Source organism: Pseudorasbora parva, chromosome 10 (genome assembly GCF_024679245.1).
Source record: "Pseudorasbora parva isolate DD20220531a chromosome 10, ASM2467924v1, whole genome shotgun sequence".
NCBI lineage: Eukaryota > Metazoa > Chordata > Actinopteri > Cypriniformes > Gobionidae > Pseudorasbora > Pseudorasbora parva.
The window spans coordinates 24482447-24626625 of NC_090181.1; the positions used below are offsets into that span (position 1 = coordinate 24482447).

The 144179-nt window shown below is 37.1% G+C and overlaps 4 protein-coding genes and 2 long non-coding RNA genes across 15 annotated transcripts in view; 4 read left to right on the forward strand and 2 right to left on the reverse strand.

Annotated features, from left to right (window-relative positions):
• Positions 1–7794: 7794 nt before the first annotated feature.
• Positions 7795–43627, forward strand: atp6v1ba (ATPase, H+ transporting, lysosomal, V1 subunit B, member a). The gene is made up of 14 exons (XM_067455629.1): positions 7795–8024; positions 19296–19351; positions 21580–21678; positions 21793–21886; positions 21991–22068; positions 22748–22887; positions 28230–28331; positions 29151–29248; positions 29341–29464; positions 35482–35632; positions 36431–36513; positions 38072–38176; positions 38270–38399; positions 42671–43627. Exons 1-14 carry the CDS (start codon positions 7916–7918, stop codon positions 42811–42813), a joined length of 1512 nt encoding a protein of 503 aa, XP_067311730.1. The 5' UTR covers positions 7795–7915; the 3' UTR covers positions 42814–43627.
• A 623-nt stretch (positions 43628–44250) lies between these two features.
• shtn1 (shootin 1) lies at positions 44251–89515 on the forward strand. Of its 3 annotated transcripts, XM_067455636.1 has the most exons (18): positions 44251–44373; positions 44711–44795; positions 46384–46436; positions 47285–47345; positions 60225–60319; positions 68781–68943; positions 69375–69472; positions 69828–69909; positions 71037–71131; positions 71360–71506; positions 75820–75973; positions 77051–77183; positions 78936–79021; positions 80058–80164; positions 82919–82966; positions 83128–83254; positions 83342–83483; positions 89326–89515. In XM_067455636.1, exons 2-17 carry the CDS (start codon positions 44729–44731, stop codon positions 83449–83451), a joined length of 1626 nt encoding a protein of 541 aa, XP_067311737.1. In that variant the 5' UTR covers positions 44251–44373; positions 44711–44728; the 3' UTR covers positions 83452–83483; positions 89326–89515. The 3 variants fall into 3 exon arrangements, with proteins under 3 accessions (XP_067311737.1, XP_067311738.1, XP_067311736.1); XM_067455637.1 differs by lacking the exons at positions 44251–44373; positions 89326–89515 and adding an exon at positions 88603–89085 and having other exon boundaries at positions 44440–44795; XM_067455635.1 differs by lacking the exon at positions 44251–44373 and having other exon boundaries at positions 44441–44795.
• Positions 89358–107518, reverse strand: eno4 (enolase 4). 5 transcript variants are annotated; one of them, XM_067455632.1, is made up of 15 exons: positions 107468–107518; positions 107280–107372; positions 106341–106493; positions 103125–103253; positions 100806–101002; positions 100561–100694; positions 99276–99445; positions 95658–95786; positions 91894–91965; positions 91256–91420; positions 90998–91123; positions 90673–90865; positions 90471–90523; positions 89952–90069; positions 89358–89837 (listed from the first exon to the last, which is right to left on the reverse strand). In XM_067455632.1, the coding sequence occupies exons 5-15, from the start codon at positions 101000–101002 to the stop codon at positions 89746–89748; spliced, it is 1449 nt and encodes a 482-aa protein (XP_067311733.1). In that variant the 5' UTR covers positions 103125–103253; positions 106341–106493; positions 107280–107372; positions 107468–107518; the 3' UTR covers positions 89358–89745. The 5 variants fall into 5 exon arrangements, 4 of the variants coding, with proteins under 4 accessions (XP_067311733.1, XP_067311735.1, XP_067311732.1 ...); XM_067455634.1 differs by lacking the exon at positions 107468–107518 and having other exon boundaries at positions 107280–107417; XM_067455631.1 differs by lacking the exons at positions 106341–106493; positions 107280–107372; positions 107468–107518 and adding an exon at positions 103511–103787 and having other exon boundaries at positions 90471–90517.
• LOC137091329 (uncharacterized) lies at positions 90819–101021 on the forward strand. Of its 2 annotated transcripts, none has more exons than XR_010908070.1 (4): positions 90819–90932; positions 91260–91440; positions 100591–100672; positions 100889–101021. It is a non-coding gene; the product is annotated as an uncharacterized lncRNA (long non-coding RNA). The 2 variants fall into 2 exon arrangements; XR_010908069.1 differs by having other exon boundaries at positions 100591–100735; positions 100889–101020.
• A 5791-nt stretch (positions 107519–113309) lies between the features above and the next one.
• On the reverse strand, positions 113310–117332 carry LOC137090667 (uncharacterized). Its single transcript, XR_010907938.1, has 3 exons — positions 117140–117332; positions 114204–114234; positions 113310–114122 (listed from the first exon to the last, which is right to left on the reverse strand). It is a non-coding gene; the product is annotated as an uncharacterized lncRNA (long non-coding RNA).
• A 6358-nt stretch (positions 117333–123690) lies between these two features.
• hspa12a (heat shock protein 12A) overlaps positions 123691–144179 on the forward strand; it is a 54471-nt gene continuing 33982 nt past the window's right edge. For 2 of the 3 annotated variants that reach the window (XM_067455639.1, XM_067455641.1), the window contains exon 1: positions 123691–124000. In XM_067455639.1, the coding sequence (XP_067311740.1) occupies positions 123961–124000 (40 nt within the window). In that variant the 5' untranslated portion in view covers positions 123691–123960. Of the gene's footprint in view, positions 124001–124954; positions 125097–144179 lie in introns of those variants that run through there. The other variant, XM_067455640.1, reaches the window with a different exon arrangement.

A 144179-nucleotide genomic window follows, 5' to 3' on the forward strand; every position in this document is an offset into this window, starting at 1 on the left:
TAAAAAAAACACAACGGTCTTGGCCTCCTCTTTCCCCACCCCCCTCGCTCCATTTCTCCTCCCTCACAGCCCAATTAGGCTGAAGGTCGAGCTGCATTGTGGTTCGGGGTGAGGGAACGGGTGGAGACGATGGGGGAGAGTGTGAAAGAGGGAAGGGGGGGATTGTGTGAGACCACCAACACGTTCCCTGCGTCACATGACTAGCCCTTAAACACCGGCCTACGGCGGGAGGAAAGGCAGCATCCTGTGGGTGTTTTGTGCTCTTTGTGCGTCCCTCACTTCCTCTTTTATTTGTGCTTACATATGGTGATCAGAGCGTAAACGCACGCTGTGAAAGAACCTTGTACAATCGTGGAGTGGACTCGTGACCCCAATGTTCCTGGGGAGCGTTAAATCCCGTCATGGCTCTCCTGGCCTTTCCCTTAAGTGTCATACATGCTGACAGGCTTTTCTAACTAACTGATCCAATAAACCAATCAGGGGATTTCAAAAAGCTGAGCAGCTGCACGCTGGTACCTTTGGCACATGGACTTGCCTGGGCCCTTAAAGTTCGATACCTTGTGCTGACTGGACATTACAACCTTAAAAATAAAGGTGCCAGGAAGAACCAAAAATGGATTTTCACAGTGACGCCATAGAAGAACCATTTTTGGTTCCCCAAAGAACTGATTTGTGAATGGTTCTTTTAAAGAACCCTTTTTTTCTAAACATTTTATAGTCTAAAGAACCTTTAGTGCAATGTAGTGAAAGGTTCTTTGGATATTAAAGCGGTGGTTGCATGCTATTTCACTTTTTTAACTTTAGTTAGTGATGTTGCTGCTTGAGCATAAGCAGTATCTGAAAAGTTACAGCGCTGAAAGGTCAATGCAAACCGAGACATTGTCTTTTAAACTTACGGCAATTTATTGACTACAAAAATGGCCGGTTTGGACTACAATGAGCTTCTTCCTGGGTTGGTGACATCATAAACCCTTGCTAGTCACCGCAGATGTGACTTCTGCCCGTAATGGTAAGGGGCATGCCGTTTCCGGATAACTTGTCCTTGGCACTTCAGCCAATAAAAATACATGAAACTACATTTGGCCATCTAACCAATCTAAGACCATTGCGTTTTTCAGAGGGATGGCTTCATAAAAGCAGAAAGCAAACAAGCCTTTCAACGGACAGTGGAGACAGCGGCGTGGAATAACAGCCAAATATAAGAAAAATATGGCGTAAAAAAAAATAAGTATTATGACATGTTATACTTCGCCCCATAAACGCAACCAAGCCTAGAAAAAAAACAAGGAAACCACCCCTTCAAAGGTTCTTCCTGCCAAAAACCATTTAAGAACCTTTATTTTTAAGAGTGTAGTTTAGGAAATGCAAAAGGAAACACTGTGATCAAGAAATAATTCCATAAATGCTCTTCTGATAATAAATAATCCACATTCTGGAGAATAAAGAAGAAGGGGGGGGGGATAGTTACAAATAAAAAGATAAAATAGTTAAAGGGTTGAATTGAAATCTCATGAAAAATCTAAATTGAGCCTATAGCTTTCTAATGCAAATTTCTGGCCTTGCTTTGAATGAAAACGCAAAAAAAAGGCTTTACCTCTGAAACAGATTTCCAATTTGGCAGACATCATCATTTAGTCCACCACTTACCGGTAAGCATAACAAATAAAATCAAGATCCGTCTTCTGAACATCCTTTTTCGCTCAGAAATGGATCACGATTTTTAAGCAAAATGGGTTGTGAATGTAGTTTTGTGTTCATTTTAAGTGATCTAATCATTTAGTGATTAACTGCCTATAGAGATGCAAATGGATGTTTGTGACAGAAACCTGCTGACTAGGTGGCATATCACTAAGCCTATTACATATCTGACACAGCAGACGTCTCGAAAAGATAATCAGTGATGGCCTCTACTGTGGTAGATTAAATACAGATGTTGTTATCAAATCACACAGGTTTCAAACAACAATTATGCAGGTGGTATAAACGCCATTAATCGCCACATTAGAAGCAACAAGCATCTCATTGAGGCGTTGGAGAGCTCAATTGGTTTGGTTGGCCCGTGTGAGAGGCACTACACCAAAATAGCCCATTTCATAATGTTTTCGCATTGTTGTGTAATATTTCGTGCAATTAGAAATCACTTGTTTTTTTAACAATAGTACAGTTGTCTAGCAGAGGATTTGTTTCCCACAGTGTCAGAGTTTCAACCCGGCGTTTTGATTCAATTTGGGTTTACATGAAGCAAGGTCGCTTCAAGCGAACAATAATAAATACACCAACACTCCAACCTCCCTCCGCCTGGACCAAACTGCACCACACAGCCCTGATATATTTTTTTCTTTTTTTGGACAGATTGTGAAACAGATGATGTATTTTAAGCGAGGGCATGACTCCAGTGGGTGGGTACTCTTCAGGGGCATTAATTTGCTATTTTTTGCATTCTGTCTGAAACATTTGGATTGTCTCTCAAGAGACTTCACAAACGGCAGCATCACCACCGCAACACCCACCCACTCCAAACTCTAGTGCTTTTCCCTGCCAACATGTTTCACATTGGAGTGTGTGTATGTGTGTATACTTGTATGCATGCAGTATGGGTGTGTTTGCATGCGTGTGTGTGCGTGCGTGCGTGCGGGGCAGTGGTTCAAATCTTCAAATCTCAAACATTAGATTTGAGTTTTGGACCTATTGTACCTGCTGCATGAAGAGAGACGAATCCAGTGGGAGAATGAAAATCACAGATAAGTGTCTGAAGAGTGCGTTCAAAAATCTAGTGTAGCTGTTAGCAAGGAAGAGTGATACAGTAATAATAATTTGAGTGGAAAGTTACACATGATGAAAGATGCAAACGGATTCCACAGAAGTAAATCTTTCTATGAGTTGAACCTGATTGAAAAAAATGTAAATAAAGTACAACTTATTTAAAAAAAGCCTATTTTTAGTCTTAATGCAAATTTTTGGTCAAATTCTGAACAAAATAAAAAAAGCTCAATCAACACACACACACACGTCCGGTTCACAGTACAAACTATTCTACCCTCTTACACTTACCCTATACCCCTAAATAAACGTAGTTAACATTTTTACATTTTCAAAAAAAAAAAAAAAAAATTCTGTTTGATCCTCATGGGGACCTCAATTTAGGTCCCCACAGTGACACAAGTCCCCATGAGTGAGTCAAGCCCTCTTATTTTCAACCCCTCCCACCACCTTTCACAATTCAGTCAATTCACAAAATATCCTAAATTAATAATGTATAGTCCCTACCTATACATTTCTTTCTTCTGAATATCCTTTTTGGTTTAGAAATACATCACATTTCATAAATAAAATGGGTTGTAATGTTTAGAGGAAAAAAAATCTTCTTCTTGTCCAGAACAATAAAAGTCAATGATCACCACATTACCACAGTTCTTCTAAATATCTTCTTTTATATTCCATAGAAGAAAGTCCAGTCACCTTTATTTACATGCTTTATACAATACACATTGTTTCAAAGCAGAGTCAGTCATAACAGGAAAATTATGCATTTCAGCTGAATGTTGTTCAGTCAGTTCAATGTTGATTTTCATGAAAGAAAGTCAAACCTATTTAGAACAACATGATAATGAGTAAATGATGCAACAATGAGGAGAAAAGGATCTAATTCAGAACATTCTAATTGCTAACACTGCTTTGATAGCATTAGGGTAGCACAATAGTACAATATACAGAGTACAATATACAGAACATTAACATTAGCTTATACTTTTCTCAAAATAAACAAAACAAAAACAAAACAAATTAGCAGCAAAACATTAAACGCAACTAAATCTTACATTTACACCCTGTAAACATTAATCTTGCACACAAAAAACATATAACACTTCATTTTAACATTTGCGTTCCCTTTCAAGTGCCATGGCAATGCATGCTGGGAAATATAAATACCAGCCCAGTTTGTCTAAATTAAAAGAAACAAGTTCATAAAAATGTTAAATGATGGAACTATTCAGATTACTTAAAACATGTCCGTTTTGCGAACTTAAAAGAAAAATCGAAATCGAAAGTTCGAAATACTCATAAAAGTTACTGTGATTGAACTAATTTGTTTAATTTAAGTTCACCTTACTCAAACCTATTAATTATTTTGAGCTTTGGGGTTTGCAGGAGACAAATTGAAAACTGAGGCACAGAGCTGAGAAATAATACAAAACCCATCCAAACATAGCACAAACTCAGATTATTAAACTCTTATTTATCATAAGTGATGATAAAAATGTTACTTTTGGAAGATTTTCACTTTAAGAACGCTGCTTCCGGACCATCCACTTTTTAACCAGATTTGTGGATTATAAAAGTATTTTGTGACCATAACTCCCTCATAATACACACCTGCAAAGCTATTAGTTGATGACTGATAAGAAAAAATGCAGAGCAAAGCTCTTAAAACGTGTATGATTTTTGGGTGATTTTTAACTGGGTGATTTTTAACTTTCCTGCCATATACTGCAGGAAAATAGTCAACTCATTGAGGTCTTTTGTTGCTTTTAGGTGGTATTCTGTCTGAAGCACTTTCAAGTAGTTTAAAACTGTGAAGCCTTAATGGAAAAACAGTGATAGAGTGATAGAAAGCCTTGGCAGCTGGATCTCTCTATGTCCCTGAAAGTGACACTAGAGAGAAAGTCCATTCTTTGTGACTTATCCTTTTAAAGACATACATGTAAGATCCTTAAATGAAAATCTACCATTTGGAGAAACTTGTAACCCTGAACAACTGCTCCAGGTTAGCTTTTATATAATTAGATGATTGATTTCAGGTGTGAGTAGGATTTCAACTATATAGAAAGAATGGTAACTGTAGACTATGTGATGCAATGTGCTTAGAATAAAAGAGCAGGCAGAAGAAAGAAGAGGATGTGATAAAAGGTTTCTCCAAATATACTTGATTCAAAAGGCTTTGTATTTTTGTACATCAATCCAAATCAATAGAATCGTTTTAGCATGTAATGTTGCACATGTGAATTAAAATTGAAATAGTCTGTAAATAAATAAATAAGTTATGTTTTTTTTTTATTATTATTATTGGATTTCATATTATCATGATGACCATTGGTTTTATAAACTCTTTTAAGTGCTTCCAAAAAACTGACACAGCTTTTGATGAACGAGTGTGACAAAAGCCTCATAATGACACACGTCCCTTTTTTTCCACCAAGGCCGTGCACCTGTGAGTCACACTATGAGAGGCAGATATTTTATGAACAATCTCTGTAGTTATCTGTATAGTATTAGTGCACTCGCCAAAATAATATGGTGACCCATACACTTTTTCATTTTTCTCATTTTCGGAAAGGAACTGTTTGCTTTATAAAGCACTGCAAATTATAAATCAAAATTCTAAAATATGTTAAATATGTGCAATATAAAAAACACTGACTTGCAGTCACTGATTATTTTTTAAAACAATATATTTAAAGTTGATTATGTCTTAGTGCTTAGGAGTGGTTCTAGCTCTTTTGCAGCCATTTGTGTTTCCTTGGTAACAGTGAAGTCGTCTATTGGTGGAGCTCTTTTTAGGGTTGTGGGAAGTGTAATTCATGGGAATTTGGCAATTAAACAATTGTTTAACAGTTTATTATTCATGTGTTGCTTAAACTTTTCAGATATCATTATAGGTCTGTTTTGATTATCTCCATGAAAGAAAAGAATGGCATGTTGAATTTTTGGAATGCTGTTGTGTCAGATTTATTGGAGTAAATAAAACATATTGGCGTCTTTAGCAATGAAAAAGTTTGTATTTTCTTAAAAACAAGATATCGTGTGTGTGTGTGTGTGTGTGTGTGTGTGTGTGTGTGTTATACTAGGCAATCAAAGATTATACAATCATAAGCCATGAGTTTCGCTTGTAAAAACTACATATATAATGGATGGTATTGTCAATGAAGCTCTGAATATGCTGTAAGAACATCAATTTAATATAAAAAGCAAGAACCTTTAAAAAAATTGCTTGTCTACTTTTCAATGTTCAAGCCTTAATTAACACTGCGCTGCTATTTCATAAAAAAAGGCCTTCACCTCAATAAAATCAGGTGCTTTGCAAATCATTCATTCTTAGTTCACTTATGGCTATAAAAAAGTATTGACTCCTCCTCTGAAGTTTTATCATTTTGCATTGAACCACAGAGGATTGAATTAAGCTTTTTTTGACACTGATCAACAGAATAATATTCATTATTGGCAAAGTTTTTTTTTTTTTTTTTTAACTCATTGGTCAAAATGGATTACATTTATTATACACAAAATACTAATTTTCCTATGTATTCATTCCCTTTAAGTTAGTATTTAAACAGTTTTGTCATTAATTACTCGCCCTCAAGGCGTTCCAAACCTGAAAGACCTTCGTTTATCTTCAAAACACAAATTAAGATATTTTTGATAAAATCTGAGAGCTCTCTGACCCCATCACAGACAGCAATTTAATTACCACTTCCAAGGCCCAGAAAATTAGGAGAAAAAGTTAAAATAGTCCATGTGACACCAGTGGTTCAACCTTAATTTTATGAAGCGACGAGAATACTTTTTGTGTGCAAAAACAAACAAAAATAATGACTTTATTCAACAGCATCATTCTAGCCTATGTATCCTACGCAGTTTTCATTGTAAGCAGTCCTTTCGAGTTATGGCAGCCGATGCTGTTTGTGTGACGCATGCGTGTGATGATGACGTGGGAGCTGCACTGCATCTACAACGTAGGAGACTGACACAGGCTAGAACAAAATTGCTGAATAAACTCCCTGTTTTTGTTAGTTTTTGGTTTCACCAGTACAAAAACTTCTCCTTGGTCTTTAAAAATGACAGCATGATCAAATTTAGCACTCTAATGGAAATATGATAATAAGTTGTAATTATTAAATCTTAATAATTACTTAATGGGACTTAAAATCATTACTGAATGATTTTAAAATCATTACTTAATGATCTTAAAATAATTACTTAATGGTAGCCTACTTAATGTTTATCAGGCATTTTGGGAGACAGAAGAATTGAATAGGGAAATAAATTATATTAATATTCCTATTAGATATGCCTAAAAATAAAAATTGCAAAATAAAAAGGTATCAATTAATTCCGGTACAGTTGATAATATGATAATATGAATAATTTTAGAATAGATTTTCAATAGTTGAAAAAAATCCTGAAACCTAAAAATGTATTGGTGGAAGAAAAGAAAAAAATCCCATTGTTTTTGCCTGTCATGTTATTAAGTCTTGTGTCCACTACGAGGACATAGCATAACATGGATAAAATCCATTTGTTTCTAAACCAGGGGTGTCCAAACATGGTCTTAGATGACTTGTAGGCCTACTGCAGAGTTTAGCTACAACTCAACACACCTAGAAGTTTCTCTTATCCAAGACCTTGATTAGCTAGTCCAAGTGTGTTTAATTTTGGAGCTAAACTCCAGGATCATGATTGGACACCCCTGCTTTAAACAATGACATGAAAAAATACTAAATAAAAAAAACTTTAATTGGGTCTTAGATCAAAATGTTAAAACTAGCTAGGCCTAGCTATACTTTTCATGTTAGATTAGTTTTATACCTTGTCTATCATAACTTTTGGCTGTTTTCACAGCAACATCATCATTATCATCATCATCAAACATGGGATTTGTGTTAGAAAAAAAAGTCACGGGACACCAACGTGTAAATTTGTAGAAATTGTCTTTTTATAGGCACTCACTGTACCCATGATGACTGTACCCTGATACTTGCTGACTCATGCACGCGCTCGTAAAACTCACGTCTTTTACGTGAGCGTGCACGAGTGCTACTTCCTGACCACGGTGTCATATGACTCCGTCAGTTCATCCGCTCTCCGCGTAGATCTGTTTACACATAGACAGTTTCGTTTAATTAAGAAAAATATAATAATGTCTACATTAGTAGCTAATCGACCCGTGGATCTGAACGGCCCTGAAGCAGCGGCACGGCAGCACGCTCAAGCCGTAGTCAGAAACTACATCTCCCAGCCCAGACTGAGTGAGTGTCATTCACTTTTCATTCATACAGATAACTTAACAGCAGCAACACATCTGGCTTTTCTCTCTCTTGTTGGTTATCTGCACTGCTATTTAATCTGCATGTTGTGTTTGAGCAGAGGTTAAAAACGTCAGGACACAGCTGAGCTAACGTTACCGCTACTGTTGTCAAATGTTATATTTGAGTCGACAGAGCACAGCTGACGTGCTAAAACTAGCTTGAGCTGGTCAATGGATGTCGCTCATCACTTTTATTGTTTAACGTTACACATTTTTTGAACGGCCCTTGTGTAAATAAACAAATGAAATTCGTTGTTTAGGCTCATTTAAAAAAAAAAAGTGTATAACCTTTGATGTCTTTGAAGGGCTAAGCGTAAACATGCTAGCTTCCCAAACATGGCTAATGCTTATTATTTATTATCAGGTCGGTTAATCTGATCTAAGTATTCATCCAAAACTACAATAAACCGTACTTTTATCTCATAGACTGCTTGATGTTGGTATTTAATGGTGCTATATAAGCGGTTTAAGGCTCCATCTATAAATGACTTCATTAGTTAAATACTGATAGTATGACTTATGTCTTCGTGTCTATACACATATGCAGTTTGGGTCTGCATTTAGTGATCAGAATGGACGTTTTTATGATTTTGTTTTCGATTCTCAGTACGCAGTAGGGATTATTGCACAGAGAGAGGGGCAGATGGAGTGACGAACGATCCCTCTCATGTGACATGATCACGTGACACCCAGCTGAGCTGGTGAATATAGTGAAGTGAGGAACCTTCAACTCTGCACACATCATGTGACTTTTTTTGTAACAGAATTCTTCTCAGAATTTTGTAACAATTCTTGTTACTGAAGTGTATAGTATAGTCACATATTGTCATTTTAAATAAATCATTTATAATATTTTACAACAAAAACAGTATATTTCATCTGCCAGGTCACAGAATTGTGTTTGTGATAACGGCTCTGTTTGGAAGTTAATGCACCAGAATATGTTTTGTTGCTGGGCTCTAATATTTTACAGTGGTGTATGAAACTATGTAACAAATCCATCTTTGAATCTGCTCATGCTTTTTTATTCTATTGAGGAGTGCATTTTATCTTTTCCCATCATTTCTATTTAAATGGACTTTTTGTGTTCAGCCTCTCTCATTTTGACTCTTGTCATTTCCAGTTCTTGTCAAGGGTTTTGTTCATTTGTTGTCAAGTTGTTTGCCTTGTCAGACATAGAATAATAGCACATCGCAAATTGTTGAAAACCCTGTTAAAAGGGCAGTTTGTTTCCTGTGTTGACATATTTCCTATTAAGTAAAAATTGGACACATTAAAAGGTTCACCTGGTTTCCTATTTGGTTGTAGATGACATTAGGGGGAGGGGCATTCTCATTCTCGAGTGTATGATTGGACAAAATGGTATAGTGCAGGATGAGTCATCCGTTTTTTTTGTGACTTCTCTGACTCTAAACTCTATGTCTTTATACATGCTAAAAGTGTATTTTGTACATTTTTAGGAGTTCACTGGTATATAGTTGGCTGATCTGAAATCTAATTGACATTTTTTTACATTTATAGTGCAGTGCAACGTGTATCTGTTTTGTCAGTTTTTAACTTGGCAGTAGCAGTAATATGGGAAAACCCAGCAAGATGCTATAGTTGGACAAATAGAGGAAGTAGAGCTTCGATATACTGCTGATGAACATATTTGTATTCCAGTTGCATAACTGTGTATTTTTTTATGTCATTCCCTTAAACTAGCGTTCACATTGGTCTTGAAAATGCTTATGAAAGAATTCTCTTGTGCTCACCAAGACTGCATTTATTTGATCAAAAACACTGTAAAACAGAATATTATTCAAATTGAAAATAACTATTATATTGTTGTGTGTGTGTGTGTGTGTGTGTGTGTGTGTGTGTGTGTGTGTGTGTGTGTGTATATATATATATATATATATATATATATATATATATATATATATATATATATATATATATATATATATATATATATATATATATACTTTTTTATATATTTTTAGCATCATTACTGCAGTCACATGATCCTTTAGAAATAATTCTAATATGCTGATATGATGCTCAAGAAACATTTCTTACTGGATAGTTCACTCAAAAATTCAAATTCTGTTATCAATTATTTTTTATGAATTTATTCCTTCTCCGGAACACAAAAGAAGATATTTTGAAAAATGTCAGTAACCAAAAGTTGTCGCACCCTATTGACTTCCTATGGGAAGAAAATACTATGGAAGTCAGTGGGGTCCAACAACCATTTGGTTACCAATATTTTTCAAAATATCTTCTTTTGTGTTCTGCAGATATTTAATTTTGGATGAACTTTCTCTCTATATCTATTTATACAGAAACTGTGAAACGTTTTGTAATATATCAATAGATTTTTTGTTATTGTATCAATAAAACTTTTTCATGAATTGCTTTAAAAACAGTATGCCTCAAACTGCAGTTAAGTTTGGAAGTGAGATTTTCTTTTCTTTCCTCACATGATTTAGTCCTGCTTAAACTGCAAAGGAAGTACATATTTTGCTTATGGGGAAGTAAGCATCATATGAGTCAAACATTCAGGCTGAGAAGTTCCAGTTTGATCACTAAAGGTTTTTCCTATTTTTTATTTTATGTGTAGATTTATTGTTCTGTTTTTTTTCTTACATGTAATAGCCTTCATTTTGTTCTCTCCTTTTTTCTCGAAACCTCAAAATATCCTGCATTCAACCTGCTGAAACATCAGATGACTCCGCACAGACATAATGTGTTGGCAGCATCTCTTCGATAGCATAATTTGACTCTTGTGTATGGTTTCAGCACTTGAGTAGTTAATTTTGTTTACCCCTTTAATGGAGAACCTTGCTAAAATTACAGCTCGTCTGGCATCTTTCTCTCATTTTTTCCCCCTTCATGTGTATTATTGATGTTATTCAGTGTAAATCTCATTAATTTAGACCTCAAAGCACACTGTCTCACCGAGGAGCACAGGTAGCGTGTTTTCTCTTTTTTTCTAAGTGTCAAAGGAAAGCTCAGGCTGAAAGCCTCTTAGCAAACCAGGAAGAAAATAAATGACTTAATGGAAGAATTGAAGCCTTCCCTTCTGAAAGCCAAAGAAGCTGCATGCGTAAAGACCCCCGATCTGATCCGCCCCCCGGCATACTGTTAAAAAAAAGCCTCTCTAATGTAGGCATGCCAGATAGCAGCACCATTTTGTGCCTCATCAGTGGCAGAGTGCATGCTGATAGTGGGCTGTGATTGAAGGCAATGAAGACTGATGGGAAGGCAAACACAGATCTGTACCCATGAGTCCTTGCAACGCCTGATATGCCGTCACAGTCAAGAGGCCGTGTCCGTCAGCGCAGGTCTGATTGGTCCTGCTTTGTCCTAGAAAAGGCTGAAAAACACAGTGAAAAGACCTTCGAGTTGAAAACTTTTAAATCTCAAATTTAAAAAGGGAAACTAAAATAGAGGCCACTGAAAGGGTGCAGCAACTGGAAAGTATTTTGCCATTTTGTTACTAAATGCTTGGTATGTGAGAATGAAGATTTAAAGTAGATAAAATATTTGCAATTCATTTACGCTATTTATTTATTTTTTCCCCGTCGGCTGGTGTGTTTAAATAATTTGCAAGCATTCTTATGCCCAGTCGAATTTCGAAGATGCCTGAAGAAACAAACAAACAAAGTAAACGTGCATTCATCTTTTCTGTGGAAGTAAAGGCCTTTTTTGTCTTAATCATGTCATTTGCAACAAAAGCAATTAACCCAGACTGTCTATTCGCTTTGTTTTAATGCTGAATAGACGTTTAAATGTGCTGAAAAGACATTCAGCACGGTAATGGTATTTCTGTGAAGAAACAATTACCCGTAATGACATGGTTATAAACAAATCTTTCAGATGTCACAGCCCTCCTTTATTTTATCCACTGTTTCCTGTTGCTAATCCTTTTGTCCGCCTGTAATTAATCAATTGTCGTGACAGTGAAAAAGAAAGCCCGCGGTGGGCGTTCGACTTCATCTTGCCATCAAAGAAAAGTAAATGAAAGACGAGTATAGAACAGTCGACTTTCAAAAATAGTATCCAAGTATATAAAATTATGGACTACTTAAATTGAATAGGGGGGAAAAATCCTTTTTATTCCATTATGCACGTCACATATGACATTCTGTTTTACGCTACAGAACTATGGTTCTGTCTTAAATGCATATAGTATTGTTTTGCTACGGTGTTTTTTTATGAAAAATTTCGCTTTTAGTTTTCACCGTTTACCTCATAGTATCCATCTATCATTTGTCTATTGCTTTGTTACACAGTGTAATGCTAGTACTTTATTTTAATTAAACTATATTAAATATACATTTATTTATCATTAGTATTTCAAATATTTTTGGATACTGAAATTAAATATTTATTTAAAAATGATTTATATAAAATGTTTCATAGAAATGCAGAAAGTGGTCTGCTTATTGTCTCTGTCATTCTTATGCATTTAAAATATGCACTTTACATAAATGTGTTTGTTTACCTGTACATCAAAGAATGGCTATTAACCCGTGAACTTTTATTTACAATTTTATGTAGCAATTCTTTAAAATATGGGGATTCTGACTGAGCTATTAAAATGTTTTGTGATTTAAATCATCTTGTCTTGTTTCCAACATCAAAGTAACTTAAGTACGGCACCCGCATCATCTCTGTGATATATGACAAACAAGTGTAAACTTCGCCTGTCATAAGGGGGCCCGCTATGGACTTTTGTTATAGATCTGTTGCTAGGCAGCGTACGGGTGAAAACCCGCCTATCCCTGCAAATCACTCTCAAACTGTTGCAGTAACATTACGGCTGTTTCGATCTATTGTAACTGCACCACTTTGCAACCTCTCCTCGAGAGGCAGCGGGGTTAACCAGCTGTCTCAGTTTAGCTGTCACCCCTTCAGTCTGCATCCCGCCAGGAAACACACACAGATTACAGCTCTTCCCACCGATTCCCCCCTCACACACACAGACAGACACACACACACGCGGTCGTCTGATTACACACGACCCAATCAGTGCATGCGTGTGGGGAGTCCTCCGTTACAGCCTTTGCCTCTACCTGTGGGGTTAAAAGCATTCCTGTTTGATGGGGGTGTCATCACTGTGGAGGTCTTTGTTAGGACAGATGAACAGCCACAATTGCGTGTGTGTCTGTCTTTATCAGACTGTCTGCGTGTTGCATGCAGGTCTTGCTTTTGTTTGTATTTTTTTTGTTTGGTAGCTTGTTTATAGTATATCGGGTTAATTTCTTTTCTTTCGTCCCATTTAATCTTGATGTCGCGTTATTCCATTGTGACTGCAGATGGATCCTTTGCCCCTTAAATGGCTCTTAAATGGCTCTTCAAATAGGCATTGCATTATTATTTTTATTAACGGAATAAAACCTTGTGAAACTGAAAACTGAATGAAAAAACATACATGGCAAACTTTGATTCATTATAATTGTTTTATTTTGTAATTTAATGTTTTTCATTTTATAATTAATTTATTTTTTGTATTGGGTTTTTCATAACTTTTCAGTTCACAATGACAGTAAAAGGTTCTGCTAGAGAAGGTTCATATTTAATTAGCTGGCACTTATGGGTTATTCATAGAAACTATAATCATGCGTTTGTGCGTAAAGTCATGAAGGTCCTCCAAACAATATCTTCAGTTTGTCATTTAATATTTTATACATTTAAAATGATCATCTTTTATTCTTTCGATTTTGCTCAATTTATTTTGATGCGCAGTCCACTAAATCCAAAAACTGCCCTTTTGAGTGTGTTGCACATTGTGCTGTCAGTGCCATAATTGGATTCCCTCTGTTAGCATTGAAGTCCGAGAGAATACCATCAAGGTCCCCTGTGAGCTCTTAATCACTGTCTTTCATATGTCTCTCTATTGGTCATCCTACGTTTCTCTCTTTTTTTTTTTCTTTCTTAAAAAGCATTTTATTGTGTCCCACAGTTTTTACATTTGTTCAGCGTTCAGCGTGTTTCTGAATGGGCATAATGCTGAGTTTAGAATCCAGCAGTTATTATATGTCTTTACAGGACCGTGGCCGCAATTATTGTCATGAAAATAATTTTTATTTTCACAGAAATGTGCTAATGTGCGTTTAATCAAAAGCACAGTACGTACGTTTTTTGCCATTTACGTTTGTGTCGACAGGTCATATTGAACATTGTCTCTACTTGCAAAATAGCGGCATAATATGTGGTGTTTTGGCAGGCGTTTTGTATAATTCTACCATTGAACATTTGCTCACTCATACAGCTTAAACAGTCTGTTGATTATTCTCTCAGTCAGAAAGTAGAGGTTTCATATCAAACTATTAATCATTTCAGAGTCTCCAAATTATTAATATGAAGCCTTTGCCAACATTGCAGGTCATTTCTGATTTTGCGGCCACATTTCCACTTTCATAAATGCACAAATGAGAAATTCTTTCCTAAGATTTCTTTAGGAAAAATATTGACATAAAATTGGTCTTGCCTTGTCAGTTGTCAGTTTACATTTGAGAACACGACTGTTCCATCTCAGAATTTACTGTCCGTATGCATTTATACATCGTGTTTAAATGGATACCATTAGTGTTGTAGTACTCAAGACCGGTCTTAAGACTTTTTTTTTTTAAGGTCTTGATCTTGTCTCGTTCTTGACCACATTAGTACTCTGTCTTGAAGGTGCCTTGATTTGTACTCCCAAAAAAGTATTTGTGTACTAAATAAAAGTATTTATATTATAACGTTATATAGTTAAGCAATATCACAACAGCCAGAGAGCTGTTTTCACAAATTTGAGCATAAAAAAACATGATACTGCTTTTATACAAACATTCAATAAAAAAATGTAAACATTTTTCTCAACATTTGCAATGTATCAATTCAGATGCATCTTGTGTACCACCTCTGCAATGCAAAGATGAATTTTGTTGTTAATGATTTAATTTGACAGCTCTTAACAGTACTATATAATGTCTTATTCTAACTATATTTTTAAAAATAAGTAATTTCCCTGGCTATAATGTGGATCTTTATGAATTTAAGGAGTGTTGGTCTGGTTTTGGTCTTGACTCGGTCTCTCTCTGCCTTGGTCTTGTCTTGGTCTCGACACACATTGGACTTAGGATTAGGTGGTCTTGACTACAACACTATACCGCTCTCCCCTCTGACAGGATCAGTCTTTTTCAGTTACTGTATCAAAGACATCCAATCTCTCCGAATTCATTCCTTAAAACTTAATATGTAGGCCTCGCGGGGTAAGTTTAGCGGGTGTCATGGCAGAATTGTGTGAGTCTTGTTTGTCTGTTTAATGACAGTTTCATTTGTGTCCATCTGATCCCAAACATGGGGCAATTAGCACTCTCTTTTATAGCATCTTATGGGAAACCACCATGTGGACGCTCTGCAAAAAAGGAAAAAGAAGAAATGCAGGAGGATGTGCATGAATGAGAGAAGCCTGGCACCTTTGCCTGCGCTTTTGTATCGTTAATTCAGTTTCAGCGCAACGCTACCGGCCGGCCCAAAAAACGCCTGTCCCACCATGCAGCACCCCACACCCCCTCCCTCCCCCATGAGCGCTTCTCTTTCACAGCAGAAATGGAAATGTGTTGGAATGCTCCATGCCTCCTTTCAGCACCACTTGAATGGGCCCTTTAGTATTTCACACCAAGGTGTCCTTCAGGGCGCAGGGTCAGGCTACCAAAACAGCTTCTACCGCCGGATTAGAACCAATTAACATCTCGGCTCACAATAGGGCCTGGCAGCTCCACAGGCCTCACGTTGACCCGCGCTGGTGTTGCATGCCTAGCCCTCGGACCGGCGCACTCAAACTCAAGTGTCCTGGGAGGGGTGGGGAAAGTTTTTCAAGGCTAATGGGAAATGTTGCTACTTCACACCATGCGAATGTATAGCCATTTTTTAATCTTTATTTTACAAGGCCTCTTATGCGGCACTGAGTCCTCTGTGTGTGGAGTTGAAGTGGGCCGCCATCTTCATCACAGAGCTGGAAGGTGATTGGCTCATGGTTCGGCAGGGTTGTGTTTCATCGCCCTGTTTTTTTTTTTGATGAGCAATTCTTGGTGCTTAATCATGATCAAATTTTCCTGCACTATTTGTTTGGTACAGTTCGTTTTTGTGCCTTTTCCCCCCAGAGTATTGCGATAACAAATTTGGATTTTTGCTTGCTTTGTTTGTCTAAAAACTATCTGCTTCCTGCTTCAGCAGAGCAGATTAGCACCTGCGTGCCTTCATTTAGCGTTCGTCTAATGTCGCGCACAATATCGAAGCATATCATGAGCTTTGTTTGAGTAAAGATTTCATCTCCTTACTATTTTCCATTAGCAGTTTGCGTTCCGTTCGAGAGACTTTTAAGGGGTTGATGTACAATTATATGGCCGCAATTTTCCAGCCTCGTAATTATGATCACCTCTCAGTAAATAGACATATGCATCTCCTTTGAAACATATGGGCAATTTGTAGGGTAAGTGTAGCTATTAAATCCATTTTATAAGCACCTCCCTGTGAAGCACATACTGCAATTTGTCTGGGCTGAGGCAAAAAGGACAGAGGGAAGAAAAAAAGCCATAATGTCTTAAAAATGATGGAATTTGCTGGAAGCGTGTTTTAGTGTGTTCGCGAATTTGCCAAACACGTGTTTTTGTGTGTTTTGAGAGAGCGAATATTCAGTGTTAGGCTGATTTGACTACTGTTTTTCTTTCACTGTAATAACGGCAATTATGAGACTAATCATTTATTTAGGGAAGACGTGTCGCTCAGGGAATCACAATAATGGGAGCTCAAGTCTTTCACCTGCGCAGCAAATATCTGAGATTTCTTGTTTTATTAGACAGATTTTAAGATTTCTTTTGGTATAATAGGATTTTGCATAACCGTATTAAAATAAAAATATTTTCATTTCAATGCAAATAAATTAAAGTTGCACGTAAGTAGCAGTTTTATTGGCAGTCGACCGGTTTAAAACTAGTTGCAAAAGTCAGGTGGCGCAACCAGGAAGTCAGGTGGTGCAACTGCAATGAATGTCCCTATATATAATAAAACACTACCTATTTAAGCTAAATAAATATTACATTTATGCTAAGATTGTCTATTATTATTTTAATTATTGTTCTAAAATCTTAATTTAAGATGTTTGTCACATTTTTTTCATGATCATTTTTGAATAATTTTAGATTCCAATATCATATCACTTTATATTTTAATTTAAAATTCATAACTGACTTAAAAAGCTTAAGTCAGTTTTATAAATTATTTTATATGTAATTGAAATGGTTTTATACCATATGACTTTTATTAATTTACTTTAAAACAATTGAACTTCAATTTGAACACATTGTTCCAGATTTAAAAATATGCATAACATTAGTTTTGGGCCAGCCAAAGAGGAAAAAACGCAATAGACTCCTGTTTGGTAACTATTTTTTAGAGCAGGGGCCTCATAAGATTTTTACACTTATTTTAACACAGTTCTTCCTTTTTGTTTATGTTTTTTTAAAATATGAATACAAAGATAGAACACAAATAAAAAAGCCATAATGAAAAATAACTAAAGGGTAAAACAAAAACAAAAAACACAAAAAAAGGAAGAAAAAAAGAAGGAGGGAACAACGTTTCTCTCTTTTACTCCTTAGCTAGTTTGGAAAATCACGATGTGCAGGTGTGTGTGTGGGAAACGGCAATAGTGCATTGACAAATGATTCTGCTTTCTGAAGCCTAATTAGTGGCATAGTGTCTGCTCCCCGTGGGGCTGCTGTGCTGGGCGTTAGAGACGGTCCATTCTCATTTCCTACTGCCTTTGATATCAGACCACAGTCTGACGGCGCACACAAAACCGACACACTGAGGCGTGATGGACGACCCAGAGCAGACAAAGCCGACTCTTCTCCATCTAGCATGCGCTATCTCTCTCTTTCACATACACACACACACACACACACACACACACACACACATGCTGCAACAAAGTGAATGGACACACACCAAATTGGCTCCTGTGACAGGACGGCTAATGTTTTCCCATGCAAAGTAAAAGGCCAAAGTATGAGACCACACCCTTCATTCCTAAAAATGGCCCACCCTGAGCATGCACCTGCACCCTGTACCCTGGACCAAAAACTAAAAATTCTTGTTCATACTTTTTTGTGTTGGTTGAGAAGAGATTAAAAAGCATCGTCTGTACAAATAATTGAACCTGTATTGATTAAAATAAAAATCTAGACTTTTATTTTCTGCATTATTACACCATTAGGTTTGACTGAAAGGAAAGTATTGTGATACGTTGCAGATCAGACTAGATTCTGCCTTACTCATATGAGCACCACAACTCTGTAAGAGAGTGCACCACAGCTCCCAACAATTATCTGAATTTCTTCCCTCCATCTGAAGTTTCTGTTGTTATATTTGTGCCATACTAATTTCTGAGTCAGTTTGACAGACAGGCTGTCCAAGAGTCATTCAGGAGTCACATGAACCCTGGTCATGTTGGAAAAAAGAGTGTCATCTTGAAGTTACATCTGTGCCCCACTCTGCTTGGCCTGTTCAACCCAAAATAGTTCTTTCTGTCTCCCTAAAATGAATGTAATTGTTTATATAGGCTGTATGAGACTTTTTGGGCACCTGGAACCATCATAAATTACCATAGTCTGAGGTGAGTAATTGTCCCTCATGGAACAGAGTGAAGATGTCGTCCCCCATCGTGACATCTGCCGAAAAAGCTGCCTCGAATGTGCTAACTATGTTCTTGTAGCCCTGACATTTGGACATGGAAATTTATGAAAGCCATTTAGAATACTCCAGTAAAGGTCACCGTGTACAATTAGATGCACAGGTGTCAAGAGAAAGAGTCCTCATTTCCATGTGATTGTGGGCTTTTGTAGCAAATTTCATGCACTTTATTGGTCACAGCGAGTGCTTGTTCTGGGTGTGTGTGTTTGTGTTTTTGTGTGCGTGTGTGTGTGTGTATGTGTGTGTGTCTGGACCCATGCCTGTCAAGAAGACATGCAGCAACCTAGAATCAATAAAAGTTTCCCATATATCTGTTTAGTAATTGCATGTTTACTATTCAGGGGTGTCTCAAATGGTCAAATAAAAATGCAAATTGAAGGTGTAAATTTTAATAATAATATGAAGTGTTATATAGCATCCTTTCCAAGCCTTTTTACATTTTGTACATTTTTACATTTTGTGTTGTTTTTGTCATCCTCAGCCTACTCTACTGTGTCTGGTGTAAATGGGCCGCTGGTTATCTTGGACAATGTCAAAGTAAGATGTTTTTTCCCCATGGTTTAACATATTAAGTATAACAAAATATGAGAAAATTTATAAATTATTTAGTTTTAAACTTTTGGTTACACTTTATTTTAAAGTGTCTGTGTTACAGTGTAATTGTGTATTTAAGTACTGAGTAATAATTAATGTTTTGATGAGGATTTGGATTAGGGTTAGTTGCATGTGATATAATTATGCATAATTTATAGTTATTACTATATACTATTATATGTAACGCATGTATCAAGGACACTAAAATAGTGTTACCAAATGTTTTAAAGTGACAGTACAGAAAATAATAATAATATTTTGCCTTTTTAATTTGTAATATTAACTCTAATTTTTAGTCAAGACAATACAGAAAATAGCTTTCAAATGTAAAAAGTAAAGGTAAAGAAGGGCATTTCCCCAAAAGCAGCAATGAAATTAGAATAATTTTATAGTTAAACTTTTGAACATTTATATTTTGGAGACAATTATTATTTATTTTTATTGGTCATTTATGTTTAGGTCAAAACATGCGTTACTTTACATGCATTACAAAAGTTATGAATGTTTTTTTTTTTTTGTCTGTGTTTATGAAAGAAGTCTCATGTTCTTCAAGGCTGCATTTATTTGATAAAAAATACAGCAAAAAAAGCTGCGATATTGTAAAGGATTATTACAATTTAAAATTACTTTTCTATTTTAATATTTGTAATTTATTCCTGCGATAGCGATCATTTCATTAGCATAATTTCTCCAGTCTTCAGTGTCACATGATCCTTCAGAAATCATTCTGATATGCTGATTTGCTGCTCAAGAAATATTTCTCATTATTTTCAATGTTAATAACCTTTTTATCTGTGATCAATGTGATACAATTTTAATGAAAAAGTTGCAATGATCAGTATTTATTTAAAGTATAATGTAAAAAAGGTTCTCTTTACTGTCACTTTTGATTAATGCATCTTTGTTTAAAAAAAGTAATTACTTTCCCACCCAAAAAAAGGAAACTGTTTTTTACGGTAGTGTAAACCCGATTCCAAAAAAGTTGGGACACTGTACAAACTGTGAATAAAAAGAATGCAATGCTGTGGAAGTTTCAAATTTCAATATTTTATACAGAATACAACATAGATGATTTATCAAATGTTTAAACTGAGAAGATGTATAATTTTAATGGAAAAATATTAATTTAAAAATGTTATGGCATCAACGCATCTCAAAAAAAGTTGGGACAAGGCCATGTTTACCGCTGTGTGGCATCCCCTCCTCTTTTTATCACAGTCTGCAACATTTGGGGACTGAGGAGACAAGTCACTCAAATTTAGGAATAGGAATGTTGTCCCATTCTTGTCTAATACAGTCTTCTAGTTGCTCAACTGTCTTCAGTCTTCTTTGTCGCATCTTCCTCTTTATAATGCGCCAAATGTTTTCTATGGGTGAGAGATCTGGACTGCTGGCTGTCAATTTAAGTACCCAGATCCTCCTCCTTCACAGCCATGATGTTGCAATTGATTCAATATGTGGTCTGGCATTGTCATGTTGGAAAATCCAAGGTCTTCCCTGAAAGAGACGGCATCTGGGTGGGAGCATATGTTCTTCTAGAACTTTTATATACCTTTCAGCATTGATGGTGCCTTTCCAGATGTGTAAGCTGCCCATGCCACATGCATTCATGCAACCTCATACCATCAGAGATGCAGGCTTCTGAACTGAGCACTGATAACAACTTGGGTTGTCTTTGTCCTCTTTTGTCTGGATGACATGGTGTCCCAGTTTTCCAAAAAGAACTTTGCCAAAGTCCATTTTAAATGGGCCCAGAGAAAATGCCTGCTTTTCTTGATCTTGGTTATATATGCCTTCTTTTTTGACCTATAGAGTTTAAGCCGGCAACGCCGAATGGCATGATGAATTGTGTTTACCGACAAAGCTTTCTGGAAGTATTCCTGAGCCCATTTTGTGATTTCTCAAAATCTCGTCTTGACTTCTGACACTGCCACTCTGAGAGGCTCATTTTATACCCAATCATGTTGCCAATTGGCCTAATAAGTTGCAAATTGGTCCTCCAGCTGTTCCTTGTATGTACATTTAACTTTTCCGGCCTCTTATTGCTACCTGTCCCAACTTTTTTGGAATGTGTAGCTATCATTCCTTTTTTATTCACATTTGTACAGTGTCCCAACTTGTTTTGTATATATTGGTCCTCTACTTCATCTGCCTTTATTGTCCTCCTGTAGTTTCCACGTTATGCAGAGATTGTGCACCTCACCTTACCTGACGGGACCAAGAGGAGTGGGCAGGTTCTGGAGGTCATTGGCACCAAAGCTGTCGTCCAGGTGCACTGAAATAAAGTTTTTCTTTTAAAATATAACTATTCTATATAAATATTTGTTAGACATCAGTTAAGATCAGATCATAACTGAAAAATATTTACATTTTCCGTCCATCAGGTGTTTGAAGGAACCTCGGGTATTGATGCTAAGAAGACCGCATGTGAATTCACTGGTGACATCTTGCGCACACCTGTTTCTGAGGATATGCTTGGTAAGCATGTGACTAATGCTCACACACTTATGTAATCATAGTCTTGTTGTGTCTTCTACATAACCAATGCAGATGTCATGAAGAACTTGTCATTTTTATTTCAGGACGTGTTTTCAACGGGTCAGGTAAACCCATTGACCGGGGTCCCACTGTTCTGGCTGAGGACTATTTGGACATCATGGGTAAGAGGCTTCTTTTAAGGTTTATATAACATTTGCAGGAACAAGTGTCTTCTTGAATGGTGAATAGGGGACTGAGCAATACTGTAATCACATTTACTCTAGATGTTGGGCCTTTTTGGTATCAAACTTATTTTAAAATTTAGCAGAACATCTTTACCTATTAGGCTTCCAGAAGCCATGTTAAATGTTCTCTGTCACTGTTTGACTGCAGCTTAGTTGAAAGGCCAGCAATATGTTCATAAATGCTTAAAATTCCTCCTTGTTAGTATTTAAATATTTTAAGAGGTTAAATGGGAATTTTTGTGTGCTTTTTAAGCCATTTACTGACCCTGATCTCTGCTAAGCTGAAATGGCAAAGGTGAGCTTTTGAGCTATCAAAGGCATACAATGGTGACTCAAAGCAACATTTGAATAAGCCCAACGGATAAGAGGGGGCGTAATAAAAGGTTGATCAGGCCTCAAGGTCACACCACTCCAAATAGTGTGTAGCATGCTGATATGGCTTAAAGAGAAAACATTTTTATAAAAATATAAGCCTTTATAATTTGCCATGAGTGATCAATGTGGATAGATCTGCATGGAAAAAAAAATAGTTTTCATCTTTAGAAAAAGAAGTTGTACCTTGTAGAAACAAGTACCAGATATGTTTTCCTTTTGTTCTCCCTTCGATTCCTCTTAGGTCAACCTATCAACCCTCAGTGTCGTATCTACCCTGAGGAGATGATTCAGACTGGCATCTCTGCTATCGATGGCATGAACAGTATTGCCCGTGGTCAGAAGATCCCCATCTTTAGTGCTGCTGGACTACCGCATAATGAGGTGTGTTTAACAGCACAGGCAGCTCTTTACAAAAAACATAAATTATTGCTCTGCAGTAGGGGTGTGAACCTACACTGGTCTCATGGTTCAGTTCGGTTATGATTATCATGTCATCAGTTCGGTTCAATTTGATATCATGATGCATCATGATCCATTGACGTTTCACTGCTTCCTCATGTAAACATTTTTTTCAATCAGTTATATGAACTGAACCTTTAAGGTGGTGATGAACTGAGAAATCAACTTTCCCTTGAGCTTTTGATATATAAAAGGTCATGGTAATATAAGAATATCCTGTAAGTTTCAGAGCTGAAAACGTAATTGTTAGTCAAAGAAAAGCTTTTATAGACACCAGGCCCAGAAAACGATCGTGTGTGCATCTTGACGTCATCTGTTACGAAACACCGCCTCTATAGCACGTCTAATTCAGTAGCCCCGCCCACCGACTCGCCAAAGAAGATAGCAAGATATTGCGCTTTTCCTGGTTGTGGAAGAACACAGTCGCTGCATAAGCTTCCTTCAGATCCTAATATTAGGAATGAGTGGTTGAACTTTAATTTTTAATGAAGTTCCAGCTGACATGGGGAACGTGTGTTCACTTCATTTCACTTCAGAATTGTTTGTAAACAAGTCTCAGGTCGAGTTGGATTTGCAGACATATTGAGATTAAAACACAATGCTGTTTCTTCTATATTGGATCCGACAGTAATTGTGCAGCTCGCTTATGTGAGTATGTTTTTTATATGTAATAGTATTGCATTGTTATAGATTGTTATGATTATGTGTACATGTCTAACATACTTTAGCACGCTGGACTCAGTCATGTATGGGCCAGGGCTCGCAAAGCCCAACGTCCCATAGTATGGGCTATGTGTTTTCTAGACGGGCTGCCAAAACGTAAGCCCATCAGCTGCCGGTGAATCTCAAATAGTGAAATAATATTCCTTTCTTGACTCATTCTGTGCTGTTCACTCTCTCTTGACTTGACATTTGGTGTGTGCGTGCTTGCGTGAGAGTGAGAGTGAGAGTGCGGTCCACGCTTATATCCACCGATCGGTCAGGCCAAGTAATACAAAACTAATATTACAATCAATCGCAGGTGGATGATGACGTTTATGAGCCCTGTGGATGAGAGAATCATTCCGGTTGCCGCTTTCAAAACCCTCCTTCATGTGAACTGAAAGGGGCATAGATATGACAGGGGAGCTGAAGCTCATTAAATATGCAAATAGTATCTAATCCTAGCCGTGGGCGTTTACTTCCAAGTCTCCAGCCTCCAGCGTCACGCCCATCAAAACCCAGCGTTCTGGAGAGAGCCTAAAAACTATTGTAGAAAATAGCCTAATACTTATTAGTTATGATGCTTTTGAATGTAAAAAAACACACAAACATCATAAGTTGACCTCAGACAACAGTATATATATATATATATATATATATATATATATATATATATATATATATATATATATATATATATATATATATTGTATATATTGTATTATTTATATATTTTTTAAAAGCCAGTTCATGACAACTTTAATTTTACCAGCTAGAAGAAAGCGAAGAAACTATTAATTTCGACATCCCTACTCTGCAGGTAGGCTGTTGTTGTTTAATATTGACTTTTTTTGGGTTGATTTCTTGATTGTGTAAAATAATTCAATTATACAATTTTAATGTTATTTCCTGTCATCATCATTATTTATTTTATTTCATATTATTTTATTAGTCAGTAAGTCTTCCTATAATTGTATAGTTATTTTTTTGCTTTTTTAGTATAATATTTTTAGGTGTGGCTTAATAATATACTTTATATTATATTATATTATATATTATATTATATTATATTATATTATATTATATTATATTATATATTATATTATATTATATTACGTGCTGTAAAATCGATTAATCGCATACTGTGTACAATAATTATGTATTTATAAATGCACTCTTGTCTTTATTTAAGAAATATTTTGCATACTGTATTTATATATTTTGAGATTATTGATATTAGATAATTATTCAGTCTTACCATTATATTGTTTTATAGCATACATTTCTGGTGTTTCAGCAGGACCTGGTTCACCTTGTTTTTGCATTCAGCTAGCCAGATCTGAACTTTCTTCGAAATGCTCCGTCTTTATCCAGAGCTCAATTCAGGAACAGATGATACAATACAGACCATGCTGCTTGCCAGTGTGTTTTAATTATTTTAATGAAACCTAGAGGGATTTATTTAAATTCCCTCATTTGAAGTGTTGTGATCAAATTTAGCACTTTATTGTGTAGCGCGGAGGCAGCCACAGTTCCATTTTCTGTATTATGCTCACAAGCGAGACAAGGCTGTGTGATTAACGTTAATTTGAGAGGGATCTGTAATTGATTTCAGCCTGTGGTGTTTCTGTGGAAACAGTGAGGTGGGTCAGGGTTCGTTTCATCACATTCTCCTCTCGTGTGAATGTGGGAAGAACCGGTATGATTTCGAGAGCTCTAGAGTACGCAAACAAAACCAACCACTTAGTAATGATCAATACGTTCAGTACATGCTTTAGGTCACATGGTTTGTTTAGTTCTAAGACAAGTGTGATGTCCTTGCTGAACTAATTGATGACAACTCTAGATTTGTTCCTCAAACTTTCAAATAACTTTCAAAGAGGTCACAGTCAACTTCTTTGCCACCAGCTCTTTATCACATGAATTATGGAGAGGAATAGAAATGGTAGTATACTTTTTTCAAAACCTTTAGTGAGGTATTACAAGGGCTTTCTAAGTAGTGCTTGTGCTTCCCAAAGATTATAAATAAGCTGTTGTAGTTGGTTATGCCCACCAGATATGGCTGTAAGTGACTCAGCTGCCAAACGTCTCTGCTGTCAGGCTGGAAAATCAATGTTCTAACCCACGACATGAGCTAAATATATAGGCAGGCTGACTTGTATAGAGTGCTGCTGGGATGACGCAAATTTGTAGGCCAACTCAAAGTTCTCGGATCACACTGGTTCCCTCGACAAAAACCCATTACAAAAATTATTACAAAAAATAAGTTTATGATACCTACACGTTTAGTCCATCAAGATGATTTGACAAATGAACCTTATGAATTTTGAAGCCTAAATACAATCAGAAATTTAAAAAAAAAACTAACCTTGGTCTATAAAGGAACTACTCCATGGTCGACTCAGTCACAAATATAAATGGGAAAAAAATTCGATCTTGTGTTCACCAACCACAGAACTTATTTCTGTCCAAAATAGACTTCAGGATAATGGAACCAGAAGTGCTAAAATGCTGCTAACACTTTTCTGGGTTTTGGCCTACTAAAATACGTCATGCCTGCAGCACACTATTGAGTAGGAATAGCCAGAGTTGTGGAAGGTCAATCATTTCTACCATTTTGTATCATAGTCAGATTAATAGTACTTACAGTCTGGTTTAGTTTAATAATTATAATTAATTTTCCATGATGAAGGTTTTGTGAAGTAGTTTAATGTAATTCAAGGTCAAATAATTTCTAAACCTCAGTGCCATCATTTCACCCTCAGTTTTGGAATATTGTTTAGAATTATAAAATTACATCAGCCAAATTTAGTCCCAACTTTAGTCAAGTGCCTCAAACATTCAAACACATAAAAATTGTTTTATATTCTCCTCAGAGCTGAACTCTAACGAAGAACATTAATAATTGTTTTAATTTGTCTGTATTTTTTGCATTTTTAAGTTTTTTTTTTTGCAAAGTACATGAGGGCTTTTCCCCCCAGGGCCACTCAAAACTCTGTTCTTTATTGATTCATTTTTTAAACATTTCCTTTAAATGCTTTGCTACATGAGCAAGACGTTTATTTAGTAAATGTTATAGTGTATCAATAAGGAATGAATAGCACATAATCAATCTAAAATGTAAATCAAATATATACAATATTTGATCTAAATGGCATAACTTGTTTTCATTTAAAATATTTTTTTTAGGTCCAGTCGCAGATATTACAAATCTTTAATTACATGTGTCGTGCAATAAAGTGGCACAATTAGTTATTGTCAAATGAGGCATTTTGTACATATTCCTATCACATGCACAAGTATTATCTTGTGTAAATGTCTTTGAGTAGCACTGGCTGGTTCACTCCACCCTGTGATTTTTAACACTCAAACACTGTTCTCTCCAAACCATCAACAAGAAAGTTCCCATTAACACCCTTAAGCTCTCACACACAAAGGCAACAATAATAAACCACAACACTTTGGGGCTTTTCACACTATGCTTAACACCGGGTTTATGTCATTTTACCCTGGTTAAAAAAAGTAGGTTATGAAAACAATTACAAGTTTGAAAAGTCCATCTGATATGTTCCAGTATGTGAAGAGAGAATTAAGCTCTAGTGATTGTCAGTTATGAAAATATATGATCAAAAGCCAAGGTTGAATGGTTTGAACTTTTTCAGTGAGTTTTAGTGTCTCACTAATGAAGGCGCTGCACTGTGATATAAAAGTTTCTCGTTTCATTAAACAGGAGTCATGGGGTCACAGTCGGCTTTATCCACTCAGAGAAACAGGTGTTTGGGGTCAGGGTTCAGTCATGGGTCAGGCTGGATTAGATGTCCAGGACCATTACATTAAGTGATAGTCGTGAAATTCCTCATGCTTATAGTCTTAATCGCTTTGTTGCCACACACACAATACATTATATACATCTACAATTGAACAAATTTTTGTTTTGTTTTTGTTTTAAGTGGAAATCAAAGAAAGTATGAATTAAAATATAGGGGACTACAATTCAAAAGTTTGTGGTCAGTTAGATGTTATTTATTTTATACAGCAAGGACCATAAAGACATTTATAATTTTACAAAAGATTTCTATTTCAAATAAATTCCATTCTTCTATTCGAGTCTCAAAGAATCCTAAGAGGGAAAAATTGATCATGGTTTTCACAAAAATATTAAGATGCACATAAATTACCATTTTAAATATATTAAAGTAGAAAAGTGTTTAAATTGTTGTATTTCACAGTAGTACTGTTGTTATTGTATTTTTTATTAAATTGTTGCAGCCTTGGTAGAGATAAGGAACTTTTATCAAAAATATTTAAAAAAATCTTCCTGACCCTAAATTTGATTATAAATTAAAAGAATTGTAGCTTATGACTCAGCTAGTACTGTACAGTATAGTTATGACATTTACTTGCTGATGAACTGAATGCGCCTAATCTCTGTGTATTTTTAAAATGTATTACTAAATGATTCAACTAAATATTGTGTAAATTAAGTTCCAAGGTAAAATCAAAAATGTACAGGGCTCACTAATATTGCTTCGTTTTTTTTGTTTTTGTTTTTTGACTGGTAGATTGCTGCCCAGATCTGTCGTCAGGCTGGTTTGGTGCAGAAATCCAAAGATGTGATGGACTACAGTTCAGAAAACTTTGCCATCGTCTTTGCTGCTATGGGGGTGAGTGGTTTTCTGTGTCTTTATTTGTGCCACTTTGTATGTGTTTTTTTCTTTTTCTTACAGCAATCAAATGCTTGTTTTACTAAAGGTTCCTTGTGTGTTCATTTTCCTTACAATAGTAAACCCTGTTTTACATCCAGGTCTCTATACGTGAGACAACTTCTTGCGTTAATTTCAGAATGCTTGGGTAAAATGATCCCCTCAGTGGACGGAATGTAAAATTGTGTCAGTTTTGTGTGAGTGGATGAATGTTGGTCCTCATAGGTGACTTAATCCTGCTCTTCAGCACCACCTTAACCTTCTGCCCTCAACTGTCTGCTTCCTCTCCAAACCTTTGTTATTGTCACCTGAGTGGCCGCGGCCTGTCCTCTCAGACAGGTATTACCTGCGTCAGGTGTCAGGTTCACCTGTGTATTCAAGTGTGGAGGGCTTCCATTAACCCGTGCTTGAAATGTCACTGACCCAGCCTTGTGTCCTGTGGCCGCTGGGCTCCCGGTGCGGACTCATGGCTAATGCATTTGCTTTTGATGCCCTGTAACTCTATATCTTCATTTCATCTGCAGGGTGGTCAAAATGCTAGACCTTTTATAGAGGAGAAAAGGATTTTCCTTCCTAGCAGGAAGTGTACTTCAAGAGGTCAATTTGAACTAAATAGTAGAGATTTTGTTTTAACAATGAAGAAACAAAAAAATACCTGGCATAGCAAAAAATACCTGACATTGTTAGTTCATTAGAGGCTGGTGAAACAGGACGGGACTTCTTTTGGATTTGTTCAGTTTCACATGTTTTTGTTTGTTTGTTTGTTTGTTTGAATCCCAGGTCAACATGGAGACTGCACGTTTCTTCAAGTCTGACTTTGAGGAGAACGGTTCTATGGACAATGTGTGCTTGTTCTTGAACCTGGCCAACGACCCTACGTAAGAATTTGTTTAAATGACCGTCATCCTCTTAAGTAATGCATTTTGTATAAGATATTGACACTTTGACATACTGAATCTTTTCTACGTAGCATTGAACGCATCATCACTCCGCGTCTGGCTTTGACTACAGCGGAGTATCTGGCTTATCAGTGTGAGAAGCACGTGTTGGTCATCCTCACGGACATGAGCTCCTATGCAGAGGCTCTGAGAGAGGTGAGGACCATATATCATATTAATAAAGGATTTTTTCATAATGAATGCAAGGGCCACTAAAATGCAAGAACTGAAAATGAAATATTTTTGAGCAAAGTGGGTTTTAATTGCAATTTCTGAAAATAATTCATAATTTGCTTTAAATGGAAATTCTATTGCTCAAAAATCATATGCCTTTTATTCAGTGGAATATAATAATTAAGCTACTCCTTTCCATATCAAAAATACATAGTGATCACTGTGTGTTTTATTTTGCCTTTTTCCCTTTCACACTAAACCTGCCTCATTAATTTTTTTATTCATGATTTATTTTAAGAAACTTTTACTCCAGCAAAGACCTATTAAATTAATAAAAAGTCACAATAAAGACTTTAAAAAAAAAGACCCAAAAAAATCTACTTCAAATAAATGCGGTGCTCTTTGTATTCATCAAAGAATCCTGAAAAAATATGTCATGGTTTCTAAAAAATTAAATAATTAGCACTACTGTTTTTATCATTGCTAATAATAAGAAATGTTTCTAAAAATTCAGCCTTGCCGTCACAGAAATTAGTTACACTTGAATATACACTACGTGGACCCAAGTTTTGGGACACTTGTCCGTTATAGCAACAGGGACTTTAATAACATCACATTTTAAATACATAGATGTTAATATGGAGTTGCTCCCTCTTTTGCAGCTAATTCACCTTCCACTCAAATGGGAAAGCTTTCCACAAGATTTTGTGTTTGTGTGGGAATTTTTGCCTGTTCATCCAGTAGAGCATTTGTAAAGTTAGGCACTGATGTTGAACAAACAGAGAAGCATGATTTGTCACTCAGCAGAACATGCTTTTACTGCTCCAGAGTCTAGTGGCGGCTTGCTGTACACCACTCCATCTGATGCTTGACATCGTATTTGGTGTGAGGCTTGTATGCAGCTTCTCAATCATGGAAACCCAATTCCATAAGGTTCCTGCCGCACATTTTTTGTGTTGATATTAATGCCAGTGGAAGTTTGGAACGTTTCATCTATGGAATCAAATGGAGCACTGGTGACTTTTACACACCATGCGCCCCAACACTCGGTGACCATGCTCTGTGACTCGAAATGTTTTTTTTCGTTCTGCTTTGTGTTGCTGTTTTTCCGAAATGCTTCCACTTTCACAGTAGACCGCAAAATATCTAACAGGGATGACATTTCACAAACTGACTTATTTCCAAGATAGCATCTTATCACAGTACCATGCTTGAATTCACTGAGCTCTTTAGAACGACCCATTTTTCCCCACAAATGTTTGAATGTAAATGTAAAATGTATATGCCTGTGGCAAAGGATCTGATTTGAAATGCCTGAATTCAATTATTTAGAGGTGAGTCCCAATACTTGTCCATATAAGCCCCGTTTCCACCGCAGGAACTTTACCCAGGAACCAGGAACTTTAGGGTGGTACTCGTTGTGTTTAGACCGCAGGAACCAGGGTCTAAATGAAGTTCCGGGTAAATATTTCCCCCTCCAAACGGCCCTGCTCGCGAGGTATTTTTTTTTTTTTTTAAGTTCAGGAACTTTCTAGTGCGGGACTTGGGCACTGAACATGCTGATTGGTTTAGCTCACGCAGCATTTTATTTCAACCGGCATTTTATAAAAGTCTTTTGTGAGGTTCGTTCTGCATTCAGTAAATATCAGTCTTGTTCTCTGTCTGATGGCGCGCGTTCATCTCAGCCATCTCACGTTCAATGTCCGTAATAGCTGATAATAATATACATTGTCATTTTAAATCTAGCTTTACAAGCTTTCTGAATATGCGGCTCTTTTCTGTCGTTGTTAATTACCTCTTTAGTAAACCTATACATAACCAGCAAAAGCAGCACAGCTAAAATCTCTTCCATACTCATTATTCATTTTTTTACAGTCTATTTTTCACCATGTAAACGACCTGACCGATTACTTTTAAGTGTGCGTCCTTACATGACGTGACCGCGCGCCGAGCTCATGTTGACAAGATAGAAAAGCTCATTTTTCTGAGGGGTAAACTTTTTATTTCGTAAGTTATGAAGATAATGTTGGAATAATGACACAGCGTATATTGCCCCTGGCAATTTTTACTTTAACTGTTCCTGACAGAAGAATTTTTTTCTGAGATGATTATTACACTTTACAACAGATAAATAGTTATATAATACTGTATTAGTCCTGGTGGCCATTAAGAGTTGCTATGGCTACAGTTAACACATTCCAGCTGTTGGAGAAAACAGCATTGACATTTTTGATGCGGCAGACAAACTGCATGTGACAAAATGATTGCGATTGAAAGTCATCACATGTAAACACCAGATCGGTTTAGATAACGTTCAGTAAACAGTCCACTAAATCTTTCAATCGGTACAAAAAATGTCATAATTTTTTGTTCATTTTTGCGGTCGCGCAAAAATTATTACTGTCCGTCACTGACTTGGAGGAGCAGTCGCGCGCTGTCCTACATCACTGGACTAATTTGCCTAATCTTCACAGAACTTTAGATCGCGGTGGAAACGCAGACAGTTGCAGGTCTGGGGGGGAGAAAAGTTCCTGTAAAAAAGTTCCTGGTACAAATTGTTCCTGGTAATTTTGGTGGAAACGGGGCTATGGTGTGTAGAGGGTAAACACTGGGTAAACCCAACCTGATCTGCTGGCGATTTGATTTTGCTCTGCAACTCAGTCTGGCAACCTGTACATTTATTTCTACTGCTTCTGTTACACTTTTGCGAGAACCAATCACAGACTGGCTTATCCACCTGGCGCGATATTGGCGGGTTAAACACGATGACGGATAGAGAAGCGATGGGTCGTTGCCTGTTGATCACGCCTCTTGTGGTCTGGTTGGTTGAAGGACAATCCAATTGCGTACGGAGTCATTTGAACTATGCCCGATTATCACACCTCTTGTGCAGTAGAAAATACAGAGCAGCAGCAGACTCCTCAGACCAATGTTCAATTTGAAATTGAGCTTGGTTTGGTGATAGCCAGACAATAAGGGTGTGCATTGACGTCACTTTCCAGCCAGAACACGTCCCATCATCCGGACTGAGTGGCAAAAGAGCCTGCTGCATGACTGGATTTAATAGGGGAAACTGCAAAAACGTGAATAAAACAAATGATTATCAGTTTAAACTAAATGATGGACTCTATAGTGTTTCTTATAACTTACAAAAGATGCAGTGATCCATGCATATGATATGCAGCCAGAAATCTTGTTTCCTGACATGTATATGTCCCTGATTTCGAAGCCTAATACATAAATAAAATTTGCCTCTGAACACTATAAATACAATATATGCAGGTCTAAATCCGGTTGATCATTTGTCAATTTTATATACTGTATATACCGTGATATTGTTAAGCCAATAGTTTTTGTTAGTGTTTATTTAAAAAAATCAAATTTACCAGAATATAAGTTAAATATTTAATTGATTAGTTGTCAATACTATATATAACAGCACAATATATAGAGTATGATTTTTACCCCAAAATTCAATATGTTGACATAAAATGATAACTGCAAATCTGCGGTTTTTAAATAATATTAAGTAATTAAAATACATTTTTCCTTTTAGTCACATTTTATCTCCCTGCATCAAATGATTTAGGGCTTCTACCCGCGCGCCTTCAAAAGAAAATAGTATGTGACATCCCAATGAATGCTGCTCTAGTATGAAAAATGTCCCTGTGAACTATAGTGGCCATAAATGGATAAACTGAAGCCATTTCAGTGTTCCAATGGGTTTATATTGGTAAGTGCACAAGCTATTAGAACTCACTCAATGCATTTTTAAGCATGCGTGTCTTTATTTAATAAATCTGGTTATGGTGAATTCAGCTTTTTCAACAAACATGGTGGAAGGTCTCTTTTACAGATGTATAATGCACATGTACCTCATATAAACAGTTCCTGTTGACATTTTATAGCTGTGAAAGCTTTCAAGGGACAAGTAGGTTTTTCTATTAGATGCAAGGGCAAACAAATCTGCAACACATTCTCTGCTTTGTAGGGATTTTTCCAGTGCCCTGTTTCATGACATATCATGTTCGCCATTTAAATTTCATACCTGTTTAAGCATAATTGACCTTGTCATGTAAATAATCCTAAATCTCTCTGTCTGGTTTTCTTATCATTTTATAATTTACCAGCCATTATACTGTGCGCTCCTTAGACTATATGCAAAGCAAACTAATTTATTAACATCATATGTAGGTACATAACAACCTTACTTAGACCCTCTCAACTCGATTAGCAATACGAGTAGTTGACTTTGCATGTTCAGAGCCATTTCTGTCATATCATATTTCAACTGTTAAGTAGTAAAAAAAAAAAAACAGAAAACAACTATGATGGCTGTAAAAGAGAGATGAAACAAAAGGACAGTAACCTCCTCTTGACATTTGGAACCGTATTGGAGCAATGGCCAGTGTTACGGTTAGTATCATGTTTCCTGTGTGGCTCATGTTGAAGAGCCACTGTGTCCAATCATAATGAATGAATTTCAGGACCATCTGTCAAAGTGTAAGAATCGTGTTTTAAACAAACAAAACGTGACGCAAGACATTGGCTTGGGTATTTGAGGAGCACAACATCAAAATTGAGGTGTTGACTTGCCCTCGAAATCTGTGGGATGTGCTCGACAAACAAGTCCAATCTTACAGGACTTAAAAGATCTGCTGCTAACATTTTGGTGCTAGATACCACAACACACCTTCAGGGGTCCAGTGGAAAGTGTTTTGGCAGGAAAAGGGGGACCAACACAATATTATAATAATAATATCGTAATGTTACGCCTGATGTGTGTGTATGTATGTATGTATGTATATACGTACACACACACACATACACACACACACACACACACATCAGGTGTAACATTATGATATTATTATTCTAATATTGTGTTGGACCCCCTTTTGCTGCCAAAACACTTTTCATGTTTGTATGTATGTATGTATGCATGCATCTATGTATGTATATACGTGTGTGTGTATATATATATATATATATGTATATGTATATATATATATATGTATATGTATACCGGTATGTGTATATATGTGTGTATATGTATATATGTGAGATTTTGCAATCCCTGTGCAATATACATATATACTGTGTAAATTTTGCTCTAATTTCATTGATACTTTATTCCGAAATGCAATGTGCTCAGCTTGCTGACCTTCCACTTGCTATTTGATGGAAGGGTAAGGGAAATGGAGTGTGTTGCACCTCTGTTTGTATATGGCACAGTTTGTTAAATCCTATTAGGTCACCATGCGTACAAAAAAAATCGACATATTATATAGTAGTAGGGCTTTATATATCGTTATATAAACGGAAGATCAGCACAAAATAAGATTTTTGCATACTTTGACTATGTTTCTCAGCCTCCTGAAGACACTTTTTCTTTTCTTTCCCTTTTTTTCTGGCAGCTCTCTTCCACCCTCATGCCAGTGATTATCATTTTTGTGGCACAAAGATCTTTTGATGTCTAAACGTGTCAAATGCATAATGCTCATTCTAAATATTTGCGTGCATGTCAAAGGACATTCTCTCCTGCCTTTGTGCCTCTGTAACCTTGGGAGAAATTCAGTCCTATCAAAGCTGCCTGCTTTGGCTTCTGCGGTTGGCAGCCACTTCCAAAGAGCTACGGGAGCGTTAACATTTAACTCCCTCTCCCATTCAGCCTGGTAAAGGTGAGGCTCAGAACAGTGTCTACACTCGTTTTAACCTTGGGAGAAGATCTGAGTGTATTTTCTGCTTCTAAAAGCGCCTTGGTGTGCAGATGCAGCAAGAAGAAAACAATTAACCTCATTTGACCGGCTTGAAATGGCTATCATTGATCGCTTGGTGTGGAACAGATGCTACTTTTTCGAGTTTTTTTTTTTTTTTGTAACTTCATTGTTATAAGATGCGTCTGTATAACTTCCCTGGAGATGATGGAAAACTTTTTACACACTTTGCTTGTCATGATGTTAAACGCCAATTCTGTCCTGATGTGTTGTGGATTGTAGGTGTCTGCTGCTCGTGAAGAGGTGCCGGGTCGTCGTGGTTTCCCAGGTTACATGTACACTGATCTTGCTACAATCTACGAGCGTGCTGGAAGAGTGGAGGGCCGGAATGGATCAATCACCCAGATCCCCATTCTAACTATGCCTAATGATGGTACAATGCTTATACACATTTATTTCGCTTTCTAAATTAGACCCTAAACCTATTTTTACGTAACATTAATTATTATGCCAATGTACTATATAAACTTCAGCTCAAATATCATATTACTTTTCTCTGAAATCAGACTTTGAATTCAGCCTGGTGGAAATAAATACAAAAAAATATTATATATTTAGTTAGTTGTTTTAGTTATTTCGTTTCATTTATTTTGTTATTTTAATTATTTGATTAAATATATATTTAATTATTTAGTTACTTTAAGTGTTTATTTTGTGTTCTGGCCGGACACTGCAACTGCGCCCAGTAACTAGCACTCTTGATGGCTTTGGTTACTATAGAAACATCCTTGTGAAGGACCTGTGTGTGTTTCTGAATAGGTGTTCCCCATTATAGCAGCACCAGGAAACCTCCATCTTTCTTTTTTTCTTTTGCTTTCTTTGCCCTTCTTTCTTGGCCATCACAACATCTCAATATTAATACATCATATAAAGGGTTAGTTTTCCCAAATATAAAAAATGATGTCATCATTTACTCACCCACGTGTTCCTAATCTGTATGAGTTTCTTTCTTCTGCTGAACACAAAAGAAGATATTTTGAAGAATGTAAGTTACCAGACAGTTGACGGTAGCCATTGACTTCCATGTCTGGAAAAATAATACCATGGAAGTCAGTGGTCAACAGTCTGGTTACTTAATTAAAATGGACAACTAAAAAATATATTAATGTATGACTAGAATGAGCAATTCTGACTGAATAATGCAAAATTTCATTTTCTCCATTTCAAACAGATATCACCCATCCGATCCCTGATTTGACTGGATACATCACAGAGGGGCAGGTTTATGTAGACAGACAGCTGCATAACAGACAGGTGAGACGTTTTGTGATTGGGAAAAAGATGAGAGGGATACATAAGCCACTTCCAAAATCTGCAAAAGTACAGAAGGACCATTTTATGCTTCATACTCATCAATTTTTGGAACAAATATTTAGATCTTATTTTAGATCTAAATATTTAGAACATCTTTTAGATGTTCATCTTTGAAGTTAGAATATAGTTTCTTTGAAACTCCTCATTGCTCTATAGTTTATTTAGTCATTTTATTTATTTCAGATGTTGTTTTAATTATTTATTCAATATATGTAGTTAGTTGATTTATTTAAAAAATATTAGTAAACAAGGACATCCTCTAATGGATCTTAAATTGGTGATGAATTGAGAAATCAACTTTCCATTGAGTCTTTGATATATAAAAGGTCATGGTAATAAAAGAATATCCTGTAAGTTTCCAAGCTGAAAACTTCCTTGTTAGTAAAAAAGCTTTTATAGACACCAGGCCCAGAGACTCTCAATGACGTATTAGAACGGGGAAACGCTGCCTCTACAGATAAATGTGTATGCCTGCTTCTGTAGCCCCGCCCACAGACTTGTGCAGCTTATTGAGCAATAAACATGCCAAAGATAGCAAAATAATCATTTGTAAACAAGTCTCAGGTCGAGACTAGATTTGCAGACATATTGAGATTAAAACAATGCTGTTCCTTCTATATTGTATCCGACAGGAATGGTGCAGCACAGTTATGCGAGTAAAACTTGTTTTTATATGTGATAGTATTGCATTGTCTAACAGAACATACAGGTCAGGTACACTGTCACAGGGTGAAGAATCCTTTATTTGTTGGTTCATTGCAATTCAGGATTAGATCGGCTATGTATGGGGAAGGGCTCGCAAAGCCCAACATCCGGGGCTTTGTGTTTTCCAGATGGGCTACCAAAACGTAAGCCCGTCGACAGGCCGGTGAATCTTAAATAGTGAAACAACATTAATTTCTTAATCTGCTTATTTCATTCTCTTGACTTGTTATTTGAAGAACGTGCGTGTGCGGTTTGCGCTTATATCCACCGATTGGGCGGGCCAAGTAATAATTATTTTTTATCAATTGCAGGTGGATGAGAGAGAAATCATTGTTTTGTTTAATAAATACATTTTGAGAGCCCTATCCGAATTATTCTGGTTGCCGCTTTCAAACAACCGTTCCTTCATGTGAGCTGACAAGGGTGTTGAAGCTCATTAAATATGCAAATCTTATCCAATCCTAGCCGTGGGCGTTTACTTTCAAGTCTCCAGTGCGGCACGCCCATTAAAACCCAGCTTTCAGAAGAGAGCCTCAAAACCAGTGTAGAAAATGGCCTATTACTTATTAGTTATGTTTTTGAATGTAAAAACCATGAGAACATCATAAGTTAATCTCAGACAACAGTATACATTTTTGTTAAAGCCAGTTCATGACACCTTTACACTTTTGAGGATAATTTTGTTTCCAAACTCTTCCCGAGTACATTGACACATTCTTGCACACTTGATTCCCAGAAGAATATGAACATTTATTCAAAACCGCTCTCTGTTGTTCTTTTTTTCCACTTAAAGATCTACCCACCCATCAACGTACTGCCATCTCTCTCTCGATTGATGAAATCTGCTATTGGAGAGGGCATGACCCGCAAAGATCACGCTGATGTCTCTAACCAGTTGGTAAAGAAAATGACTGTTCATACATCAGAATTGAATGTAATGTCTTTTATTAATCAGGCTAATTCTCACTCTGTTTCTCTGTCAATCCCATAGTATGCATGTTATGCTATTGGTAAAGATGTTCAGGCTATGAAGGCTGTGGTGGGTGAGGAAGCTTTGACCTCAGATGACCTGCTGTACCTGGAGTTCTTACAGAAGTTTGAAAAGAATTTCATTGCTCAAGGTACAAACTCCTAGTGTGCGATTTGCAACACCCCCATGGCATTACATTTTTATTTTATGAGGTTTCTCAACATTAATATGAGTTCCCCTAGCCTGAATGTTGTCCCCAAGTGGCTAGAAATGTTGATCAGTGATCTAGCCCCCGAGTTCTAGCTGTCTCTCTTTGCCTTTGAGAGAATGAGAGCTCAGATGAGCTGATCTTGAATTCTCCTCTTATGACGTTATACCAGGAAAGGTTTCCTCCCCTTCCTCTGCTTTGTCTGGCCAGAGAATTAGTAGAGAATGGATTCAGTTTATCAGTCGCGATGTCAGCAGCACAGGCTTTACCATATAGATTCGACATCACCGCCACAAACAGTGAATAACAGTGTTCATTAATGCCTGATCTGGGATCAGTGAGTTCTGATCTGTAGATAATCATTCAAGTTTACACAGACTTTCTTTTTAAATTGTTTAAAACGGTCAGTTTTGCCGCTGGTCGTCTTGATGCATCAGTGAATCAAGCCAGTGTCTAAAATGATCAACTTCACATTATTTCTGTTAGTAGCATAAAACAAATCTGTTATTTAAGTGATTAAACTACAGAGAGCGATCAAAGAACACTCTTTATAATGTTCGGATCTGTCAATCACACGTTTATCTTCAGTGCACACTTGTCCAAACTGCCGAAGCTCTTACTGTATTCTTCGTGTGCTTGCTGTTAGCTGTGGTGAAAGCATTTTGTGAGAGAAATAACGTTGCAAAGTTCACTCGTGTTTATTCAGAGCTCAATACAAACAAAATAAACTCGCACTCTTAAAAACTCGGTACAATAACACTTCCTCAGCAATCTTTCCCCAGCTCCGTCTCTCTCTCTCTCAACTGGCAGTGAGTGCTGCTGCTGCTGCTCGAATAAACCACGACCCCTCCACCACATAATCTCATTTCAAATGCAAAGATGTCAGCCAATCACAACAGTGGGTGTTTTCCCTGAAGACTCACAGCGGACACGCCCCTTGAAACAGAGCATTTCAGCCAGCGGGCTAATATTAGTATAGAAAAAATGCCTTTTATTTCTAAATTATGATATTTTTTGATGTAAAAACCATACTAACAATATATGTACACCTCTGGAAACATTATAAAATAATAAAACAATCCATGCCATGGGACCTTTAAGGAGAGTTCACCATGCTAGAGCGGTTTTATAGAATTTAAAATTTCAAGGTTCTGCTGCCTGTGTGTGTGTGTAAGCGCGAACACTATTATGCCATTTTATACTCTGCATTGGAAACCACTAGACAGTATTTCAGCCACTGCTCTTGCTCTGCCGCAAAGCACTTTCACCTCAGTGAATGATGTTCTCAATGCTGCTGCTCTTCAGTGTGGCTCAAGGTGCAAGGCCCTCTGTCTCCATCAAATCCTCCACTTAAAAAGATGTACACATCTTTAATATTGATCGCAGCCCTATTTTTGGAATGAAATCTCTCGGCTTCCTTTCTGTTTGTCACACAATCGTTGTGTCATTACCATCATTGGTAGAAAAGGACATTGTCTAAGTTCCTCAAACACATGATGGGCTCCAACAATTTCAGTTATTTCTTCTATTTACAGAGCACAAGACATGCATTAACACGTCTTTCCATCGGTTTTGTAGAACAATACAGTGTTTCCTTCAAGTAAATCACTTTTACTTATACACACACAACTATAATATGCCATTGAAGATACTATGTACCAGTCAGTGGTTTGATAGGATATTTCTTTCAAACTCTGTGAAGCCAAACACAAGCCTATAAAGTCGATTTCTTGAAGAACATTACATTCCTTTGCATTCGCTTTTTAGCCTGACAAGCCAGACCCACATCAAGATGTTTGGTCTGGAAACTCACCATTGACAAGGCTCAATCCGAGGGGCGGGATAAACGGTTGTCTTTTAAACTCCCTCTGCACGCGATAGGATAGTGCTACAACCAACCAGAACAATGAAGGTGAAGCGGAGCTAGTTAATAGATTAAACTTTCGCCGTATCCGGTTGGCAAAACTCTGAACACATCTTCCCCTTTTAAGAATGACTTCAGTGCCATTCTTTGTTCTTTTCTCAGAGAAAAGCTTAACTCCAAGTCTTCCAGAGTCGCGGTCAAAGCTGATTCGAAAGACCGCCGCTCTCCAGCCTCTGTGTTTACTAGTAGCATGCAAGTGCAACTCGGCCGTCATTATGTTAAGCCCCGCCCGCCGACTATATATACGATGTGATTGGCCTGACCAGAGTTTGGCGTTTACAGCTCAGAAGTGTTTTGTTGCTTGTACAGCTCAGAAAATGCCTTGTTGATGCTAGAAGTCAGAGGAGAATGGGCCGACTGATTCAAGCTGATAGAAGAGCAACTTTGACTGAAATAACGTGTTATAACCCATAACTCGTTACAACCGAGGTATGCAGCAAAGCATTTGTGAAGCCACAACACGCACAACCTTGAAGCAGATGGGCTCAGAAGACCCCACCGGGTACCACTCATCTCCATTACAAATAGGAAAAAGAGGCTACAGTTTGCACAAGCTCACCAAAATTGGACAGTTGAAGACTGGAAAAATGTTGCCTGGTCTGATGAGTCTCAATTTCTGTTGAGACATTCAGATGGTAGAGTGTGAATTTGGCATGAACAGAATGAGAACATGGATCCACTATGCCTTGTTACCACTGTGCAGGCTGGTGGTGGTGGTGTAATGGTGTGGGGAATGTTTTCTTGGCACACTTTAGGTCCCTTAGTGCCAATTGGGCATCATTTAAATGCCACGGCCTACCTGAGCATTGTTTCTGACCATGTCCATCCCTTAATGACCACCATGTACCCATCCTCTGATGGCTACTTCCAGCAGAATAATGCACCATGTCACAAAGCTCGAATCATTTCAAATTAGTTTCTTGGACATGACAATGAGTTCACTGTACTAAAATGGCCCCACAGTCACCAAATCTAAACCCAATAGAGCGTCTTTGGGATGTGGTGGAACAGGAGCTATGTGCCCTGGATGTGCATCCCACAAATCTCCATCAACTACAAGATGCTAGCCTATCAATATGGGCCAACATTTCTAAAGAATGCGTTCAGCATCTTGTTGAATCAATGCCATGTAGAATTAAGGCAGTTCTGAAAGCGAAAGGGGGTCAAACAGTATTAGTATGGTTTTCCTAATAATCCTTTAGGTGAGTGTATATATACCGTATTTCCTCAAATAAAAGCCTGTAGTCAATTAAACGCCAGGCCTCTGATAGTGGCTGAGGGCGTGGTCAGCACAAACAAATAAAGGCCGGTCTCAAATAAAGGCCGGTGGAAAAGGTGTGGATAATCTCCTAAATTCTGTTAATTTAATGTGCATTCAATGTTCAATAGGGTTGAGCCGTGACGGCTGACCGACATCACAATGGATGAAACCATCCTGATGCTACGCGCCCCGATGCAACGTCTGTGAAAATGCCGTGTCAGACAGGCTACAAATATCGACTTTCACAATGCACGCGTCTAAATCAGCTCCCTAGTTCAGTAGTCAGGGCATCGATCACGGAGTCAGTCCATTGACTTACCGGTATGTCCTGATCAGTGCCCTGACTACTGAACTAGGAGCTTAAGACGCACCTAATATTAGCCTCTCGTCTCTTTTATGTCTTAAGGTGGTTGCACACAAGCCTCGAAGCTCAGCTCCGCACAGACGCCACGTCTCACGCCTTGTTTATACTTTTGCCTGTCTCTGTCTCTAATTTCACTAACCTTTAGTGTCGTGATTTTTATTTATTTGATTAAACATGGATCTTTATTTAAAATGGCTTATTTCTGCTTTTGTAGGCTCATTCAGTAAATATAAGCACCTAATTTGCTAACTGGGGGCCGGTGTGATGAGACCTCATGCTCGGCTAGATTCGCCGAGAACTCGTTCATCTTCGGATGCGGAGCTGCGCGCGGAGTTACAAAAAATTCGTATTATGTTGTTGTATGGTGATATTTTTGCAAATGTTTCTTAAATATATTCAATGATATTTGTCCACTGGAACGATCACTTTAAATTGAAAACGGTTTACTTAAAGCAGTTATATTTGAAACAGATGGAATTAGAAATACAGGCCTGCCCCTAATAAAAGCCTGCTTCAAATAAAAGCCGGTTCCCATCGGCAGTTCAGGTAAATAAAGGCCCCGGTCTATATTTGAGGAATTACGGTATATGCATAATTAAAGCTGGAGTGTTATGTCATGTGATTTGGATGAGGTTATAAGGTTTGTGTTGTGTCCATTTCTCTAGGTCCCTATGACAACAGAACAGTGTTCGAGACGCTGGACATTGGTTGGCAGTTGCTTCGAATCTTCCCCAAAGAAATGCTGAAGAGAATTCCTCAGAGCACACTGGCCGAGTTCTATCCAAGAGAGTCCGCTGCCCGCCACTGAGCCTCCTAAGACCACTACACCTTCTGGATGCCTGGTCTTCCACAAAAAAATCTCATCCCTTGTGTTCACCTCTACTCTGACAAGTGATATTTAGGATTACAGGGCATAATTATGGGATAATGACCCCCATAGATTATTCCACTGTCCCCCACTGTTGTGTTAAACATGTTTGTGTGTACTGTATCATGTGGATAGGATGTGTAATTGTGGTTTGCTTTTTTCACTGTTTTGTTTGTGTGGACATGCATACTGTCCTGTAGTTCATTTCCTTTTCTTTTTTGAAGTTATTTCACTGTGTGCAGCCTGAAGAGGATATTAAAAACATTTGCGCTCAAAGGGAAATATTCAGGGCTCACTTGCACATTTGTGTGCTTGCTCACATCCTCCATTCATCACTGTAACAAGCGCACAAATAATGTTTCCAAACATTCCAATGTAAGTAATGAGAAATATTTAATTACAAATTCATTTACAGCCCTTCCCTTGAGAAAATATTTGCTTTTATTTATTTTCAATATCCAAAAAAAACAAACTCAAATGAATTCTTGTGCACCAAACTTAGTTTCTGTTATGTTGATAGACTGGTAATTATTGTTGTTGAATGATCATAAAGTGTGTGCTTGTCACTGACAGGTGTTATTTCCCTATTAGAGGATGATGTTTACAGCATCTGTGCTTTGAAATGTTCTGCAATGTAAGACTGATTAAACATTCCCCTTTTACTCTGTATGTGTAAACATGTTTTACCAGTTTTGTTTGCTGTTTAAACCTGTCAAACCTCTCAGATGAATTAAATTATATTGTTATATCGTGATTTGGCTGACTGCTTAATTTTTTTCACATCAATATCATAGTATTTCTGTAACTTCAGGTTATTATTTGCCCCAGAGGATGATTTTACTAAAAGTAGAATATGTCATGTTTAGGGTCAAATAACAAATGGTTTTTGCTAATCTTTTAATGTATCTTATTATTTATCTTATTAATGCATCTCGTTATTGTTTAAAAAAAAAAAACTTTTTAAGCAAATCACTTCTGTCACTTAGGTGTGGTCTCATTTCTGCCTTTATTAGGAGGCAAACAATTTAGTCCCTTATAAAAGTGTTGTTAAATCTTAGTTGTAGACTACTTGTGAAGATAAATCTACATTTTTAACTGTATTTAATGTTGGAAAATACTAAATTTACCTTACGGTGTAAAAACCTCAAAAGCTCACTGTGACCAAATTCCAAATAACGTTATTTACCGGTTACAAATTGACCAAAGACAAACATAATATGTTTTATTTTAGTAAATGCTATTTATTTTATTTTGTGCCATTTCCAATTTAGCTGTAATTGTGTAATATTAAAACATATTAATTAAACACACGTATTAGCATATTTATAGTGCTGCTGTTTTCATTCTTATACCACCATAAATCTGTATCCGTCATTTCCGCCACAGATCCTGTTAAACACATTACGTAATTTAAGATTTGGAAATGCATGCTTTCTAAGAAAGAAAAAGAAAATTACAGAATTATCCTGTTATAAATAAAACCACCGTGGGTTATTTAAGGTAAAATAACTTGTGTGATATAATAACGCGATGCTTTTAAGTTTAATAGTGCCAAGTGTTGAAGAAACACTAACGTTAAATCGTAAATAAAGTAATTTGTATGCAATTTAGCTGATACCATGTTACCGCTTTTTACTGTAAAGTTAGTAGACCTAATTATAGCATTCAAGTGAAAACTATTGTTTACATGGTGCGCTTGTACTATAGACTGTATAAAAATAAAAATAAAAATTTAAAAAAGGTTTGCACTTTAACGGAGCGCGCGACAGTAGGTGTGTCCGTCCAGGTATCATTTCCTGTATCGCTCGCGCTGTGTTTAATCGAAGTTTTGAATCAGTGACCACAGGAACTTTCAATGGCGTCAACGGGAAAGCAAAAGAAGCAAAAAGAAATGAAAATGATTTCAGACCTGTCCAACCAAGGTAAGGGTGACGGTGTCAATTGTCAAATGCATGAATAGTGCGGGTTTCTCAGGTTAAAGGACTTCTGTGACTGCCTGTAACAGTCTAACAGTTACACACACAGCACAGGTATTATAATAATAGGCCATGAAGTAGTTTTTTTTGTTTTCTTGTTATAACAATCGATATCGACTTGATTTTATCCTTATTCCCAGAAAAAAAAAATATATATCAAAGTTCTAAGTCTGGAAAACAGTTAGACATATTAACCACCAACCATCAAATTGTGAAGGTTAACAAAGATTACATTCCGTGTAGTTTTAATCCCTTCTGCATGATGAGGAAAATACTATAAAGCATTTCAATTCTGTAAACACTTTAGCTTTAAGAGGCTTGTTTGGACATGCACACACATTTTTTTGTTGAACGTCCTGGAATTTCTTTTGTTTTGCAAAGATAAAAAAAAAATGTATTACCCATGTAATTCAATTTTTTCCCCCAGATAGGTGAGCACATATATTTTACACATTGAATAGCCAAATAAAATAAATAGCATTTACTAAAATAAAACATATTATGTTTGTCTTTGGTCAATTTGTAACCGGTGAATAACGTTTATCAGTAAAATAAGATAGAAATTAAGGGGAACGTTGTGGTTGATAAACCAAGAGTAAATACTTATTTACTTACACTTTGTTATGAAGTCATATATAGAAATCCACTGTTTTGTGTAACAAACAGTTACTGTACTTATTCAAAATGGGACTTTGGTTTCCCAGTGGACTCAAATGTGACCAGTGACATGCTTACATAATGTGATCATGATTTAAGACATATTTGATTAATAGACCCATTGAATATTAATTTGGTAGTTGTGTCTGTATTGTGGCATGTTTTATGGCGCTTTGAAGACATCATCTCGTCATGTCACCATATAAAACTGTTTTTATGAAATCAATACAGTCTGCATGTTCATTTCAACTGTGTAAAATACTTCAAATCTTTTGGAATCCACAAATGTTACTGTTAGAATTAAATGAGTAAATGCTCCTGACTGCTGTATAATTTCTCTCTAGCATTAGGTTAGTAAACAACTCTCTAAAATTCATTTTCAGCCAAGATTTGCTTTCTATTCTTTTGCTCAAAGCCCCCTGCAGACCTGATAAATAGAGCAGACAACTTTAGGATTATTCACATTATTCTGCTGTGCTCTGACACTACAAAATTTAACTCATGAGACTGTCTGCTTATAGTCTTTTCCATGGTAGTCTGTCTTAGTGTGACATTAATAACCCAGACACCGTGTGGTTTGTAAAAGCTTTACAGATCATGTAGACAGATGGAACTGTCATTGTCTTGACCAACTGATGTATTTCTCATCAAGGAAGAACATTTCTGCTATTTTTAATTATATATTTTTGCAACATTAAAAATACATTTGTGTAAGTTAGCACTAGTTTCCATGAGCAATCCTCATGAGGAAATGAGTTGTTGGCTGCAGTAAAAGTTTCCTCTTGAGTTTGATCTCTCTCACGTATTGCATTAACGGACTGTGTAGTTCTTGGGAAGTTGTGAGATATGTTTAACTGGCGCCCTTGTATTTCCGCAGTACTTCTCCAGTATGAAAGCCTACAAAGAGAACATGATAAAATCAAAAAGGAGGTAAGACATTAGTTTTCATCCTGTCCTTTCTTTCACATCCTCACATTTTCGTTCTTCGCACTTCTGCATGTGGTCTTAGAGGGATAGTTCAACCAAAAATAAAAGAAAACATTTGAAATGATCTTTAAATAGTTTTTAGTTTTATAAATAGTTTTATCTTTAAATATTTTAAGCAGTTTCTGTCGATAGTGTGAACTTTTGAACCTTGTTCAAAAAAAATGATGACATAAACATTCATAAATTCACGCATCAGTTGTGGTAAACGGAAGCTCAAGTATGTTCTCTCGATGTGCGAGAACCAATGAGGTTCATTCTCATGTGTTACACAGCAAGTTTAAGCTTCAGCAAGAGATTTGTTCTCATGTGTCAAGCGAGTTCGGTTGAGCTTCTGTTTATGTTTGCTGATCAATATTTATATGTGAATAAGAGCCTAAATTCAGTGTGTTCATTATATAAAGCGATCAAGTGTCTTCAGAAAATTAGCAATCAAGTCTCTTTATGAACTTTTTGAAGCTTCAAAGTGTCATTTGGGTAGCTGTAAATGTAGGAACAGAGAGCTCTCAGATTTTATTAAAAATATCTTAATTTGTGTTCCGAAGATGAAAGAAAGTCTTGCAGGTTTAGAACAACAGGGGGAGTAAATGATGACAGAATTTAAATTTTTTTGTTGAACTATCCCTTTAATTTTTAGTAAATGATAACATAATTTTCATTTTTAAGTGATCTTTACATTTTAAAATTAGATTTTCTGTGATGTTGCTTTAAAATAAATGCAGATGTTCTTTTAAATAAAAATCTGTTCTGTAAGTGCATAATATACTTTAGATTTATTTAAATTTTTGTTTCAGTGTAAAAAAATGCAAGAGGAGCGAGATGTGGCCTTACAGAAGCTGAAAGAGTTTGAACAAGGTTGGTTTTAAAGATCTTTGATTCATCTCATTAACTTCTCATTCATGTAATGTCCATCCGGTGACATCCTTCTGTGTAGTACATTGAAACAATAGTGTGTTGGAAATCACATAGATTTAATGACTTTGATTTCTGTGGGAAATACTGGCTGTGTGCTTTGCTCTTTTGGACTTTGATCTCAGAATCTTGCAAGAACTATGACAGTGTTCCATATAGACACACCTAGTTATTCCATAACTACTTGTTTTCCAACATGACATTTTAAAATTGTATTCACACAGCTCTAAATCTAAGCAGTTGTTCAAATAATAAGCATAATCAGGGATGAAAATTAGCACCCGCATCCAGTCAAATGCGGGTGATTTTAAGGTGTGGAGGGTAAACTCACTTTACCTATCGGCCACCGTGGCGAGTAAATAAAAATAGCATAGCCTACTGTTTCACCTCTTTGTAAACTTTGTTCAATGCATGCGAGTGCTGCCGTATGTTCGAATATGACCAGTCATTTTCACCGTCATCACCCGCGTGTAGAGCCAGAACACGCGAATGAGAACTCGCACTGCGCAAATATTGAGTTCTCTTTCAAGTTTTGCGCTTAAACGGACAAACTCACACAAGAAGTATGTCAACATGTTCATCTTGATGAGTATCCTAGCAGACATAGTGTTTCGGTTTTCGGCCTTGGTTTCCTCTTTTTCTGTTTCGGCCAAGAATTTTGATTTCGGTGCATCCCTACTGACAATGTTCTGCTTGGTATGTCATCAACACGCTTCAGAAGATGCCAAAACAAATAGTTTCATTGTCGGGACTAAAAACCTAAAACTGGAAGCCATAAAAGACCACGAATCATCCAAAATGCCACATCCAGGTAAAAAAAAGAGCACACAGAGCCCTACTCATTTAATGAAATGTATATCAGTTAATGGTTTGTGTTTGTATGAGAGAGAAAGAGAAAATGTCAGTATTGAAAACATTAGGTGCCAAAGATAGTCCTTTTGCAGACATGAGTGGAGGTATCGCTTCATGCTTATAGTCTTAAGTTCAGGGTTGATATTGGGGATGCTCCAATCGATCACATTCTGAGACTCAATCGGTTATTAAATAAATATAAATTAATATAAATCCGATAAATAATATTAGTTAGTAATATCGGTTAGTGAGCCACATTAATAATGTGGCTCACTAACCGATCACAAATTGATGACGCAAGACCAGGAAAAGTTGCCATTGACACACCTGTAAACGGTATACATATTGGGCTTTTGTGCCACGTTCTGCTTTGTAACTTTGCGAAACATTAGTAAACCATAGTAAATCACACATCTTTATTTAGACCTGGTTGTCTCGATTCGAACGAGACGCGCAACATAACATGATCTTGAAGAAATCCTCATGGAATGACATGGCATGCTGCTTGGCTAAAGCTATAGGACTTCCGGGATTCAGTCACATCTTGATCAAGGCTGTGATCGAAAACTTAGGTAGCTTGCCTCGCTGCATTATCAGGCAGTGACTTTGCAGGCAGCATTTGCTCATGAGTGACTGATTTTGCACACAAAATTTGGACAGACTTCTGAGGCAGCGTAACAGTAAAATGATCTAGAGCAAAGTAGACAGAGCTTCGGTGAGAACTAAGCGCATATTTAATCACTAAAATAGTAATTTCTCAATAGATATTACATTAGAATGGAACGCATAGGATTGTGGGATATCAAAGGTAGCGAAGGATACGTCTATGTAGAATTTTTAAAGGTGCCCTAGAATGAAAAATTAAATTAACATTGCCATAGTGAAATAATAAGAGTTCAGTACATGGACATCACATACTGTGAGTCTCAAACACCATTGCCTCCTACTTCTTACGGAAAAATAAGTGATTCTCAACATACCGCCACCGGTGATGCAATCGCTGGGGATCATTAATATGTATGCCCCCATTTGCATATGTCCAAACATTTCCATTGTTAGGCGGAACTGACGGAGCCGAATCATCGGGACTGCAGGTAAACAAACGACACTTGAGGATAGAAAAAACAGCAGCTCTCATGGACACATATGTCATGTTCCAGGCTGTGCAGGAGACGTAAGGACTTTTCAAACCCTTTCCACAGATAAAAAATGTCAACAGTCATGGTTGATGTTTATTATAATCGGATACCACAACAATTTCATTTCAAAATCGTTAGTTTGTTTGGTCCATTTCAAGCAAACTTCGCTCAGCGTTTTAAACTGAAGAAAGGGGCAACTGTATTCCTGCAAGAAGTAAGTAGTGATTTATCCACTTATTGACTGTTTAAACAATTTCTGATTAAACTGAAAGTTTCTTAGAGAGACAGCATTGTCTAACGCAAGATGCTAGTACAGTAGGACAGAGTCCTGCACGGATTTGGGTACCCGCGGGCAAATTTTGCTGAAACGGGTGAAAAACATCCAACTGTATCGGATTCGGTTGCGGGTTGAAATGTAGGGAATGTAAAAATATATGCATATTTTTAGAAACACATCTACAAGAATATGTCTTGCCTGTATTTCAAGTTAAAAAATAATTTCAAAAGAATATCAGGTTATTTGTGCTCGCGCCATCGCGCGCCCTTCCAGGATTCTCTCACTTTCAAAAAATCTAGCAAGCTCAGTTTTTGAATCCACTTCTGACAGAAGAGCTGCATGATGTGTGCATCTTGTAGCATAGGGTGAAATCAGTACATTGGCGCTCTGTGGCGCGGCAGGATTTTTAACAACTTTCTGAGTCGCCGCGGACAGGCGCTGAATGCCGCCGCCAGTGTGCGTACACTCATTGAAAACAATGTGTATGAATTTTAAAGACGTGGCGCGGTGCTGTAATTACTTTTGACCTGTCAGCAAATGTATAGGCCTATATAATGGTATATGCTTTTTCGGGTGCGGGTCGGGTGTCGGTTCTATTTTAAGCGTGTCGGGTCGGGTGCGGATTTTAATTAGTGCTCAATGTCAGAAAACGGGTCGGATGCGGTTTAACGCACTGCGGGTATGGGCGGGTGCGGATTTACAAAAACGGACCTGTGTAGGACTCTGCAGTAGGAAGAACCATACAAAACTAAATAGTGTGTCTAATGACAAAGGTTAATATTATTTATTACATATGGTCACATGCATGCAAGCTCTCTCTCACGTGCGGATGATCTGAAAACGCCAATAAACAAGTAGGCTGCATTTTAGCAATCCCCATTTGAGATGTTCTGCTTAAAGTGTAATGCAGTCGGTCTGTGTTCTGTCAGGACTCACAAACCGCTTTGCTTAACAACTGAACTCCTGTGTGCTGCTGAAATATGCCAATCAGAGCAGAGCTCAACATTAATATTCATGCCTCTTCCAAATAAGGCAAAAACAGAGCATTACATCCAAGGGACAATTTATTTATATAAAGATCATCACACTTAAAGATCATCACTCATCAGCCAGGATCTTATTACTTGCTATTCTATGTAAATCAAAATATATTATAAATATGCCACCTTCAGGGAGAAAGGGGTTAACTTATATAAAGCTGGAATGATGACAAGAAATCAGTAGTTGGTATCAGCTGCAAAAATCCTGATCGGAGCATCCCTAGTAGATATCAATCCGTTTTTACCGGGAGCTGCCCGTATTTTTTTTGTCATGATATGATTGCCATATCACAGTCATATCAATCTATTATTCCAAGGTTGTCCATTTGTCAGATTTTGTATGAAACACATCCTACTCATACAATCAACACATTGTGCAAATTTCAACTCATTTATGACCTCGACCTGGCAACCTTCAACCCAGTTGCGCTGTTGATGTCTGCTCAGATAGTCAGACTCAGGGAAGTTAAATCAAGCATCAGGAGGAGGAAGAATTAGGAGGAGAAGACTCCGGTGGTAAATATTTAATGCATGCAAATGCTTTTGAAACCATACTCGGCATACATGAAGACACACGCCGCTAACGTGCACAGGCAGCGCGACAGCGTAAAGATTATCATAAAGAGTTGTGAGGAAATGAGACACGTGTGAAATATGCCAGATCTTAAAGTGACAGTAAACAATTATGATCTCATTAATGTAAAGAACAACAGTAATTACACAGTAAATTACTCAATGCTCTTGACTAAAGAACGTATATACCTTTAATGCAGATTCATCTATATCTATATATATAAACCTGATTCCAAAAAAGTTGGGACACTGTACAAGTTGTGAATAAAAAAAGAATGGAATAATTTACACATCTCATAAACTTATATTTTATTCCAAATAGAATCTAGATAACATATCAGATGTGCAATCATTTTCTCTGGGCCAAGGCTCATTTAAAATGGACTGTGGTAAAGTGGAAAACGGTTCTGTGGGAAAAAAATCAAAATTTGAAGTTCTTTTTGGGACGCCATGTCATCCGAACTAAAGAGGACAAGGACAACCCAAGTTGTTATCAACGCTTAAATCAGAAGCCTGCATCTCTGATGGTATGAGGTTGCATGAGTGTGTGTGGCATGGACAGCTTACACATCTAGAAAGGCACCATCAATGCTGAAAGGTATCCAAGTTCTAGAAGAACATATGCTCCCATCCAGACCTCGTCTCTTTCAGGGAAGACCTTGAAACAATGCCAGATCACATACTGCATCAATTGCAACATCATGGTAGCCTGACAAGCCAGACCCACATCAAGATGTTTGGTCTGGAAACTCACCATAGACAGGGCTCAATCCGAGGGGCGGGATAAACAGTTGTCTTTCAAACTCCCTCTGCACGCGATAGGATAGCGCTACACCAACCAGAGCAACGAAGGTGAAGCAGAGCTCGCTGATAGATTAAACATTCGCCGTATCCGGTCGGCTAAACTACGAACACATCTTCCCTTTTTAAGAATGACTTCAGTGCCGCTCTTTGTTCTTTTCTCAGAGAAAAGCTTAACTCCAAGTCTTCCAGAGTCGCGGTCAGAGCTGATTCGAAAGACCGCCGCCGTTCGCCAGTTTCTGTGTTTACTAGAAGCACGCAAACGCAACTCGGCCGTCGTCATTATGGCCCCGCCCGCCGACTCTATACACGATGTGATTGGGCCGTCCAGATTTTGAGAAACACAGCTCAGAATGGTATTGAGAGTTCCTAGACGACACTTTAAATTTGCTGCCGCTAGGGTGCGTCTAGATTTCTAGGCTAACATCATGGCTGTGTAGAAGAAGTGTCCGGGTACTGAAATGGTCAGCCAGCAGTCCATATCTTTCACCCATAGAAAACATTTGGCGCATAATAAAGAGGAAGATGCGACAAAGAAGATTGAAGACAGTTGAGCAACTAGAAGCGTGTATTAGACAAGAATGGGACAACATTCCTATTCCTAAACATGAGCAACTTGTCTCCTCAGTTCCCAGAGGTTTGTAGACTGTTATAAAAAGAAAAGGGAATGCCACACAGTGGTAAACATGGCCTTGTCCCAACATATTTGAGATGTGTTGATGCCATGAAATTTACAACCAACTTATTTTCCCCTTAAAATTATAATTTTTCTCAGTTTAAACATTTGATACGTCATTTATGTTGTATCTTGAATAAAATATTGAAATTTGAAACTTTCACATCATTGCATTCGTTTTTTATTCACAATTCGTACAGTGTCCCAACTTTTTCGGAATCGGTTTGTAATTTATAAGTTACGCAGTGCAAACCAGTCATTCATTGAGACATCAGTAGCTTTTTTTGTATCACTAAAACTGGTCTGTATTCATAAAAAGATTTCATTAAACAAGTATTTAAAATATACTGACTTTGTTGTTTCTACATACATTTGAAGATTAACTGTGAAATTATTACATTATAAAATATATTTTTAAAAATGTTTTAATGGCGATTAATCAAATTTTTCTATATATATCTGCACAATTTATGTGTATTTAGCCATCCAGCACCCCCCATAACCCCACCCACTACCCCGCTCAGAGGTCTAGCGCATTTTGGTACCCAAATGTTGACAGGTATGCACATGAGTGAGGGGAAAAGCAACAGGTTTCAGTCTTAAATGGGTTTTTCCGCAGTCACACCCTTGCCAAATCGCCGCACTTCACCTCTCTCACACATCTATACAAATGTCACTTTCTTTTTCTTTTTCTTTTCCAAGGAAAACATGGAATTCAAACACGTGAATAAAAAGGCAAAATTTTAAAAAGCACAACAAATGGCCGCCGGTGTTGGGGAGGAGGGAAAAAATCCATTACATTCTCATTTTAATGCACAAAATAGGTCATTATTTGATAGAGAAGAGCGTGTGTTTTTGTGAATAATCTTGGCCTTTGCTCATGTTTCCTCCGCCATAAACACGTATTGTGTATGACTTCCACTTAAATAGTGGCTGCAGCTTCTAGCAGAGCAGCTGCATATTAGGAGCTATTACGTGATTTCATAGCTCTCGGAAAATTGCTTCTATTCAGCGCAAAGCGGCCGAGGGGGAAGCTGGCAAGGTGGGGGGGAAGTGGTGAGCGAGCGAGCAAGGAAAAAGCCCCCAACACACAATCATGTCTTTTCAATTGGAGATGGCAAGGTTGATGACAACATGACCATTGTGTTCTAATGATAAGACCACAAAGGCATCTGCCCCCTCATCAAGCTCGGCACTGTAGAAACAGCATCAGAGGCTCTAATTCACTTCTCCAACACGCAAGCCCGATAGCATTATACTCGCCGTCCTCGTGCACGTAATCACTGTCTGTCTCTGAGAAGACGCGTGCACGAGGAACGGCGCGTGAAGAAAGAGATTTGAAGATGTAACGTTGATGGGGAGGCCAAAACTTACAATTAAAGCTGCCAAGCCTGACGTGTGAAGTCTCCCCCTCGTCCCCCTCCTGCTCCGCAACTGCCTCACACTTAGCCCGGTTTATGTGTAGCAGCTATTACAATTAACCTGTCACTTAGTGCTAGTACTACCAGTGAGAGAGAGAGATGAAAGATGGGGTGGAGGGAGACCAACTGGCAGCTAAGTACTGTTTAATGAGTGACAGGGAAAGGCTTACAGCGCGGAACTTGGATATCGCAGACATGAGCGTTCATCAAGTTTTAATTAGGTGTCATTGGGAGGCAGCCGCTGGTCGTGATGGTGCTAATTCCTGTTTTTGCCTCTCCACCACAATGTGTAATTAGTTAAGAGGCTGTGAGCTGGTCCGTGGCCAGTCTCTGGTGATTACGGACACAAATAAGGTAAGAGCTCCAGGCGTTAAGAGCGTCTGCCTCTTCCATCTCCCCGTCTTCAGCCTCTTTGGAAGTTGATAGATTGCGGCTGCTCGTCAGGCTGACTGCGTTTGGAATTTTTGAAAGTTTGGGAATCTTTTTGTGCATGAAAGAGTAAGCTTTTTAAGCGTGTATAAACATTTTCAAAAGGAGAGAATCTTTTGACACGCCGTGGACCTTCGTCAGAGGTTCTTGCGTTTGCCGATGAAAGCAAGGAGACACCACAGTTAACTATTAATCCAAACAATAAGCTCGGCTAGACAGGGCTGTGTTGATCTCAGTCTCCCCTCCCTATAGGATCAGTATGAAAGGCAGCACTGAGCTGACTTGAACAGATCTGTACAACAGACAATAGCTGTATGAAGGCCAAGGTGGAGAGGTGATTCAGCAGAAAAGAGAGTCTGAAAGATGTGGCTAAATAAGATGACTTCTTATTTAAACTTTTTTCAGCATCAATATTTATTTGGGGTCGGTTTTTGAAAGAAGCCTCTTATGCTCACCAAGGCTGTATTTATTTAATCAAAAATCCAGTGAAAACAGTAATACTGTGAAATATTACTAATAATCCTGGACCTGGCCTGTAGACCCGTTCGCAATTTGGTGTTGGGGGAATTTCTCATTTGAACTGAGTTAGTGGGTCCCTAGACATGAAAAATCACAGAGGTGCTCGTCCGCCATAGTGCCACGAATGACGTAGTGGTCAAATCAAATATGGCCGCCATCGGATGACGATGAAAATCCAACATATTTGTTTCTGAATGTTTATACACTTGTAATATCTCTATTTTGACTAATTATGGTATGTGGAATTCATTTCTGCTATTGATATGACCATATTGGGTGATTTTGACCTTAAAGGGGGGGTGAAACACTCAGTTTCAGTCAATCTCATGTCAGTCTTGAGTACCTATAGAGTAGTATTGCATCCTTCATATCTCCGAAAAGTCTTTAGTTTTATTATATTTATAAAAGAAATATGGGCTGTACAGAGTCTTTCCGGAAAAAAACGAGCGCCTGGAGGCATATCGAGTGGGCGGAGCTAAAGAAAGACGAGAGCGGACAAAGCGGTGACGTCCTCAAGCGTGGAGAAGCCCATCGCTATCTCAGCTAATACAGATAATGATCCAGAATCAAATCTGAGGCTGAAATAAATTGAACAGGAGAAAAATTAACAGCAGGATTTGTGTGTGTTTACTTGCAGTTTGATTCGGTTTATGGACTATTGTATGCGACTAAACCTTAGCAGTAGCAAGCAAAACGGTTTTGCACGTCAGACTAGTGTAACTTTATACATAGAACAACAATGGAGTAACGTTAGCGCATTTGAATGACGAAGCACGTGATCGTGTCGTTTACTGATGTTTACTCACGCGACGATAGCCGACAGCATAGACATTTGAAGCAGTTTTACTCACCGGCTGCTTCCAAAGCAGGACCGAACCTTTATCGCTAGGACCGCTCCGTCAAAAACACACTTCTTTGGTATGATTTGGTGAAGTCCTGACAGCAGTGACCGTGGAGATCCACTTTGAGACGCGACTGAAGCGATGTTGTGAAGCTTCTCGTCATTTCTGCGTTCAAATCGGTTCAAATGCAGCGCTGCCTTCCCAGAATGCTGTGCTGAAGCGTTGAAGTCGCTTGATGTCACCCATAGGAATAAAGTGGAGCGTGGCGTGGAGTGTTTATGGGCGTGCATTTCCTCTCTCGCTCTAGTCACACGCGCGCTCACCCTACCGGGAGAAGAGCCCGTACGGCCCGTACAAGGACCTTCCGCTCTGTCCACGTCAAGCCGAGCCATACCCGAAAAAAACTCTCCGAAACTTGTGAGAAACCGGAAGGAGTATTTTTAACACAGAAATACTCCAGCAAACATCCAACATTAGTTTTTGAAACTTTGTCTATGTTTAGGATGGGAATCCAAGTCTTTAACAGTGTAAAAAGCTCAGTATGCATGAAACAGCATCCCCCCCCCCCCCCCCCCCCCCAAATGGCATGGTCATAGTCATTTTCCTATTTTGAAGAATCTCAAAAGACATGTACATGCGAACTAACTAAATTTATAGTCTGCCCTTATACTGTGTATTGTGTATACAATACTAGACAGAGTTCACAAAAAATAAGAGGACAAGGTTTAACTTTTCTTGTATTTTACCAGGAGTATCAAAAGATACTTCTCACTTCATCTCACTATTGAGCATCGCACCAATTGATCAACAGTGAGCATGCTATCATCTTGATGCGTCACTGACAAAGACAGTGGTTAAAGGACATATTCTGACTGGAGATGACTGTATGAGCAACATGGGGACTAAACATGCTGCTATGGCTTCTGACCCAGTGCAATACTTAGCCAACTTTGAAGAGGCAGACACCTTGACAGAGCAAGATGCAGCTAAGACATTTGATGATTTCAGGATAGAAATCTACACCAGAGGAAGTTCTGGAATTGATGCTCTCCCTTCCACAATTAGTGGGATCAGAGGCCACATCCAACGAGGGGCTTTTCTGGTTCATACGACATGCCACTTGCTTGCAACTTTGGCACACCCCTGCCATCAAAATGTCTGAAGCCCATACCACCAAGTCTGCTCACAGTAAAGCCCCTTTCACACTGCGATTTCGGCAAATACACGGATAATGCGACCCGGCATTTGTTCCTGGGCCGCTAGATTTGGCCCATTCACACTGCCAGCGAAATGCCGTAATATGTGCGCTTTCACACACAACTCTTAACGGTCCCGGGTCGAGTTGACACGTGACATCCTGATGTGACGTATAATGGCGAGCGATCTCAGCTTCAGCACGGATAGTAAGGAGCTCCGTGGTCTCGACTTGTGTCCAGTTTGCACACATTTCTGCTTGTTTAATTTTAGTTTCTTTTGTATACGAACACTCTCTGCGTTTAAAACACCGACGAGCTCTTCTGGCACTGCAGGGTTGTGTTATTGAAGAAACAAGCTCTAGGAGTCGCACGATAACTACGCACACGCTGCGGCATTAGTTTTGGCTTTTGTTCACACAGCGCACGTCCTGGGTCGAATACCGCAATATTACTAGGTCCCCGACCCGGGTCGAATTCGATAATCAATCCCGGGACGTGGTTGCTTTCACACAGAAGGCGACCCGGCAATGTTCCGGGAATATTGCGGGTCCGACGTGCAGTGTGAAAGGGGCTTAAGTAAGTGTGCAGGCAAGTGTGACAATCGCCGATGTGGCTTTTGTGCTGCTGAAGTTCATGCACCATATTCTGCCATGGAAAAATCATCCTGTAAAAACCCATCCCACTAACATGCATGAACACATACAGTACACTTTGAGAGAAATCAGACTATATGGTGCACTTTTAGTTCATTTGATATGATGTAATTTGTATCAGTTTTATTGCTTCTTTAGCTTAGAAATCTAGACACACCCTAGTGGCAGCAAAGCTAATTTGCAGCCAGGGTAGTCTAGCAACTCTTCGTTGAATTGTGAGCTGTAAAAAACAAACTCTGGTCAGGCCAATCAAATTGTGTATAGAGTCGGTGGGCGGGCTTAATATAATGACAGCAGAGTTGCGGAGGTTCCGCGTGCTACTTGTAAACAAAGAAGCTGGCAAACAGCGTTCTTTCAAATTGGCTTTGGCCGCGACTCTGGAAGACTCAGAGTTAAGCTTTTCTTTGAGAAAAGAACGGTACTGATATCATTCTTAAGAAAGGAAGATGTGTTCGGAGTTTTGCCGACCGGATACAGCCAAAGTTTAATCTATCAACTAGTTCCACTTCACCTTCTTTGTTGCTCTGGTTGGTTGTAGCTCTATCCTATCGCGTGCAGAGTGAATTTGAAAGACAACCGTTTATCCCGCCTCTCAGATTGAGCCCTGCCAATGAGAAGTTCCGAGGCCCAACATCTTGTCAGGCTATTACTACAGTTTTATTTGCACTCAATTGTTTATCATTGTACTAACACCCAATTAAACTAAAACTTCAAAGAGGATGTTTATAATTGTTACATTTCTTCTCTTCATGTCTTGTTATAATTAAAACAAATAATTGAAGGAAACAATAATAAGTGACTATAAAGAAAAAATATTTTTTTATAAAAAAATATGTTGACCTTGATATTTCAATGACAAGATGATCCTTAATGTTAAAAAATGAATGTTTAATGTCAGATTTAGTAGAATTAAACTTATTGCATCTGGCTTTTATTCCTAATAATGGCCAAGTTATGGCCAAGGTCTTCTGAATAGGAAAATTACCTTGACCATGCCTGTTAAAGGTTAAAATTCAACCATTATGGTCATAACAATATCAGAAATTAATTCCACATACAATAGGAAGTCTAAATGGAGGTATTACATGTGTATATACATTCAGAAACATAGAAGTTGGATTTTCATCATCATCCATCGGCGGCCATATTTGATTTGACCACTACGTCATTCGTGGCACTATGGCGGACGAGCACCTCTGTGATTTTTCATGTCTAGGGACCCACTAACTCAGTTCAAATGAGAAATTCCCCCAACACCAAATTGCGAACGGGTCTACAGGACAGGTACTGGATTAACCATTTTTGTGGAAACCATGATACCATTCAAACATTTGTGGTAAGATTCAAAAGGGAGGTTCATACATTTATTCATCAAGGGTGCATTAAATTGATCACAAGTGACGGTGAAGAATTCTTGTCAAGACATGAAAATAAAATATTTCTATTTAATGAATGCTTTAATAAATGTAATAAATGTTCATATTCATCAAAGGACTCTGACAAAAATATTACAATTTCCACCAAAAAAATGAAGCAGCACAGCAATTTTCAATATTGTTATTAATAAGAAATGTCGATACATTAACATAAAAAATAAACATATAGCTGCCGAGACCAATATGATGGCAGATATATCGTGCATCTCTAACACACACACAGTGCAATCAAATTCTGAAACCACTAATCAAATTTTATTTTTATTTTTAATTTAAAAAACGGTTTGCATTTTTGTCTAATTCATCATGTTTCCTTTTTAAGCGTCAGTAAACGTTTGTAACCTTTTGTAATAGTTGTATACGAGTCCCGCAATTGTCTCCAGTGTGAAAAGATGTATCAAAATCATAGTCACTGTTGGAAAAGGTTCAAATTTGCAGCAGAGCCTGGGGAAAAAAATCCAAGTCCACATCTTTAAATTAACATTAGATCATAGAAAATGCATGTATAATAATTAGGAATTAGAAGGAATTAGAAAGATTTTTAAAATGGGTTTTAGATGAAGTACAACATGTCACACTACAGAAGACTGCTATGAGTGCTGTGACAGTGACTATTCAAACCATTCAGATCGTTGCTGAGATTGGGTTAGCATGTGTTGTGTCCACTATATATACTGTAGTTCCAGCTATAGTTTTGTACACTGAATGTCCCCAGTCAACTTGTGTGAAAGGAGTCTGGAGAGCATGATAGCTGATAAAGAGCTGTTCTATGTTTCATGGCTCTGGACAGAGTAATTGTATGATGTTGTGACCTTGTCTATGAATGTCATGATGTTGTACTGTTCTGACTGCTTCAGTGTGTGCGTGACAGTGTGTGAAAATTAGCTGTGTGCTTGCCTGTAGTGACAACTGTAGTATGTTTGCTCTGAAGAAACCATCAAAATATTTGACATATTTCTTGTCTTCAGTGTCACACAGGGTGATAGAGGAGGTGAACAACATTCAGGAGAATCTAGAGATTGAGAAGACATGCAGAGAGAGTGTAGAAGCTTTGGCTTCAAAGGTGAGGTTTTACAATAAAGTTATGATTGTCTGTTGTGTTTTATTCTATTGCATTTGATTCTCCTTTCTGTTTTATCTGATTCTGTTCTGTTTTATTCCATTCTGTTGTATTCTGGTTCGCTTCATTTGGGTCTGTGTCAGTTGATTATGTTCTGTTTGATTTCATTCTGTTCTGATTCATTTGATTCTCTATTGATCTCTATTGATAGTTGTGTTCTGGGTCTTTTGATTCAGTTCTGTGGCACTTGATTATGTTCTGTTCTTATTTATTTTAATTCTGTTTCATCATGGTCTTTTTTGATGTTGTTTTTACTCTTCTGTTTCTTTTGATTCTTTTGTGTTTAGTTTTTTTTAAATTATGTTCTATGTCAGTTGATTCTGTTTTATTTGATTCTCCTTTGTTTTGTTATGTTTCATTATATTTTCTTCTGTTCTGCGCTCTGTTCTGTTCTGATTCATTTGAATCTGTTCTGTTCTCATTTATTTGATTCTGATGTTTTTGCGTGATTCCACTGCATTTTATTAAGGGTGCTTTCACACTTGGTTCGATTGCCTGGGCCGAACCAGAGTTCGATTGCTCCCCCCTGCCCCTGCCCCTGCCCCTGCCCCCGCTGGACTGTTTTCATATTATATTATGTGGGTCCGAACCGGGGTTCGTTTGCGTCATACAAGCAGCAGCTGTTTATTTGGTTGCTCAGTAACAAAAGTGAGCGTGAAGGCGATGCACAATTCGTTGCTCCCGTCGCTTTTATATGTTTCATTTTTTAACCGTTGGTTTTGTTACCAAAGCCTCCATACGTATTTGCACTTGCTTATATATGCAAATGTACTGCAAATGTACGGCAGCTCTCTGCTTTGTAGTATGTCAGTGATGCTCGTCAGGTAAATGAGTGAAACACAAAACACACCTTTTTATCAAATCATATGTAATTAATAGCGCTTCACTTGCACAATTTAGTACAACACAAACTGTACCAGAGTTCACATGAACCAAACCCCTGACCACTTTTTTTAAGCGGATTCGGGTACAGTTTGCGTGTGTGCTGCTGACGTCAATCAAACCCTGGTGGACACCAAAAGTGCTAGTGTAAAAAAGCACCCTGATTTGTGTTCCGTTTCATGTGATTCTCTTTTGTTCTGATTCTTTTATTCCATTCTATTTTCTTCTGTCCTGCTCTCATCTGTTCTGTTTTTCTTTTTGGTTTGATTTTGTTTCCTTTGATTCTATTTAGAGATGCACCAAATGACCGGCCAGGGACTGGAATCGGCTGATTTTCCATGTGCTCTGTATATTTAGTATATGCGCAAACATGAATATAAAAAAATCTGTATCCTAAGAAATGCTTTGAACATCATAGAACGTCAGTGGATAAAGACGCTTAGTTCATCATACACAATTTTTCTAGAGATGCACCGATTGATCGGCCAGGGATCGGAATTGGACAATTTTCTGCATGATCAGCGATCGGACGATCAGTCACACGTGTCTCTGATTTTGAGCCGATCCCTCTACATGCGGCTGTGAGCGCGACCGCAACGTTGACGTCACAGCCACGCTCACACTCATAGCTGCATGCAAACATGCAGTTTAATAAAAAATATATTTAAAAAACATTTAGCTGTGGTACTGAAATTGGTACAGAGTACCGTAAAAATGTTATGGTATTGGTACCAACTACTGGAATTTTGGTACCATGACATCCGTAGCTGGCAACATTTATTACCCAATTACTATTATTTGGAGGAGTATTTGCACTTCAGTTTTGTTCATTCATAGGATCTTTGACCTTTGTAAGAAGTAAAAATGAGAAAAAGGTCCATTTATAATGTTTTGTTTCATAAAGCAACGGATTTTCAATTATTATTTCCTGGCACAGAACACTTATTTTTTAAGAGTTGTTTAAAGGTGCACTATGTAGTATTTTTGCAGTAAAATATACAAAAACCACTAGGCCAGTGTTATATATTTTGTTCAGTTGTGTACTTACAATATCGCAAATGTTTACAACTATTTGTAAATTGTGAGAAAATTGCTATTTTAACTAATGAACCGGGACGTGTCAGCATAGAGTTTGAGGGAGTCGCCTGTCAATTGCGTCATATCTGTGTTACCTTCAGTTTTATTTGGCAGGAGTGCTTTACTCTTAGCAGTGTGAACATGTCACAGCAGCGCCGAGCGAACACACAGAGTAACGTCAGAACATCATTTTAAACACACTTAAATGTATCTAATATGATAAGATAAGATAAGATGACAGAGCTGCTTTACCTTATAATCATAACCGGAAACGCAGAAATAGTGGAGGCGCCCGGCGACTGTGTCCCGTCCCGTCATAATAAAAGTCCCGGTGCTCGAAAGCCGTGTGCTTGTTTAACAATCGCTCCAGCGGCCGTGCTCGGCTCCACAACACTTGGTCCTGCTCTGCTTTACACTACAATAACGTTAATAACCGCATCCATCAACATGATTTCTGCCCGAGTCCTATTTTCCACCGGCTGTGAGGTGAAGACCACATGTCCCAAGATTAGGGATGGGTACCGAAAACCGGTATTAAACGGGCCCCGGGGGTGAATTTTGAAAGACCGTTGTATCGATAAGCTCGGACGTTATCGGTTCTTCTGTCGGTACTTTTGAAAATACATACACGTGTGGAGAAAGAGAGAGAGAGAAAGAGAGAGACCACGCGCAAAACGACAGAGGACAGAACTAAACAGTCAAACATAGCCTGGTTACACTTTAGATCTGTGATAGTCTGATTTTATTTTAGATTTTGGCTTCCAAAGATTAAAATAATATTTATGTCTAGCGCAACTTATGTAGGCTAATTCCCTTTGCAGCAGTAGCCTACGCTGTCATTTCTCCATAAAACTCAAACGCAATGACAGAATCAGCACGATCAGAGATTGTTGTAAAATACAGTCTAGCTACTGTTGGTAAATTGTGGGATGCGTTTTAATAATAAAAAGAGCGATTAAGCACAAAAATGTGCGCAAGAGGATGTTCCCAATTCGGCGCGCGCTCCGAAACAGCCCGCAACGAGACGAGCAAATTACACTTTCGGTTTCACACTCGCGTCTAAACGATCAAATCTACACAACATCTATGTCAAAATCCCGGCTTGGAGAGTCTCTTAAACACAACAGTTTAACAGTTTTAGTTTGTGTCTAAAATGGACGTAGTTATTATGGATATAGTCAGAGGAAAGTGTAGTGTATCTGCCTATTATCAGTCGCCTAGAGCTGCACATCTGTCTTAAAGAGGCAGCAGTGTAAATAAACATGCTGATGAATTACTACGAATTAAACAACCAAATGCAAAGAGAAAATCACTCACAGCTCTTGAATTAATAACTTCAGCTATAATACGCATTATTTTGGCTATTTATGATAAACTATGCAGTGTTATTTTACTAGAATTCTTCCTGAAATTAAAGCACTGTATAGGCCTATATAATGTGTATTTTTGTTAATTGTGTGTGTGTGTGTGTGTGTGTGTATATATATATATATATATATATATATATATATATATATATATATATATATATATATATATATATATATATATATATATATATATATATAATTTTTTTTTTTTTTTTTTTTTTTTTTTTTTTTTTTTTTTTTTTGTTGAGATATATATATATATATATATATATATATATAAAATCTCGTTAAGTACCGATAAGAATACCGTTAAAGTACCGGACCGATAAGCAGTATCGGTAAGAGTAGTAATACCGTTAAAATCTTAACGATACCCATCTCTACCCAAGATACTGCGCTTAAACGTCATCAAACTACGCCTTTGTTTTGAATAGGCGCCCTCCAGTGGACGGAAAGTTGCATAGTGCACCTTTAAGTGAGAGAAGATCCTATTGTAATGTGTAATAAAAATAAAATATTGCTTCGAAGAAGAAGTGGATTTTTGTTTGTACATGCTGTCAATTATAGTTCTTAGAAAAAAAATCGGAACCGGCAAAAATCGGTATCGGCCGATCTCACTAACAAAAAATCGGAATTGGCCAAAAAAATTATGATCGGTGCATCTCTAAATTTTTCATATCAACTGAAAAATATACTAGTATGGCTTCTCACCCCTGCTTCGCAGCATAGTAATGATGATATGCGAAAACCCGCCCACACTTTGATGTGTTCAGTTACAAGGTCTTTTGTGACATCAGAATCACCAGTGATTTCAAACAGCGTTCAATGCAGTTTTAAGGAGAAAATAGCAATGGTGTTGACTGATGAATTAAACATTAAAACTTAAAAACACCTCATAGACAAATAAACAACATTAAAAACTAGATTTTAAACACAGGGGGCTGTTTAAAGCTGTGCTTATTCCTCTCTTTTTTTCTTGAATTATTATGCACTTTTTACTTGTTTTTTTAAAGAAAATAATATTTAGCATTGAAGAAAAGTAGATTATTGTTTGTGCTGTCAGTTATAGTTCTTAGAAAGAAAATTGGAATCAGCAAAAAATCAAAATCGGCCAATTGATGCATCTCTAATTCTGTTCTCTTCTTTTTAATTATTGTATGTTCTATTCTATACTAATATCCATTTACTTCTGTTTCTTTGCTCTACTCTTCTCAGAAACATTACCTCTAAACGCATACACATGTTTTCGCTTGTGCTTCCATGGTAAATAAGCTGGGATCCATCATGCCTCCATCCATCCAACCTTCAATCCATTTATTTCCTCCTCCATCCTGAGCAAAATACACACAATTGTACTCCACATGGGCAGTCACGCCATTCAGTTCATGCTGAAGTCAATCTTAAGACTATCTCCCTCCCGTATACCTGCATCTTGGTGGTGACTGCCTGCCCACCTCACTGGTCCCGCTCATTACAGAAGTATTCAATTTGCCATCAGTCCCTGCTCAGCACATTGTTAGTCGGGTTTCGGTTCTGCCGCTCAGGCTCAGTCTGGTCTGAAAAGTGAAGTGGCATCTACGCTGAACGCTCAGCAGGTAAATGGATCTCTAAAAGCCCAGGTGTGAGGCAAATTAGCAGGAACGATTACCGGCTCATTGCTGTCTCTTTGATGGATGAATCAACTTTCTTCTGCTGTCTATCGGTGATGAGCGCTGATCACCACACACAGAGAGAGAAATGAGAGAACAGTAGCTGTGATAGGAATAAAGACACAGATAAAAGAGATAAAGACCAGAAGAAAATAGTCTTTAGATTGAAAAAGGACACTGTTGTCCTGCGTTTTAGTGGCAGGCTAGCTGTCGTGTGACGTCTTTCTTTGTCCAAGGAAAGAAGACGTTTTGCAGTGCAAAGGAAAATGGACTTTCATATTTGTATATGATAAAATAGACTGAGATGACAAAACCGTGTGGTTCATGGTTATTTAGCATGGTCAACAAGATTTTGGTCCTGCAATTTCTTGAAAATAACTTTCTAATGTAGTTCTAGACTTGTGTATTCTCTTGAGGTATACATTATTTCCTTGAAGGATGTGAAGCATCACAGATGTTTTTGAAAGCTGTGGTTGAGGAAGACCGTGGAGGAGCATTTCATTTGTGCGGAGGAAATAGACCTGCAGCTGGGCCGTTTTGTGCCTCAGCATTATGTGTTGGATAAAAGCTCGATTTTACCAATCAATGGTTTCCTAACATCTTTAAATGCACAGCCCAGCTTTTGCTGTGTTTGCTGGCGGCCACTGTGCATGAAAACTGGTGCAGATGCCCTTTGTTCTGGCTGGTCTGTGAACAGCCCCACACGAGGCCCTCACGTCTGTGGAATGAACAACAAGCTGTTGGCCTTCCCAGGTTTGCTCAACTTCTATCTGTCAGGACAAATGTCTGATTGAGGATGCAGTTGTTTTTGTCACTAGTTGGTCTTTCAGCACATAGCTGAATTATTTCAAGTGACCCATCTGTCTTTTTTGTAAGACGGGAAACCTGTTGCATTCATTTGTCTCTTAAGTTCTAGTTTCTTGCATTTAAAATGGTTAATTTTCCTAAGAGTTATTTTTTATACTACCGTTTGGGGGGCATAATATATATATATATATATATATATATATATATATATATATATATATATATATATATATATATATATATATATATATATATATATATATATATATATATATAATGTTGCTGAATTTATTTACTGTTTAACAACTTTTTTTAAATATATTTTAAAATGTATTTAGTGCGACGGCAAAGCAGAATTTTTTCATTACTCCAGCATCATTACTCCAGTCTTTCAGTGTTTCCTTCAGAAATCACTCAAAATGCTGATTTGGGGCTCAAGAAACTGTTCTAATAATTATTAATGTTGGAAACAGTTGTGTTGCTTTAAAATGTTTTAGTGGAAACCATTATACTTTTTTTTAGGATTCTTTGATGACTAGAAAGTTCAAAAGAACAGCAATTATTTAGAAACCTTTTGTAACATTAATTAATGCACACTTGCTGAATAAAAGTTTTAATTTATTGAAAACAAAAACATCTGAACAGTAATGTATGCAGTACATAAGTCAGCTGGTCATCCCAAACATGATAAGTGAAATTCCTATTTATAAATTCACAATATATTGGCAACATACCTTTTATCGCCTATTAAATAATAATAATTTTTTGGTATTGGACAATATTGGTTATTTCATTATTTATGGTAATCTCCTCTGTTTGTACATTTGCTTTAATCTTTGTTCTTCTTTAACAAAACACTAATCATTTAATAATGCTGTATGTAATCATTAGCATATCTCAAACTCAGTATCAATTTTCAAAAATGTTATCAGTTGTAGCATTTGAAACGGTTAATTTATTTTTTTATTTTGTGTTTTATTTTTGGTTGATATAGATAATATTTAATGAAATTGTAATACACGCCACACTATCTGCCATAACATGAAATAATAATCGTCTTATCAGTATTGTCCAGAATTGTAAGGTTTATTTTTCCACAATGACCAAATGACTGTACGTTATCCTACTTATACAGTAAACAAATAACTAGACATTAAATATTGATATTGCATTGTTGATTGCTGTATTTATGTGAACTAATCTTGTTGAATATCTATTAAATAAGTGTGGAAGACTTTGACTTGATTTGCATCTCAGTCTGCATGGTGGAAATAAATCTCACCTCTTCCTGAAAATGTTAAGGATACGTTGGGAAAATTACAGCATTGGCTCATCCCAAATTTACATTTAAATGAGTCCAAAAATTTTGGTAGTTGTGATTGGAGGATGGCGAGCAGAATTGTCTCAAAAAGTCTCTACATTTCAGCTGTATGATTTATTGTGTATGATGGCTGTAATTTTGTCTGCCAAGAGACCTGAGGCTGGCAGACACCTCATCCACCCCCCAACCCTTACCCCCCAAAAAGGAAGAAGAAAATCATAATCAATTTTTTAAACTCTGGGACATTTTGAATTAAAAAGCAGTAATGGATGAGGGTTCGCGGGTGGTGGCAGTCAAATCAAAGTGCAATCCAAACACATGACATTTTGTTTTGATGTGTGATCAGAGGAGATGAGGGGCCTGGCCACCTCGAGACGCACGTCTGATTTCTGCCACTGTGTAATTTCGCCGCTGCGCTCTCATCAATGCCGGGTGATTATCACAGAGCAAGCGTGCATGTGTTTCTGCGTGTTTATCCCCGTATTATGTGTTGTTGATTGCGTTTTTAAAAGATGCATTCAGCAGGAAGGACGCCATCAGGAAATGGATTCACGTGCTGTGTCCTCACTTGGATGGCATTAATAAAGGCTCGTTAAAGAGGGGGCATTTTATCCCTGCCTCCACTCTTTTTCTCTCTTTTACCGGAATGTCACCCGGGACCAATTTGCATAACTCCACCCCCATTGGCTCTCTGAGTTTCCATTAAGCGGCCTCCCTAATTGAAGTGTGAATGACCAGTCTTAAATTACTTTAATTGGATGTTCAAAAAGGTAAAAATTTCTCGGATGCAGGTATGTACATGTTGTGAGGGTGGGGGTTCGTGGCCGTGCCTGATAGAATGCTGTAATTATTTATGAAAACAGGAGTGTCTGGTGCTGCTGCCCCTGCATACGTGTAATGAAATGTCTATTATTTTGCCCTTGATTATTGCTCTTTTCCAGAGAGTTCGTGCTGTGTGTGTTTGGCTGTGTGATTGAGGGGAATTGCATGGGCGCTCGATGGGGTTCCAGTGGGCTGGTCTGTCTACATGCTGCTGATTTGATTTCTCATATCTTTTTACTCCGAGGCAAACGCAGAAAATCACCGGCTTGGGTTTTATATCATTTGTGGTGTTACAGGTGTCATTTTAAACTCTGATTATTCCTATGAATGTGATGACATTGCCCTCACTAGATTAACTTGTGCTGGTTTTGCAAATTTTTCTGCACTGTAAAAAGACACTGTATTTTTGTTCTTTTGGTCGCTTTGGATAAATGCATCTGCCAAATACAGTACATAAATGTATATCTTTCTTTCAGTTAAACAGACAGAACCGTTCTTTGAAGAGGAAGAGTATGCTCTATATATCCCGTCTTGGTGCCGATGTCATCGCTGACATCAATCTTGATGATGAGGATGAAGATGATCCACAGGAGTCGTCAGGTGTCTGTAGCTCTTCTCACTGTCAGATTGTCATCACAGGTTGGTCAATGCACTGTATAAGACACAATATAATGCTTAATAAAATATTTTTGTATCTACACATTAAAGGTGAAGTGTATAATTTCTACACCACTTGCAGCTAAAGAATAAACAGCTCAACTGGACCTAACAACATTGGCTCCTCATGAAATCAAATAATGAAAGCTGAAAAGGACACACACACACACAACACAAGTTATACATAATACAAATCATTGTAAAAGTAGTCCATTTAACATGTGCTTTATTTCAAGTTTTACAATTGTTCAATAGCTTTTTGTGATAAACAGACTGAAAATTAAGTATTTTTTTACTAATAATTTCCTCCTTCGCCTCAGTTCTCAATTCATGATGTTTGGTTACAGGACACTTGAGAAATCAGGCTCTTTGTACTGTAGGTTATGAATACATTTCTTGTTTATTTATGGTAGAGCTGAGGGATAAACTAGAGGTGATCCTGGCTGAGAAGAAGCAGATAGTGATCGATCTGGAGATAACAAGAGAGCAGCTTTGCCAAACTAAACAGGAAGTATGTGAGAGAGACATTTAATCTTGGGTTTTACTGCATCAATGAACCAATACTCATCTCTAAGGTGATCTCCTGTACATCATTTATTTTTTTAAGTTCTAGCATATACACTGAAATCATTCAGTTTTTTAATGCATGTAATAACCTTTCGTCATGACAGGACGGAACGGTTTTGATTCACCTCCTTAATGTCTGTAGTGTTAACCCTTGCCATGTTTCACTGAGGCTTTCACTCAGAATAATAACTATCAAATAGACAAGAGTGGGTTGTCTTTGTGTCTAGTTGTTTAATGGTTCAGATGAACAACTTTAATACCCAAATAAGTGAAGCAATCACTCTCCCTTTCTTCCTAAGCTCCTGAAAGAGAAACATGATAATACTGTTTTAATAGCTGAAACATTTCAACAAAAGAAGCTCTTGGGAAAATACAACAGAGGTCAGTTGTGCTCCTGTTCTCTACTATATCCTCTTACATGAACCACTCTCTCTCTCTTTTTACTGCTTTCCAATCCAGACATTCATTGATCCTAACCTCTGTACTCACACTCGGGTACATCTTCATTGCTTTACTCAAAGCTTTTATTGTGTTTCTTGTCTTATTCAAGTGATTTCTGACACATTCTGCTTGACTACTGACACACAACAGATCATGAAAAATCACAAAAAAAGCAATGCAAAATTTTACATAAGTTTCTGTTTACTTGTTTTGTTGTTCAACCGTTTGATGAATGTGCCATATTCAAGACATGTCAGTTTCAATTAAAATAAACAAATTGCAACCGTCCACCGCTCACTCCTCCCTTTCGAAGCACATAGAGAAGCTATGGTGGCCGATGAGTAGCTAGAGCTCTGTAGAACAGTTTGTCCATACGTCTACTGTAAAAACATGACAGCTCAAAATGGTGACTTCAATGTAAAGGGAACTGTAGTGTATGGCTCAAAGAATAAAAACATAACAATTTATTAAGTAAGGTCTTTATACACGACTGAAAACATAGTTATATTTATTATATTGCATTTCTGTCGAAAAATCCTCATAAATACTACACACTGCACCTTTAAAACAGCTCAAATATGCATTTTAGTCCGGGACTAGGTGTAAGCCTTGTCTCTGAAACCAAGGGTTTATATATATATATACAGCTCTGGAAGAAATTAAGAGACCACTTAACATTGAGAAATCAATGTTAAGTGGTCCCTTAATTTTTTTTCAGAGCTATATGATTTTTTTTTTTTTTACTTCCAATTAAGAATATAACTATTCCATGCAGCCTTAGTGTGCATAATCAACTTCTTACTGACTGCAAACATCTGGATGGTACTGTAAAAAATTACCTGTAAAGAGGACAGCAGAATTATGGGTAACGGTCACCTAAGGTTTCACTCAAAATGTATTTTAAATTCTGTGCCATTTAGTGAGTGCCCTGTTCTGACTACATCAGTTGTATGATTATAGTTGGCACCATAGACATTTCAAGGATTGTGTGTTTGAATCGTGCTTGAATAAGCCCTAAACTCTAACTTCTAATCTCAATTCTTACCTGCATGTGTGTGTGTGTGTAGTTTCTCAGTATGCTCTAGATGAGTTTGAAGCCTTACAGGAGGATCTAAAGCTTGAGAGGGACCTGCGTTCTGAAGCAGAGAAGTTTGCACATGAGGTGAAAAATCAATTTGATTTGATTTCATAATTAATTTAATGAAAGACATTCAAGGAACTCTGAATATTTATGTATGTCTGTAATATGTTAAGTGGTGTGTGTGAATGTGTTCTTTATGTGCTCTCTCTCTCTCTCTCTCTCTCTCTCTCTCTCTCTCTCTCTCTCTCTCTCTCTCTCTCTCTCTCTCTGTCTCTGTCTCTGTCTCTGTCTCTCTGGGGGTGTATGAAGATGCTAGTAGAACAGAAGAAGCTGAAAAGACAAAGCCAGATGTTGATCCAGACTGTCTCCCCAGCAGAAGCTTTGCAGAAAGCTTTGGCAGAGATCAACACACTGACACACAATCTAGAGACACAGAGATTGGAGCATCAACAGCAGGTAACACACACACACACACTAATCCCCACAGTGTCCTTTAGGTCACAGTGTCCTGAGAGGGTACAGACTAAATGTCATTAAAATAATAACAGACAAACCAATCAAATCAACCACACCAGCCCCTCCCAGTGTCACTGAAAACCTCACATATGTATTACTTGCGTGTGTAAATGGAGAAAAAATATGCAGTATTCTGCATTCAAACAATAGTAAACTGGACTTTGTCTATCACCGCTATAGATTTTATATATGACATTTAATATGACAAGAACATGACCAGTCACTAAATTGTATTGCCTTAAAGGGATAGTTCACCAAAAATGAAAATTCTGTCATCATTTACTTTCTGTCACCTTATTTTGTTCCAAACCTGTATGGGATATTACAAAAGAAAATATTTTGATGAATGTATGTAACCAGACAGTTGACAGTCGGTAGCCATTGACTTGCATAGTATTTTTTTCCTATTCAATGGCTACCGTCAACTGTCTGGTTACTAACATTCTTCAAAATATCTTCTTTTGTGTTCCAACAGAAAAAAGAAACTCATACAGGTTTGTAACAACATACGGTTGAGTAAATTAGGAGAGAATTTTCATTTTTGGGTGTACTAGCCCTTTAAAAGAATGGTCTCCCCCCAACAAATTGTCACACTTATGTCGTTCCAATGGTAAACTCTTGCGTGGAACTCAAAATAAGATATTTAGCATATCCAGTGTCCCAAACTGCTATCTATACCGTAAAAGTGGATGTGACCCAGAGAGAGCCTGGTCACCATTTTTATTGTAATCTTTATGTAATCTTCACATGATGACCAGTGATGCCAGTACAATACTAAGTAACGCGTTACTCTAATCGGAGTACTTTTTTCCAGTAACGAGTAAACTAACGTGTTACTATTTCCAAACCAGTAATCAGATTAAAGTAACTTATCCAAATCACTTGCCGCGTTTCCTTTACCCTTCAAATTACGCAAATTGAAATTGCGAATTGAAAATACGCCCAATGGAAACGCGGCAATTTCGCAAAAACTCCCATATATCGCAAAAAAGTTTTTACGCTCTCATGAGGTGGTTTTTCAGGCAATTCGAAAAAGGTAAAACTGCAATGGAAACGTTTTTTTTTCGCATTTACGTCACCTGTTGCGGTGACGCATTGCAGCAACATAGGGCCTATATATTATATTTTCCACTCAATTGTGTCGTAATAACAAGATAATGTAGTTAAAAGGACATATATTTTCTCCTAATAAGAGCTACATGCTATATATACTGTAATTAAGACATATATTCAAGAAATGTATTAAAACAGAAAGAGCTAGCCTATAGTTTCAGCCTTACTCAAAGGCAGAGGAAACAGGCCAGTTACGCACGTCAATCCATTCCAGACGATCTTAGTTTGCTTCTTATTTAATAAACAGGCAATTAATTGATGAAACATCGATCAAAATAAAAATACAATTTATACTAAACTAAATATTTTTTTTAAGAAAGACTTTCTAGAAAATAAAACTCAAAGTGATCAAAATCATGTGACTCCCCAGGTCTCAAACATATTGCGATTCTTACTCATGCTGCTCACTTTTCTTAATCAACATATACATTAAAATAATAATATTACAGGCTAATGTTTAGGCCTAAACGTAGCCTATTTAGTTTCGTAGTTAGGCTATGTTTTCTTTAACCCACAGCCGATAAAAGCGCCGAAGTTCTCATTTTTTTCTTTTTCCTTTAAGAGAGATGAAACAATTTACAATACTCTTGTCATTTTTAGCTATACAGATAAGTTCAAGACATAATTATAAACTATAAACTGTCTATTTTAATTTGTGGACTCAGGGAACTAATTATTTTGCATGCACTCACTCCAAACGCTGTCTTCATTTCAAAAAAATTATTTTGTTTAATTAAATGCCAATATTTTCTTTTCCAAAGCATTTCTAAATTCAGTTAAAATGCCCAACAAACGAAATATCTAGCCAAAATAACAAAAGTGGTAAAAAAAAACAACAAAAAAAAACATTTGAGTAAAACATGCAAATTCAAACATTTCGCTCTACTCTATATGCGTCAACCTGGCGCGCGTAAAAGTCGATCATTCTTTACAGATGACGGTTTGTTTGGAGAGAAGACGAGACAGAGTTCTTTATTAAACTCATAAAAGACAATAGGATTGCAGTAATACTGGATTCTAAACACAGAAATGCTACATTATCATGAAGACCTTGAAGCAGATCTGACACACACACACACACACACCTCATATCCGTGCCGCTTAAGTAACCTAAGGGGCTTCCCTTGCCATTAATGCTTGGATAACACATATCCAACATATGTCTCCTTCCAATAAAAGTAATTGGCTAGTGGGATGGATGGGATATACAAACCTACCAAGTGCCATCATTTTGGAATGACCTATCGCAAGAGGAAAGTAATATGTTTTAGTCGCATAACTGCAGCTATGGAAACACTGTCATTTCGCAACAGTTTTTTATAAACATTTAAGAAATATCGCAAAAGTTTTTCGCAAATCTGTAATGGAAACGCAGCTACTGTGAGTTACTATTTTAGTCATTTCCCTTAGTAAAAACCGACAGCTTATCAAAATTCTTGGTCCGAGTCCGACTGGAGTCCCGTGTTGTTGTTTTTTTTGTTGTTTTTTGTTTTTTTACATTGTTGCAGCCATTAAAACAGTTCAGTTTTGTTTTTAATGTCAAAGTAGTTATAATTTTTTGTTTGTTAAATTAAAGTTTTAATTTTTTTATATGATGACCAAGCGGCCAGCGGATGACAGTGAGTTAACTGTATGTTTAATCAATTTAGCCTCTCAAATCAACTCTTGACTTCCAAAATCCATAGATATAAAACACCTCAAGCATCACAATGTTAGTTAATTTAGCCTACTATTACCACCACAGTAAAAGGCATTTTTGACGAGCTGAGGCACGCTGATACTGCTCTCAATGGCACTCAAACGAAACGGGCTACACAATCTAAACAAATAATTTAAAAAAAGAACATGCAGGTTGTCTTATACCTTACACCTCCGCTAAATGAATATAAATCTGATCTTCAATTCCCGCGGTATATGCTTATTTAACGGAGTTCACATCAACGAAAGCAAAAGATTCAAGATGCATTTTATACAGCAGCTCATTTCAAATTCAAAGACCGCAATATGAGAGAGCGACCTTAGCACTGGTAAGATCATTTAGTCTCATTAATTTTTATTGAAGATTATTGTGTTTTGTGTGACTTAATTTGGTACTTATTTTAATTTTAATTTACGGCCATTTGTGTTGACTTGCTTCATTCATTTGCAGCAATGCGTGTTGCAGCACCATCATTTCTATCTGCCTACAACATATAGCCCAAAACACACTCTCACGTTTATTTTTGAACCTTTTGCCAGGAGTAAAAAGTACACATGTGGTTTAAACAACCAGATACATTTACATTTGTCCGGTTTCGTTTGAAATGCTTTCATACCCACCTTCTGAATTGGTTTGTTTGAATGATCGGAATTAAATAGGCTAGGCCTACGTCTCGAAAAATCTCAGAAGGCATTTAGTCCTACTCCTGGTCATTTTGCAATCAGACAGATACCTGGTCAGAGAAAACAAATAAAGAAACCAGTTGTAAAAAGGCCCTAATACTAGCAGCTGCGCTGAAGAAACGCGCGCTGCTGCTGGGACTATGCGATATGTATAACCCTGTGCGATCCATGTCTTGACAGTCGCATAAGCTGTTATGGTCTCGTGTTGTTTCCACCAGCGCAGCACATCTCATTGTTCCTTTTAATTAATAAGATAAATATAAAACGAAGGAGAAGCCTGGCCCGTATTTTAGGTATGACGTGAAAATTGCCCAGAGGCCGGCCCTAGGGGCATAAAAAAGTCGGGGCCCGTCGGGCTCGGCATAAATGTAGGGCTCTAGTCAGGAGATACATTGTGTACGTTACTGTTAAAAATACACTTCCAATAAAGCGAGTGTTGCCAAAAACGGATGTCATTTCTATGTTGAGGCGGCAGGGGTGTTGCCAGCAACAGCTGAATGTAACTAATAAAGTAACTTGTAATCTTACTTAGTTACTTTTAAAATCAATTGATCTTTAAAGTAACTACCGGTAGGTTACTTTTTAAAGCAGTAATCAGCAATCAGATTACTTTTTCAAAGTGACTGTGGCAACACTGATGATGACAGAGTTTTCATTTTGTAAATGAACTATTCTATACAGTTCAAAGGTCACATTCCATTTTAATAACCCATGCTTTTTTGTCTTTGTTGTGCTGTGTGTATTTCTGTGGAATCTAGGTAAAAGCTCTTGAAGAACAGATACACGGCAGTGAGCTAAAGAAGCAGCTAACAGCATTCCAAAGACAGACAGAATTACTGGAGGAGGAGAGGAAAGAGTGGCAGCACAAACACACTAAAGCTGAAACTGAAGCCAAAGACCTCAGATTCACAGGTACCAGTGAAGTTAAAAATTCAGAGTTTAAGAATTAAATTTCGTAATTTTCACATCTAAAGTCGTGATTTCGAGTTCTTTGCATTAAAGTGAGTAACTTCATTAAATTTTCATTTAAATAGAAATGAGAGGAAGTGGAATTTACTGAATTGACCATTCGCAAAGACCCAGCCCCTTTAGTTACTGTTGCTATGTCCGACAAGCCGAACCTCTCACACCACACACACACGTTCTCACGCAGTGAAAAACACATAGCGAAGAGCAAAGAGGATACTGACAATGCACTGACCGACAGGACAGAGCAGGTTACTGTTAATATGAAATGATGTCTCAACCCTAAAAAAAAAAAAACTTCCATTTTGGAATAAATACCATTTTGTGGTTCTTTAATGTGTGGTGACAGTTAGCAGCTCAGTTAAAGCTGCTCGTGAATGGATCATCTCTTCCTTCTAGTTAATTTATAGCATCAAATCAACATAAATTAACTTCATAAGGAATGTTGTTTCAACCGTGGAAAGACGTCCTTACACCGTTTTACACCACTGTTTAAACGTTGTTGTTTGTTGTTGTTGTGGTGTTTGTTTAAAGAAGTCTCTTAGTCTCATCTAGGCTGCATTTATTTGATAAAAAAATACAGTAAAACAGTAATATTGAGAAATTATTTTACAAATAGCTGTTTTAATTTAAAATATAACTTATTCATATTATGGCAAATATAATTTGTCATTTGAACAGCCATAAATCCAGTCTTTAGTGTCACATGATTATTCAAAAATCCCGCTAATATGTTGATTTAGGGTTCAAGAAGCTGACAGCTTTGCGGCTTAAAGATTTATCATGATTTCAACAAAGAATTTTTCAGGATTACTTACTATTAATCAAATAATAAAGATTTCAATAAAGGGTTCAATAAAGATTTATATTGACTGTTACTTTTTATTCAATTTTAATTAATTAATCCTTGCTGAATAGAAGTATTAATTTAATTATTTTATTTTTAAGAAAATCTAACAGTAGTATATGCTACACCTCCTTTAATTCAGACAGTATTCAAAACCAACCATGTGTGTTTTGCAGTGGAAGAACTTAAAAAGAAGCTACAGCAGATCTCCAACTCACCAGCAGCTGCTCATGCACCCCCTCCGCCACCCCCACCTCCGCCCCCACCTCCTCCACCTCCATCCTCCGCCCCCTCTAGCAACCCACTCAGGTGAGTGTCTATTAGATCCGAAAACCCTCAAAATGAGTGTATGGGTCATTGAAAAATAAAGCTTAAAAAACTGATCCAATGCATATTTTTGCAAGTTTAAATTAATTTATAGATTGTTTTATGTCAGGCGGTACAATCAAATAGTTGTATGCATTAGTGCTGCAACGACGCGTCGACGTCATCGATGACGTCGACTACGGAAATCCGTTGACGTCGGCGCGTCGTGTAACACATTCATCTCGCGTAATGTTGGCTTCTGCTCGTGGGAATGGAGAAAGTTCTCCATTCTATCAGAAAAACCTAGACCACGAATATCAAAAGTATGGGAATACTTTAAACAGAGGCCAAACAGTGTTTCCCACACATAGACTAATTTGTGGCGGACCACCACATAATCAATAACGGCCGCCACATATTGATTCGTCATTCATTCATTTTTACGCTATTTAAAAGACGCACGCTTATTTGTTTAGCTGCATTTCCTGAAGTTCTCTCTCCGCCCTTTTGCGCGTCTCTTACTCACTCACTCACTCACTCACACACACTCAGTGCGTTGCATTCGACTGTAAAACAAGTTTTATTGCATTTTGGCGCATTTAGTGTGACAGCTTTTACAACCAGAGCAGTTGAATAACAGAGTTGCGACACGCCTTCATCACGCGGCAGCACCAAGGGGGTAATCTAGCGCTCGGAAAGCGTTCCACCCCTAGGGGCTGCCATTGCTAACCAAGCCATCACCTGCTGTTAGCATTCCATTGACTCCCATTCATTTTTGATTCACTTTGACAGTGAATAACTTTACATCTGAGACGTTTAAAGACTCCATTTGTCCATTGTTTATTTCTAAAGAAACACGACAATGCATAAAAGGCTCCGTTACATTGTATCTTACACTATCGCCCCGCAGAAGCTGTTTTTGTAAAAATAGGCTAACGATTGCGTCATAACCAACTGACTCTGTCGCACAGTTGAGAATTTACCGTATAGACCTGAGGAGACCTGAACAGTTAAATGTGCAGTTATTTTACATTTGATTACTTTATTCCATTTCTCTACCTAAAAACTAATTTTAGACCCACCTGAAAAACCTGAAAAGCATTGTTTATTTTATTCTCATCTTTGCTCAATAGTATTTATTTGTGCTGCTGCTTCTATTTAAGTTATCTGTTCTTATTTTCTTTATTTTCATTTGACAGTAGTCCTTTTTCCCCTGAACATAGCAAATACCGAACTGTACTGAAACGTGAACCTAAAATCGTGATACAAAGCGAACCGTGAGCAATCTGTACTGTTACACCTCTAGCGTAACTTGCGAGAGGGTGCCACAAAATTGTGAAAAATTTCAAAGGGTAAAAAAATAAATAGTTAGATTAGTCGACTAAGCGAAAAAATAATCCTTAGATTAGTCGACAGAAAAAATAATCGTTAGTTGCAGCTCTAGTATGCATATACTGTAGTTGGACCACCTGACATGAAAAGTGTACCAACCTACCTGTACTTGCAGTTTTTACCAGTATTTGAGGGGCCTTCACTCTGCCTCAAGGATCAGTTTTTATCATGTTTATTGTTATTACCTTGTCAATTATAATAAAAGAGCCATGGTTGCAGTTGTACCACCCTTTTTGACATTTGAGAATTTGCTGGACAAAAGTTTTTCCATTTTTCTTTTACTTTTATCTCTTTTTTTATTGTTTAATAAAAAAAGTCAGTAGATATTTTTCTTATTCTTTATTTTGTCTCTTTCTCTTTCAGCTCATTACTGTCTATACTTCGTAAGAAAAAAAATGTAAGCTCTGAAATTGCATTAGTGGAGAAAGACTCCTCTGAGAAAGCCCCAGGTAAAGAGCAAAGACCTGACATATTTCCTTTCCATTCTATAAATTTACTGAGGTTAAAAGTCCTGCTGGTTGAAGGATGCGCGCAATAATTATTAAATGCAAAGATTACACAGATTGATCATTAAAAAGCACCGTAATTAGTAATGGCTGATGGTTCAAGGTTCTTTCATTGTTTCCTCAAGCTGCATGAAAGACATTTTTGATCAATGTTTAGTGTCAATATAAAGATGCAGTGTATTCAATCGGACGAAATGTAATTAATGTATACTATTCTGCATAAAGTAAAGTTATACAAAAAAAAAAAGAGGGAACAGAATAAGAAAGATTTTCGCTGAAGGACAAACACTAACAATTCTTAAGTTATTAGCACGATGTTCAGTTTTATAGGATTTAACTGGTGAACTTTAGCCTTTCTTTTATCACTAGTGCTTAATTAACTGGGTTTGAATATTTACAAGGAATGGTGATCTTTTGAATGCATTGACTAAAATTCTTTCACATCCTATGATAAGTATAAGTGCAGGCCAAAGCTTAGATATTTTCTTGTAATTGCGGTTTTCTCCAGGTTGTTCTTGTTAATATCAAACAACATTTTTATGATCTCATATGAAAAGAAGTTTTTTATTTTACTATGCTGAGCTCTGAAATGCACTGCCAATTTAGTCTTTGCAAAATTTGTCCGAAAAACATCAGACTGGTAAGCAGATAATATTCAATTTTTTTGTTCCAGTTAATGACAGAATGATTAAAAATGTTTCCAAGGCCACCAAACAAAGACAAACTCCATTGATCAACTTTCTTTTGATTTGTTTTTTTAATATCTGTACATGCCAGCTCAAAAAGAAACCCTTGCAATTCTGTTTTGTTGTATCAGTATGTCTGATATTATTCTTTGCCTAAATTGACTGCTGATGAAAAGCAGCAGGCTTGTGTTTATCTACATAAATGCTATTTATCATAAGTGCAACTGCATATTCTATAACTGAAGTAAGATTCAGGCAATGAGTGTGTGTCAATCTGTGTTTTAATCTGACAGAGAAGGACATCAGACAAGAAGCAGTGAATGAGATGATGCAGCGAATCAAAAACGGAGTTCAACTCCGAAGTGTTTCCCAGACAACCAACAGAGCCAGACTTGGACCGGTACATTTTTTATAAAAACTCATACAAAACTCTCACAGTCTGAATACAACTTGCCATACAAACTCTCAGTGGAACAACAGGGCAATCGTATAACTAACTTAATTTAATAACAATGATAAACTGTACAGAACAGAAAGTTAAGAGCTGTTAAAGTATAAAAGCTCTTAACTTTCTGTTCTACACAGTTTATCATTGTAATTAAATTAAGTTAGTTATACGATTGCCGATCAATTGTTCTAGTTACTCCCAATTAATTGTTTGTTTAGAGACAGTAACATATAACAAAAAAACAAACAAAAAAAAACAAACAAGCAAAAAAAAAATATATATATATATATATATATATATATAGCTAGCTCTGGAAAAAATTAAGAGACCACTTAACATTGAGAAATCATGTAATGTAATCCATTGGTTTCAACAAAGTAACTGTATACTAAATGCCAACTATTTAAATTGTAACTGTAACGGAATACAGTTATTCATAATTTGTATTCTGAATACATAACGCTGGTACATGTATTCCGTTACTTCACAACACTGTATATATACACTCATCTAAAGGATTATTAGGAACACCTGATAAATTTCTCATTAATGCCATTATCTAATCAACCAATCACATGGCAGTTGCTTCAATGCATTTAGGGGTGTGGTCCTGGTCAAGACAATCTCCTGGGTAGGGTTGCACCAGTCGTTCGTAAGTTCTTTCTTAAATTTGAACATAGTAGTAGTAGTAACTAGTAACTACTAGCTAGTTTATAACGATCTCTGTACTTTTTTCGGTTGCACCATTTGATCTTAAGGCAGAACGTAGTTAGTAGGTCTTAAGCTCTCCGTAAAGTAATGCGTAGTCGTATTATATGATGTTTACCCTCAATGATCCAAAAGTAGCCTTCAAATACGAGAGCTGAAATTGTGTTTGAAATGTTTTGATTTTCAGTTTATCCTTCATTATTGTAACTTATTTTGCCTCATGTAGGCTTACCAACGGTAAAAAATACATTTCCATTAAATACGATACTTAATTAACTTAAATTTAAATAAACATAAAGGGTTAGTTCACCTAAAAATGAAATTTCTTTCATTAATGACTCACCCTAATGTTGTTCCACACCCGTAAGACCTCCGTTCATCCTCGGAACACAGTTCAAGATATTTTAGATTTAGTCCAAGTGCTTTCTGTCCTTTGAATGTAAGTGTATGCCCACTTGCTGTCCACGTCCAGAAGGTAATTAAAACATCATCAAAGTAGTCCATATGTGACATCAGTTGGTTAGTTAGACTCTTTTGAAGCGTCGACAATACATTGTGGTCCAAAAATAACAAAAAAAATGACTTTATTCAGCATTGTCTTCTCTTCCACGTTTGTTTTCAAACCTCAAATAAAGAATCAAACGGTTGCAAATCAGCAGATTGATTCGTGATTCATATCGCCAATGTCATGTGATTTCAGCAGTTTGACACGCAATCCGAATCTTGAATCATGACCGTTTGATTCTTTATGTTCTATGTATGATTCTTTATCTTTGGTGCGACCAGCCACTGAACTTCAAACGGAATGTTGGAATGGGAAAGAAAGGAGATTTAAGCAATTTTGAGTGTGGCATAGTTGTTGGTGCCAGATGGGCCGGGCTGAGTATTTTACAATCTGCTCTGTTACTGGGATTTTCACCCACAACCATTTCTAGAGTTTACAAAGAATGGTATGAAAAGGGAAAAACATCAGGCAATGAAAAACACAGGACTGCCCAGTATGTGGCAGTCCTGTGGGCGAAAATGCCTTGATGCTAGAGGTCAGGAGAATGGGCCGACTGATTCAAGCTGATAGAAGAGCAACTTTGACTGAAATAACCACTAGTTACAACCGAGGTATGCAGCAAAGCATTTGTGAAGCCACAACATGCACAAACTTGAGCCGTTCTAATGAGTCTCGATTTCTGTTGAGACATTCAGATGGTAGAGTCAGAATTTGGCGTAAACAGAATGAGAACATGGATCCATCATGCCTTGTTACATGGTGGTGGTGTAATGATTTGGGGAATGTTTTCTTGGCACACTTTAGGCCCCTTAGTGCCAATTGGGCATCATTTAAATGCCACGGCCTACCTGAGCATTGTTTCTGACTATGTCCATCTCTTTATGCTCACCATGTACACATCTTCTGATGGCTACTTCCAGCAGAATAATGCACCATGTCACAAAGCTCGAATAATTTCTAATTGGTTTCTTGAACATGACAATGAGTTCACTGTACTAAAATGGCCCCACAGTCACCAGATCTCAACCCAATAGAGCATCTTTGGGCTGGGGTGAAACGGGAGCTTTGTGCCCTGGATGTTCATCCCTCAAATCTCCATCAACTGCAAGATGCTATCCTATCAATATGGGCCAACATTTCTAAAGAATGCTTTCAGCACCTTGTTGAATCAATGCCACATAGAATTAAGGCAGTTCTGAAGGTGAAAGGGGTCAAACACCGTATTAGTATACACACACACACACACTCACCTAAAGGATTATTAGGAACACCAAACTAATATTGTGTTTGACCCCTTTCGGGTTTTTTTTATATATATATATATAATACACAGTATTATTGCATTTACTGTATTTTTGCTCAAATTATGCATCCTTGGCGATATAGCAGTGTTTCATTACAAATTAACTTTTTTTAAATAATAACACCCACTTACATAGTCTTTCATTTTATGACAAGTTGCTTAATTATTACTCTGATGGCTTTCCTTGCAGAAAGAACAGACATCAAATTCTGCCATACAGGAACTTCAGGGAATCCTGGTCAGGAATGGTTATTTTATTTTTATTTATAATTAAATATATAATCACCACTATTTTATATGAAAGTACATGTTTTTAATTAAAACAAAATAGTGTAATAAATGTGTTGCAATAGAATTGAAAACTAGCTGTTAGCATGATAATGGAATCTTTCTATTTAGACCTCTGTCAAGCGTACCGTCCCGTCCTCTTCGCCTGAGACACGCCCTCCATCACCGACACCGAAGTCCGAGCTAGAGAAAGCCCTGCACAGACGGAGGGAAGCATTGAAGACTGCTAAGAATAAAAGTCAGTCAAGCACACGCACATTTCACTACATTTTCTCTGTCCCTTGAGCCAGAACATCCATTTAACTTTTCATCCCTTCCCCACCAGCGAATCCCAGTAGTGTTCTGGATCTGACCAAGATTGAGCAAACCCAGCCAGAACAAGGCCATGACACGAGGGAAAAGAACACACCGCAACACACACCAACCATACACTGACCTTCTCAATCCCTCATAGGAGCTCATAGGTTGTAAGTATCTGCTCTTTTATGCAGAGCCATACAATAAAACACTAACATAATATGTCTTCCTGTAGCAGTGCAATTCATCCAAACTACCCAAACACATGTCTGAAAAACGAAAATGTAATACTTGCAGAATTTCTGCCGTAATGCGACTTGACAACGATTGGCAAATGTGTGAGCTGTTTTTCTTTATTATTATTTTTTGCTGGGTCAAACCATTTAATCCCAATTTATTAGCATTTTTTTGTTTGTTTTTAAAAAATGTCTATTCAATGTCTTAAATTTCCATATCTTCCAAATCCATAAAATATTATATTTTATATACGGTATGATTCAGAATTTTAACATGCACTATAACATAAAAAATGGGGTCAGTCATTTTTTTAAAAATATTATTATTTGTCATTTTTATTTGTTTTATAATTTGAAAGAAATTAATACTTAATCAATAATTGATCAAAAGTTAATTCTAAGCAGAGCAATTGTTGACTATAATTATAATAATAAATGTTTCTGAAGAATCAGTAATCAGACTGGAATCAGACCGGAGTAATGATGCTGAAAATTCTGCTTTGCCATCACAGGAATAAAGTATGTTTTAAAATATATTCAAATAGAAAACATTTTAAATTGTCATAGTATTTTAGATTATAACTGTTTTTTGATTAAATAAATGCAGCCGTGGTGAGCATAAGAGACTTACAAACGCATCTAAAAAATGTTACAGATCCAAACCTTTAAACATTAAACAACATGCCAGTTGTACAAGAGGTTGCTTGTTTCGCAAGAGATTATTATAGTAATCTCAACAATGTTATTTAGCAAATTTTAGCAGTTTGAGTCTGATTGCAGGATTACTCAAATATTCGTCATAAATCACAACTGCATCCACAATAATTTTTTTAGCTTTATAGCTACTATTACTGAATTTCAACATTTTGACAATTTTTCAGAAAAGTTAGAGTTGATTTACTCTTATTTTAATGAGTAAATCTATCCTCCTGAGCTATGAAAGAAACATACTAGTGAAGTTGTATTAGCATGAGGACATGTACAAATCTTTCAGTGGTATAATGTTTGATTATTTTCTTCGCTGCGATGGACTTTACATGTCTGCAAGGTTTTAATAGCAGTGAAACTAAATCCCCTCGGTCCCACAGTCTAATACTTTGGCTGGACCGTCCTCACTGAACAAAGTTTTTGACACATGCTTTGTCTGTGTGAGAAGCATTTCTTAAGGGGCGTTGGTGACTAGCCTTGAACATGTGCCAACCTAGTGTGTTTTTAAATGGCTTTGGCTAGACTAGTATTAACCTTGTAATGTCCCGTTCTGTAATTACAAGCCACTAGTGTGAACCCTTTTTAAAAGTCTTTTCACCGTTTCATGAATCTGGATTTTTTTTTTTCTCATTTAGCTTTGGTCTTTCTCTCAAAGAAATTGGTGTTTTCACCAACAATAGAAAAGAGAAACAATTTTGGGTCATCAAACACATGACTATTATTCCTGAGACAATTTTTTAAAATAACATACAATAAATTGATCTATGGCCTGAGCTGTAATGAAATGTTATTCTGTTATTCTTTTTCAAATTGTTCACATGCCAACATGACGGTAAAGCGCTATTGAATAGAATATACAAAGCGGTTAAGTTTAAACGAATGGCTTAAGTGGCTGAAGTTTTCTGAAAGCATGCATAGCCACGGGCCTAAGGAGGAGGTTTCATTTATGGCAGCCCAGAAGAGACATTGTAAGAGGCAGATGATCTTTGTGACACTCTAAATGCTTTGTTAAAGGAGGTCAGACTTTCGTAAGGTGTTGTTATACAGAAAAAGTACTTTGGTTTAGATAGAAAAGAACACATGCCTGCTTCCAGCAACATAGACCCTTTTTCTGAAATGTCAATGGAAGGAGAAATTTTTGAAAGGTTCGTGATATTTCTTTTTTGTTGGAAGTTCAAAATGTTCATGTAGTCAAATTATAATTTCTAAGTGGCTGCACATTTCTATAGGTTTTTTTCTTTTCTTCTGTGTTCCCATCAAGTAGGGCTGAAGTGCAATTTGAAAACACTCAATTTCTTTATTAATGAACGCTACTAGAAAAGAAATCCAATAATGCCATTTTAATGCCCTTCAAAACTTTAGATGTCAATAGAACTATATATACGCTACTGTTCAAATGTTTGGGTCGGTTCGCATTTGTTATGTTTTTTAAAGAAGTCTTTAAGGGGGGCATAACACACAGTTTCTGCCAATCTCTTGTTAAACTTGAGTACCTATAGAGTAGTATTGCATCCTTCATATCTCTGAAGAGTCTTTAGTTTTATCATGAAAGATGGATAAGCTGTACCAATTCTTTCCGAAAACAGTTAAACTTGTGAAGGCGTGCAGTAGGCGGAACTAAAGAATCTTGAGCACACACACTCTTATGGCACATACAATACATCATGGCATTATCCCTGGATAACTTTCACGGTACGTTCTTATTGATTACATTATATGCACTTATGCACCAATTGCCAACAAAACACAGACATTTGATGAACACTTGCAGAATGAATTCCGTTGCTGCATCCTCTGTTTACTTAATGCTGGGTTATTTGGGAAGCTGAACAAGGGTTATCTTTCCCTCACAACCAGAAACTCACTTCTTTAGTTACACTGTTGATTTCGTGGTCTAAAAACAAAATGACAGTACTCAACTGCAGACGGCTCCCGTAATGTGAACGAAGCTCGTTGTTGACACCCTTGCTCTAGAGCTAGTTGTTGTGCACACACGCTCATCTGGGAGAAGTGCCCATTCAAGGACTTCTGCCATTTATGACTTCATACTCAAAAAAACTTTCCGAAACTGGTTTGAATCCTGAAGGAGTGTATTTGGCACAGAAATACTCCGTCATACATCCAACAATTTTTGTTTTTATTTTGGCCATGTTTAGCATGAGAATCAAAAACTTTAACTGTGTAAATAATTCAGAATGCATGAAATAGCATCCCCAATAATGCTCACCAAGGCTGCAGAAGTACAGTGAAAACTGTAATATTGTGATCCTTCAGAAGCTGATCATAGTTCAAAACAGCTGTTTGTGGACATTCTTTCAAAAGAACAGCATTTATTTGCAATTAAAATATTTTGTAACATTATAAATGTCTTGACTGTCTTATTTTGATCAGTTTGATGCAGCCATAAAAGTCATTTTAAAGAAAGATCAGTCAGACCTTGATGTGATCTAAAGGTCTTGTTGATAGTCTACAAGACTGGAAAATCATTCAGGATAGTCTTAAAGCATCTGCTGTTGACCTGAGGTCAGCGATTAAGCGTTTGCTTTGTTCATAGGTATTGTGGATAAACATCTTCTACATTTCACATTGTCCACTGTGAATTCGATCCTTGAAATTTTGCATCTTTTCCCATCCAGTCCGCAGAGAAGTGTTTTATTCAGTCTCCAACGCACACTAGATCAGATTTATACAATGGTGTGACGTTTGTCATGCCTCGTTACACAACAGGATTTCATTTCCTCCGGTGAGCTGCAGCTGCTGTGATGTTGTTTTGCAGTGAAACAGGAGATGTGTGTGTCTGTGCTAAGGCTCAGTGACGCCTTTCCACTGCTTTCACAAACTTAGGCACAATTTCCAGTGCGGCTTAGACCTCTTCATGGGGTTAAATCTTCCCGGACACAAGATGAAACTTTATTCCCTACTTACTCTCTCTTTCTCCCATTTTCTCTTCCTTTTACTCTTTTCCACGCCTGACCCTGGTCTGCAACAGAGAATAACACACATTGTACACTCCAACTCAAGGCTGTGTTTGAAAAGCGCTTTTTGTGATTTGAAGAGCTTTGTGGAATTTTTCCAGCTGTAGCTTCATGTCTAAGGAAAGCCATGAGGTTGTTTATGTGAAATATAAACAACAATGTTCATGAAAACAACCATATTTGACGATGTTTAATAGTTTTGCAGTAGGCTAGCTGTGTATGTAGCGTGGAAAGAGCCGTTTAGAAGGGTCTAAAAGCCTTTTGTATGTATTTTCTCTCATAACTCTCATGATGTTCCATTGGCACATCTTTTTTTATGAAGAATTGGTTGATGCGTTGCCTTAATTTCTGACAGTACACGTTTATGTTCAGTCAAGTATCAAATTAAAGTTGCATCTTATGATTGGCTGAAATTACAAATTCTTGTGTCTTTAAATGTTTTATAGAAATTGTAAACATATATTTTTTTTACAGTGTCACTGTTATAAACACTATAAAACATATCATTTTGTAACAATGGTAACAGATTTTTTTTTATTCATATTTAATATATATAAAAATATATATATATGTATAATTTCCTCAAATTGTATTTATTTAATCATTGTTTAATATCTTAAAGGAGAGGGTTAATAAAGCAGGGTTAATAAAACAAATTCTACTGTATATGCCACAACTGTGCGTGAATATCTACATTATAACCTTTAAACTAGATGTGGGAGAGATAAGATAAGAAACTGGGATGATAACGATTCTGGAAAGCATCTGGATCCTTTTAGAATGAGAGTTTTTCATCAGTTTCAACAACCATTCCCCAGGAGCTCTCAAAAGACAATCAATAATCAACTCACAGTAGCGCATTTTGATTTGTTGCCTTTTCCGGTTCGCGATTTGTTGAAGATGTAAGTTGTAAATGAGTAAATCTCTTGTTCAATTGTAGTCTCTCTATCTTTGTCTGGCCTACAGTTTCTCTTAATCAATGTACTATAAACATTATGTCGATCTCAACAAGCTTATAATCATGAAACTTCATGCTGGGCTGCCATTTCTGTCTGTCTTGCGTTAGCTTTTTTTTTATTGTGTTCTGTAACTCTTGTCTTGCACTTATTTCGAAACCATAGTCATGCAACACAAAACACCATCAATTTGGAGCCCAGCTTGTGCGTGCAATGTATGTATGTGTAAAACACTTAATTTCGCCTGTTTTGTTAGTTTTATTTATTTTCCAAACAAAATGATTGCCTGGTGGGGAGTCAGAGTACTTGTAATGCTGGTCTCAAATCTTTGTCTCTGTGCACATCTCCAGCAACCCTTTCCAATCCTGCCATGTTGAAATGACTTTTTTTTTTTTTTGTCTTCTTTTTTTACAGATGTCATATTGTACACTTGTGGTCAAAATGCTGTCTGCTCTGCATCATGTAACTTTGGTGCACTTTCTCAGAGCTGTTTCTCTCTCCTTAAAAGGTGCAATGTTAGAAAATTCAGGATTTATATAAATCAATTAATAGGTAAACAAGATAACAAACATGTTGTGAGCTGAACGCATCACGTTCTTGAAGAGGGTCGGTAGTTTAGCAGCACAGCTGTGGGTTTGTGTTTTCTCTCACTTGTTAACACAAAACAGTCCATTCACACTCTTTCACACAAACACATAAACACACACAAACACTTGTATGAAGCGGACACTGCTGCCCTTTTGAACAGGCTGGATAATTGGCCCCATTCAGTCACTGTGTGTGTCAGTATCTGTTGTCTGTATATAGTGAGACGAGGATGTGGAGAAGGAAGTGATGGGTTGTTTTATGCCTCTTCATAATTGACGAACAGCTTTGATTTCTCAAAAAAACACGAGAACAAATGGGGAAAGGAGTTTTTAAAAAAAATCAAAGTAGCATTTTAGAATTTAAATTATTATACTATTTAATTAATTAATACTAAAAGTATTTAAATATTTAAATTATGTAATTAAATGCAGAAATTATGTATTTAAATATGTGTAATATATGTGTTTTATATATAAATACATAATATATAATACAAAATTAATTTTGGGATTCATTTTGTATTAATAATTTGTCATTTTTATCTTGCAGGTACATCTGAAACACAAGGAATGGAAAAGAACTCAGGAAAGAAAATACACACATTTAATTAAATACATTTTGCGGGCAATATTAGACCTCAATCACAATAATTATATGGTGGAAAAATCTATGTGGAAATGTTTACTGTGACAAATATTAAAATGCATCTTTACATTTTTTGGGTACACTTTATTAAAAACATGTTTAATTATTTTTTTCAAAAATGTATAAACCGTCTATAAGCACTAAAACATATCACACAGGAACATGGTGTTTTGCTAGATGAGGTGAGTCAGTTTACAGTCTTGCACCAAAAAATATATTTTGACGTGAATTATAATTTATAAGAAGTTTTGATGTCATGCTCAGTTCAGACAAACCCTACTGTGATAATGTTAGGCAGACAGGAGATGAAGTCCTATCAAGATGTCATTGAGAAGAGATGGTCACAGAGTCACAGCCGCTTCCAGAGTTCAATGTTTCGGAAAGGTCTGACAGAGGCTGTTTTTTTTCTCTAGCACCTGCAAGACACAAAGGTACTATACATTGAAACATGCTCGTTTTCTGAATATAGATTCTACTAATGCTGGTTTCTATTATGTGGGTGTGAGAATGTGTGAAAGAGAGAATCGTACCCAAGATCCCCTCCTGCTCCAGTTCTTCTTCTATCGCCATAAGACGATTGTATTTGTCCATTCGCTTCCCTCCTCTCAACCCGCCCAGTTTGAGAAAGGACACGCCTGACCCTACGGCCTTTAAACACATACAAATGGTGAGGTCCAAAACTTAAAACCTGGGACTCGAAATCTAATTCAACTGGAAAAGTTTTAGGACTTTGAAAAATGTAAAACAAATCAAATGAAGAAATATTTAAGACTGCATTATAGGTCACTAATCAAATCAGCAAAATTTGTTTAGTTTTCATCCCTTTTTGTGCAAATATGCTATGATAATAGTTTGTAAATTAGTCAATTTTGTTTCAAATGTATGATTGTATATATATATATATATATATATATATATATATATATATATATATATGAATGATATATTCATTGGTGCATATTCAGGAGCTGAATGATTCTGATTTCACTATTATTTTTGTATTATTATTAATAAAAGACATGAAATATCAAGAAATATGACCAACCCACCAGGTCAACAATTGATGTATCACCACAGCCTGCAGCCAGCATCGTCTCTGCATCTCAATCCACATAGGGAAGACTTGTGTACTTATTATAGGCAATATATTTAGACTTGGACATTATACTTTTACAAATTATTATCTAAACAACTTATGAAAGAACAAACAGTTGGCACCCAATGTACTGTTTGCTTATGTTTGGAGCCTACCTTTCTGCTCTGCTATGCTTTGAATAAGGTCAGAGATGGTCATATCATTGTGGTGCCTCTTAATGACCCCAGTGACCCCAGGTGGGAGGGGTTTCGCGTCACTCCAGCGAGGACAGTGATTGGATGCTACATCTGCAATCAGGCAGCAGGACTGCCCAATCACTGAGGCCAGTCTCTCCCACTGATCTACATCCTAAACTCAGAGACACGCTGTCAGGTCAATCATTCCTTGGTCTACCAGATGAGCACCATGACACACAGTAAAGTCACTTTTATTGCTTTATACAGATAAATAAGGAGTTTAATGGTTTTTTTTTTAACTCGCCTCTTTCCTGAAAGGATCAATGAGGGATTTGATAGCTGGATATTTATTAATCAGCCCCTCGTACATGTCCACCAACTCATCTGGGGATTTGTAACAGCCTGACATTACCTCATACTTCCCACGTGACTAGAAAACAGCAAGAGAAACGTTTAAAATGGTTACTGTGTGTTATTAAGACTCATTTTGAATGTGTTGTGTCTAATTTAGTACTTGAATATGAGCCTAATAAACTCCTTGTTCTGTGTTCCCAATACTCACATAGTCCATGAGGCCATGTGCTGCACAGTTTATAGCCAAGCGCAGGTCTGACTCTGAACCCAGAGACAGTGCCAGGTTAGCACACGCCTCTCTGACCAGATCAAGAGCCTGTTCGGGATGTTCAAACCCCACCTGTAACGCTCCCTCATCTGATACACCTATAGGCTGAGACAGAAAGAGAACAGGTGAGTGATAGAGTAATATGTTGTTGAAAAGAAATAAAAATGTCTAAAAATATATGGTGAATGACCTGTTTTTGATTTTAATATATTTTAAAATGTCATTGATCATAATGATCATTTTTTTTCACAACATCATAATGTTACGAACGCCTTTACCGAGGCTATAGCATTAGTGCCATGAGGTTCCCACAATTCAAAGTGCACCAGTAATAGCCTCCCATCTAAACATAAATATATATTTATTGTGTGACATGCTGTTAAGTGGTTCAGTCGCCATTCATAAGCCCTGCACATGATTTGGGCCTGTTTATTTCATTCAGATGGTGATGTGCAGATAATTATCCCATCAAAGCATCAAAAAAATCCCCACGTAATTTGTGATGCTTTTGTGTGAGCCGGAGCAGAGAGCGTTCCGTTCCTTTGTCATTGAGTCAAACCATATGAGAGCATCCTTACCCCTGCTTTATATGCTGATCCATTCAAAACTCTCCTCATTTCACACTGCAGTTCAAGGCCCATGCCGATGACCTGCGAGGACAACACATGCATTCACATAACATATACACTAAAAGACAGGCGAGAGTAGTCGCCAAAGCATTAACACCTCTGAGCTATGCACAGCCTAGTTTACTAAAAGCCCAGTGGCTCACATTGACTAAGGTTGTGGCAAAGTTCTCCTAAAGTTATGAACAAACGTTCTTCCAGTAAGGTTAAAAGAAGAATATTTTGTTTTATAAATATCAGAACATGCAATATATTAAAAGAAATAACAGAACCTCTTCTTTTAAACAACAAAAAACTTTTAATTCTAGCTTCATGCATTCTTTTATTTCAACACTTGATATGTTGGGTAAGGATACTGGGCACTTTTTTATACAAAAGCTGAGACAATCATGTTTTAGCCAAACAATACGTCCGGATCGGATTCACTCCTGATCGCTTGTATCACTCGTTTTTGTTCCTTCTTCTCCTGTGTTTTCTGTTTAACCTCTGTTTATCATTCATATATATTCACTTGGTAACATCATATGCATGCAAAGACTTCCATTTCATTGCTATGCTGATGACATTCAAATTTACCTCACCACCAGCTCTGATAGTCCATCCTTGGCTGGCTCACTTACTGCATCTATCAGGGATATCAAGCATTGATATTTTGTCCTTGAATTTCCTTAAACTAAATAACAAAACTGAATTCCTGATTGGCAACCTCAGTAAAAAGGATGGACCTGTTCTTTGAAATTGATGGGGTTTAAGTTAAAAGTTTTTTATACTGTTGTCTGAGGTCAACTTATGACATTCTTGTGGTTTTTACATTCAAAAACATCATAACTAATAAGTATTAGGCTATTTTCTACAATGGTTTTTAGGCTCTCTTCGGAACACTGGGTTTTGATGGGCGTGACGCACTGGAGACTTGGAAGTAAACGCCCACGGCTAGGATTGGATAAGATTTGCATATTTAATTAGCTTCAGCTCCGCTGTCATATCTAGCCCCTGTCAGTTTAGTTCGCATGAGGGAGAGATTATTTTGAAAGCGGCAACTGGCACACAAACGTTCTTCCCCCACGTGAGCTGAAACTTCATTAAAAATAAATGAAGCATCACACATTCCTAATATTATGATCCGAAGGAAGCTTTATGCAGCGACTGTGTTCTTCCACATTGTTATTGCTGCTGGCTAGTGATCGACCGAACAGCTCCATGAGTTGATGGGCTGGGCTACTGAATTAGAGGTGCTGAAGACGTATGACGTAAGAATCAAGCACACTATTGTTTTCTGGGCCTGGTGTCTATAAAAGCTTTTATTTGACTAACAAGGACGTTTTCAGCTCTGAAACTTACTGGATAATATTATATTATTATAAACTTTTATATATCAAAAGCTCAAGGGAAAGTTCATTTCTCAATTCATCACCCCTTTAAGCCGCCTTCATCTGTTCGTAATCTTGGTGTCTTATTTGACTCATCTATATGTTTTGCCTCATATACTTCTGTTGTTAAAAACTCTTTTTTTCCATCTCCGTAATATTGCACGTCTTTGACCATCTCTCACTTAGGCTGATGCAGAAATATTAATTAATCCATTAATTACATCCCATCTGGATTATTGCAATGCTCTATTTCTTGCACTTTCCAAAAAAACGTATTGCAAGGTTACAGTATGTTCAAAACTCAGCAGCAAATGTTGTCACCTCCACCATGTGTGTAGCTCACGTGGCTCACATATATGCATGATCATCACTGGCTACCGGTGGCATCACATATTCACTTTAAGTTATTACTTCTAACATTTAAAGCATTAAATGGTCTTGCACCTCCATATTTGTCTGATCTACTCCTCTCCTGCCCGGTCCCTCAGATCATCTGGTAGGTCATGCTCCTAAATTATGGAATTTGCTTCCCCTACATTAATATGTAATGTAATATGTCATCTCTGTCTACCTTCAAGACCCAGCTAAAGACATATCTATTTAATTTGTATTTCGAATACTGTGGCTATATAAGACCCGTGCTTGTATTGTGTATGTGGGTGTGCAAATGTACTGTCTAACACTATGTAAAGCAACCTTGAGCTATGGAAAGGTGCTATATAAATACAATTTTTCTTCTTCTTTTGATCCGGAGACTCTGTGCTCTCTCATAAGATCCATAATAGCACCCCTTGACATACAGTCTTGTTCAAAATAATAGCAGTACAATGTGACTAACCAGAATAATCAAGGTTTTTAGTATATTTTTTATTGCTACGTGGCAAACAAGTTACCAGTAGGTTCAGTAGATTCTCAGAAAACAAACAAGACCCAGCATTCATGATATGCACGCTCTTAAGGCTGTGCAATTGGGCAATTAGTTGAAAGGGGTGTGTTCAAAAAAATAGCAGTGTCTACCTTTGACTGTACAAACTCAAAACTATTTTGTACAAACATTTTTTTTTTCTGGGATTTAGCAATCCTGTGAATCACTAAACTAATATTTAGTTGTATGACCACAGTTTTTTAAAACTGCTTGACATCTGTGTGGCATGGAGTCAACCAACTTGTGGCACCTCTCAGCTGTTATTCCACTCCATGATTCTTTAACAACATTCCACAATTCATTCACATTCCTTGGTTTTGCTTCAGAAACAGCATTTTTGATATCACCCCACAAGTTCTCAATTGGATTAAGGTCTGGAGATTGGGCTGGCCACTCCATAACATTAATTTTGTTGATTTGGAACCAAGACTTTGCCCGTTTACTAGTGTGTTTTGGGTCATTGTCTTGTTGAAACAACCGTTTCAAAGGCATGTCCTCTTCAGCATAGGGCAACATGACCTCTTCAAGTATTTTAACATATGCAAACTGATCCATGATCCCTGGTATCCGATAAATAGGCCCAACACCATAGTAGGAGAAACATGCCCATATCATGATGCTTGCACCTCCATGCTTCACTGTCTTCACTGTGTACTGTGGCTTGAATTCAGAGTTTGGGGGTCGTCTCACAAACTGCCTGTGGCCCTTGGACCCAAAAAGAACAATTTTACTCTCATCAGTCCACAAAATGTTCCTCCATTTCTCTTTAGGCCAGTTGATGTCTGAGCCTTTGCCATTCTGGTTATTCTTCTATCCATTTTGATGGTTGTCTTCCATTTTCTTCCACGTCTCTCTGGTTTTGCTCTCCATTTTAAGGCATTGGAGATCATTTTAGCTGAACAGCCTATCATTTTTTGCACCTCTTTATAGGTTTTCCCCTCTCTAATCAACTTTTTAATCAAAGTACGCTGTTCTTCTGAACAATGTCTTGAACGACCCATTTTCCTCAGCTTTCAAATGCATGTTCAACAAGTGTTGGCTTCATCCTTAAATAGGGGCCACCTGATTCACACCTGTTTCTTCACAAAATTGATGACCTCAGTGATTGAATGCCACACTGCTATTTTTTTGAACACACCCCTTTCAACTAATTCAACTAATTTCCCAATTGCACAGCCTTAAGAGCGTGCATATCATGAATGCTGGGTCTCATTTGTTTTCTGAGAATCTACTGAACCTACTGGTAACTTGTTTGCCACGTTGCAATAAAAAAATATACGAAAAACCTTGATTATTCTGGTTAGTCACATTGTACTGCTATTATTTTGAACAATACTGTATAAGAGTGACAACATGGATTGTCGTCAGAGTGTTTGTGTTTAAGTGTGAAAAGGTGGGATCTTATGCATTCGCATACATACTTCTCTGACTCTTTGCGACGAGCTGGGCATAAGAATGACCTCCTCCAGAAGGTTGAGTTTACCCAAAGAGTTCTTTCCACAGCTCAGTATTGTGATCATTGGCACAGGCAAGTGCATCTCATTCTGAGCCTAAAGCAGTTCACAGAAAGTGAAGGAAAGGGATAAAAAGGAGATTTACGTCAGAATTGTGCTCAGCGTATTTCTGTATAATAATTCCATCAGAACACAAGCCTTCACCCACAATGCAGTTCTTCTCAAGTACACTGATATCAACTTGACGATTAACACGTGTGTGTTTGTATATACATGCACTTTAAAAGTTCGACTTCATATTACAGTGTTTCAGCAGGTCTTAAAAAGTCTTGATTTGACCATCGACAATTTAAAGCCTTAAAATGTCTTAAATGGGAGCAGTCTTAAATTCAATATCCTGGCATTAAACTAGGCCCTATGATTTCTTTAAAGCTGAAAAAAATGTACGGAATCACAGAATCCATGAATAAAAATTGGAATTTTCTGTATAATGTGCAAATTTCACTGAATTTCTAAATTTTTGGATGAATAAATCAAAAGTGGGATGGGACAGTACACTTAAAGGGATAGTTCACCCACAAATGAAAATTCTGCCATCATTTACCATATAAGTAATTAGTTTACCCACAAATTTCATAGGGCTCTAAATTAAATTCCAAAATTAAATTGCATCCAGCGCAAAAAAACACAGTTCTTTGTATCCCAGTACAAATAGCAAAACATCCTTAAATCAAGATGCGAAATTAAGAAATTAAGTATTCTTTTTTAACACAATTAAGTGAGTTTATGCTTAAAGTCCCAGTGAACCAGAAGTAGCGAGTGAGTTTTCTTCAGTGCTGTGACTTATTTGCAAGTGAAACAGAAAATTTAACAGAGGGCAGAGTAGCGCTCCTCAACTCCATCCATCGCTCATAGCAGAATAACAGTTGGAGGGGAGTGATTACGCATTTTAAAATGCAAGCCTTCAAACTGACACAGCTGAGAAGGAACTCCATTTCCAGAGCAGAAGTAACTTTTCCGATTTTGATTAAAGATTACCATGGCAAACTATTTTTTTCTGTGTATTTACTTGCACGGATTAATTGTTCACCCTAAGACCTCTAATATGTGCTAACAAAGTAAACAAAATCGATTTTGATTTCATGAGGACTTTAAAACAAGAATCTGTCAATGAAAATAAATGTGGATTTTTCTGAACCCCTTGGCAGATATTGGTTCTTGCTTAAATTAAAAAATAACTTTCACAAGATCATTTATTTTCGTATGTCATTTTGCTTATCAAGTAAATGTAACTTGATTTAAGAATATTTTAGATATTTGATTTTGCACTGGTAAAGAAGACCTTTTTTGCTGTGTAATCAGAAGGTACAATAAAAGAAAATTGTATTTTCGAACTTGTATTTTCGAAGTGTCACTAATACAATTCTCATCCTGTGCTTTCTAGACATTTACATTTAGAGAACAAATTGATGTGTTATGTTCCCTTCCATTTATTAGAATTTCTTTAATTGGTCTTAAAAAGGTCTTAGCCTCCAAAAAACCCTGAATTATTGTTTCTAGGTCATTTTAGATTTTGTGCTCAGATGTTTTTTGAAAGAAAGAATATTTTTATTCAGGATTAATTAAAGGATTCATTAAATTAAGCAAAAGTTCCAGGAAATATGTATATTATAATATGTATATTAATAATATTATGTAATATTTGTAATTGTAATACAAATTGAGATGTCAAATGGTTTATGGCATCCAAAATAAGTTTGTGTTTAAATAATATATGTGTGCTGTCTGTGTTGTGTTGTATTATGTATTATGTATACACTCACCTAAAGGATTATTAGGAACACCTGTTCTAATTTCTCATTAATGCAATTATCTATTCAACCAATCACATGAGGCAAGTGTATGCACACTTTACTGACCATGTCCATAAAGGTAATAAAAACATAATCAAAGTAGTTCATATGTGACATCAGTTAGTTAATTAGAATCTCTTGAAGCATCGAAAATACATTTTGTTCCAAAAATAACAAAAACTACAACTTTATTCAGCATTGTCTTCTCTTCCGCATTTGTTTTCAAACCTCAAATAAAGATTAAAACGGTAATGAATCAGCGGATTGATTCATGATTTGGATCGCGTGTCAAACTGCTGAAATCACGTTACAACACAAGCCTACAATTGGATACGCTCTCGGACTAAATATAAAATATCTTAAACTGTGTTCTGAAGATGAACGGCGGTCTTGCGGGTGTGGAACGACATTAGGGTGAGTCATTAATGACATAAATTTCATTTTTGGGTGAACTAACCCTTTAAATAACCACTCGTTACAACCAGTGTATGCAGCAAAGCATTTGTGAAGCCACAACACACACAACCTTGAGGCGGATGGGTTGCAACACCAGAAGACCCCACCGGGTACTACTCTGTTACTATCTCCACTACAAATAGGAAAAAGAGGCTACAGTTTGCACAAGCTCACCAAAATTGGACAGTTGAAGACTGGAATAATGTTGCCTGGTTTCGATTTCTGATGATTTTTTTTACACATTCAGATGGTAGTCAGAATTTAGTGTAAACAGAATGAGAACATGGATCCATCATGCCTTGTTACCACTGTGCAGGCTGGTGGTGGTGGTGTAATGGTGTGGGGGATGTTTTCTTGGCACACTTTAGGCCCCTTAGAGCCAATTGGGCATTGTTTAAACGCCAAAGCCTACCTGAGCATTGTTTCTGACAATGTCCATCCCTTTATGGCCACCATGCACCCACCAGGATAATGCACCATGTCACAAAGCTCAAATCATTTCAAATTGGTTTCTTGAACATGACAATGAGTTCACTGTGCTAAAATGACCCCCATAGTCACCAGATCTCAACCCAATAGAGCATCTTTAGGATGTGGTGGAACGGGAGCTTCGTGCCCTGGATGTGCATCCCACAAATCTCCATCAAATGCAAGATGCTATCCTATCAATATGGGCCAACATTTCTAAAGAATGCTTTCAGCACCTTGTTGAATCAATGCCACGTAGAATTAAGGCAGCTCGGAAGGCGAAAGGGGTCAAACAAAGTATTAGTATGGTGTTCCTAATAATCCTTTAGGTGAGTGTATTTGGATACACACAGATACATGTTTAAACAGTCAAACCAAATTAATTTGCAATAGTTTAGAAAATTGTAATAAAATATGACGAACTCAGAGTTAAATTGTGACTGAATATTCATCTTGATAAAGTCAGATAACTGATAGAAGGTATGTGATGGATTACAATCAACCTGTCAGTTGTTAAATTTAAGTACACAATTAGATAATACCAATTTAGGTCAACCAATTAACAAGAAATTTCTAATTTTGTTCAGTCTGTGTTGTAAAAGGTTGCATTAGCAATTAAAAAGAAAATAAAAAATAATATTATAAGTATATATTTTCATGTATCAACATTCCCACAAAAATATTAAGCAGCACACCACTGATCCTAATAATAATTGTATAGTATTTTTGATTAAATAAATGCAGCCTTGTTGAGCATAAAAGTTATCATAAAATCTTACCAACCCCAAATTTTTGATCAGTAGTGTACCTGCAGGACTCTTAATGATGTGATATGTCGGTATAGGGGTGCTCCTAAAAGTCTGGCAGCGGTTTTAGCCACCACCAAAGAAACAACACCAACTGCCATGGCCCCTGGCAGCCTCGGCTCTGGGGGTTCTGCAGGAGGGAGGAGCTTTTCCGTGCTGTTCCCTTTTTTACCTGGGAACAAAGACATAATGACACTAAGAGAAAGTGCAGGGGACAGAGAGGTCAGATTAAAGGATGTGCATTGTTACATACATCACCTGAATCTTAAGAGAGATTAATAATCAAAGGTTTCAGTTACTGATGTCATCGTATCAGTCATATGTATGACGCGTGATTCATTGTGTTCCTCTCAGAAATGTATAATAATAGGTTACTGAGATTAAGTGAGAAGCATTCAAACGATCGTGTGATGTCAACATGGCAATCAACACGAGCCACGACCCCACTCACTTTAGAATAAAAAAACTGAAGACCATAATTTAAAAAAAATCTAAAGTACTATTCATTTCTGTAGGGGTAAAAGGTCTTCTACAGTAGAAATGTTTCTTGAGGCACATTTAAATATTTCTCTAAGATTTTAACATAGTTTGGATTAAATGAAAAGGTGAAATAGAGCCATCATCACATAGATTGCTACTCAACTCAATACGCGCTGCTAATGTAGCTATAGCAGCTCCCAGAAGGGTTTCTATGAAAGAGAGAAGTGTGGAATCTTTCAGAAATATTTATTGTGAGAATTTAATTTGCAACACAACTAAAAACCTTGGAGAAATGGCAAAACATTAAAGGTTTAGTTCACCCAAAAATGAAAATTCTGTCATTAATTACTCACCCTCATGTCGTTCCAAGACCGTAAGACTTCAGAACACTCCCCTCCATAGACAGCTATTTAATTAAGACTTTCAAAGCCCAGACATTGTTTAAACAGTCCATATGACTACAGTGTCTTAGCCTTTATTTTACTGGGTAAAAGACTGACACAGACAAGAAGAAATTTTTGAAGAAAGTCATTATTTTTGTTCGATTTTTGCGCACGAAAAGTATTCTCGTCGCTTCATAAAATTAAGGTTGAACCACTGGAGTCACATGTACTATTTTAATGAAGTTTTTACTACCTTTCTGGGCTTTGAAAGTGGTAATTAAATAGCTCTCAGATTTAATCAAAAATATCTTAATTTGTGTTCCGAAGAAGAATGAAGGTCCTTCGGGTTTGGGACGACATGAGGGGGAGTAATTAATGACAAATATTTCATTTTTGGGTGAACTAACCCTTTAAGTTCCTTTACCTTTCTCACCACCTTTCTTGTCTTTGGCAGGGGCCAGTGTGGGAGCCTCAGACACTGTTTCATCACTCAACCCCTCCTCCTTCTCTCTGTTAAGACTGTCCTTGTGCTCCAGGTAACGTGCCATGAAGAAATCTCTGCAGAACATACACAACAACAAAAAAACTCAGTCTTGCATGTGCGTATTAAAGCTTGCTTATAATGGCAACTTTTATGTCATGTGTATTTTCTATTGTACGTGTGATCACCTGAGTACTTTGTCTACATAGTTTTGGTCAGTAGGGTTAAAGCCTTGCAGCATTGGACTAAGATGCTCTCTGATCCACTTCAGAGCTGTTGTGTTGGACAGACATTGCTGGTTGCTAATAGAAACCGCCTCCAATGACTCTGCCATTCCATCAGCCAGACCATCACAAGGGCCCCCCATCACTGCACTGCACACCATCTATCATTTACACAAACGGTCATTGAAAATCAAATCTGTCATGAATTACACTGCATTTGTAAAATCTGACTATTACATTTATTGTATCCTATTTAACTAGTCCGGTTATTTAAATGCATTTTTTTTTTTTTGTTAAATGTTTTTGTTTAATATTTTATTTTTATTTTGGCTTGTATAGTTTTTTTTTTTTTTATAATTACATTTTTATTGTTCAAGCTTTACCTAACAATAAAAGCACTGAAAGCATATGGAGTTGTGAACTGTTTTTATATGGTTGGAAAAGTGGTTTAGTTAAAAGTGGTCTTATATAGATAAAAAATAATTTCCAGAGAAATAATTATAACAATAATATAAATATATAATAAAAAAGCTAATTACAGCACTTCTTTTAAGAAATATACTGCTATTTCTTATTTTCTTTTCTTTTTTTAAAGAAAATTAATCAAGAGGTTAAACTTTTGATCTAATGCAAGCCTGGTTCTGTGTGAGTTCTAGATGGTGCTAAGCCCCCTTAAACGCAGTCCATATTTGTGTATTCTGCAGGGTGTCAAATGTATCCATTCACGTGTTTTTGCAGCAGTGAGCAATGCAGCCAATCACAGACATCTCTTGATTGCAATGGCCAATCAGAGGTGTTTAAGTTTAGTTTTTATTCAGTGCTGTTTTACAGGCTCACAAAACCTCTCATTATCAAACAAAGTTTAGACACGAGTCACACGATGAGATTTATTTTGCATTTTTGACAGTGTGCTTAATTGATTATAACGGAACATTGTGAGACTGTGATGAACTGATAAAGCGTTTTAATGACTGTAAAGGGAGCTGTTTTGGCTCATAATAATGTAATAATGTCATTAATTTAATAGATCTATTGTTTTTCATGCTGCTAAGAGGACCAACAGCCAATTGCATACTGCAAAGTTTCAGAAGTAACATAAACATATAAAAGCTGGATTCACTCAGCATGGGACAGAAATATGACATGTTAAAATAGCAACGTGTAAAGGCATACTAACAGATTAATAGAAAAATAGATACATATTTTAGTAATTCTATCCCAAATATTGGTAAAACTGATGGAACCGGGCCTGATCTGATGTGTACTCATGGTGTTTGCTACTTGTTGTCAAGATCTTTGGATTTTAATGTCAAATTTTGTAGATTTAACTTTGAAAACAAAATATTTCAGGTAAAGTGCCAAATATACATAGATTGATGTGATGAGTACGCTTAATTTGTCCTGTTCTTTATATCTACAACCATAATGAGTGATTGTACCCAATCTCTACAAAGGAGAGGTTCAGTTATAGCTGAAGATGAGTGTTTTTGTGTTTGGTTAATGCTAAATGCAAAGGTCATACAATTATTTTTAAAAAGTGTGACATCACCTTCCAATACAGCTAAAACACTGATTTGAACCTGGGCAGTGTTTAAAATCCTCTCATCCTATCTGCATTTCTCCAAACTTTGCTTTGCTTTTGCTGTTCTCCTCCCCTCCTCCTTTCACCTCTCCTCTCCTCCCCCAAGCTCATGCCTACAGTCGGCTGTTCCCTGTCCCGCTGTATTACTGTCACAAGCTCTGAATGTGCCAAACCAAAACGGCAGCACTCTCAACTGCAATATGGCCATCGTGCCAGAAGGCATAATGCTTACCTCGCAAACGCAAACAGAGCTTTAGAGAGAAATCAAAACAGACCGGGAATGAGAGACAAGAGAGTGATCTGATGGTCACACATAGTAGTTGGCTGCTGAGGCACGTGGGTCACTGTACAAACACACACACTCTCCTAATCTAATCATTCTGTTTGTCTGTGTGCATGAGTATGGGGACATGCTGTGACCTAAAATCATCATTGTGTCACTACAAATTTCTCATGTGAACTGTCAAGCATGGTGCAAAGGTTACAAGGGCGAACGACCAGTTTCTAGTTTCTCATAACCATCAACACAAAGACACTTAGATCTGATATCCACCTTGTTGCCTACAAAAAGCAATATTTGACTGTCAATAATTTCATTATTTTAGGCCTGCTTACTGTAATATACCTAACCCCCATGTGACAAACTGGTAGCTGCTCTGAAATGTAGGGAAAACGTGGATTATTTCAGAATCTAACGTTACCTTTTCCTCATTTCTGATGATGCAGTGCACTTCAGTCTGTAATGCTGCCAAACCCCTTCCGTCAAACACATCCCTTCCGGTTATTTTACTAATCACGGGAGCACAGGAGAGCCTGGAAAAATAGTTTGCCTGAAAGAGCAGTGAAAGAGCAGTTATTGATTTTTCTCCATTATGTTGGTGTGTGTGTGTGTGTGTAATTATGGGGATCTGACCTACATACTGACTTCATTCTGGCAGAATAAAATGTAACTTAAAATAGACAAGACGCAATGTCAAAATCTGTAATTCTAAAACGGGTAACTGGTAACATTCTAATTATAATTCTATGAAGAAATGTTTACAGTTATTTCATATCTCAAAAGCATAAGTATGTTGATTTGTCCCACCAGATAACCATAGATATCATCCGGTTTCTGCCAAAACATCTCGTTCAAGACGCTCTCTATCTTCTGAGGGACCCCGTTGGACCGGTAATACTCCGCGGCTTTGTTCTTCAAGTCGTAAAACTCCAGGTCCTCTTTTGATACTTTGCTATGGCTCACGAATCCTTTATACGACATGGTTGTTTGGTTTACGACAGAATTTCTACACTTGTTTACAGTCTTTCGCTGTCATGTGCGGCGCGCGTCCTCCTCGCAGGGTTTGTTGATGGTGTGTGGTTGCTCGGCAACCTCAGTTGTAACTCTGCGAGAATTCAGATTGCGTTTCTTTCATAACGCTGCATTTAATTGAAACGAGTTCAATATCCATTTTGACGCTGTTGTTGTGGCCTCCATAAATCTAACAGGACCCTCCATTCCTCTTGACGTAATATGCTGTGTTCATTGACGGACAGTGTTTATGGTAGGCTATAAATATGAGGTGTCTATAACTCTTGATATGATAAATATTTTAGACGTTTTGCTCCTAACCTTCAAGCCTTAATTACTTTTAATAAATAATTTGATAATAAATTATCAAATTTAATAAAAGGCGTTGATTTAAATGCACTCGCAAACGTTGAGGTGAATTTTCGTAGCTTAATTCGGCCTAGGCTAACTAGGCTTAACTAGCTTTAATGGCATAACTTATATGTAGCCTTACCTAAATTTGATTTGTTTGTTTTAATAAAAAATTATAATTTATATCTATATTCTATAAAAACATGAGTCAACTTCACCATATTTACATATTGGCCGCATACCCTATGATTTGGTTGCTTGCTTGCTTTACGGAACCAGCGGATTTTATTGACTTTACTTTAACGTTAATCTTACTCGCGGCCCATGTGATATCAATGAAAATTGCAATACAATGATTAACGTTAGTCAGTGTTCAAGAGGACGTCCGAGTTGAAAATATCATGTTATCAGAGATGCCCTAGTTTATTAGTGTCGTGTCAGTAGGCTATATATAGTTTATTACGGCATTTTCGCGTGGACTATATATATATATATATATATATATATATATATATATATATATATATATATATATATATATATATATATATATATATATATATATATATATATATATATATTGACCATTTAACGCTTTGTTTCACCAGACATATCTGTTACGTTTTTATAAAATAGCCCAAATGACTAATGGGAAAAGCGAATTAGGTTATTCTGCGTGTTCAAAATAAAACAAAATTGTTTTAAAAGCAGAAATGTTTTTTTTAAAACCAAGCTAAAATCATAATAACGTTACATAGGCTAGGCTAGACTTTTTCGTTCTGATTAAACAAACATCAATCCTAGCCAAGTAGCTTGTATAATACACATATTTAAAATAGTAAATAATAGTAGGCTAATACACGTATTGTTGTTGTTGTTGTTGTTGTTGTTGTTGTTAATATTATTGTTATTATTATAAATACTTCAAAGTGAGGATCTGCGCGGTTGCTGCTGCTTAGCCCATGACTGATATGCTATATTAATGTAAGCGTATACAATCTAATCTATTGCACTCCACATTAATTATTCTACCAAGTTGTTGCCATTTCAAGGTGGAATAACGGCCTATAGTCTACAGCAGGGCGTCAATGGCCACTTTAATGTTAACCGGGGGTTTCTGTTTCAACGATCTGCCTTAGTACATTTTACTGCTAGCATAATGCCCTGTTTATTTATTTGTAAAACTTTAAACGCATTTAAAGTCCTGCAGCTGAGGTTTAAGTAACGTTAGCCTATTTTAGACATGTAAATATTTTGTAACAATGTGTAGTTAACATTAATACTGCATATACACGACATTTTTCACAATATAGTGAAGAAAAGGCTGCATTTGTTTTTGTATCAATTTTAAATTTCACTATGACGTTTATCGACCAAAGCGAACGTTTTGCAAATTCCAATAAAAAGTATGAATTATTAGGCTACAAATATAGCCTACTTTTATTTTTTATACTATTTATGTTTAATGTATAGTTTAATTTAATAATAATACTTTGATACACTCTTTCTGAATTTACTTCTTTATTCTACAAACAACATTTATGCAAGATCCATTATATAAAGCACAGTCCTATATATATATATATATATATATATATATATATATATATATATATATATATATATATATATATATATATATATATATATATATATATATATATATATATATATATATCCCAACTGCATGTTATATATATATATATATATATAACATGCAGTATGCGTTATACTTTCTCTAAAATAAAATCCAGAATGCGTCTATGAAATTACAGCACAGAAGCGTCCACAGTTTTATATATACAGACTTTTATCATATAGGCCTATATGTTACGAGCTAATGTGAGAATTAATTAACATTAGATTTGACAAATATAAAAAATGTCCAAGTTATTTCTTAGTTTATAGTTGCATTCGTTGGCGAAAATTATGAGCTACAAATCAACTTAGGTCGGTGCCTTGATTAACCAGAGCAATAATTATAGTTTTGTTTTTCACAACATGCATTAGGCTAAATATCATATATATATATATATATATATATATATATATATATATATATATATATATATATATATATATATATATATATATATATATATATATATATATATATATATATATATATATATATATATATAAAATAAATTATATGCGGAAATTAAAACCATTTTAACATAATTACTGTCAGAATGAACTGGGATATTTATTCACGTGGAAAAATATGGAATAGGCCTATACATAATCAATTTGTCCGTTTTCCAAAATTAAATACCTGTGGTGTGGCACGCGCTTCTGCTCTAGACTGGGCTCAGGTTCACGCGGAGGTCAGTCGCTCCAGGACAGGAAGTCATCGAGAGGGCACCAGCGTCACTGACGTCACGTACTAGAGCGCGTTTCATTGGCTTTTCCTGCGCTTGGCTGGGCACTGTAGATGGGGAAGACACAAATAATATCTGACACAACAAAATATGCTTGCTTAAACATGAACCGGTTCAACGTCGTATTTCCGCATGGGGCAAAATCATTATTTTAAAGGCAACAGGTATCGATGAAGCATAGCCTTTTTTGCAGCGCATCGCTACACAGAGCATTGCAGGGGGGAAACAGAAAACATTCACAGACACATTAGTTAAGATGCAGTCTAAGGTATTTGATGTCATGCCCGGAATGTGCCAGATCTGATGAGGAACAAGTGGGAGAACACCTCTGTATTTATAATTTCACTCAAATAAATAGAACATTGAGATTTACAAAAATGATGGTCTTTAACATAAATGTTGAAATATAATATTGGCCAAAAACACACTTTAAGCGGATATTTATGGTCACAGCGGAGTTCAAGTGAGCATGAATATACTGTCGCCACCAGCCGGTCACGTCTGCGCACTCTCAAATTCAATCTACGCATGCACTCAAAAGCTCATTGTTACATATATATTTTCTTTCATATAGGCTATTATTCTACGAGAACACGCACATTTTGCATTGAGCACGCGTAAAAAAAATGTTAACTGCCATAAAATGATAGGCCTTATAATATTTTTGTCATTTAGGTTGCAGTGATTGATGCCACAGCAATATGATCTATAGGCTACTACGATTCTCAATTAACTATGTGACTACAATAACAAAAATACATAGTAGCCTACTATAAATATGTAAACTCAACATTCGCTGCTGTTAATTTGATTAAGAATTTTTATTGACTTACATTTTGTAGAGGATACATCCATATACTCCCCATAGACAACCCGAAAGTAATGTGATACAGACAAACCAAGTCCATATCCCCAGCTCTACTATACTGCATAAGAGAATCATAAAAAGTAGGACATTAGTCACCAAACAAAGACAACCGTAATACCCTGCTACGCTGTGGCTAAAGCGCCCTGCACAGACCTGAGCCTGTTTTGGGACGACCGCTGGGCCCTGTAAAGAAGTCCAGGCTTCTCAACACTGCTGTTAGAGCTTGAAACATCCACATTGTCAAGACATGTGACTGCCAGTAGGTCAGACACTCCCAGATAGCCTACATTTGCTGTCTGTTTTGTCCCCCCTAGCCTCTTAAAGTCACGCTTGTGGTTTTCATAAAGTTCTAAAAAGTAATTTTAACGTTTTATGAATATTTATTCGTGTTAAGCAGAGACCAACCATCTCGCACTCAACCACTTGTTGCTTTGTTATTATCCTTTAAGGCCAATAATTGCGTTTTTGTCATGCGTCATAATACATTGAGACATTAGACTAAGACATGCATCATGTGGATCATAACAAACACGGAATATAATGCACTTTATGCCACGGTCAGAGCTTTCACCAAAAGCTACATTTGCATTTACATGTTTTAATTGCTTAACTAATGTTTAACAGCTTGCCAAGGGTCCCTGGGTCACGGGGAAAAGGGCAATTTCTACCTAATTAGCGCGTCTTCTCCCATCCTTAAGCCGCCAGATGCATCGCCGGATGCCCTGATTAATGCTTTCAGAGCCACACACTTGTCCGGTCATGTTTTCAAACTTTGCCAGGTGTCATCTGAATGAACACAAATAGATTGTTTTGTTGTTTTTCAGTTTGTGTTTCATCCTGAATTAATACAAGGACTCAATAAGGAATTCCTCACCATTCACAAAATATGTGCGGTGTTTTATAACTTTACTATAAGAATTGAGTTTGGTTTTGAATTGGTAATGAAGACCTAACGCGAAACTAACCACGTTTTGCTGCTAACTTTTTTTTATTTGACATGATTTACACGAGTCTAAGCGTCCAAACCCATTATTCGTCTGTAACTAAAAGTTACTATTAGGCTATTTATTCTAAGCGTAAAAAGGTTGCCGAGAAAGATGTGCTCGAATTAAAATAGTTTTATTTTAAAAATCTGGGAACTACTTAGCTTTAACGAAGTTTGCTGCTAAATATGATCATACTGACAATATTCGGGGGGAAACTATGCATCCAGACACGCAATTAGACAGATTATAGCTACATTTAAGACTAGACCACTTCAATAAGGTTTTGTGGGTTATGAATTAATATAGCTGGCTATAATCAAGTTCGAATTCACAGAATTAACACTTCAGAAACACCACATCTTTCAATAGGGATTGTGTAAAATAGCAGAAGTTTTTGAAAATTATTGTGTGCATTAGAATGCAATTCCTGTACAATTACCAAAATATATTACCACATGTCGGTGCATATAAAAATGTTTGTAGCCTACGTATAAAACGGATTTAAAAAAAACATTATTTCTGAAATAACCTCTTCAGATTTGCCTTAATGAGTTCCTGCCTTAATGAACCGATCTCGTTTAAGTCACTCTCCTAAGCTCTAAAGAGGGTTCACGGACAGGTCGCGCGCATTGCTCTGATACCTGGACCCAGAGAGAGAAGGATATATTTGTTGCAACATTCGCTTATTTCTTTGCTTGCTGCCATATGGCAAATAAGCTCAAACCCTTAACCTTCGCATGTACCCGTATGAGTATGCATTTTCTTCCAGGCAAAATAAGAGACAAGTGATATTTAACCCTGCAGTGTGCACAATGAGAGCTGGGGACAAAAAAAGGCATAGCGCTGAGAGACACGTAGGAATACAGAATCTTTTACACACACACACACACACACACACACACACACACACACACACACACACACACACACACACACACACACACACACACACACACACACACACACACACACACACACACACACACACACACACACACACACACACACACACACACACACACACACACACACACACACACATGTGTTGGCTATAAGCATTGCGCTTTCGCGTTGTGTTTATTAACCTAGAACATGGGAAGTTTACATGGGAAGTCTAGTCTATAGTTAACCGTAGAAGTGTTTTATGGACTGGGCAATTTAAACCCATATTTGGCAAAGAAGAAATAAAAAACTATAACAAAGCTATTCGTTATTAGTATATATATATATCAGTTTTTCTTTCTTTCTTTCTTTCTTTCTTTCTTTCTTTCTTTCTTTCTTTCTTTCTTTCTTTCTTTCTTTCTTTCTTTCTTTCTTTCTTTTCTTAAAATCAATGTATAAAAATGTAGTTTTAAATTTCTAGCCTAAATACAAATTTACTGTTAATGGTTGAATTAAAACATAGCCTGCACCTATGGCGAAGTGCAAAGTTTAGGAAATAGTCTAAAGTAAACGCGCAATGCACTCAAATATTACGCCCTTAAACACTGGGCTCAATCTATATCATATTTTATCTCCACGTAGACTGTGCGATTAACATTTAACATAACATAACACTGTCAACAAGTATGCTAGATATAAACAACTGGACTCTACTGAACGTAAATTAATCTGGAAATGACCGCGCATGGCGCTAGTCAGTTACGCATAGCCACGCATATTGCGTAACATTATGCGAGTCTTTATCTGGAACCAAACGAGCTCCGTGTGTGTGTGTGTGTGTGTGTGTGTGTGTGTGTGTGTGTGTGTGTGTGTGTGTGTGTGTGTGTGTGTGTGTGTGTGTGTGTGTGTGTGCTTTAACCTTAACGAACACTCACTGACTCACGGCTCACGGGAAATTGGTGTCTCCATGGGGAAACAAGCTTATACAGAATTCATTTTTATTTTATTTTATTTATTTGTTTTTTAAAATGTAATAGGCCTAATGAAGTAAGTTTTGTGTGATAGATATGTTTAGGGGTAGGGTTAGTAAGTGTATATGTTGTACAGTATAAAAAGAGAGAGTTCCCATAAAGACAGTGTGTGTGTGGGGGGGGGGGGGGGGGACATATGAGGACACAATGTGTATAATGACACAGGCATGACAGGTATTACAAGGAGAGGGTGAAATATGAGGACATTGGCCATGTCCCCACTTTTCAAAATGCTTATAAATCATATAGGATGAGGTTTTTTAGAAAGTAAAAATGCAGAATGTTTTCTGTGATGGGTAGGTTTAGGTGCAGGGGCAGTGTAAGCGGATATAAAATATGGTTTGTAGAGTATAAAAACCATTACGCCTATAATGTCCCCCCATATGTGTGTGTGTATGTGTGTATGTGTGTGTGTGTGTGTGTGTGTGTTCGTTCAAGAGTTTTATGCCGTAGCCTAGGCATGTGGTGTTTGGGGCTTGAACAGTTCAGCATGCTACCTTGGGAATTGGTCAAAGGAAAAAAATAAAAAGTCAAATAGCAGTGTTTGCTATAGGCTACTCTATTGCGCACGGTATGGTACAACGAGGGCTAACAACCATCGATTGACAGAGATACGATGCTGAGCCAGTCAACGACTAGCCTACAACACCTGTTTTTAAAACCGAATAGAGAATCTTAATTTCTTAATTACATTGAAACATTATTTTACCATGCACAGACAATGGTTTAATGTAGGCCTATTGACATTCTTGCTGTTCATAAATATAGGCTTAAATAAAACTCTTCATTAGGGCTACCACAGCAAATCTTTATTATTTAGTTCTTGTGCATGTCATTTTAAATAAGATTAGAAGTGATGCTCTTATATCAGCTTGTTTAGATTACAGATACCTTGAACAAAGTTCTTCATACCGGTTTTGACATTCTGTATGAACACTTCCCCCTTGTGGACTTGAGGGCATGTTGTCCTAACGTCAAGGCTTTGTGAGTTGTTTAGTAAGATATCTTAAGAAACGATTTATGGCAGACCACATCATTTTCACAAGATATGCTTACAGCCTATTTTTCAAAATTAATGTAAATGAATATAACAATACCTTTTTCCTTTTATAAAAAATGGTGTCAAGTCTTGTGCAGCAAATATCCGTTGTCAACTTTGAATGTTTGTCTAAGCTTGTTTATGTGTTTTTAAATTAGTTCTATATAGAGGGCGATTTTATTTGTTTCTTTTATTATATATTTATTGTTTTTATTTGGTTGATTATCAGGCCTGCTACCCTTATAAAAAACAAGTATAGTTCAAGTTAATTTTAAAGTAGCCTACATTTAAGTAAAGTTCAATATTTTTAATATAGCCCACTTGTATGTAGAAAATATACTAATATCAATGTAATAGAATTATACTTGTAAGTGTACTGTTTCAGTACTACTTAATACTAAATTGGCCTACTATTTAGTGTATAAATGTTGTTATAATTTCTACTTTAAGTGTACTTAAAGCAGTAAACTTTGTGTACACCACTAGTTTACAACTGAGTTTTCATTTTTTACTGTAACTAGTCTACTACAAGTGAACTTATATTATACTGATAGTTTAGTCAAATACTTGTAGTAAACTACTAGATTAGAAGTTTTATACTGCAAGTAAACTGTATGTTTTCTTTAAGTGAATATAACATCATACTTATACACTCACAAAACTGATAAACATTTCATGAGAACAGGCTGCTTAAAAAATAATGGTTCTTGTTTTGGCGGGTGTATGGTTCAATGAAGAACCGTTAATATCCAAAGAACCTTTCCAAAAATGTACTTTGTAGCGCAAAAAGGTTCTTTAGACTAAACATTTTTTAGAAAATAAAAATTCTTTACAAAACCTTTAAAAAAATGGTTCCACAAACAAACGAAAAAGCAAAGAAAAATTAAAACGATTATCAAAACACAGATAAAGCTCGAGGCCATCCCCATTCCCAAAGCTTCAGTTGTTATATGGAATTCCAAACCTGACATAATTATAAATAAATACATAAATAAATATACAAAGAAATGTAAAAAAAAAAAAAAGCACAAATGAATTTGTATTTAAACTTTTATTTCCTTATTTATGTGTAATTGAATTTTTTCACAATTATTTATTATTTTATTTATTTATTTATTTTCTTATTTATTTATACATTTATTTATTTCCTTATTTATTTATGTATACAGGTATTTATGTCTACATTTATTTATTTCCACATTTATAAATGTAGAAATAAATCAATGTGAAAATAAATAAATTTAGATTCTTGTCATTACTGGAGCTGCCAGTTTGTTTTAAATGATTGTTAAGCAGCAAGCACAAAATGCAAAAGCTGCAGCCTATCTGGGGCACTCAGTGTCCGAATTGGACTATAGCTATTAGTGGAGTAACGTAAGGAATAGTGAATAAGGTTTAGGGTGCAATTTTCGAATATAGCACTTGCTTCTGCTTCTTCTTTACCTGTGTTTTGAGGTTTTGATCTGGAGATTCTGTACCAGAAGATGACTAATATCGCCCCCTCAGTATAACAGTGACAACATGGATAGCCGGAAAATTCAGTCAATGGTGGAAAAAGAGTAAAGTTGATTTAAAGTAAATTACAATATCAGTGAACTTGCCTACACTTGTTATGTCACTGGGGCAGTACCCTAAGGTTCACAAGTAAAAAGGTACATCTTTGTACCTTACTCACCGCTAAATGGTACATATTAGTGCCTTTTCGGTTTTGTACCTTGGGGTACCACCCCAGTTACAGCAGTGTACCTTTTTTTATACACAAAAATTCAGATACTCCAAATTAGGAAAGAACATGTGTTTTATTCATAAATCAATATTTTCAAACAATGCAGGTGTACACTGATGCATGTAAAACTATGTGACAAATAGCTATTTATTATACAGTGCCGTAAAGTATGTACAGTGCTTCACTTTTTCCACGTTTTGTTCACCTTATTCCAAAATGGATTAAAATCATTATTTTCCTCAAAATGACAATGTGGAGTTTGTTTGAAATCTCTGCAAATTAAAAAAAAAAAAGAAAGACAGAGGGAAAAAAAAGAAAAATATATTTTTTTAGCTCAGGTGCATCCTGTTTCCACTGATCATCCTTGAGCTGTTTTAACAGCTTAATTGGAGTCCACCTGTGGTAAATTCGGTTGACTGGACACAATTTGGAAAGGCATACACCTGTCTATACAATGTCCCACAGTTAAAAGTGTATTTCAGAGCACAAACCAAGCATGAAGTCCAGTGAATTTTCTGTAGACCTCAGAAACAAGATTGTGTTGGGACACAGATTTGGGGAAGGGTACAGAAAAATGTCTGCAGAATTGAAGGTCCCAATGAGCACAGTGGCCTCAATCATCCATAAATGGAAGAAGTTTGGAACAACCAGGACCCTTCCTAAAGTTGGCTGTCTGTGTGGCCTTAGTCAGGGAGGTGACCAAGAACCGGTCACTCTGACAGAGCTCCAGTCTTTCTCTGTGGGGAGAGGAGAACCATCCAGAAGAACCACCATCTCTGCAGCACTTCACCAATCAGGCCTATATAGTGGCCAGACAGAAGCCATTCCTCAGTAAAAACTCACACATGACAGCCCACTTGGAGTTCAAACAAAGATTTAACTCTTTGGCCCTTAATAATAAATCATGTCTGGAGAAAACCAGGCAATGCTCATCGCCTGGCCAATACCATCCGTACAGTAAAGCATGGTGGTGGCAGCATCATGCTGTGGGGATGTTTTTCAGTAGCAGGAACTGGGTGACTAGTGAGGTTTGAGGGAAAAATTAATGCAACAATGTACAGAGACATCCTTGATGAAAATCTGCTCCAGAGCTCTTTGGACCTCAGACTGGGGCAACGGTTCATCTTCCAACAGGACAACAACCCTAAGCATAAAGCCAAGATAAAGTGAATCTCCTTGATTGGGCCAGCCAGAGCCCAGACTTGAACCCGCTTAAACATCTTACCCTGCACCGACACTCCCCAACCTGAGAGGTCCTGCAAAAAAAAAAAAAAGGGATAAAATAGCTACCCAAAAATAGATGTGCCATGATACACTACCATGTTCATACTCAAAAAAGACTTGAGACTGTAATTGGTGCCAAAGGTGCTTCAACAAACTATTGAGCAAAGGCTGTGAATACATTTGAAGTTCCTTAATTTTTATTTTTTTAATACATTTGCAAAGATTTCAAACAAACTTTCACATTGTCATTGTGGGGTATTGTTTGTATAATTTTAAAGGGGTGATGAATTGAGAAATCTAATTTCCCTTGAGCTTTTAAAATATATCTTGGTAATAGAAGATTATCCAAAAAAATTATTTTTAGTCAAAGAAAAGCTTTTATAGACACCTGGCCCAGAAACGATCGTGTGCTTCATCCTTACATCATAGCGCTATGAAACACACATCTTCAGCACCTCTAATTCAGTAGCCCAGCCCATCAACTCATGGAGCTGTTCGGTCGATCACTAGCCAGCAGCAATAACAATGTGGAAGAAGAAAGCAATTGTGGAAGAACACAGTCGCTGCATAAAGCTTCCTTCGGATCATAATATTAGGAATGTATGATACTTCCAAGTAGCCTGACAAGCCAGACATCAAGATGGTTGGTTTGGAAACTCACCATTGACAGAGCTCAAGCCGAGGGGCGGGATAAACGGTTGTCTTTCAAACTCCCTCTGCACAGTGTGCATGCAATTGGATAGCACTACAACCAACCAGAGCTAGTTGAAAGATTAAACTTTTGCCGTATCCGGTCGGCAAAACTCCAAAGTCATGCACTCTTAAAGCTACACTGTGTAACTTTTTTAGTTTATTCTTAGCTAAAATCATTTAGTTCTTTCAAAAATATATGTGCTCATTAATGTACATTTACTTCTTTCAAGTAATAATGCACTCGTAATTTTATAATATACCATTGAAAATACATACATGTTGAGGGTTCGGATGGCAGCCGCCATGTTGCTCCTCCATCTTGAAAGTACATTTGCCAAAGAGGGACATACCCGTAAATTCAAGCTTCGCTTTTCGCGTTTTTACACTCGAATGTCGAATGTGAAGAGGAGGATTGCTTGAGGCTGCTATATGATGATGGAGGATCACTCTTAAGCCCCTTTCACACTGCACGTCGGACCCGCAATATTCCCGGAACATTGCCAGGTCGCCTTCTGTGTGAAAGCAACCACGTCCTGGAATTGATTACCGAATTCGACTCGGGTCGGGGACCTAGTAACATTGCGTAATATGTATCAGAGTCGCCAAGGAAGCGGAAAAGAGAATTAAGACGGCAACGCAACAGGCAAATCAACAAGACAAAAGAAAATATTGGAGTGGCCTTTTCAAGATGGATAGAGCTCTCGATTTTAAAAAGAACGCCGACGTTGCCTGCTTTCTTTTCGACAGGTAATATTAATTCAGCCTATTTGTATATTGGAAGTTTTATTGTTTCTTGGCTAATTATATCATGGTGTGCTGTGCATAACATAGAACGACGTCTAGCCAGTTTTCCTCGCGTCAATGATGAAAAAGTATTGTTTACCTTATAACATAAATCCGTGTTCTATGACGGATAACATGAGATTAATATTTTAATTGCATTATAATTTGTTTGCCTTACGCTAGTGATGTCGTACAATATACAGAATAACGATAGCACTGATAAAAGTTACTTTACTAAGATTAGCTTGCATTCGTCTGGGAACCTGATAGCTGATGTTAGCAATGAACTGGTTAAAAATAACGAAAACGTAAAACTATTATTCATTTTACATAGATTAATTTGATCATAGATCATTTGGTAAATTAAATAACTGCAAATTATAATAGTTTTCAAAAATTACCTCATCACTTGAGTTGAAGCAACACTCACCGAAGAGGTCGAACTGAAAGCCATGACTAAATCGGCCACAGTAGGAGTTGAAACGAAATCGAAATTGAGAGGAGCAGAAACTATTATTCACTGGATGGTCATATACCTTTACACCGCTAGATGGGGGAAAATATCACACAGTGTAGCTTTAAGAAGGGAATATGTGTTCTGTGCCGGTTTTTGTTCTTTTCTCAGAGAAAAGCTCAACTTCAAGTCTTCCAGAGTCACGGTCAAATCTGATTCAAAATACCGCCGTTCACCAGCCTCTGTGTTTACTAGAAGCACACAAGCGCCGTCATTATGTTAAGCCCCGCCCACTGAAACTATACACAATGTGATAGGCCCGACCAGAGTTTGGCGTTTACAGCTCAGAAGTGTATTGAGAGTTGCTAAACGACACTCGTGGGAAGATTAGATTTGCTGCCGCTAGGGTGCGTCTAAATTTCTAAGCTAACTTCCAAGTAGCCTATGATAAAGATATACTTGAAGGCTACTTCCAAGTGTGATACTTTGAAGTTCCAGCTCACATGTTCGCTTCATTTCACTGGGGAATCGTTTGTAAACAAGCCTCAAGTGCTGAATTTGCAGACACAATGTTGTGCCTTCTATTGGATTTGACAGGAATGGAAAATCATTCATTTAATCCATTTTGGAATAAGGCTGAAACATAAAATATGGAAAAAGTGAAGCATTGTTGTGATTACTTTCAGGATACACTATAGGCTACTGTTGCCTTACCCCGCTAATAAGGCTCGTTAAACCAAGTTAATCAGAAATAGGATAAAGACCACACGTTTCTGAGTTAATCACACACACACTGGATAACATTTCAAGACGCCATGTACGAGTTCTTTTACCGGTACATCAGAATTGGACAACTTACACACTTAACACAGATAACTCATAGATACTTAACAAACGCTATAAACTATTAACGAAAATACAACTAAAAATACAAAACAGTAAACTGGTAGTGTACCTCAAAATAACAGAGAACGCTTGCCTACGCCTATTTCAGAAGCAGTTCTTACCTGGCTTCCGTAAAACAAAAACAAGTGAATCTTCCGGGCCTCTGCTTATCTTGCTACACTAAATAAATAATCAAAAAGTGATCTAGTGAAACAATCCACTACCAGTTACTGAAAATACACATTGAAACAAATGAATTTAACAACAAGAAACGCTCCAAAAGAGTCGAAGAGAGAGCGGCCGTCATGGTGACAAAGGGCCACAAAGACCACAGAAGCGGAGAGAACGCCATGACGCCGACAACGCCCCTTTATCCGATATCCCTGATGACGTCATGCTTTCCTACAGGTTGGGGAATCTCCTCAACGCCACCTAAGGACTCAAATTGAAAAACAGAGATACACGTAACAGCTACTCAATCAAATGAGTAAAGCAACTACAAGTCAGGTAGGCCTATAGGCTGTACTTAGAATACTTAATTATACTTTTAAGGATATCTCGATCAAAAGATTAAATACAAGTAGGCTATAGTTTAAATAAACTTTTCTGTCGGTCCAAAAAGGTCATCATGCAAATAATCATGAGCCACATTAGGGATATTATGAATGGTATGGAGCATTCCTTTTTTGCTTTATACGAAGCTAATGCAAATAAACGTAAATTAACAATCTCTAAACAAAATAACCTCGCTCACCTGTGTAGGCTATCTACAAACAGGGACTATATGTGAGCACCCAACTGAATATTTATGCAAAATCCAAAATATAGATCTCAATGATAGGATATCATAATTCTGCAGTGAGGCAATGACGTATTGGTGAAATTTTATTTTGGTCATTGCATTAATTGTAACGTGTGAATTGTAAATTTTGCAGCATTTTGAAAGATATAGGAGGAACACCTAACCACACTCTTGACACCTATCCTGGACAATTAATTAAATGTATATGAAATGTAAAAAAAAAAAAAAAAAAAAAAAGGTTAATAACAAAAGACGAAACAGACCTTGCAACAAATTATGGATAGATACTAGCCTAGAAATCTAGACGCACCCTAGCGGCAGCAAATCTAATTTGCCGCGAGTGTCAACATCTTGATGTGGGTCTAGCTTGTCAGGCTAGATAGATACTGTAGAAAGTCTAAACTGTTGTTGTTGTTATTATATAGAGAGTGCATTGAACTGGCTAACATGGCTAAAGCTGTCAAATAACCAGTTTAAAATTTTATACCAGCCATTTTCATAAACCAGTGTTGTTGTTGTTTAAACGAGTTGTTTAAATATATAGCATTGATATGAATTCCAGCATTGGCAATTAATTTTATATTTTGAAATGTAGTATTGATGTAATTTCATTTAGATTTTTGTGGAGTAAACAAGATGCTAAGTAAAGTAAAGCAAAGTAAGTTCCTTGGTAAGAAATTCCCAGCATGAGAACAGCAAGAAATCTTCAGGAAAAAGAAAACCGCCAAAAAAATAGGACTACTTTTTCACATAGCCATGTCTTTTTTTAAACACTTTTTTGATGCACATATGAATATGAAAAACATCTGTAAATTTCATATCCAAGGAAGCTTTGAACATTTTAAATACTTTAGAATACGTGTAAGCAGTGCCTGCTTGGTCTTTGATTGGCAGGTTCAGGGTCTTGCAGGTCAAATTCATATTGACCACTAGATGGGGCATTGAGCCTTTTTATAACCTACTGTTGGGGGGACCAACACTGGCCATCAGCTTCCTCTTCTAACTGCTATTTAATATCCAGAGGTCTGCTGAAGTTTAGTTTACTAATGAATTTAGAAAAATTTGATCACATATTGTATGTATAAATAAATATTTTGGCTAATACGTAATTATACTTTTTTTTCTAACTGTGAGTCACTTAAAGTAACCTCTCTTCTTAATTAAAATGTAAAAGTGAGTGTTTCACTAAAAGATTCTGCTTAATTCTGTTGAAAGTGAAAGTGTCATACTGGAGTAATACATGTGTTCTGTGGTATTATGATATCATGATATCATGAAAACTGATATCAAGAACTGACAAAAATGTGCACCTTAAAATGCAATGTAAGTCGCTTTGGATAAAAACTGAAGTGACTTGTCAAATAGTCTCCATGAACCCTGGTTGAGATCATCAAACCCATACTGTGCTTATGGAGCCATCTTCTGTGAGTCAAAAAATTATCTTTCTATCTATCTATCTATCTATCTATCTATCTATCTATCTATCTATCTATCTATCTATCTATCTATCTATCTATCTATCTATCTATCTATCTATCTATCTATCTATCTATCTATCTATCTATCTATCTATCTATCTATCCATCCATCCATCCATCCATCCATGCATCCATCCATCCATCCATCCATCCATCCATCCCTGCCTGCCTGCCTGCCTGCCTGCCTGCCTGCCTGTCTGTCTGTCTGTCTGTCTGTCTGTCTGTCGGTATGTTTACAGTTTTTCTCAGTCGCTTTGGTACATTTCTCGAATCAAACTCACAATTTGCAAAGTGCATTTCTCAAAACAATTTGTACAAATAGCAAAACACCATGGATAACCTGCAAAAGCCACTCTCTTACTCAAAATCCTAGTTCATCTCTCAAAAGTAAACATCTGTGTCAATGAACATGTCAGTGCCATCAGAATGACAAGTCCTTGTGTCATTGTGTACGGATAAGACAGTCAAATTGTTTAGTCATGTTGTCAATATAACAGTTTACTCTGGAGGGATGTTCTTATGGAAACTACGGCTAAAGTTTGATGACAATTACAGTTTTTCTCAATTGATTTGACACATTTCTCCAAATGAATGTTGGTCTCAAAACTATTAACACAGCAAACTAAACACATTCTTATGTTGGCAAAACATTTCAGTATTCACTGCATAATGAAGCACTACAGTTTATTCTATTAATGCATTTATCAAAAATAAATACTACCATTAAAACTAAAAGTGTTCTCTGTTGATTTAATAAAAAATTCAGCTGTAGATACACAAATTTATGAATGAAAATACACTTTTTTTCATGTTCTTTAATTGTGTTATTCAAAGTTCTTTAATGATTTTAATTATATAACACAGAATATTCTCCCAATAAATGACTAAATGACTACATAAAAAAATAAATGCATAAAATGGATTTCATTGAGGGAGTTAAAAAAATGTAGGAGCCTTTCTGTGTTGTGCCACCCCAATAAAGCATTGTGTGCCACAGCACCAGTGGAATGAAGCACACATTGACTGTGGCATGATGTTTATATACTGGGCTGAACTTTCTGTCCAGTTTCTCTCAAGTCAAGACCATCATTTATGACATGGTCAGTTAGGGTGGCTCTGATTTCATTTGAAACCTGTCTGTACCCAATCCTTCTACCTCTCCGCCCTCCTGTTACATTTTCCTGTTACATGAAACAAAAGTTTCATTTACATACTCTCCCCTTCCCCTCTCTCCATGTCTTTTTATATTTTATTCTCTTGCTCTTTCCACTAATGTCATTGCCTTTCCTCTTCCTACATCCTCAGCTCTTCTTGCTCCATCTCCTCTTCTATACCAACTATTCATATCCTCTGATCTCTTTTTTTACCTCTTCCACTATTCTCAATATTACCCTTCCTCTATCCTCTCCAAATCCTTTTACTCTTACACTTTTTCATCTTCCCATTCTTATATATGTATATATATATGAAGAGTTCAGATGCAAAAGCCTCTAAATCCGTTTGATGTTTCCCTTTAAAATAAGCATTTTTGTCAGGATTGCATGTAAAGATTTCTACCTAAGTACCAGTACATCTGAATGGGCTGAGGGCTGGTATTTCGTGGGTTTCAAGTGAAAGTATTTTCATTTATGAATGTATGCTATATGCAGAGAGCATTCACTCAGTATCGTTATCTTATTTTTGACCGAAGTGGCTTTTAGAGGCTTTTCCATCTGAACTCTTATACAGGTTCTTCTCAAAAAATGAGCATACGTGATAAAAGTTCATTATTTTCCATAATGTAATGATAAAAATTAAACTTTCATATATTTTAGATTCATTGCACACCAACTGAGATATTTCAGGTCTTTTATTGTTTTAATACTGATGATTTTGGCATACAGCTCATGAAAACCCAAAATTCCTATCTCAAAAAATTAGCATATCATGAAAAGTTTCTCTAAACGAGCTATTAACCTAATCATCTGAATCAACTAATTAACGCTAAACACCTGCAAAATATTCCTGAGGCTTTTGAAAACTCCCAGCCTGGTTCATTACTCAAAACCGAAATTATGGGTAAGACTGCCGACCCAACCCTGTCCAGAAGGCCATCATTGACACCCTCAAGCAAGAGGGTAAGACACAGAAAGAAATTTCTGAACGAATAGGCTGTTCCCAGAGTGCTGTATCAAGGCACCTCAGTGGGAAGTCTGTGGGAAGGAAAAAGTGTGGCAAAAAAATGCTGCACAAAGAGAAGAAGTGACCGGACCCTGAGGAAGATTGTGGAGAAGGACCGACTCCAGACCTTGGGGGACCTGCGGAAGCAGTGGACTGAGTCTGGAGTAGAAACATCCAGAGCCACCGTGTACAGGCGTGTGCAGGAAATGGGCTACAGGTGCCGCATTCCCCAGGTCAAGACACTTTGGGCTACAGAGAACCAGCACGCTCAGTGGTCCAAATTACTTTTTTCGGATGAAAGCAAATTTTGCATGTCATTCGGAAATCAAGGTGACAGAGTCTGGAGGAAGACTGGGGAGAAGGAAATGCCAAAATGCCTGAAGTCCAGTGTCAAGTACCCACAGTCAGTGATGGTCTGGGGTGCCATGTCAGCTGCTCGTGTTGGTCCACTGTGTTTTATCAAGGGCAGGGTCAATGCAGCTAGCTATCAGGAGATTTTGGAGCACTTCATGCTTCCATCTGCTGAAAAACTTTTTGGAGATGAAGATTTCGTTTTTCAGCACGACCTGGCACCTGCTCACAGTGCCAAAACCACTGGTAAATGGTTTACTGACCATGGTATTACTGTGCTCAATTGGCCTGCCAACTCTCCTGACCTGATTGAAGCAGTCATTTCTCTCTCTCTCTCTCTCTCTCTCTCGTCTCTTCGGCGCTCTCTCTCTCTCTCTCTCTCTCTCTCTCTCTCTCTCTCTCTCTCTCTCTCTCTCTCTCTCTCCTCTCTCTCTCTCTCTCCTCTCTCTCTCTCTCCTTTTCTCTCTCTCCTCTCTCTCTCTCTCTCTCTCTCTCTCTCTCTCTCTCTCTCCTCTCTCTCTCTCTCTCTCTCTCTCTCTCTCTCTCTCTCCTCTCTCCTCTCTCTCTCTCTCTCTCTCTCTCTCTCTCTCTCTCTCTCTCTCTCTCTCTCTCTCTCTCTCTCTCTCTCTCTCTCTCTCTCTCTCTCTATATATATATATATATATATATATATATATATATATATATATACTTCTGTATATATATATACAGTACACATTACTATTTGTAATGTTTTGTAATGAAAGAAGTTTCTTCTGCTCATCAAGCCTACATTTATTTGATAAAAAATATAGTTTTTTTTTTAAAATATTGTAATATATATTTTCAATTTAAAATAATTGGTTTTCAATGTATTATACTTTAAATGATCATTTATTTCTGTGATGCAAAGCTGAATTTTTTAGTATCATTCCTCCAGTCTTCAGTGTCACCCTTCAGAAATCATTGAGATATGATTCATTTTCAAAGTTGGAAAAGGTTCTGCTGCTTAATATGTTTTCACAACCTGTGATACTTTTTTATAATACTTTGATAAATAAAAAGTAAAAAAATAAATAATAATAATTAAAAAAAGAAGCAAATGTTTTAAAAATAGAAATCTTTTGTAACAACAATATACATTACTGGTCAGTCATTTTGGTCAGTAATTTGTTTTTTTTAACAATAATTTTATTCAGCAAGGATGTGTTAAATTGATAAAAATTGATAGTAAAGGAGATTTATATTATTTGAAAATATGTTTTTTATTTTGAATAAATGCAGTTCTTTTGTACCTTTTATTCATCAAATATATTAGGCAGCAGAACTGTTTCCAACACACATAATAAATCAGAACATTAGAATGATTTCTGAAGGATCGTGTGATTGACTGGATGAGTAAACATCTTGCTCCTGAGTAACCATCCTGAAAATGCAGCTTTGCATCACATAAATAACTGATAATTTAAAGTATAATAAATTGGAAAAACAAATATTTTAAATTGTAATAATATATCACAATATTAAAAAAAAATCTGTATTTTTGATCAAATAAATGCAGGATTGATGAGCAGAAGCAACTTCTTTCAAAAACATCATATAATAACATAGTAATGTGTACAAACTTTTGGCCTGCATATATATATATATATATATATATATATATATATATATATATATATATATATATATATATATATATATATATATATATATATATATATATATATATGAGAGAGAGAGAGAGGAATTGCTAGATTACAGAATTAATGACGAGTCACTTTAGTTGTTAGAGGCCTGTGTTTACTCTGGTACTGTATTCATTAGTCTTGCACATGGAGTCGAGCTGAAGGGCGGGGCCCGATGTCGAGCCAACAGACGTGAAGTCTGGATCAGTAGGCTAGGCTACACTTCCTTTCTCTGGGTGTCAGACAATCTGTGAAAAACTCAACTGTAGGTCAAACTCGAGATTATATGCGCTCCAAATTGTTAGTCTTAAATAATTTAGGGCTGGCTGGAAGTTTGATGGGAGTAAGAGCGTAACGGAGTAACGGGACGGGGCAGCACACTTGAGAAGTATAGGGAGCTTTCTGTAAAGAATCTAATGAACCGCGCAAAAAGTTAGACATACGTGGGATCTTTAAAGGAATAAGAAAGCCTGAAGATTTGAACGATGACTGAGAAAGATTTGGTTATAGACGACATCACAACAGGTAAGTTAAATCGCATTTTTTATTTGATTTACCAGTCTCTACAATGCAATGCAACCCGTTATCAACGCCCACACTGAGCACACATATTATAATTAGGCTTTACAAACCCTTCTGAGACAGATCCACTTTTTAATCATAGTAGGGCTACGTTTGTAGGCTATACTTAGCCTATCTGTTGTGGGTTAGCTTTATTTTGTGGCAAAGATGTAATAAAAATGTTATAGGCTATGTTCATTTAAACTGGAAATAATGTTTATAAAATTAAATTAAAATAAAACTGTAAGTAGCCTAACCACATATACATAGTCTAGGTTCAAATTCTAAACGACATAGAAGTTTACATGTAAATATTAGGCTATAAAATAAATAGCCTACTATTTTGTATTAGGTCTATGTACAAAGTTTTAAGTATCAATGTCATCACACACACACACACACACACACACACACACACACACACACACACACACACACACACACACACACACACACACACATATATATATATATATATATATATATATATATATATATATATATATATATATATATTTTTTTTTTTTTTTTTTTTTTTTTTTTTTTATGCAAGTCAACTTAGCCTACCCATGTTAGCCTATTCCCAACACATTTTACAGTAATATGCTATTTCAATAGGCCTAGTTCAAATAGGACGTTACATGATTTAATGACACATTTATTGTTATCTAGTATTTTTACGGTAATGTACTGGCAAGCTAACAGCTTTTACCGTAGGCTAAACATTTTGTACAGTCTATTATTTCCTGGAAATCACATTTACCCTGCTGCACGCTGGCAATCTCTTTTGAATTGGATGTAGGGTAGCCTAAACATAATATTTCACCTCTAGCACATTAGCCTTGTAAGAGATTTTTATCCCTGCACGACTCTTTATGGCAGGATGCCCTAGCTGGGGAAAACGGCATCTGAGTTTAAAAGCGCAGTGTGGACTTGGGTGACTGAGATAGTAGCGGTGCAGAGTTGGGTCACGTGGTCTCGCTCCTAGGAGCTTTGAGTCAATGCAGCAAAAGTCTGCACGCTCCATCATCATCATCATCCCAGGTGAAGCCGGAACGAGGTAGGGCTGCTCAACCGCCGACCCAAACATACAACAGAGCTTAAATATACTTTTAAAACGCATACTAAACCGGTTTAGAGCTCGTTTTGATATGGCATAATAGCAGTGTAGATAAATGTTGCAATGCGACTGTTTGCAACATGGCTCTGGGATCAAAATAGCATTTCCTACAGTAGCGCGGATGTATATTGTGCTTGTTTCAAGGTTTGGACGTGTTTCTGACAGTTTTGCGTATTGGTAGGTAAATGAGCACATGCTGTTGTCTGTCCTTTAGGAAGGACGCTAGTTTGACTGCTGATGTGATGTAATGTGATTCAGGATGGGCGCATCTCTGACACAGCAAGAGCATCTGTGAGATATTATGTCATCATGAGTATGTTTCTCAGAGACTGCTTGTGCAGTAGACCGCATTAAACAACATCAAGGTGATATTCAGGGGAGAGATGCGTAACATCTTTACGACACTGCCGTCTTTTCGAACGAATCGTTGTTTTGTATCGGATCAGTTGAACCGGTTGTGTCTGGATGTTCGTTCACAAATCGGACTAACTCGTTGAACCGAGAAACGATTCGTTATGAACCGAACTGATGATTGTTAGATGATGGATCCACAAGTTATTTTTGATAGCTGCAGTTACAAATAAAACTTTGTATATGCGTGTTTATGACTTGATTTGTATTAGTTTTTTCATGTTAATAAATAACTAGCATTTTATTCGAAAGTGCTAAATCTTTCTAAACAGGAGTTGCAAATACAAATTATATTTTGGTTCTCAATGACTTCGATTTTATGAACTGAAACTAACAGCCATGTGTTTTTATACGCATTTTTGACCCGTTTTAAATGTAAAGCGCATATCAGAGACCACGTGATGAAGCATTTGTAGCTGAATCATTTTAGAACCGTTAACTCCTAGAATCGATTCGCCGAAATGAGTCGTACTGCAAACATTTTAAATAGACCAGAATGTTGAAGATCTAACACTGGTGTGCTAATTGCAACACGCTGGGAAATTTGCATAAGAACATTGAACTTGCTGCCAAATGTTTTTTGGACCATTTGGCTGTTAAAATGTGCAAATGAAGTCCGTAATGTCCACACCTAGGCTACTTCATTGAGTGTTATGTGTAACAGTTTTAACCTTTGTATAGCCAGCCCCTGGTAAGGGTGCCAATAGCAGTATAAACCCCCTCCCCCCAGCACATTCCCACGGTGCCACTTCGGGCTAGAGTATAAAAGAGTCATTGTTTGAGTCAAGGGGAAAAGGCCTCATAGGTAGCACATGGAGGCGGGTACAGAAGAGAAGACTAGACTCAGAAATGGTTTATTAGATGGGTAGTCGTGCATATTGCATTAGAGGCCTTAAACAAATATGGCTTTCAGACTTTAGATACGTTTCTTCATGTGTTTTGCAATCCTTTGGGTAATTTGTGGCTTGCTGGTTTATTTAATGCTTTCACTAGTCTGCCTGTTCACATAAATCTCTATTTGGCACATCATTCTTTTTTTTTGCACTGATGTGTGCATATGATTTAATTTCATGTATTTGGTTTAGAAAAATAAGTATTTGAATCTTTTGCTAAATCTTTATTATGGAATCAGCTAGGGTTATAGTGACTACTATTAGCCACACATGGCATCTATTTCTTGGCAAGCATGCACTTGGATAACAGTGAGGCTGACTGCAATGGTGAACATGGTTGCAGTGGACTGCCTGGTGGCTGTTGCAGTTAAATAGTCTGATGCACGTGGCTGGGGCAGGACTGCTTAGTCAGCATGGATAAGATAGGGGGTATTCATGCCTGTCTGCAGCATTCATGCATGCAAACACACACAAACTGTAACCAGCTAACGGCAAATACACATGTGTGACAAACAAACATGCACAACTAACGTGTATAGTTAGATGCCTATAACTTTGGGCTCAGCAGTATGATGTGACCGAGAGACCAGTGATAATGTCCACTGTCAGGGTGTGGCCACAAGACGTGATGTGGGTCCGCACATCTGTTTAAATGGCCACAGTCCAGACAAATGGCTAAGGAGAGAATATGTAGTGATAGTTGTCTTTAGAGATGAATGAGCAAATTAATTATTCACATGCACAGACATGCAAACATATTTTTTGCTGGATCTAAAACAATTGTGTGTTTTATTAACCGGTGCAATATTTTATGCATTCCATCATGTGCTCTGCGAGTCTTGTCCTTGCAGTCTAGGAGATGCTCAGCTGGCAGAGGGTGTCTGGGCCCTGGGTGTGTGTTTGGAGGGGTAGGACAACAGGGTGGTGTAATTTAAAGCCGAGCCATTAGCGTCTTTGTTTAAGGTCAGCTCAATGCCTTTTTAGCTCACACACACACGTTTGCTTAGAATTTGATGAGTGCTGTCTGTGGTCAGCATCTGTGTAGGTCAAACTCACTGTCATTCTCCTGTAATACAATCAGTGCTAGAATAAGGTTTTGATCTATTAAAACCAAAGTTTTAATATATTTCTCATGGTTCAGACTTGGACTTTTATACTAAAAGTATTATTTAGGTCTTAAAAGGATATTTCACCCAAAAATGAAATTATTTTTTCAATCAGTTTATCATTTACCCACCCTCAAGTTGTTCCAAACTTCTTCTCAAAGTTTCTTTTTTTCTGTTGAACACAAAGTATATTTTGAAGAATGTGGGCAGCCATTGACTTCCTTAGAAAAAAAATACTAAAGTCAATGGCAACCGTCAACTGTCTGGTTACCGGCATTCTTCAAAATATCTTCTTTTGTGTTCAACATTAGAAATAAACTCAGGTTGAAGGTGACTAAATGGTGACAACATTTTCATTTTGGGGTGAACTCTCCCTTTAAGTCCTGTTTATATAAGAAATATCTTTGAATGTATTTCACTTATATCTGATTTCAGCAGAGTTTTAAGGCATAAACACTTGCAGATGGGAATGGGATAGTCTTTTTTCTAATTGAAAGACGTGCTGTGAATGATGTAGACATTTGGAAACCTGCTACGATACTCACAAAAGCCCAAAAATTCCAATCTGGCATTACGTCATGGTTTAGGTATTAGCTGCGGTTGCCTCAGTTCCCAAAGGGAAGGAGAGAGAAGTTATAGAAGGGGGGAGCAGGGGTGTCTTTAGTGTCAACAGACCATCTACGTGATAATGGGAATGTTACGCCTTCAGGGCGTTAGATTAAAAACCTATATGAGTCCTCACAACTGAAAATATATCACTTTTTAGCTCCCTTTATACACAAAGTAAAGCTTTTATTTACAATACGTGCCTGCCAAGAGACAACATTCAGGCCAAGCAGACTCCACCCAACACATATGTTCTCATACTGTACATCTGTGACTGTCAGCTCAGTTGGCAATTTCACAAATTAACTTCTTTATTAAGTGGCTGTATATTTGGGGATGTATTAGTCAGGATTCTATAGAAATCTTTAGATAAATAGGTTTAAAAAAAAGCATTTTATTTGGATTTTTTTTTAATAATGCATCATTGCTGGATAAAAGTATTAGTTTTTTTTCAGCAGTATATTTAAAAATGCATATTTAATTGATTTAATTCAAATTCTAAGTCTGAACTAGGGCTGTCCTCGACTAAGGATTTAGACAATCGATTCAGAATTGTCGAATCTCTCTATGGTAGACTGATAGTCGAATCATCTATTTGTGTGAATGGGTTGGGAGGGGCACGACACTGTCAGCAGAAGGGTAAAACTATTTTTATTTTCCTTTACACACTGCACACAGCAACAACTTTTAAAGGGTTACTTCAGCGATTAGCATATGGCTTTGTATCAGTAGAAACCCTGGAGTGTATTCAAATTATTGTGCTTTCCCCCCTCATATCTCCCTGAGACAAGAGATTTATGCATTTTATTTCTGGAAAAATTCCTCCTATGATGCAAAATGACGATTTTTGCATCATAGGAGGAATGTTTGCCCAGAGGCTAAAGACTACAGCCAGCAGAGGGAGCTATTTCCGCATGTTTTGAATCCGTGCATGGGGGATGGGAGATTACACTCAGCTGGCAGGGAGAGCTCAGCTTGCAGACAGGATTATTTAAACGGAGCTATGGTGAGCAATGTAAGTCTTTTAACTTCTCAAATTCATTTCTATGAAAGTTAAGCTTGCAAAGGCATGAACTGAAACGCGTGCCAGACTGAACTCCTGTGTGAATGTATGCCGCGAATGTAGTCGCGATTACCTCAGCTCTCATCACTCGTGCAGTTAGAGCTCAGTGCTGTGAGACTCGCGCGGTGACTCACTCATTATATTGAAAAGACACGTTCAGTTTTTAATTGTAGTGTCTTCTCTAACTCAGTCACAGTAATGAAGTTGGTGGTGTTGGGAATGGCCTCACAGGGCAGCGAAGCATTCTGGGAATTGTAGTCTTTCATCCCCATGGGACAAAAATACATTTTCTGTCTTTTCTCAGTCTAGAAGACACCAAATTCAAAAATAATTTCACATTTCCACTGCATTGATGACCCAGTTTAAATACAGATTCATCTTCCCAGCGTTGAAGTACCCCTTTAATAAAGCGACCAAAACTGCCTGCCATCTCACATACGAACTGACAATGGCTTTCTTATTTAGGTTTAAATAAAAGGTAATGTGGTGGATAAACATTGATAAACCGTTTTTTTATAACATGTTAAAGCCGCGATCAAAATACAGAACATCACACAAATATATGAAATAACATTTTGATAGATAAACCTAAAAAAATACCTGCCTAGAGAGGAAAAGAAGACTTTGAGTGCGTTTACGTGCACGTTGTGAAGACGTATGCGAAGCTCAGCCCCACGCGCCTCAGGATCTCACTCACACCGCCACCTGATGCGCACATTAAAGCGCTCTTGGTGCGGCAGGATTTTAAACCACTTCCTGAGCGGCCGCGGAGTCGCGGACAGGCGTTGAGTTCTTCCGCCGGTGTGTGTACACTCATTGAACGTGTTCTAATTTTAAAGGCCCGGTGCGAAGCTCAGCGCCCTTAAAGGGGTCGCACACCGATGCCTAGCTCAGCGCCGCGACACGTCTTTAAAATATTGAGCACCCCCATATTGCCAAAATGGTATGATCCTCGTTTCATAACACCCGCGAAGATTCGACCGTGAGATCGGTGGTCGAATCAGGCTCCGCATATCGAAGCATCGAATCTTCGACTATTCGGGGTCACCCCTAGTCTGAACAATTATGGCTTTATTTTTACATTTTTTAAATGAAACCAAACTTCAATTCAAATACAAAGGTAGCTGTAAAAATGTGCAAGATATCATAACATGATAAAAACTGTCTGAATGGTCACTGCAGATGTGTCTGCTAAACCCATTACTAGAAAGGCCTTGGATACAGTCATATGAAATATTCAATAAACTCAAAGGGGAATTTTTGACTCCACGTTTGAAATATCTATGGTAATTTTGTCACAGTGGGATTTTTAATCAGGCATTATAGGTGTGTATTTTTGTGCTTTGATGTGAAGTACAGAAAGGTTTTGACTTACTAAAACAAAAATCAGAAACGCAAAAAAAGTGACCCATAAAACTTACATTCTCACACCTGAAAACATAGCAGATAGTCTGCACACTTGTCCAATATATATGTTTACTGTGTGTGTATGTATATGTGTGTGTGTGAGAGCAAATTTGGTCAGTTCTGACTCAAGTCTATTACTCAAAAACTGGGTCTGTCATGCACTGTGCCAGTGGTTCTCTTTGCTTTGGAGAGGGTTTGAATAATTTCACATGTTTGAATAATTCAGATACCCCTTTGGTAATATCAAGAGAGGTGGTGTGACCAGCCACACAGATTTTACTCATAGTTTGAAGATGAATTTATCTTTAGGTTGCGTATAAAAAAATACATTGATGTATGTTGTTGGATCACAGGCTGATTATTGACACATCTGAGCTGATCTAGACACACCCTAGCAATAGCAAATTGATTTTGCCGTGAGTGTAGTCTAGCAACTCTCAATAGACTTGTAAACTGGTAAAACCAAACTCTGGTCAGGCCAATCACATTGTGTATAGAGTAGGTGGGCGGGCTTAACATGATGAAAGCAGAGTTGTGTGCTACTTGTAAACAAAGAAGCTGGTTTAATTTAACAGCTAGCTCCATTTCACGTGTTCTGGTTGGTTGTAGCGCTATCCAGTTGCATGCAGAGGGAGTTTGAAAGACGAGCGTTTATCCTGCCCCTCGGATTGAGATCTGTCAATGGTGAGTTCCCAGACCCAATATCTTCATGTGGGTCTAGCTTGTCAGGCTAGCTTCAGATGCATTTAATATGAAATTGTGGTCTTATTTTTGTAGTTTTCTGCAAAAGGTGGGGTAGGGGTGGGCGATATCTCGATATTTAAAATATATTGAGATATTTTTTCAGCTCGATATGGATTTGGACATATCGTATATATCGATATATTGTTTATATTTAATTCTGATTCCGCCACTTTGCTTGTTTGCCTTCTCTGTGTTGTGTTTGCGGAGCCTCGCGCGCCTCCCGCCTCTTGCTTTTGTTCCCCCTCCCCTCGCCTGTTGTCTCATTGAACACTGCTGCTTCCACAACCAGGTGAGGATTAGTTATCATGTTGACAAGCGCGCACGTTGTTCAGGACTCAGTTTAGAGACCATGTTTTCCTTCTAACACAACTGCTTGCTAAAATTCATAAAGAAATATTAATGTTCATCATAGTTCAAATCGCACGTTTCACCAACAGTCATGTGATTGACACTATTGGTGCGAGACGCGGTCGCAATCATGTCAGTTTATGATCTGTGTCTAACTGATCGCATAGTTTTCGGTTAAAATGTCAAAATGGTCGCATATCATTTGAAAACATTTAAAAAGTATTGCAATATCATTACTATTATTATTTTGTCAGCTTTATCACGGGATTATGATGAATAGGTCTATTCACGTTTTAACCAAGAGGGAAAAACGCGACATCCCGAGTGTCCTGAGACACGCGGTGCTCTTCTGTAAGTTGTACTGTATTATATTATCATATAGCCTACCTTCTGACATTCATATTTCGTTCTGTAACTGGAAAAGAAGTGAAATTCAGCTCATGTGTAGCCTACATGATCTGCATGATGAGTTTGAATTTTGTCAAACTCATGACACTGTCTATCACTGTTTGAATTTTGATACAAATTTAACAGGAAATGGTGTTATGACAAAATCAGTTTATTTATATCTCAGTCATGCCCCCATCTTTCTGCAAAATGCTTACTGTTTACTTTAACTGTAAAAAAGGGAGTCTTTGATTCATCTTTTGAAAGCATGAAATAAATGAAAAGGCAATATTATTTATTTTCTTTTACAGTTAAATTATTATTATTTATGTAATCAGGGAGTTTTTTATTTAAATGTCGCAAAAGCACTTGACTACCTCTTTGTACTTCAATTTAAAAAGTTTTTGTGGTATTTGGCATATTTGTTTTTGCTGTAGTTTTTAGGGGGTTATTTTTCCTGTAAAGATATCGAGATATATATCGCATATTGCTCCATATCGCCCAGCCCTAAGGTGGGGGGTGTAAAAAGAAGCATTTACATGCCGCCAAGAAGCCTTGATTTGTTGTACTGTATTTCCCTGTGGGCTTGACTGCACTATGTGAGGAAAACCAACCCCACCAGCGTGAAGAGATATGCCAATAATCCAGTCAAGCTGTGTCTGGGCTTCAGTCTCAGGGGCAATGGTTGATGCATGGAGATATATATACTCAGGAGCTTATAGTGGCATTACAGGGAAGCATGTACTTTAAGTGTGCTGCACAGAGTTTATCCTGACCTTCAGAGAATGATGGCAGGAATCTAGACTATTTACATAGAGTTTCTATTTTGAAAGAGCCGGGCCTAATTTAAGATCCATTTAAATCTATGCAGAAATCAAAGGCATAATTCAATGAAAAATAAAAATTGTGTTATTACTTGTGGTATTGTGACTTTCTTCTGTGGAAGAAGATATTTTAAAGAATGTTTGTAGCAACTCATAATTTAATAATTGCACATAAAGCAACATTTAAATATTCATGCAAAATTATATGTTTATTGAATATAACACATTGGTGTTCAGAGGTGGAAAGTAACGAATTACATTTACTCGCGTTACTGTAATTGAGTAGCTTTTCTGTGTACTTCTACTTTTTTAAGTAGTTTTAAAAATCTGTAATTTTACTTTTACTTAAGTACATTTTGATCAAAGTATTGTACTTCGCTACATTTTAAATCACATCCGTTACTGAGTAAAAATAAATCATTAATGCAAAGAGGTGAGGAAAAAAAACGCGATCCGGAAATGACTAATATTGATTAGAGGGCGCGGGACGCGTGAGAGAACAAGCGCGCAAATATCAGATGGAGACGAACAAGACAGACGTCAGTGACGCAGACCCAGGTGAAAGCAAAACGCCGTCGTGAACTCCTGGCTAGTATGGAAATACTTTGGATATAGAAAAAAATTATGTGGTGTTGTCCTGGAGGATATCAAATTTGCACAAAATGTGGATGCAAATGAAGAAACACATAGAACATGTTCGGGCACACATCCCTCTGTGCAGATAAAGGTATGTTTATAACTTAGGCCGATGATTTCTGTGACGCAGAGGGAATCCCGGAATCCAGTCATGAACATTAACTTTACATTATAACGTAGAATTTGTGTAATACACGCAAACTGGTGGATGAACGAAAAACTCAAATGTAGAGCTGTAGGCCTTAGAAATAAATCAAATCGCGACATGGTCTGTGAACATTAAAGCACAAAACATTGCTATATGAATATATGATCTGCTTGTTCTCTCTCTGCTTGTGAATGAGCTGCTCCGTCTACATATGCACTCTATTATTATAATAATAATATATTATATTATTATAATAATGTATATAAACATTTTTACGAATTAATGATAAAAATAAATTGTTAATCTAATTGATAATTTATTGAATTTAGTTTATTAGACATGTTTTATTGAAATTTTAATAAACAAAATAAACAAATGGTTTTAAGTTTGTTATAAAAAAAAAGCATTTGTTCAACCAAATAAAAAAAAAGACCAATCTTCTTCATTGATTTAACATCATTTTAACTAGTGATAATAACCATCATTTAATAATAGGTACAGTAAATGTTTAATTGATGTTTTCTGAGACAGTTGTCTAATCGTGAAAATCTCATCCTATCACAACCCTACAGGGTAGAGTCCCCCACCCCCACTGTTAAAAAAGTAACTAAGTAACTTTTACTCTGAGTACATTTTAAATGAGCTACTTTTTACTTTTACTTGAGTAAATTTTTAGACCAGTAATTTTACTTGTACTTAAGTAAAATTTCATTGAAGTAACAGTACTTTTACTTAAGTAGAATATTTTGTTACTCTTTCCACCTCTGTTGGTGTTTCTGTACAGTACATTTTAAAAATCTGATCTAGATACGTAAATAAAATGTATAATATAAGAACTTTTGCACCTTAAACTACTACTAGCTAGCCTAGAAATCTAGACGCACCCTAGCGGCAGCAAATCTTATCTGCCCGCGAGTGTCGTCTAGCAACTCTCAATACAGTTCTGAGCTGTAAACGTCAAACTCTGGTCGGGCCAATCACGAGTTGGTGGGCGGGGCTTAACCAATGGTGGAGGAAGTATTGAATCTCAGTACTTAAGTAAAAGTACAAATAACCAGAGCCATATTTACTTAAGTAAAAGTAGAAGTACTACAACGACAATCCTACTTAAGTAAAAAAGTACTTGATTTTAAATGTACTTTTAGTATTAAAAGTACTTGTATAACAATTTATTCTCTTAATGTCTATATTCAAATAATTAAAAAGAATAAAACAGTATGGTCTGTGGCATTTTAATTAAGTTAGTTTTGGGTTAATGTAGGGTAATTGTGCGTATCATCTGTTGCCCAGTTTACATTCTGACTCACAATATCAGGGTGATCTGCAGAGTTAAATATCAATATTCAGAAGTAACATTTTGATCAGCTTTGATGTATTTAAATCTTCATATTTATGAGGATTAATCTTAAATATAGGATATGCTTCAGCTTTCCTTTTATATTCTTAAATTTGATCAATAAATTAAATTAGAATAACGCTATATGGTTGTTAAATTAAATAATTTACACTGACAAATTACAACTGTATTAAATAATGTTATGAGATTGTTTTAACTATATATTTTTAATACAATAAGAATCATTGGAAAGAATGTTTAAACATGAAACTAAACTACCAGTAGGTGGCGGCAGGTCTTAATGAGTGAGTCATTGAGTTGGTTCGTTCAAACGGCTGATTCGTTCATGAATGAGGCAGTCGTTTACGAACAGGTCATTGAATCTTTGATTCCGATTCATTCAAACGCTGAATCATTCATTAACACACTATTGCTGTGAGATGCGTTGTGGTTCTGATGTGAAAATATGACCTGATCTTGGAATTATTTACGCTGCTGTAATAGAACAAAAGCAGTTTATATTGCATCTAAAATGTAAGTGACTAATTTTAATAAATTGTTTATGGAACTGTCATGAAATCAGTGTCACATTTCAGTCATGATGGTATTCAGGAAAATGGCACTCTTGGTCATGTCATGTGATGTTTTTTAACTGTATTATACGTTATAAAATATAAAAACCTTCACATTTTGAATATTTACTGCAGTATGTTACTGAGTTTCTCTGTACGAGCGGCGTTGTTTTTTTTCCATTTCTTCTCGAGAGGCTGCGCGATTGTCAACAGCGCAACCATCAGTTCATTAGCCTATTATTATCCATTAATTATCCGAACAAACCTTAAGCTTGAGCCCTGAAACTGATCAGAAAATGTAACGAAACGTTGTAGAAATGTAGTGGAGTAGAAAGAAAAATATTTGCTGCAAAATGTAACAAAGTAAAAAGTATGCACTATTGATTCTACTTAAGTGAAGTACAGATATGTAAAAAAAAAAGTACTTAAAGGGATAGTTCACTTTGAAATTAAATTTTGATATGTTTTAGCTTACTTCATGGGCTTCCGAGATGTAGGAGTATTTGTTTCCCCAGTAGTTTCAATTTTGATCATTTTAGGTCAAACCGTTCTTGTCTGTGCCTCACATAATGCAGGTCTATGGTCACCACTTCAAAGAGCATACACAGAAAAGTCCAAATTAAAGAATCCCCCATCGTAAGTACACACTGATGGCCTAAGACACGAAACGAGCGGTTTGTGTGAGAAAACGAACAGTATTTATATCGTTTTTACCTCTTGTACACCACTACGTCCAACTGATCCGAGGGCGCGCGTGCGTGTTTCCTGTTGTGACATTCGTGCGCTCTGGCTTTAGTCTGCGCAAGCGCGGAAAGCGCCGGAAGTGGATCTCTCGCGCGTGTACGTCTCTCATTGTTTACACAAAACAGAGATTATAGGTGAAACGGCTAATAAATGGTACTAATTTGCACTTATCCTGGATGTTTAAACCGACGTAAAAGAAAACAATTACGTATGCTTGCGCAAACTCATCCGGGAGTGGTGAGTTTTCACAAATTCCCAATTTATGAGCATGCTCTCTTGGAGTTATGGTTGATTGCTCTTCGGCTTGATATCAACACACCCATAAACGTACTAAAGTTGTGGAGGGTCTGCAGCGATCATTTTTCCCCTAATGATTTTACATAGCAAAGGGTGGATCGCATAGTACTGACATCATCAGCTGTGCCTATGGTGTTTTCGCATCCAACGGAGGTATGTGAACAACGTCTTTGTATGTGTTATTTCTATTTGTAAAGCTGGCATTACATTAATGAGCAATAAAATGTAGTTTTGATGTAAGTTAGTAAAACCATTTTTCGGGGGGCGTTACTTGCATTTCTATAACTACTACTTTTTTATATGGTCACCATATATTTGGTAAGAATGGTTTTACATGAGAGACATATCTAGTCAAACCAATGTGAAACTATGTGTACTACTCATAAGGGTGCAGCAGTCAATGATACTACTACTACTACTAATAATAATACACAGTGTGCATTTATGTTCGTGTAGCTCTACTTAGTGTTGACTTTGTAATGACAAGCAATATTTCTTTAAGGAAAGCGGTCCTGTACGTCTAAATATGTTTAGATCTTCACAGTGAAAGGTAACACTTCCCAAATTTCTGTGTAAATAATTAGAGACGCACACCCGCGAGAGATCCACTTCTGGCGCTTTCCGCACTTGCGTAGACTAAAGCCAGAACGCGCGACTGTCACAACAGGAAACATGCACGTTACTGCTTGCTACTGCTAATGTTTAGTCGCATAAAATAGTCCATAAACCGAATCATGTCCTCATAAACTGTGAGTAAACACACACAAATGTTGACAGGTCACTAAATACAGTACATACCACAGAGACGGACGTCCTGCGGTTGTTGCTTCTCCTGTTCAATTTATTTCAGCCTCTGGATCTGATTCTGGATCATATATGTATTAGTTGAATCTGATTGATAGCCATGGTTTATTTAGGGTAGGGTTTTCTTCTCCACGCTTGAGGAAGGCACCACTTTGTGCGTGCTCGTCATTCTTTAGCTCCGCCCACACGATACGCCTTCAGCAGCTCGTTTTTTTCGGAAAGACTCGGTGCAGCCTATATTTCTTTTATAAATATAACAAAACTAAAGACTTTTCGGAGATATGAAGGATGCAATACTACTCTATAGGTACTCAAGATTGACATGAGATTGACTGAAACTGAGTGTTTCACCCCCCCTTTAAGCTTTTCTATGAGAAAAGAACGGCACTGAAGTCATTCTTAAGAAGGGAAGATGTGTTCAGAGTTTTGCCGACCGGATGCGGCGAAAGTTTAATCTTTCAACTAGCTCTGCTTCACCTTCGTTGCTCTGGTTGGTTGAAGCGCTATCCAATTGCGTGTAGAGGGAGTTTGAAAGACAACCGTTTATCCCGCCCCTCAGATTGAGCCCTGTCAATGGGGAGTTTCCAGACCAAACATCTTGATGGGGGTCTGATTTGTCAGGCTACCTACTAGCAAAAATCTGGTGGATTTTATAGCCAGGTTAAGACTATATTTCGATTCTGACGGGCAGTGACGATCTGATAGCATTTAGCTTAGCTCCCTAAGCCTAGTTCATTCACTTTAGCCCCGTTTCCACCAAAATTACCCGGAACAATTTGTACCAGAAACTTTTTTACAGGAACTTTTCTCCCCCCCAGACCTGCAGCTATCTGCGTTTCGACCGCGATAAAGTTCCGAGAAGATTAGGCAAATTAGTCCGGTGATGTAGGACTGCACGCGACTGCTCCTCCAAATCAGTGAAGGACAGTAATCATTTTTAAGTGTACCGATTGAAAGGACTGTTTACATGAGACGTTATCTAAACCGATCTGGTGTTTACATGTGATGACTTTCAATCGCAATCATTTTGTCACATGCAGTTTGTCTGCCGCATCAAAAATGTCGCCGCTGTTTTCTCCAGCAGCTGTTTACTGTAGCCATAGCAACTCTTAACGGCCACCAGGACTAATACAGTATTATTTATAGCTATTTGTTGTAAAGTGTAATAATCATCCCAGAGAAAAAAATCTTCTGTCAGGCGCAGTTAAAGTAAAAACTGCCTGGGGCAATATACGCTGTGTCATTACTCCAACATTATCTTCATAACTCACAAAATAAAAAGTTTACCCCTCAGAAAAATGTACTTTCCTCTCTTGTCAACATGAGCGCGGCGCGCGGCGCGCGCCGTGATGCCGTCACGAGGACACACACTTAAAAGTAATCGGTCAGGTCGTTTACATGGTGAAAAAAAATTAATAACGAGTATGGAAGAGATTCAAGCTGTGCTGCTTTTGCTGGTTATGTATAGGTTTACGAGGTAATTAACAACAACAGAAAAGAGCACTAATATGCAGATTCAGCAGCATGCAGCATATTCAGAAAGCTTGTAAAGCTAGATTTAAAATGACAATATATTATTATCAGCTATTACGGACATTGAACGTGAGATGGCTGAGACGACCGCGCGCCATCAGACAGAGAGCAAGACTGATATTTACTGAACGCAGAACGAACCTCGCAAAAGACTTTTAAAAATGCCGGTTGAACTTAAAAATGCTGCGTGAGCTCAACCAATCAGCATGTTCAGCGCCCAAGTCCCGCCCTCGAAAGTTCCTGAACTTTGAAAAAGTACTACCTCGCGAGCAGGGCCGTTTGGAGGGGGAAATATTTACCCGGAACTTCATTTATACCCTGGTTCCTGCGGTCTAAACACACGAAGTACCACCCAAAGTTCCTAGTTCCTGGGTAAAGTTCCTGTGGTGGAAACGGGGCTTATGGAACCAAACAGAGATCAAGTTAGGAGTACCAAACACCTCCACGTTTCCCCTATTTAAATACAGTTACACGAGTAGTTGAACGATCAAGTATGGTGACAAAATAAAACGTGGCGCGTTTCTAATCGGATTAAAAAGGAGAAATATAATGTATGGCGGAATAGCACTTCAGAGAGTACTTCGGCTCGGCGCAGTAAAAAGTCCCGGCCGAAACATCTTTCCTCACACCTCCCCCTCACTCTCTCATTTCTGTCAATAGATGTGAGGGAAGATGAAGATGGGACTTTTTACTGCGCCGAGCCGAAGTACTCTCAGAAGTGCTATTCCGCCATACATTATAGTTCTCCTTTTTAATCCGATTAGAAACGCGCCACGTTTTATTTTGTCACCATACTTGATCGTTCAACTACTCGTGTAACTGTATTTAAATAGGGGAAACGTGGAGGTGTTTGGTACTTCTAACTTGATCTCTGTTTGGTTCCATAGTGAATGAACTGGGCTTAGTGGGCTAAACTAATTGCTATCAGATCGTCACTGCCCGTCAGAGAGATTAAGTGCACGCACTGAGATGAAAAGGCAGTGAAGTATCCCTTTAAGACTGGATTTCGATTTAAATTTTTTTACTAAATGTACTATTTTTTTATGTTTCTATGTTTAAGTTATGTTCTATGTTTAAGTTATTACAATAATGACAATATTGCATTTTTTGGGTGAGTTTATAATGTAATACAGTATGAGCTCAAGATTTTATTACATTTTATTACAGTTATGTGCTATTATTAAATTATGAGTTGCTACAATGTTGGTTACCAGACAGTTTTGGTTAGCATTGACTTTCTCAAAATATCTTTTTTTAATGTCATACAGATTTGGATCTGTATGATTATGACAATGAGTCGAAAGATTGAATTACTTCACACCAAAAAGATTAGTAAGCAATTTGTTAATATGTATACTTTTTCACTTTGTCTTGTGGCTATACTTTCAAATTAATCAAAATGATTTTCGTGCTGATCGACAGAATGTCACAGATGATAGAACTTGAATAAATAAATGTTTTTCAAGGAAGTGTCTTTTGAAAGTCGCTGATTTGCCATTTACTGAGGAGGGTGTCATTTGTGATAGTTTGAGTTTGAGAGGTTTTCTTTACGCTTTGTGTAGCAGCTGTAATCAGGCTGTCCAAAACCAGATGCACAGGAAGGAAGACTATTGTAACTCCAAGAGGTCATTTTTAGAATTTCCTTATGGAGACACAACAAGCACACAAATGCACATACAAATACCAGGACTTTCAACTTTTGGGTGTCTTCCGCTCTTTCAAAAGACTTTCTTTATTGTTCTACAGGATTCTGTGCACCTCTGACAGTTTAGATCTAAACCGTATGCGTTCTCCCAGGGTACACTAGGCGATACATCTTCTTTCAGTTCAAGGAATCCCTCATTTTCTCAGTTTAGCACGTTACATTTGATCTTAGGAAGTGTTCTTTCTTTTATTAACAAAATTCCATCTGACGTGCAGATAATAAATAGTTACGGTTAGATTTTTTTGAAAGATGTCTCACAGAGGCTGCTTTATTTGATCATAAATAAAAAAAACTGCTAAAACAGTACTATTGTGAAATACTACAATTTAAACTTTTTTTTATTTGATTGTATTTTACAATGCAACTTATTCCTGTGATGGCAAATCTGAAATTTTAACAGCCATTACTTTCTTGATTTGGTGCTCAAGAAACATTCCATACTGTCATGTTTAAAAAAGCATAATTAAAAAAAAACTAAATATTTGAATTATAATATTTAATTATAGTAATAATAAGATTTATAAAATAAATATCTGCACTGTCAATTTTGATCTATTTAGGGTTTCACATTTGTAGATCGGTTTGTTTGGTCTGGACCAAAAAAAAAACCAAACAACATTTAGTCCTGGTCCGTTTAGCGTGCACACTGGCATTTAAACACAGAACCTAAAGGCATATGTTCACAACCTGATTGGTCGGCTTTTATTACATATATTTTGTGGCTGAACTTACAGAACATCTGACACATCTGATGTGTTGGGCTAAATGCGAACATTGTATGTGCGTAGCCTATACATATAATGGTATTTTGACCAGTTGAGAACTCTTAAAGAGCTTCTAAAATGTGTAAAGGAGTCAGAACAGCGGCAGGAATCCCTCTGTCACACAACCACGAATGAAGATCTGCTGCGAGGAGACGTGGTTCATCGTGACTATGACGAGAAAAGTATGCTTCGGCATTCTGTCGTTTTAGGGTCTCGTCTTGTGACATCATGTCACGTTTTTGGTCTTTGGTCCATGTTGTGTTATTTAATTTGAACCGCACAAGTTAGCTTGGCAGCATTCACATTTATTCAAATGAACCTCACTAACAAAATGTGAACGCAATATCAGACAGGGTGGAATCCAAAACAACTTGATTTCATTAGTTTGCAACAGGCACAGGCAGACATGATTAGAGTGTATCCTGAATGAATAAATGAATGAATAATATCTTCCATTTGAACCCACCAGTGAACTGATGGCAGGTTTGCCATATCATCCCACAGAGCTTACACAGCTCCGTTTGACTGACACAGCTGCTGGATCTTGCTGAGTTCACTGGCGACTCTGATCTCTCAACTATTCTGGTATAAGGTTGCAAAAGGAAAGCTGCTCTGTTGTTTAGATTACTGCTGGTTACAGCTCTATTCAGCACTGCAAAAATCAATTCTTTCTCTCTTTTGGCTCCTTCTCAGTATTATGTCTCTGAGGTAATGGGGCACTGGCGTTAATTTGGGAGGAGACTGTTGAGATGAGATGTGCGTCACATGCCTCTAAACTGTCTAAAAAGCATTTGCAATGCTATTTATGAGTTATAGCTTGAGGTTTAGAGGGGACTGAGTTGTAGATGTTGTAACACTCGTCTGCTCTATGTATTCGTAATGTAATGGGAGTTTTCGGCTCCTTTCGAACCCTCTAATTTTTCTTCAAACTTTACATTCCAGCATGATGAGACGAGAGGAAATCTTAGAGACGCATACTTTCATATCCAGCCTGGCTAAGTCTGAAACTGTCAGACATGTTCATCATGTTACTAAACATCTAGTCTCTCATAGCCAGACGTTCAGAAGGCAGATTGGTCTGGACTCTATCGCAACTTTCATTGGTCAAGAACTGCTTAAAGGGATAGTTCACCCAAAAATGAAAATGGGATGTTTATTTGCTTTCCCCCAGTTAATCCAAAATATAGTTGTCTTTGTTTCTTTAGTAGAACACAAAAGAAGATTTTTTAATTCCAACCGTTTCAGTCTGCCGGTCATAATGCATGTGAATGGGTAACAACTCTATGAGAGTAAAATAAAAAAAAATGCTTAGATGACACATCGATGTCTTAAACGGTTAGTTCACCCAAAAATGAAATTAATGACTCAGCCTAATGTTGTTGGCTATGTAAAGATTAAGATTCAAACGGTCATGAATCAGTGTAATGATTCATGATTCGGATCGCCAGTCACGTGATTTCAGCAGTTTGACACGCGATCCGAATCATGAATCAATCCACTGATTCATTACCGTTTGAATCTTTATTTGAGGTTTGAAGACAATGCTGAATAAAGTCATAGTTTTTGTTATTTTTGGACCAAAATGTATTTTTGATGCTTCAAGAGATTCTAATTAACTAACTGATGTCACATAAGAACTACTTTGACTTTGTTTTTATTCCCTTTCTGGACATGGACAGTAAAGTGTGCATACAATTGGATACACTCTCGGACTAAATATAAAATATCTTAAACTGTGTTCTGAAGATGAACGGAGGTCTTTAATGACATAAATTTCATTTTTGGATGAACTAACCCTTTAAGACATGAACCGATCGGTTTCTGCAAGAACCTGAACAGTATTTATGTTTTGATTTTTTACCTCATATCCAGACAAATCTCATCTAGTGGTTCCCATCCGTCATTACTTTCATCTGGTATGGTCAAACTGGCACGATCATAGATGTATATTATGTAGATACCTCATTTGGCCGATCTGCACAAGCACTAATGAGGAATCTATATTATATTTGATGTCAAAAGTTTTTTCATTATAAACTTCTTTAATTTGGAACGAGAGATACAGGGGGTGTGGCTTTATTGCATTTTTACTTGCAGCTGATTGGTCCAGTTTGGGTTTGCGATCTCAAACCCAGAATAAAACCTGCTCCAAAGCAGGTTAGCTGTGTAGTGTAATTTACCATGGTGATAAACACTAATAAAAACCAAACCACCTTCTTGAGGCCGAAAAAACAGAGTTTGCTCAAACTAATCTCGAACTTAAAGCAGCACTAGGTAACTTTTCAACCTTCATAATATATTTTTTAAGACTCTTGTGATGATAAATCGACTTACAATAGGTTGAATGACACGTCTGCCATAGCCTGATGGGGTCTGTATCGTTTTTAATCGTACTTTTAAACTTCGGGTTTCGGGTAGTAACCCGAGAAAAAGAAAAGAACTACAAAATTCGACTGCTTTACGGCATATACGTCACTTCCACCAACACACACACTTCCTTACATTCGGACGTGCGAGCCCAACTTTGTTCGTCGGATAATATAGTCATGTCCGAAGCAGCAGAGACAAATAAGAAAGAAAAGGTTTTGTTGGAGGAAAGCAATAAGAGGAAATGAAAAAATGATGGGATTAAAGGCAGGACGAGGATCAAAATGTGACCAGGGTTTGCTCGTCGGCGTGAGCTGAAGGAGGCGTG

Bases quoted from the DNA above. Each gene is read 5' to 3' on its own strand.
- shtn1 (XM_067455636.1), top strand. From the start codon at position 44,729: ATGGCGTCAACGGGAAAGCAAAAGAAGCAAAAAGAAATGAAAATGATT. The intron at 44,796-46,383 runs GTAAGGGTGACG...GTATTTCCGCAG, and splicing joins TTCAGACCTGTCCAACCAAG to TACTTCTCCAGTATGAAAGC. The intron at 60,320-68,780 runs GTGAGGTTTTAC...TCTTTCTTTCAG, and splicing joins TAGAAGCTTTGGCTTCAAAG to TTAAACAGACAGAACCGTTC.
- eno4 (XM_067455630.1), bottom strand. From the start codon at position 103,684: ATGTCGTATAAAGGATTCGTGAGCCATAGCAAAGTATCAAAAGAGGAC. The intron at 90,866-90,997 runs GCGAGTTAAAAA...CTCTGAGTTTAG, and splicing joins TTGATCCTTTCAGGAAAGAG to GATGTAGATCAGTGGGAGAG. The intron at 90,524-90,672 runs GTAGGCTCCAAA...ATGTGGATTGAG, and splicing joins AAGCATAGCAGAGCAGAAAG to ATGCAGAGACGATGCTGGCT.
- atp6v1ba (XM_067455629.1), top strand. From the start codon at position 7,916: ATGTCTACATTAGTAGCTAATCGACCCGTGGATCTGAACGGCCCTGAA. The intron at 8,025-19,295 runs GTGAGTGTCATT...TGTCATCCTCAG, and splicing joins CATCTCCCAGCCCAGACTGA to CCTACTCTACTGTGTCTGGT. The intron at 36,514-38,071 runs GTGAGACGTTTT...TTCCACTTAAAG, and splicing joins GACAGCTGCATAACAGACAG to ATCTACCCACCCATCAACGT.